Here is a 144,179-nt window from a genome sequence, read left to right as displayed (position 1 = left end):
GTGCAGAGAAAGCTCTGCCGGTGCTGCCCTGCCTACGGCTTCGACCAGACCTGGGCAAGGGAAAGCCAAGGGGCAGCGCACCCTCTCTGACAACTTCCACAGTAGCAGTATCAACCTCCACACAGGTTAGGGCTGTGTGCGTCAGCTCAGTCTTGCCTGCTGTCGGCTGGCCTTGCAGTGCACTGATGTACCCAGGTCACAACCGGCTGCCGACCTGGGAAGGAGAAAAGCAGCATGTCAGATCGGACACTGCCTCTGGAGCAAGCAATCCCCTCAGCTGCCCGGCTTCCCCACCACTGGCAGACAACGTGCCTGTCACCGTCACTGCAGAGATGAGGCCGTGCTTTCTCCCTGCTCTCCTCCCGGCCCCTGGCTGTCCTCCAGAAGACCACAAGGAAAGGAGACAGGAGGCAAAACCTAAAGGCCAGAACCTACAAATTCCTTCCTGTGAGTATGAGCAGCCTCCGACCTCTGGGGTCTGCACAGTGAGAGGTGGAGAGAGACGACTGTGCCCCAGATGGGCTGAGGATATTTTCTTCCCAGCAGTTCTACTTTTATTTAACTCCTACTGTACACAGCAACTGTGTGTTACTCCAATACACATGGACTAAAAGAGCATACCTAATGCTACAAAGAGCTGGTGTTTGTTTTTCCTGTTTGCCAATTTACCTGCAGCAGCTAAAATTCTGTGTAGAGACCAAATGTATTGTATAAATATTTTACTGGGCATGCGGGAGATTTGGCAGCAGAGCGCAGGGATGAAAGAGGGCAAGGGTCTTTACTGACATCACATCATGAACAAAATAAACTCTTTCATTCCGTTTCTTATACAGGAGATGTTATAGAGGCATACAGGCACTCACTGTTCTGTTATTTTGTTATTTCTGTTCCTCCCCCAGCCTTACTTCCATCCTCCCTAGAAATGTGTACTTTTTCTTTTTTTTTTTTCCTTTTAAGGCATTTTTCAGGATCAGAAGTAAGTGATCCCAACAGAAAAAATAATCTCTTCATCTACTGGAACTGTACAGAAAGCAACAATATCTTTAGTAAGATCACTTTGGAGTTGAGAGGAATTGTAGACCTCTGTTCGCTAGTGAGTAAATGGGTTTTATACCACAGCAAGTGAGCAGTTGTTCCATTGCCTCTAGTCATACAAACAAACTATCGCAGAGTCCATGACCTCAGCTCTCACCGTGCATTGTCATAATGATCGGTTCACTAGTTTGATTAACTGAAGGACCAATAAGTTTACGTCCCCAAAATCAATGAAACTCAAGTCAATGAGAGAAAGAAGTTGTCCAGCAGAGGACATACCATTTGTTCCACTTTGATAGCAATGCCCTCAGCACTGCACCTCGTTGTGTTCAGAGGAGAGCAGACCCTTGGCTTCATTCAACAGCCACACTTGCTCCAACAAGGTGACAACTTTTAGGTTGCATCCTAAACCTATGGGCATGTGTACCAGATCTAGAGGCAGCTCTTGCTATCCTCCGTAAGAGGTTACCTCCAGGCCCAGTAACTATCCTTAGGCCCTATCCTTTTCCCATACCTTTGATGACTTCTGCCATTTCAGATGAGTCCTAGAGGCTCCCTCAGCTGCGGAGCAGAGGAATTTTTGGCTGCTCAGGCATCAAAAACCAACGAGAGGAGAAAACCTGCACTACACTGAGTTCCTGCATTGACAGTATGTTCAAGCACTGCTTGAACATTTTCCGTTCTCATGTGCCAACCATCACAGATACTTCTCTGGAGCATGGCTTTAACTGTGCTGTTTGCTCCTGCCATTTTCCTAAGTATTTTTCAGTCATTATTTTCCTCAGACTGCTGTCTATCCCTGGGCTATATTAAGTCAGCATCCTAGCAGACCATCCAGCCCAGTATCCTGTCTTGAAGACTGGGCTGCAGAGGAGGCTTACAGAGCTTCAGTGCCGGGTCAAGAAGAGCGTGATCTCATCCTACCCTTTCCTTGCCCCCTGCTACCACCTGGCAGGATACTGGGCATTTACTGAACCAGAAGCTGCACCTATGTCATTTGTGTTTAAAAGCCACTAACAGACCTATTCATCGGAAATATGTTTAGTTCTCTTTAGAACCTGGCTTTTTTTTGTTTAAAAAAAAAAAAGTCAGAAAAAAGCATTTCTTTACCCTCTTCTGAAGCCAAGTTGAGGAAAGGAAGGGTTTTGATATGAAATGATGTCAGGCTTCCGGAAGGACTTTTTAAAGGTTCCTAATTTAGCTTATTTAAGCTCTAGTGAAATGAGCTATGTACAAACACATTAAAAGTCTCCACTTTAAAGAACCTAAATTATCAGAAGCTTCTGCTACTAGAAAACTCCTCTATTACATATTTGGCAGAGAAGTGGCTGCATAGACAGATGACATGCCATTAGAGTCCATATAAGTAACCACTAGGGAAGGCACCTGCTGCAATACAGAAGATGTTGTTAGAAATGCAAAGATCTGATTGAAAAGCAATTTATATTCTGAGCAAATACATAATAAGAGGAGACATACTACCCCATGTAGAGCTTCCTGCAGAGGAAAATGACACACACTGACAATGGAAAGTCATTAATCCCACGGAAATAATTAAACAAGACCACAGGAAATGCAGATTTTGAAAACATACAATGCTTAGCCAAAACATGGCTGATTCAGCTTATTGAAATGGAAGTTCACCCTCTCACCCAAAAAGTCTTGCAATCTAGAGAAATTCTTTAAATTAAGAAATAGAAAGAGGAATACTGAGTCAAATTCACCAATGAGATCATGTTACTTCTGTGGCTGTACTGGCCTATGGTTGAATAAAATGAACATGTGAGAGGAAACTTGAGTTTCGTTTCAGATTAAATAATATTACTGCCTTCCTACTGCCCTAGACATACCTATTTCCAGGAAGGATGGAAACAAAGACAGCAAAGGTTCTTGTGTTCTCTTTTTATGCAAATGAAGTTGAATTCAATCTGTGCTTTCTACTCTATTTCCTTGCGCTGATCCAATCTTGCTCCCACGGATGATAACAGAGAGTCCTATTAAAGTTGGCAGGGGACTGAGTCATGCCCTGATATCATATACACAAAAGTGGGACTGTGATGATAAAAAGAGGCAAGATTTCCTGGTTTGTACAGCTCAAATCATAGGCTGGATCACAGGGCAAAACCCAAGCTGTAAAAGGACAGAGCAGAAAGCTTTGTGAACTTAGACAAGTTGAACATCTTCTCTCCCCTGGTGGGGGAGAAAGAACCAGCAGTTGTGTTTGAGGCTAGCCTTTACGGAAAATGAGCAACTGAACTGATCCTAGCAAGACTATGGGACTTCCTTGCAAGGAATATTGATTGCTGATGGTTCTTTTTATCCACTGGTCTCCTCTGGCAGAGTTGTGCATCTGTACCATATGGCTGGTGCAGGAGGTCACACTAACTCATGATTGAACCATGTTTAAATGTAAGAGGAGATTCTTGAGTGTCTCACCTCCTAGTGGAGGCAGGAACAGATAAGAAGATGAAAATGTCCAGGCAGAAATGGTTTATTGATGAACTCTGCACTGAACCTACCATCTAAGACTTGAAGAACTCTCTAGGTAAAGTGAGGAAAATGAGAAGTTGTTATATCTGCGAGTATGTGATTTTTTTGTCCTCATGAATCTGCCTTTCACTCACGCTTGGTCTGTGAGTGTTCATGTGATCTAGAAGTGTGGTTTCATGGCCAGTGATTTACTTGCTCTGTCACTGAGTCCTTGAAGGCTGTAACAATGATCCAGTCAAGGTGAAACTCTGGGAAAGGCTATTGGAGCTATAAGGGAGATATGTGGTCCTTTGTGGTCCTGGGACTTACAGCAGCTGGACCATACCCTATGAACGTATGCCAGCGTTGGAATCTGTCCCTGCTATGATAACCGAAAAGTTGTATATAGAGCCTGGGCCGGGATGCTGCCTGGACTCAGCAAAACCTGAGGGTTTGTTCTCCTTTGCACATAGCTGGATCCCTAGTACTGCTCTTTGCTGTCTCTCCAGTACTTGTCAGAAAGAGGGGATTCACCTGGGGCTGTGGCAAATGCTAGATTTTTTCTTTCAAAGGCCTGATGCAAAGCTCATTATAGTAATTTCAGTGATCTCTGGTAAGGTCCTGAATACCTGCTCAGACCTGAGTTGCAGAAGAGATGACTGAGGTCTCTTTCACCTCTGAGTGCTTTTGCAGACAGAAGCTAGAAAAATGCTTCCAAAATGATAACAGTAAGAATCTGACTGCAATCTGCAAGTCAAACAGGAACACAAAGAGCATGTCATCTCCTTTGTGATTAGGAGTGAGTCTGACACATGGAAAATAACCAGACACACAGACAAAGGAACACTGGAAATAATAACCTTTAAAGAAGCACATCTGAAAAAAATAACTCTTCCAATGTTTAAATTTGTCTAGTGAGTACAGATGCCAAATGCATTTCAGGAATAGCTCGGCAATGACTGAGTACAGCATTTAATTAAGTGATTATATAATCAACCCTCTGTTTTATGAAGCAATAATTCAATTCCCAAGTGGATAAGCTATGAGGCCGAAGGCTGGGCAGTTTATCACAATGAGGGAATCTGATTACTGCTAAAGAAAACATAGGGACAATGATGTTATTGTTACAATACTAGTTTAATTAATATAAAATTAATATGTCTTTTTTTTTTTAAATTCATAACAATATATGGCTTCTTCCATTTTCTGTTTGGAGGTAGTGGTTATTTATGGCCACACAGAACATGCGGGAAGTTAATGATGTCACACAGTAATTTATTGGGGATAAAATTACAAAAGTCATTTTATCAGGGAATGATATAGTCCTCTTCCTGGAGTATAAGTAGACAAGAAACTCCACTTATGCTGTAAAAGAAATATCAGACAAGGTAACTTCATTGCTGGAAAGCTTTTCACTGTATTATTAATAATAATTCCATTAAACCAGAGGTTTGAGTCGCATTGAGCAGGGACTTAGAGTACACAAAATATATGATCAGGGAAATCTGATCAGCAGCTGGTGAAAATATGTATAGTTCCAACAATACATATGAAGTTGCACCAGCCAGACAACTTGTTCAGAGAATAAAGTGATGCAAACAAAGCGACCAGAATGAGCTAGGGAATGAATTGCATTCATTTATGGTGACTGGGGTGTATTTACATTTTTGTTTAGATATTTTATTACAGATTTCAGGAAAACCCCAAATCAGTATAGGAATGAGCGTAGAGGGTATTCTCAAAAGGGATTCAGAGTAAAGTGGACATAAGAACGATTTACTGCAATAAGAAGAATCAGAAACACAGAGAAAGCAAAAAGAGGAAGAACCAGCAAAAACAAAGGAGCCTATACCTGGGAAATCAACTGGATATGAGGATAGGACAAGGAACAAGGGAAAGAAATGCAATGATCAGTGTTGATTAATATATGCAGATTGCAGTCTTCAGAGCTGAGTGAATAATGACTTTAAGAGAGTGTGAAGCCTCTTTTTTGCTGCTGCTATTGCATTTGCACAGGGTCAGGAAACCCATGTGCATACTCAGCATTTCTGAGAGGCACCTGAGAAGATGTCCCACCTGCTTTAAAATATCAGGATGAAAAGAAAGAAAGAAAAAAAAAGAGTATGAACATTGAATCTAGCCTATTGCAGTAAATTCTACTTTTACTGTGGCACTAGGATATTAGGGGCTGTATTACATGCTGGGTTCCCAGGATGGACAGTTCAATGGACTATATACTATGTAATCATTGATTCTATGCCTTGAAATAGAGCTTATGGGAAAGCTGCTGGGGGAAATAGCACTAATATAGACTGAGATTGGTTACTAAAATGGAGAGAAAAACTATTAGGTTGCAATCATTTTATAGGAAAGTGTCCTTAATGCAGGAAAAGGGGTTTATGTTCCATGTAGAAGAATCCCCGTAGCACAGTTTCAGCTTATTAGTTCTAAATTGACCACAGCAAATGAGCGCTACTATTGTCAATGACCTGGCATTTTATAAGCACACCGGGGCTCAGTTTTAAACTATTTTACACACATAAAGAATGTGAGATGGAAGATGAAAGCAAGGAAATCCACCCAGCAGTCTCAGCTTCAAAGACTGCTGCAGGAAAGTGCTCTTGGGGGTGAGCACATAAGTACAATGAGATTTGCTTTGCTTCTGGAGTTTGATCACTGGCACTGAAATACGAGGCTCGAACAGAGCAGTGATAGCCGTTAGCAAAGGCATTGCTAGGGCTATGCACAAGTTACTAAACAATGTCTAATTTAACCCTTCTGAAAGAGAGGAGGCATTGGAGGCATTTAAAAACTGAGAAAGTAATAACAGGCATTGGTGTGGGGGAATGAGCTGGTGCAGGAGACAGGTCCTTCTCCAGCCCTGTGTTACAGCATGGCCCAGTATTTTTCTGTGCTGTGTCCCAGTGATCTCCTACGCAGAGTGAGTCTCAAGCACACAGGGCGCCTGGCCTGACCAGGCAGGGGCTTCACAGCTCCCATCACTCTAGATTTTGAAGTCATGCCCCAACAGAATAACCCTCCTGGGAGTTTTGGCCTGCAGTGAGTGCTCTACCAGCCTCTCTAATGCAAGTGCAGCAAATCTTCTGGGTATGTCACCATGCATGAGGCTCCTGCAGCCCTTTGTCAGATGAGAAGCCCTCACATCAGCCCATGTAAATTTGTCCCTCTGTAATTATTTATACTGCCATGTATCCATCCACAGAGAGCTGGGCTGACAGCACGTTTCTTCATCAAGTCTTCAGGCAGTTAGAGTATGTTCCTGCGATCTAGGAAGGAAGAAGCAGAAAATCTAAAGACAGCAAGTACAAGAGCCACCATCTTGATGAAAAGGTATAACCTTAAACTAGGTGATACTTGTTTCATGATGCATTTCTGGCTATGGCAAATACTGAAGAAGTGACCATAGCAGCGGCACAGTAGATCCCAGGACACTGCTGGACTTCAGAGCGACATTTGATGCACAGTTTTAAACAAAAACTTCGTTGAATCTCCAATATAGAGAGTCAGACTGCAGAGAATAGCCATACCACAACCTGGATGAAAAAGTAGGTGCTGCTTCTGTAGCTTATTTTTAACCTGATGTGTTGCAGCATTCGCTGGTGAGGCTTTCTGTGTTGTGTCAGTAATCACAGCACAACCTCCTTTATCTAAAGCCCATTGCCAATGTTGATTAAACTCTGTGCTCAGTGAATCTAGATCTGAAGTCTTGACATTCATAGGATTTCAGATGTCAGCCTGACAATCAAATAGCCAAAGTAGAATCGGTAGGAGGCCATGGGCAACATGGAACAACAAATTCTGATGCCAGTTTCCCCATGCTGACAAATATTTACATACCATCCAGACTATCAATCAACAAGCAAATTTGTCAGATACTTTGGTGCTCTTTGAGTTTATTACACTTCAGCACTTTCATCCTCTAAAGCTCTAAAAATGCTCTAATTTGGAACTCGGATTTTAAAATGCACTGAGCTTCCCAGGTACGATGTCTAACAATGTTAACGATGGCTGGTTTCATAACTCCCAGTAGAATTTGTATGCAATTAATGTTCTCCTCCTCTGAACAGAAACCTAGAGGTTTGCAAAACACACCATATGTTTGTCAGTTTGCCAATGAATCAAGATGTTTTTGCAGCCTTCTGAGTTTCAATAATTAATGGTAATGTCTAAAACCTAAACTACAGTTCAGGGACTCAGAACAGAACTTTTGCTATGTCCAGTGTTGTTGAGCATCATCACAGCTGAGACGGTTCAGGTGAGAAACTAAACATTTGTATTAACTGGTTACCATTGCTCCTTCCAAGACTAGCTGACTGGATTCATGCAGAAGGCTTACTTATTATGCAGAGTAATGCTATTACCCCCAGCTTAGGCTTTGGTCTCAAATACTTGAATGTTCAATACTCCAGTATAATCTGCCTGGGCTGACTTGATTTTAGTAACTAAATGTAATCTAACAGTTTACGGGTTTGCAAATATGCTTTATTCTCATCAAGTGGCTCGTTATTCACTTTAGCAGACTATTAGCAACTAATTAATACAACAAAGTTAAGCAAACAAAATAAATCAGTTAGGTCTTAAAACTGTGTTCACGAGCAGGCTGGCTGATTTTTATGAGCCATATTTTTTCAATTATTATTTTAAAATGTAACTGCTTGAAAGGCTGATCCAAAAGAGAACACAATGTTAATACCTCGTATAGCTGGGATATCCTGGGATAATTCTTCTGAGACCTCCTTTGCTTCCATACTTGTGCATGAACACTTCTGCCTTAGCTGAGAATTTATGAGTAGGTTTCTTTTCTTTCAGGTGAAGATTTTGCTGTTTGTTAGGCTACTAAAAATGTCCTCCTTTTTATTGATTCCTAGATGATGACCTATTCCAGTCTTTTCCTCAGATGGATCTAAATTTGCAGGTTAAGAGGACTGATAAAGAAGCAGAAGATTCCTTAACTGTCTACAATATGCTGGATTGCTTCCCTCCTTTTTCTCCTCCAAAGCAGAATTATTACAGGAAGTGTCCTAATAATAAGGATAATGTCACTAACACTCTTGCTTCAGAATTAAAAACATCAGTTGAAATGGGTTATTCTTTAATTTTTCTCTTATCAAACTCATTTTGGTGTTATTAATAAAATGGCTAATTTGTACAATCGATGAATTTAATGTATATTTAATTTGCCATATATGTTAGCAATTCCCAAAATCAGCATATTTGTAATAATGCTGTTGATTTTTCTCAAATGCACCGTAATAATGTTGCCATCATGTTGACATGAGAAACAATGCATGTGCTTTAGCTCTGTAAATCATTTAACTTTAATAATATTTCGCTACACCGCCCATCCGCAGAACATGGAGTATTTTAGAAACATTCAGAATAATTCCTTTAAGAATCAACCAACCGCTCCTGTATGAGTGAGGCAGAGGATACATTGGCACCCTTCGGACCACCACCATCCCTTCCATTCCTGGGGTAAAACCACTTCCTAACAGCAGCTGGCAGGAGATGCAGAACTATGTGCAGTGGAACTGCCAGAAGAATTTCTGGACAACAGAGGGAGGAAACCCTATTGTGAGAACTGCAGTGGAACACTAAGTGACCACAGGCATTTCATTGTGGATTGTCTCTTTCCTTTTAACACTGTGAGTGGCAGCAATAAAGGCTTCTGGCTTAAGACATCTCTTAGTTTTTCTGGGGTTCCTATGCAAATGACTACTTACTTGCAGTGGGGTTCATCTGTTACTGAATTGATGTAGCAGCACTAATAGAGTGCCCACTATAAAAAAAAAAAGCGTTAATGCAAATTATGGCTTGCGCCAATATGGCTTAGTTCAGTTTGAAACTGGCAGCAGAAAACCCAGCACAGATAACATCTAAATCCTATTTAGCTTCAACACAAGACAATATTATTGAGATATAACCACGGCTGCTGCAAAGACAAAGTTTCTCTTTAAAGATTCACTATCTGTTTTGTGAAAGCTATATCCAGTCCAGCTCCATATGGTTATTTTAACCAACTTTAATCCAAACTGTTTCGTTTCTACTTTTCGATGGAAAGTCTGATTGTCAGCTACATGAAAATGGTTGTGAAAAATACTTGCCTTTCCCCAAGAAAAAACAACTACTCTGGAATCGAAAGTTTTCACCATTCAGGCAAAAAAATGAAACCTTTGAACAGCCTCCCTGTCCAGTCCCCAAAATTATTTTCTCTGGAAATGCTGGTGCAGTGACTCCTGGCCCAGCAGGATGAGTACCTCGTAACTCCCACTTCCCGTTAGAAAACTCTAGGCTGCTTCCCCCTGTATCCCCCCAATGTACCACATCCCTAGGCTTCTGCAATGCAGGTCTGCCAGACTATCTTGTGGACTGTCTTATGGGCTTTTATCCATAAGACTTGCAGTCTGGGCAGGATGCCAGGCCCACAGGGAAGGGTCGGGGCATGGAGAACCAGCACTAAAATTGCACAGGAAGGAGCTGGTCAGAAAAATTCTGACAAAACAATTTTCCATTGAAAACTGCCAGTTCAGCAAAAGGGATGATGATTTTTACTCACCTTGCAGGGGAGCAAAGACAGGGCTCCAACAGAGCACCATCTGCTTTCCTGCCAGTTCACCCTCTCCCCTCTCTCTGCCAAGCTTAGAAATCATCAAAGTCCTGGGGGGTTGAAAAAGCTTCTCATTTCCCAGATGGGAACTGTGAGCTCGAGAGCCCTCATGGCTACAGCTCAGCCAGGACTCCCAGGGCTTCAGGGGTCCTCGAGCAGAATAGGATTCCCCCAGGAGGAAGCTGGGGGAAGAGATGCCTTGAGAACCTGAGAGTTTAAACTCCACCAGTGATGCTTCCTTCTGAAAGTCCTGAAGTGAGACATTTTTGATAGTTTCCAACTGTTTCTTTTAAAAAAATCCCTTCTGGAGGGAATTTCAGAATGTTTTGAGGGTTTTTTTTGGTCTGAATTTTGCATAGGATGGACAGTCTAGCTTTACTCTGGATTCAAATGGTAAAATATTTTCCAAAATATATTGATTTTAAAACAAGTCAGGGTTTCTAACATCAAATTCTATAATTATTCTCTTAATCCAAGCTGAAGATTTCCATGGGGGCAGAGAGACAAATGCATTTGAACATGAAAACAAGAAGTCTGAGAATTTTTCCTATATGGACAAATCTTCGGTTGCTGTACAGTTGCCATCAGGGCTTTTAGGTCACCCATTTCTAGCCCCCTGTGCATGAGAACAACCCATAGGAGAAGGGACTAAGAAGAGGATACCAGAGCCTTGGGGCCCTGGGCAGCCATAACCATATGTCTGCTTTAAACTTATACTGAAGTCTGGCCCAGCCCTTCAGCAAGTTAGAAAAGAAGTGAAAAAAGTTAGGAATGATTTGCAGAAACAGCTTGAAAACACTTTGTTTTCCCTTGTTTTACAATGAACAGGGCATGGGTTGGCTGGTCCATAAGTACCATCCATACCACATACTCTGAATGCTGCAGACCAGACCCCATCAAAATATTTCAAGTATGGGCATGTCAGTGTTTGAGAGCTGTCAGGCTCCCAAATTCAATAATACAACTTAGCAAATCAAATAGCAAACACTCACTGCACTCATTATGAAGGACTGGGAGAATTAAAGTGCACATTCTTTACTGACTCCCACCATCTGATGAAGATACAAAAATGAGGAAAGGCAGGCAGGTTTCAGCCCTGTCACACCAAGAGGAATAGAAAACTTGTTCTCTGCAGCTGAAATAGGGGAGCCATGAAAAAAATGCTGTCACACTGCTAAATGCTATTATACATGCGAAGTGCAAAAATATGTTTAGCAGTGATATGCCCAGGATTGTAGTATGAGTTCAGAAAGTAACTCTGCACCTGGTGTGATAACAACAGCCTGTTGTGCTGCCATTGCTTGGTGCTGGAGAGAGTCAGAGTAATGTCAGTGCCCTTGCAGAGGGTCCCATGCCAGTGGGGACGAAGTGCTCTTGGGAGAGGGCACCGAGGAAACCTGCGACCAACTCCTCCATGGGAGCAGCCGGCAGGGCCTGGACTGGTGTTAACAGCCGGTGAGGAGGAGGAGGCTGTTCAGAGCATCCTCCAGCAGAGATGACTGCTGCCATGGCAACAGCAGCTATACAGGAGAGGAGGGTAGAGACACCAGCTGTGTTCGGGTGATATTTTTTGTTTTTTTTTTTTTTTAATTTTTTCCCCTTTTTTGCAGTAGAGATGCTCCAAACGTAGTGCATTCCCTGTTGTTGTTGGACTAGAAGACGGAAATGTGCAGATGCCCCTCTCCCAGCAATGCCGCCCTGGGTCCTGCAGCCATCCTGGCAGCTCTGCCCAGAGTCCTGCAGGTACTGGTAACACAGCCCTGAGCATGGGGTGCTCCCAGGGCTGAAGCAGCTGACTCCCTAGTGGGAGCCTGATCTCACTTGCACTATTTTTACTCCGGTTCACTCAGTAAGTTTAACACAGTTGCTCCTTGCTTTCTGTAGATGTTCGATAACAAGCATCACTAAACTCCCCCTCTGTTGTAATCTATGGACTACTGGCAGGATCTGCTCTCGGCCACACCACCACAGACCTCAAGGAGCTTCATTCTCACTCCAGATTTGGCCTCTGACAACCAAACTGCTCCCCAAGGCTATTCTGCCCTGGAGCTTCTTGGATCAAACTAAGCTCTTTGGTGGGGCAACTCTAATCCTAACTGTGATCCACTAAAAGTTAGGTGTGCAAGTCTAAACCAGCCATTTACACCCCATTTTCTCTCAAGAGCATCTGCAGAAGGCGAGCTATCCTACCTACCGAAAAGTAGACAAATCATACTCTGGAAATGCATATCTTTAGCCCTGCATATGATAAACTGCTCTCTGAAGGCCTCTATCTCTCTTTAGGCAACATGCTACCCGTCGGATTAAAGTGCAACTTTCAAAGCCTAATGTTAGATGAAGTGATGCTCATCTGTAGAGTAATGGTGCCTACAGACCTACGGAGTCTCATGCACTTCACACAATTTACTCACATTTCTTGCTCCGTGCAGTTGGGCTGACGTCTCGCGCTTTCAGGGCTGCACTATACCCTCTCTCCTGCTCTGGGACCCCCATGCCAGACACAGCTAGGGAAGGCCCTGCCTCCTCATTGCAAGATGCCAGCTTCAAAATATAATGTGTTTCTCCCAGACAGAAATTATCTGAGAAATGTGATTAGCAATTGTACCTACAGGGCACATTTTGAACTCCAGTTACTGTGTGATTACCCAGAGAGTCCACTAAAACTCAAATAACCCATTTCGGTACATTTAACAATTATCATGCAAGGATGGGTAAGAAACAATTTGCTGTTTAAAATCAGCAAATGAAATCAAGACAACTTTCATCTTTATGAGTTTCATTTGATTTTCCTTTACTCCAGATGAACATCCCCCCTCAAACTAGAAGTCACAAGTGATTAATATATATTCTACTGAAAGCCACCAAGGGCAGTAAATAAAATCTACAGCGCTCTCTCTCTCTCACCCCCCCACACAAATGGTCTGGAAGCCCATGCAATGCTTCCTATTGGTGTGAGACTGCCAGTCAGCCTAAAAGCTATTAGTACTGGTTAGAGAGTCACAGAATGATTTAGCAGAATTTTAAATGACTGCTGCAGCAGCTTGTTCCACACTAGAGACTGGAGCAGTTCGTGGAAATGCAGGTGGAAAAAGCTTATGAATTTAAAGTTATTTGACAGGTATCTCTATTTCTTTTTTTAAAGGCTCCTAATTCATGCATATACACATCATCTTTTCATAATTCACTTTTAAACTTCCTGTTTTAAAGACTGGTCAGACATAATATAAATGTTGCTAATAATAATATTAATGTTGCTAATTTAATTCCTTTCAGTTATCTATGCTTGTAGTTGCTGTGCAAATGAATGTTTTCAGAAGGATCATAGATCCACTAACATATCAAAGGGGAATTCTAGTAATTAGTGACAGCTGTAGATCATGTACATTGCAAGACCTGTGGTCTGGGTCTACCAAAAGCACATGCTACTGAAAGTCTACTATGGTGAGACAGAGACACCCTGAAAACCCCTAGGTCCTTCAACACCACCCTTCTATTATATGAAAGGAAAATATTTAACAGCATATATATTCTTCTGTTCATACAGCTGGTCTTTACAGTATCTTTCTCATCCCAGCTGACTGGGAAGAAAAAAAATCCCATCAGCATAGAAGCCAGAGCTGAATTTGGATTTTGGACCTTGAAGTTCAAATACCGTAAGAATCTGGGGATTGGCAGGTGAGGATGTGAGAAAAGGTATATGTTGTTATCTTTTAGATGTGACTGCACAGAACTTTAAACTGAATTGGCAGCTTGCAGTTTCCACCCAAAGTGGCAGATCAAACTAAAGACTATGGGAGAGTATGAGTTTGCCCAGTCCCACTAACCTCAGGCATTGTCTTGGCAACGACTTTATGCCACCAGGTTACTCAGGTTAAGAAGCAACCTTTTTTCTTTTGAATGAAGGCAGGCCCTGTCTGCATGGGAGAGGTCCTCTCATGTTTCTGCATGCACACAATCCAACATTAATGGCAACCTCAGGTATGATCCTTTCTCTGAAGTGTTAGCTAGCTAGCTAGGCTAGCTGGATCACATGCAGGTGCTAGCATTTTTGGCTCCCTAAGCTTCAGTACGGACCAATTTTGAATCTGTGAATGTACAGCAAGAGAAAAATCTCACATTCACATGGAAGACTTACATTTTTCCTGGAGGAATCCAGACAGAGAAAAGAGAATGGATAGGCGAAAAAAAGCTTACATGTTATACAAAGGCATTTTTCCCTTCTCATTTGGCATGGCAAAATGATTTATAAGAATGCTTTCCTATTTATCTTGGAGTTAGCTTGTTTGATTTTAGGTATAAATATAAAATAAAGGACAGGATTTGAAACCATAACCTCTATTTGTCAAGAATTGCAAAGGATCAGTCGCAGAGAAGGGGGAATGTTGATTCCTCAGACTCCATAAACCTCAGGCATTTAGTAATGGCAAGGTGGGTTTCGTGAGTGCTTCTCCATCTCAATTCTGCCAGCCAATGAGGTCTTATGCCACACAATAAAAGCCTTTAAAACGACGGGTAGTGAGGTTGTTACTCAGGTGGCAACAGGCTGTTTTAGATGTCTAGTCTAGTTATTCCATGCCACATTCAATTTTCTACCACACTAATTCCTATGAAAACATGCCACTGTTGAGGGATGCAGTCCCTCTCCTGGTCTTTCTGGTGCCAGCCCACCCTCAGACTGCCTTCTGATCCTCCTTCACATTGTGACACCCGCTTCCACCTCATTTCTCTACTTCTGCTTGTCTTCAGGCTGGTCTCACCTGCCTGTGATCCAGTAGGCATGATCATAGACTGGCAGAAGTATGATCTAGCTGGATTTAGCTGAGAGAAGAATAAGAGGAACAGTTTTTCAAATTTCATTTTTTTCCGCAACTTTATATAGAGCCCACAGAACCTGGATTTGCAGATAGTTTTTTCCCTTTTCAGTACAAAAAACAATGTGAGCTATAGTTTAAAGCAAGTGAGCTAGGAAAGCAATTTCCTCACGAAACCCAGCCTCAGAAGGATGCTATGATGTGTCAACACATCACTATGAAGTTCTTGGTAAAACTCATATTAAAGGCATTGTCATATAAAGGCTGGATCCATTGACCATTTCTGTCAACACAAAGACTTCAAATGGCTTTGGATTAGGCCCTAAAAAACACTCAGCGCGAGAACACATAATCCCCCAGCAAGTCCCCAATCTCTGACAGGCATGTTTTTTTGTTAGAGAGAGAGGCTGGAGAGTGCTACAGCAAGTAGTGACATTATCTAAAGCTTTCCTGTTTGATAGCATTTCTTTTCACAGAGCAGCAGGATTTCATCAGCTTCCTCTCGTGGGCTCACCCACAGAAAGCCGTAGGCCTGATCCTTAGTGGTCTCGTCATCCCTTGCAGAGACTAGAGAAGTCCGCCAAGTCCCAAAATCAAATATCCACTCTTTCCGTCACATGCACTGAAAGTCCTGATACCCCATGCTTGTCGGAGTAATTCAAATTCAATCAAATACCCCCCATAAACTTTACTGAGTGTTCTTCTTTCTCCCCTTTCAACTTTCAGCTTCCACCTGGCCTAGGACTGGTGCCCAAAGCCCCTGCCCAGAGTGAGGGCAGCTGGAGGAGATGTGCAGGCACCCCCGGACCAGCAGCAGAGCAAACCCTCCAGCCCATGGTGAGCAACGCACCAGCTGCCCCAGGACTTCTCACAGTTGAGAAATCTGTCACAGGACTGGCTTTGGCTTGGCTCTAACTTCACATTTTCCGTCTTGGCCAAGTCATTTCTTCGTTTTCCTTGTTATTCCCTCTTCCTTTTCTTGATACCATGCCATAGGGTTTTCTGTTTCAGAGCCAAAAGCAATTACACAGATTCTTCTGATCCCATGGTATGGGGAATGTAATAACCATCCCAGGAATCCATCTGACATTGGTCTTAAGGCTTCCTTGCTAAAGCACACAAATATGGCTTGAAGGAGGTGATGTGAATAAGACTCCACATTCTTTTAATTTCATGCAACAGAGAGAGTTTTCTTTTTTATTCCTTTGACTGTAGAGGTGTGCCAGCTTTAGGTGGGTATGACCTAACAGATAAAAAAGTGTGAAAAAGCCCACCAAATATATTTTCAAGATGTAAGTGTCAAATCTCCATAATTAAAGTCTCTGGCAAATTTCCCACTGTTGGAAATAGTGAAAGATCAGGATTATGGCATCTTACAGAAGAGAATATATTCTCATTTATGTCTTTGCTGTGGCCTACTAATGGGTCTCTTTGTATTTAACATTTTCTGGGTTAACTTTCTGAAAGTTTAAATGAAGACAGCAAGTCAACATCCAGGATCCAGGCTTCAACAGCTGAAGAAAGAGTGGCTGAAGAAAGGTTAGGACATATGTATAATACAGAATACTTGGAGAAAAAGAGAAGTTGCAAGAATATGACATCCTCAAGTTAAAATAAGTCCTGATTTTATAATCAGTTATAGAGAGGCTAATCTCTTCTCTCTCTCCCTCTCTCTGTATATATATGTATACATATATACATATGCCAGACTACAAAAAACTGTAAGAAAGTTCTGACTACATTTCAACCAATGTACATATGCATATCACTTGAAGAGAGGTTGGATTCCATTTCTGCTGAGAAAATCAGTTAAGTCTGTGAAACATGCAGGTACCATTTTAGTGTGGTTGATAGCTTAAGCAGCCTTGAACCATACCCATATGGGTAATCTAAGCAGTTCTCTATGCATTCAAAGCTCAAGGGCCAGACACTTTTCTGTCATGCAACCATTTATTTTTGCTTTAATATTTGAGTCTCTCCAGCCAACCATTTCGTGTAGGTGGCAAAAATGAGCAGGCAGGTTAATTTTAGGCCTAGAGAACCATTAGCCAGTAGGTAGCCTCTGGCTGTCTGTCACAAATTTCCCTCAGTTAAAGCAGTCCTCAGGCTCCTCCAACCTAGCCTTGAGTTGGAGGCTAGGTCAGGCTTTCTCAACCAATTTAGGCTGATTTTCATTTTGATTTTCTGTCTGTCCAAACTGAGGCAGGCCTCAAAAAAACAGAGCTAGCATTGCTGAAGATAACATTTGTGAAATCACGTTTGTTTTATAACTCTGTGACAGTCATACTGGTGTGGGAGAGGAAATCCTACATATCCCCGAGCTGTGAAGCTGCAAGCAGGTTGTCACTTAAAACAAGAGGTCTGACAAGCGAGATCCTCTAAGACCGAGGCAGACGTTTATAAACCTGAATGAATGTCAGAAGTTCGGGCTGTGTACTCCTTGCTAAGACCCTAATACATTAACACTTCAGTTTCTGGTCACAGTTCCTGAGCTAATAGAATTTGTTTGCCTCATTTTGGGGGACAGTAGGGGGCTGGCTAATTAGGTTTTTTTTGCTGATTTTTTTTTCTCCAGGCATAAATTCATCTAGTTTTATGTCACTCTTCCCCATGAGCTTCATGTTTTTGTAGTTGACCAGAAACAAAAATGTGAGATTTTTACAGCACTGTTAGGGCTAAAATAGATCTGTGAAACTATTGTGTAAGAAAAGGCAAAACATCAAGATTTTACCTACTCACCGCTCCTGAAAGTTGAAGTCAATCATTCAAACTTATATCCATTCAGTTATTGACTATTATTATCAGATTCTGCCTTCAGCTTGTTAATATTGCATGCAGTCTTGCTGATTCCCTTGTTTTGACAGACACAGCCAGATACCAGCCAGCTCTCATCAAGCACATAAGGCAGGAGGGAGGAATGGATGAAATACAACAATCTTACACCCATGACTACAATTTTACACTGCTACTGAACCCCAGTGGGAAGCACAGGCCCTGCTTCACTGCTGCCTGGAGAACACAGGGTCGCTAGGTTAACATGGACACAAGCACTGTAGCCATCACAGGCTAGGTGAGGTGAGTCCCACGCTAAATTTCTAGAAGTTGATAGGAGAAGGAGCAACAAATGGATCTACCAGCTTCCACTTTCCCACTGTGCACTACATCACCCAGAACTGATGGAAACCATGTGATGTAGGATGCAGCTTCTCCCAAATTGGTGCTGGAGAAGCATTCATTACTCTAGGTCCACTGGCTCTTGCTCTGTCAGGAGCCTGGAGCACCTTTTGTACTCCTCAACAAGGCCAAATGGAAGACAGGGCATTTCAATAACCTCTGCTGGGGTTTTATTTTATAGAGTCCACAGACAACAAGAAGGGAAGTGAACTAGGCTGTTCCTACAGAGTATCACCCACCTGCCCTTTAATCTACCCCCTTCAATTTCTGACACAGCTGCCTCAGAGTGTTTCAGACTTGCACTCACTTCATCATTCATTCATTCCAGTGGCAGCCTATGCTTGCTACAAAGCAAATAGATTTTATTACACCTCTGGGAAAGTTTCACCAGATATGAAATCCATGAATTAATCAATCTGCCCAATTTCTATGTTTCTTTTTCAGTTCCCTGTCTCTTCTCTCAGAAACCTCCTTCTTAAAGTCTCCCTTACCTTCATGACTACAACCTACTGCAAATGTGAAGTTTATTTATTTATTTAACAAAGCAGYATCTACTACAAGAGTTTTAGCTATCAAATCATTTTTATGGACAATGTAGTAGAGCTGTCAACAAGAACAGATGTGTGGGAGGGTTGAAGAAAAGGCCATGCACCTAATGCAACAAATATTTGGGTCCTTTCCCATGAGTAAAGCTTGAAATCTCCTTGACACTTTGCAGGCAGTGCCTGTTCACAACAAACTATGTGCATACAGAATAGAGGGAAGGGTTTTAGAGGGCTGATCGAAGAATCACATGATCACACTAACTGCTGTTTACTTTTTTCACATGTGCACATACAAAGTGAGGCTTGGAAGGGTGTCTGAAAAACTGCTGCTGCTTCTGCTGCCAGTTTCATTAACTAAAACAAATCTCCCTTGAAAAAAAAAAAGAAAAGAAAGGAACAGAAATGTCATCTGCTGACATTGTCATTCCCTGCTGCCTGGTAAATAAACGTAACATCTATTTGTCACCATGGAAACATCTTCCATGGTCCAAAGCATGCAAAGGAGAGGAATTTGAGAAATCCAGAAGTCTGAGGAAATGAGCAAGTATCTAATATAGCATTTTATGCAGTGTTTCTCTTTTAAGTATTAGCACTTTTTGATTTTTTTTCTCTAAGGTACAAACATATTTATCTTAGAAAGGGCAGCACGTATCTTAGAGACAAAGTTTAAACATTTGCTTAATGTGCTGCCTTTACAATGCCTCGCACTTTCTCCCTCTCCCCTGCCAGGGAGGGATTTGTAAATAATTGCCTTATTTGTACATCTAAGAGGCACTTGTTTCTCCAGGGACATTGCATTTGTTCTCCTCATCTGATGCATCAATGTTAGAAAGACATTGCCACGAGCAACATAAACGATGTATTGATTTACATCAACAAAGCTGTTCTTCTGCCCACATTGTGTAAGCAGTTACCTGGAGACCTAACAAACACGTAGCCCCTTCCTGTGGGACTGCAGTGCCACCGCCAAGGACCTGTCCACCCTGCCTGCTCCAGGCTGGAAGCCCCCTGAGATAGCTCTGTGCTGGCAGCTGCTAACCCTTATAGAGCATCCCTTTCATCCAGACTTTGTATAAAATATCTAGGATCTGGACACCTCCTTTTGCATTTCCCCTAAAGCAGCTGCAGCATGATCAAGGCAAAAACAGTCTATTCTCCTGGAGTCTTTTATCGTAACGGTTAAGCTAAACTGCAGATATTGGAAGAATAACCTGATACATGTGAAAAGACATTCCTGTTTCTAGTTATCCAAAGAGACACAAATTTGGGAAGAGATACTCTCTTGGTAATCCATACCTCTCCTTGGACAAAGGAAGCCAGAAGAGAAAATATTTGCTTTCATGAGTACCTCTAGACAGAGCAACTTGTTACTGGCTGTCAGCTACATTAGTCATGTGGCACAACCGGTCTTACGGGAAGTTGGCACCATACCAAGGATCATGAGCTTCACGAAATGTGGGTATAAGTCATGTTTTGCACATTTAATATGGATGTAATTGCAGTCCTCTGTAGAGAGAGCCCACTTCAGGGTAATGGTAGTCAATCAGCAGGCTGACTGCAAACAGTGTTTGCATTTCTACATAAAGGCCAGCTCCAGAAGACAATGGAAGGATGAGGTCTGAGATGTTGATAGAAAGCAGGAAACCAGCTTCATGAAAGTGGGGAGCAAAGAGCAATTTGAGACCTAGAAACAAGGATGTTATAGTTGGACCACTCCAAGAAAACATAGTCCATTGGATTTCAAACAGGGACAGAGAAGAGGTTAACATCTAGTGAAGGGGTGACATCAAATCTAGCTGCAAGGGCTAGGAAATATCATACGGAATGTAATAGAAAAGTTATACAGTAATTACATTTAGAATAATGTTTTATGTGTGATTTATTTCTCATTTCTGTTTCCAATCTTGAGTCTAAAAGTGTGATTTAATGCATAACCAAAGAGGTGTATTTATGACTAAATCCTAAAGAGGCATAACCCCAAATTAAGCTCTTCTGCCAGTACAAGTGGAAGAGAGAAAACGCAAAATATCTCCTTGTCAGGTTCTTTCACATAAATGAAATCCTTCTTTTAAATGCTTTCTCCCATTCTGCAAATCTCTTTCTTCTTCTTATGATAGCGGAGTTGTGCATGCTCCATCCAGAGAATACAATACCTTAACTGGGTTGCCTAAAAATATTCTGATGTAAAAATGAAGTGTGAAGGAATTCATTTGAATACCACTTCCACCAGTTTGCTGGGGCTGCAACAAGGCACACGCAGAGGCTTGCAGCACCCTTTCATCATGCTCAGGGGGCACCTCGCTGCCTGAGAGACAGCCCAAGCCTCACAGCTAGAACCAAATCCAGAGCAAAGCAGGCACAGATTTTAGGATGAGTTAATATGTGGAATTTGGTTTCATACTCAGCTTAGTATTTGTGTGTTTTTGCCTTTCTGCATTCCTTTCTTTTTGGTAGATTCTTTCTTTCCTCTCTCATCTCCATTACATCGTACATTATCCATCAAAGCATCTCTTTGTCTTCTTTTCACAGGCAGATAACATGCTTTTATTTCTGTCACACTGTTCCTCCTGTCTTCCTTTCGCTGTGTAATTTCTTCTTCTCATTTCAAGCAACCTTTGCCTTTTCACCCACCTTCTTCTTCTAGACTTAATTCTCTTCTCATACCAACTGTACAACTGTGTAACTATCCATCAGCTTCAGTTAAGTAGTCTTGATTTATTCACTGTGAGAAAATCATTTGTCTATACCAATTTCTCCAGTATCAAGCCTTGGCAATTGCTTTTTTCCTTATGCCTGTTGATTCAAATTGATAGTGCGTGCCCTAGTAATGCCTCTCCAACTGTTAACAATTACCTTTTCTCCCCCAAAACAAGGGTGGATAAAGGTTCCCTTTGGACAAATTTTTAATATATATTTCCTGACATCCTTCTTTTATTTAGGAAAAAGTGCACAATTCCCTATAAATAATGGGATTTCAGAGCTTTGGCAATGGAAGAAAAGACATGAAGGTGAGTAGTGTAATATATTTTAGTTTTACCTTTCACTCTGGAAAAAACTTTTGACATATTAAAAAATGCTCTTACCTCCTATAAATAAAACATGGTCCATTTTTTCCATATAATTTCTTGCTGATCTGTCCAGACCTGGGAAGTCTGGGGTGATATTGGTCAGATGTAGCTATGCTGGCTGAACCTCAACAAGAAGCTTGTGCAGCTTTCGCTTTCACTTTACTAGACTTCCCCAAGCACTTTTGGCCCCTTACTTTCAGGAACATTAAAATTCATTGAGTTTAACTATTTTTTTCATTAAAAAAGGAAAAATGGCACACTTTTTTAGCCTGTGATTAGGAAGCACTCATTTATTTATAAAGCCATTTGTTGCCTAAAACCATTTCTTTTACATAATTGCTTCTTCAGACTGTTTGCTTATGTCAATCAGAAAACGTATTTTGGGAGATTAGGTCATTTGTACTTGTGCAAATCTAAGCAATAATTCAAATAAAGCAAGGTCAGTTTAAATGAATACCATATCTAGCACATGGATAAACCTATTAAATTAAAATCACTGAACATAAGACTCTGCTGATCATGTACTTATAGTGGAACATGTCAAATGAAAACATCTTCTCTTTACTAATTTATGTCAATGCCACAAAGATGAGATGAAATTCCCTTTAAAGTTGCAAGGTGTTTAGTACATATTGGAAGGTCAAATAGGAACTGATTTCCAATTGGCAGTAAGTTAATGCTAGTTCTACCAGTCATTGTAAAAGCTAATACTTGAATGTTTAAAAAAAACAAAACCCAAAAAAACAAGAGTGGTAAACAATTCAGCTAGCCAGTCAGAGGAGGTGGGTTTATATCATTGTTATATTCTAAGAATACAGTAGTATGTAGTATTTGTTTTTTGAAACAGTTTGATAATTCTGTCCATAATATTGCATATCCAGTCATTCATGGACAAGAACGTTGTTTCAGATGTATGCCTCCAGCCTGCAAACCTTTACACAGGTGCTGAACTTCACACATGAGAGTAGTTCCACTTAATATGGAGCTGCAGTCTTCTTTTCTTATGCCCGTGCACTTTCATGAACCTTTTCTTTTATTCCTAATAGTCATAATTTGTTGATAATCATTACACTGTATGGATGAATGATTTTCAGGATGTTTGCAAAATGTTCGTGTAAACAGTTTAGATGCCTGAATCACATACTATTGTCTTTGTTTCTCTTATAATGACTGAAATGGGAACTTGTGAAATAAAAATACAGCCATCCTCTGTGTTTCAGGAAAATACAGAAGTACATGCTTCAGCTAAAGTTGGTACTAAAAGGCTTTGCCAAATCAAGCCCCCAAGAATATTAGAGCAGAGCGGCACAGTGGTCATTTTGATAACCATTCTCCTCTGATAAAACTGGGATATTTCAGGATTTTTCAATATGCACAGAAATCTTCTTGCGTTGTTGAATTCACTGATCAACAAGAAGCCCCAAAATGAACAGATCTCTGGACCAGCTGGGTGAACAAATTTGTCCATCAGGTTTCTCACTATTTGAACACTTTTTAGGTGTGACATTTGACAGAGATTCATCAAGCTCGGAGTAGGCATTCCTGTGAGTTCATAAATCCTAGAGCAATTCCGTGAGACCTGAGCTCCTAAATTCCTTGGGTGATGGGAAGGCACAAACAAGGAGGAAAGACCACAGGTCAGATTGCAACTTCTGTTTATAAACTGCATGTAGACATATTTTACGTATGTATCCATGTGTATGTAGACATACATATGTATGTAGACATAAACTGCATCCAGCACATGGGTGGAGGGCCCCTATCTGCACCCGCAGCCAGAGGGCCCAAAAGTGTCTCTGTCCAGGTAGGAAACATGTTAGCTAAAAAGTGAATCGACCCATTTTACAGGGATCTGAAGGTGTTGACCCTCTTTTCCACAATCTTGAGGCCCAGAAAACACTTGCTGATATTTTTTGCTGCAGGCTGGCCTTTGGCCAAATCTCAGTGTCCAGCAGCCTGTTCCCTGGATGGTCTGCTCATGCCCTGCCCATCTGACTGCCCTGGCATAACACTGGGTATGACATGCAGTGCAGCACCCTGTGATAAACCTTATATTCTGATGGGCTAAAAATTTAGTCCTCTTAATTCATTCACATATGTTATTTGCTCCTTGATGCTATGGATGTCTTTTGCAGAAACAGTCCCTCTTGACTCTTGAGATATGCCACCTAGTTTTTTGCCYCAGCCGAAGTAAAACCTTGTATTAGTCACGAGGTGGCAGCATTCTCAATGCTGAAAAGGAGATGCCTGGTCCACAGGGAGGCTATATGGTTTTTCTATACTCGGTTCATCAAGAAGGTATAAGTCATAATTTGTAAACAAAATTGAGTTTAAATACATTTTCTTGATGCATTCTGCTTCAAGTACCCCCTAAAATGTATCACTTAAAGCTAGCATTAAAAGAAAATACTATTAAGAGGGCATAAGGTAAACTCATTTAGTTGCTCAAATTGTATAACACAATGAATTAATATGGTAATGTATCTTCAGAGACCAGAAGTAGATAATAGAGGTGAGCAGAGGTTTTCTAGCTTGGCTTTGGAAAGGCAAAAGTAATTTATCATTATGTTGCAGTTCTGGAGGAGAGCATTTCTCATTTCTTCCGGCTCTCCTTCCGAAATTCTCTTAGTTTCATTTTTAAAACATCAGTTTTGGAGATTTTATTTTGTTTTTATTCCAGACAGAGCTCCTATTGAAACAGCCATGCATAACTTTTCCTGAAGTGGCAGCAAGCCCCAGATGCCTTTAATTTCAGCCTCGTGCTTACAGTCTTTAAGGGGTTGCAACAACCTAGGACATCTCTCATTATTCAGCTTACTTCTCCAACTGGTATAGGCAGAATATGAAAAGAGTGAAATAATCCACATTTACCCCTTGCTGGCTTCTGTGGTTGGGTTCAGGGTGAAGCTCCAGCTATGATCAGTGCACTATGAATAACCTCACTCCTTTTCTTTATGGCCACACGAATACATACTATGTCTTTATTACTTACATGCATTGTCCTATATGAGCCTATTTTTAATTAATAGAAAACAAAGCCCTTTTGACCTTACCCACAGGAAATACTGCCTCATTGATGCTAGCCATAAATTAAGCTAATACAGTCTGCATGTCCAACATATTTCTCTCAGGTAACATTCACTCAAATATTAAACAGGGAGAGAAAAGAAGGGAAATCCTATTACTAAAGCCTTGGTATCAAGATGGACTCTGTAATTGCTAAAAGGCATATGAGAGAGAGCAGTTTTGTTATGACATAACAATTTAAAGGAGAAAGCAGAGAAAAATATCTGATACAATCAAAACAGAGGGAAAATTTATCAATGAAAAATCTAATTGCTCAAAAGGGAATGTGGTCTGATCCTACAGTGAGACAAACATCTTCAAAGGAATTTTGTGGAGAAAAAAAACATTGCAATGGAGAATAAAAGCTGCTGTACAGATATATACTAATTAACCTTACTAATTGGTCTGTATAATTAGATAGTCTCTGCATTTTTTCATTGTTGTTGTTTTTTAACTCCAAGCAGGGCATTGCAGCAGCAATACAAAATATTTTACTTTGCCTTATGTATGCTCAGAGCTGGCAAACAGTAGATATCTCCTCACAAATGAGCTGTCACAAATTACTCCTTGTTTGGTGGTGACATCCTTGGTCTACATTATAACTACAGGAAGCCTAATCAATTATGCTCTAGAAATGAAATAAGAGCTCTATGGTGCCAGGGGCATAGCTCATAAAATTAATTACAAGGCAAGTTTACATATTGAAGTATCAGTTTATGGAGAGGCTAATAACTTTTGATGAGACTTTGACAGGATATTACTCACAAAGATTATGAAAACACAAAAATCATTTGCAACTGGCTACTCAGACAGTGGCTTGCTTCTTCCAGCTGTGCATCCCATCCGTGACCCACAGTTTGAACCTTTCCTTTGTCCAGTGCAGACAAAGATGCGCAGCAATACCCTGGTACCTACCCATGTAGAGAGCACAGAGCTGTTGCCAGTAGCCTGTCACTTCCCTCAGGTAACTTCTCATCTGTTTGTCTCTCCCTCCTGCAACTCTGTGCTACTTCCTGAGAAAACCTGCAAAATATGGCAGTGAGGGAAAAACAGACCTAAATAGTTTTTTAAGGCCAGGCAATCCCCACACTGAAAAAAACAGGATGTTATTAGTGGCTGCAGTGAGGAGAAGGCTGCAGGGTGAGCCTTTAGATCCTGGTTCGATCCCAGACAATCCACCCAGGAGCAAGACATCACAAATGCCCCCAATTCAGGGCACTTCCAAGTGCTGATAATGGGAAATAGAATTACTCAGGCATTTTTGTTTGCTCAACTGTGGTGCATAAAAATGTAAAAGGTGAATAGTGACAGATGGCAGATCTTTGGGGGAAACAAGTAATTTTAATGGTAGAAGCAAACAAAGCAAATTGTGGCATGGATTAATGAGAAATCTTCCATGCAAAGATTCAAAACTTGTTGCTAGACAGCCCACCAAATGGGTGGGAAGGCAGATAAATACTGGTGCAACCATTACACAACTGGATAAACAGAGGCACTGAGAGGACAAGCATTTGCTAGTACCACAGCCTGAGTCACTAATGCAGGAATGCCACTACCAGTAGTAGATGCCAGCCACTGCTTCACTGGTTCTCTGATCCGGCTACAAACTGTTTAGTCAATTGCCTTTAATAAAGCTTCAAGACACTGAGACCCATGTAGAATGTCAAATGATAAATAGCCTGCCTCAAAGATGCTATTCATAATCAAATTTTAAATATAATTCAGCTTAATGGAGTCATTGCTCTTCTGTGTACCATTTACAAGCCTGGATACTGTTCTCTGTGAGCTATAAAGGTATGTTGTTTTGAAAGACAAACTATCAGCTATTCTGCACAAGAGCTTGGGAGTGATCTGCACAAAACCACCCTGATTAGCTTCATCAAGGAAAAAGTTACTAGAGAAATGAGACTTGTGAAACCAGTGGATGTGCATATGTGTGTGCATGTGTGTGCATATGTGTCTGTTTCCCTTAATAACTTTTGAATGCATTGGCCAGTTTCAACCAAACATGCTCCACACATAGCAATCTCAAAGACACTGTGTTTTAACAAGTATTGAGTATTAGGAAAATAGGTTGCTGAGCAGGCAAGAGGGAGATCCTGTCTATGATCTGTTTCAAAAAAAGCTATAGGATGAGCCAAGGACATCAAGGACCTAGAAAGTTTTACAGCACCTTAAAGCAAATCATTCAATTCCCAAGAACAAAGTACAGGCGTGTTCTTTAAATTATCACTATAATGTTCTTTGTTACTTAGACTGGGCAACAGATTTTCATTTAAATGAAGGTCTCCTCAGAAGTGCAAAGGGGCCTTTGGGGAGGTGCAGGGGAGGAAAAATGTAATTTTTCAGGCTCCAAGTGTTCTTTTGTGTTTTATAAACAGCTGAGTGACAGCTCGGTGATTAATAAGTTACATAAATAATTATAAGTGACATGTAGCTGAATCTAGTCCACATTCCAGACATGGTACATTAAATAAAGAGAATTCTGCTCTTCCCCCAAGAAGAAAATTTATCTGGCAACAGCAGATAAATCAGAAATGATACTGTTAAAGCACACCCAGTTCTCTGGAGAGACAGCTCATCAAAAACAGAAGTTTCTACTGAACACATATTCTTTAGCAAATCGATTCATTTACTTCAGTACTATCTCACACAGATTCAGTACAGACTCTTACTTTCTTCCTTTATTCATCCTCTCTGTTTGAGCTTCATTATTTACCCAGAAGTGCCCCTGTGAAGAAGAGTTTTGAGCCAAAACCCTACTACAGGCTCGTGCATGGGAAGGGAACTGCTAGTTTGCAGCACCAACAACAGAGCTCGCCAGGGAGGCTCATCAACTGTGTTTAGTTGGTCGTGTTTTACAGCAGCATCAAAAACTTCAGGTTGAATTGGCCCCCTCTCTTGGGTTAGACACTGAAAAAGACAAAATTAAAGGTAGTGCATGCCTATGTTTTGTGTTGTGAAGGCATGTTTATAATATATAGGAACTGAGTAGCATCTCTTCAAGTAGCTCCTGAGATTTTTAGAGGACCTCTTTGTCTTCTATGGCAAAAGGCAAGAGGATGTAACAGAAGAGTAGACTGGCTTAGTACAATGAAGTAGGGTTTGCAAACACATTTGTTTGGACCCCAGCCATGCCCCAAGTCTTCCTCGTTTTGCGGAGGGTAACAATGTGATCTCCAGTAAGAGCTGCCTATGGTGCAAGTGATCCCAATAGTCAGAAAACATTAAGAATTTTGAAATGTTTCTGAGGTGATTAAAAAGTCCTAATTAACACTCAGCACCTCCTTCCCCCACATTTTTTTTTATACGTGTTAAAGTTTATATATATATATCACTGTGATTTTTCTGTCATACCTCTCCTCAGTGTGAGTGCTTCATGCCTTCTTTCCTCTCTCAGGGAGAGGGGGTCACACAGTGAGCTACTTTGGTGTACATTAATTTCTATCATTTTTATATTATAACACTAGTAAGTGGCTTTCCTTATTTTGATGTTCTAATGAATGGGTGGATATAATAAAAAAAGAAGAATTCTGGTAACAAATGCTGCTCTTTTCATGAATTTCAATAAAACACTGATCATCTGGTATATCATCTTAGCAGACAGTAGCCACATTTCCAACAAATGTGATTACTTCAATAATGAGAGTGTGTTTTAAATGGCTCAGATTGTGAAATGAGGCATCATTTCCTAGATTCATAGATTTTGGGGCCAGAAGAGGCCTTGATGATCATCTGCTCTAAGCTTTCTTGTAAAACTGCCACAGAATTTTGCCCAGTTGTTTCTGCAGCAAATACACTGCTTTTGGTGCAGCTAAGTACAGCTTTTTCCCAAGTGGATTTTATTGTTGTTCCTGTTTTTTTTTAGTGACAGTAGTTAAACTTTCTATATTTATACTAAATTGCATCTTCATTCCTTTTCTTGCACTTAGAATAATTTACTATTTTTAAAGTAGGTGGTTGACAGCAAGAGGAAGACTAAGATTTGGTTTCTGAAACCCTACTTATACACTTATTTAAATTAAATCTCACTCAGAGCATCCCCAGAGCAGGAGTCTTGCACTGTTTTTTCCAGTTATCACTACCAGCAGGAGTGACAGGGATGGCTGGTAGCATCACTAGCAGGGGCCGCTGCCAGCTTTTTGCTGGGCCATGTACACCTTCAAAATGGGCTGCCTTCTGGGATTAACAAATCCATCAAATTTGAGAAAAATTGTTCTAGAGAACCGGAGCCTCATCAGCTTTTCTGAGGATCAGATCACATATTCAGGGACTCTGTTAAGTGCTTCCCATGTAGGAAAGTTTTGGCCTCAGATCTCCTGCCTGTCACCCGAAGAAGAAACGGACCTATCCGAATGTCTTATCTATGTCTTGCCTGTGCCTTCCCTGGATAAGAGGAGAAACACTTATTCAGTCCTTGCTCTCTGATCTGTGGCCATGGGCAGAGAAAACCTGCCAGCTCCAATGAGAGCTTCTACGCGAATTTTATCCTCCTGAGTATCTTTCTTTTCTAACCTTGATCTTATTTTTTCCCCAGTGCATAGAAAGGCCTCTGGTAGAAACGTCATCTTTAATTTGCTCTTTATATTTCTGTAGTACATGCTAGTGACCCCTATTTTATTTTGCAAACTTTGCCCTGACACAGCATCAGCTTAATTCCTTCATTTAGATCCTAGCTGAACAAAATTCACCTTGTTTTCATCTCCTGTTCTAATTCATTCAAAGCTCCTCCAAGAACTTCCAAGATTTATTCTGTCATTTTAATCTGTTCTAGGGGAATAGATTATAGAAACAGATGCACACTTTATTTTTAGGATTTCTGATTTGTAAGCTGCACTAAAAGTGGAAAAAATGCAATCTTCAGTAATAACTGAAATGTTCATGGAAATTCTGGTCCTTCTCAGTGACTACATGAGAAATGCAATCAAACAAGGCAAGAACCCAAAATATACTGGGGAGATATTAATGAGAAGAGAACATTTGCCTGTTTATTACGGGGTAGAAGTGCTATGCAGAACAACCCTCTCTCTTCTAAGACTTCAGTTCCAGTCCCTTCCAAAAACAGAATCCTCCAGCAATTGATGGAGATGGATATAACCAGATTAAGTGTCCTCTAGCTTATTATATGCTGGTTTTGTTGCTGATTGAAGAATAAACCCAGGTACAAATTGCAAACATTTCTTTTGGTTTTACCATACTGTACATCACAGTATTGTTCTATTAAAGGTAGTTTTCAGGACAGCAGCTCAGATAACAACACTGTAGATCTTGTGCAATGTGTTATAACCACTTCAGTTGCATATTGCAATTTTAAAAGGTCTTAACTTTAGGGACAATGGATGGGTCTCACTAAAATGAAAGCCATAGAAATAAATCATCCATCAGTAATGAAAAAAAGAGAATGATATAATTTCTATTTGTCAAGATATAATGATGTCACCATCCATTTATCCTCTGCACTTAAATGTTGAAGCTATTCAACAAATCTCTCCTGAGCCACATACATCTGTTGCTTTAATGGCGGCTATAGCAAAGCTTTCTGATTAGTTCACACATCATTCATCAATTAGAACAGAAGGTAAAGTTATTTCTCCCTACTCGCAGTGCTTCATTAAAAAAAACCTTTAATGTAATGCACGATCGCAGAATCAAGAAATAAATAAGATGAGAGCCTGTGCCTTAGGAGGTCACTATTTGAAAAATTCCACCTTTTTCTAGAGCAGAGGGAAATGAGAAGAGATAGGCAAAGGGAGACTTAACATCTGGCATGAATACATGCTTCTCTCTGGTTTAATGCAGTGGCTATTAGTACAACTATATACATATGCTACATTACATGAAGTTTTACCAAAAAGACTACTGAAAATAATAAGAATGCAGTGTTACTTACATGAAAAGGTTGCATAGACTTTTGTCCATACTGATGGTATAATTCTCAAAACCCTTGCAAAGCAGAGTGGAGTGCATTTTACCACTAGGGCAGATGAGTGATTCATCCAGAGTTTCATATGAATCTTTCAGCTGGGCAATTTTTTTGTTATATAGTGCATATGCTGAAAGATGCAGTTCCAGCTCCTCCAAATTTATTAGTGAACAGCTTTCTTGGTTGACAGGTAGGATATTCAGCGGAAGGTAAAAGATACAGATTCTGTTTTTGTTATTGATTCTGTAACTGTTTTTCAACAATTTGTCCAAAGTAGAGTGGCATCAACTGGAGCCAGGTGTAACACCTCGCTTCAAGGATAGTAATGCATGGCTGCCGGATGGGAACATGTCCAGTCTCCCAGCTGTTTCTCAGGTGAATACCTGACTATGCCCTGAACTGTTGCACAGCTCTAGCAAAGGGTCCCCAGGCACTGAAGGGGTCACAGCTGGGAGCATTGTGCACTGATGACGTATAAAGCCATTTTCATACATGTTACAAGTTCTGGTCTCAGCTAAGCCAGCTTTGCAGAAAACCATCCTCATTGCCTTAGTGACTTCTTTCTCACAGCTGTCCAGTTTGTAAGTCAAAGCATGGTTTTTCCTCTCTCACAGTGCTGCAAGTAATACTAGTGTAAATCCTGAGCTCAGTTCTTCCTCACTATAACTTCATTAGCAATAATTATTTCAGCTGAGGGGAGAGAAATCAAGCTGGAGCCTGATCCCACCATCCATTTAGTCAAAACTTCTGTTGAAGATGCAGGATTGGGCTCCAAGCCAGAGAGACTGCCAGGGCACAATCTGCCAAGAAACAACCTCCTTTTCAGTAATAGCAGTCACCAGCCTCAGTACATGGCAGTCATCTGCAGCCAGGAAATACTTTCAGGCTCTTGCCAGTGTCCTTGTGAATGTCATCCTTACTACAGCCCCTTGCATTGGCTTTGCAAAGCTACAGTGGCCAGTGTGAAATGCACAAAACCTGTGCAGCTAGTAACCTGGGGGTGGATTTTCCATTGACTCCAGTGGACTTATACTAAATTGGTGGGAGATTGAAGTTAGAAGCACGACCTCTATCATTGATTGCAATGCAGAAAGAAATGCAGTTTCCAGACTGAATTTGCTTTGAGAAACAGTCAGTGGAATCAAACGAGCAGAGAATTTGGCCATATCTTCTCTGTCAAGTCTTTCTTAGCTAGAAAGTGCAGTTCCATGATCAGAGTATCAGGCCAATACAGTAGTCGGGACTCAAAACACTGTTGCTGACTCGGTTACAGTTCAGTTCTGCCACCTTTAGGACAGGCATCCAGGGAAACAATCTATACAGGTTGTCATTTATTTTCCTTGTGTGACCACACAGGCCTGGTAGGTAGCAGGTATAGTAGGAGAAAAGATGACCCTATTCACTCTCCGTCACAACGCTATCCCATGGGAAAGATCTCTCTTCCCACAGAAGGACCACAGATGGACTCCTGCCTCCTCCGATGGGCTGCAGGAAGGATGAGACAAACAGGGAGGATGTTTCTCTCACTATTTCCTGCCTACAGTGGAGAAGAGACAAACAGAAGTGTACGTTCACAAATAGGCTGAGTAGAGTCAAGCAAAACCATCATCCAGCCACCTCCCTGAGATCTGTGGTTTCAAGCAGTTGAAAATGTCAGTCTGTGACTGAAGGAGTTTGACATGTAAAGCAAAAAGTGGTAAAACTTCATCTCCATTTCCTCTGTGTAAAAAATTTCTCAAGAGCATTCATGGCCACAAGTGATAACAGGACTTCTGTCTTCTGAAACAGGCAATGAAATAAAGCATGCTCAGAGCCATCTCACATTCATAGGGCATCTTCCTGGTTTTCTAATTAATCCCACATTAGGATTAGGATGGACGTTCTCCGGTTGTGGGTGTCTACTTCCATCCATAATTTCTATTCTCCTGAAGGCTACCTAGGAAAAACATTGTTTCTTATTGATCAAGTAGAATTTTCATTATGCTCATGGTTTATGTATAGAATACATATCACAATAGAATAAATATCACAAATGTGATATTCTAATACTGATTGCACTTGGTTTGCTCCCATTTGTTATCTATTGATTTAACGGGCTCTGGTATAACCCTGCCTGCAGTTAGTAAAAACCCTGATGTCTCAGTGGAATGATACAGGTTAAACAGTACATTGTATTTGTGCCTGTGTGCACATTTGTGCAATCTGCGAATTTCAAGAGCTATGAGCACAAGCCTGCTGGTACAAAATGCATTTTAAGAGCTGACATTAAAGTTAATATGAAGGTTCAGAGGTGCAAAATAATTTAAATGCACAGAAGAGGTAGCAATAACATTTCTAAACTGAGGCAGTGAATTATGTATATAAGAAATATTAAAAATGCAAAGCTGACTGTATTTGCATTTGGAATGCCCCCTAGCTGTTACCAAGGAGGAGGAAATTGCTTTATGCTGAATTCAAGGGCATACTACTTAGTGCTGTATTTAAGTCAAGGAGGAATATCACTCATTTTTATTCTACCACTTAACTTGGGCTTATGTAATCTGTCTGGTAGCCAAGTCAGTTGTCTTATATTATTTTCTATCACAGAAAGAAAATATATAATTCAATCATTAAACCTTTATTTTCACCAGCTTTGAGATCCCTCAGAACCATATTGCTGCATGTAAATCATGGGTTGTCATCAATCCATGAGAATGAAAATATCAGTATTGGGCAGTGCTTTTCCAAATCACTTTTGGGTAATCACGGGACAAAATTAAACTTAGTCACCCTTTAGGGAACATGCAGATGTTGTGGAATGACTGAATGACACCTGGTTTACTTGTAAAGAGTAAAGGTAAGGTATTATTTCAGGGCACCAGGATCTAAACACAAGTGCATTTGGTTCATCTAAATGGATTTAAATCCCTTCTGGGATGAAAATGGGCTTTCTCTATCAAATTCTAACACCACAGTACAGTAAGATACATGCATAAAGGATTTTCGAGAGCTGGGGAGGTCTGCAATTACTCCACCTCCCACCTGCACTCGTTAGTGGGCCCACGGAAGCATCCTCGAGCGTGGACATGCTCTGCAGCTCCCCGGGCTGGTCTAGAGGCCAATGCCTTTTCCAAACCATGGGCACGGCACAGCTGAGCCTCAGGTTGCTAGAAGCTGAACTGCCACAGCCACCTCTCCTGAGATGATGGTCTGCTACATCCAGGTGTAAATGAAATYTGCCTTTCTTGGCTGCCAGTCCAACAGCAGGGGGCTGGCCACAAGTAGCTCCTGTGGATGACCAGGCAAAGCTCTCAAGCCACGGGTAGCAAACAGACTGACCTAGAGCAATGCAGCTGAGCCAAGGGTCAAAGCCCTTGTACTGCAGTCAAGAACAGGGATTTTTCTGTAGTCTTAATGGCAAGGGAAATTAAACCAGAAAGAATTTGACAATAAAGCATGTTCTTATCTGTCTCTGATTATATTATTTACTTACCACTCCAAAGTTTTCCATTCTGACCAGCAAAAATCAATTAAATTTTAACTATATTTTTAGTTAAAGTCAGCTTCACTTCCAAGATCTGTGTCATACTTGTGGCAGGAAAACATTGCAAAACCACATAGCTTCTTCCTATGACTTTAAAAAGAGAATAAGAGGACCAAAGTGGAGTTTACACATTCCCTCTAGCATGGAATCTCACTTTTAGGAGTCCGCATGCTGACTCAGAGAGAACTATTTCTTTATTAAATCTACTAACCAGGCCTGGATTTAAAATGACTGATCAAATTAATCCCAGTTAACTGTGGTAAACAAAAGAAAATAGTAGCAAGCATGGACACACATAAAGGCAAGATATTTTTAAGTAGACAAGCAGTTTGCTAATGTATCTATTTATTCCCATTTATATTATAGAAGGTATATAAGGTATAGAAGTATTATTTTGCATTGTCAGCATCCTGGTGTTGAATAAAAAATAAAAATAAAAAGCATTCAAAGTGCATTAGCTATCCAAGGCACCTCCACATCCCAAAAATTGCACAATATGGAATGAACAGAAATGAAAAAAGAAAAGAAGCTTTCCTCCTCAGCTCTCCCAAAACAGCCTCTGAAAGAAGAATATGAAGAGGTTGTATTCAATCTCTATGTTAAGTCACAATGTTGCTTCTGATTTTGATGCTAAGTAAGGAATTAGGTCTGAAGGTGGTACTGAGAGAAAAATCTTGTAAACTGCTCTCAGGGTACTTTAGCTCACAATAGCAAAAAGTTATCAAAGCTGAACTCAGTTTACCACATGAGAATTATCTAAAGTGTAATTCTGGAGTTCTCATGAGATCAGCTATTTTACTGAAATGACCAGTTCTCACCTGATATCTCAAAGGAACAATTTTTCTTGTATGGTTTTGGTCACTCTTTGTACAAGGGAGTAAAAGATGGTAGGAGAATTACGGCTAAAACCAGGGAGAAAAACCTTGCAGATGAAATTCAGATGTGGGAATATGAACCTTCCATTTGAAGAGACATTGATATGAGCCCCTGGATGTAACTCACCTCTATATTCTTGTGTCCGAGGGAGGAAGAGAAAGCAAAAAGCAAAAAAAAAAAAGGAGACTGAGGGAGAAAATAGAGCTGGAAAGTTCAATATCTCCTTAATGAATATTAGAAACACAGGAGCAGGAGACCGACAAGTCAGAAGTCATGTGTTGTATCATCAGTGTCAACGAGAAACAAGGAAGTAAATGAGACTTGCAAGAATAGACTAAAGCTGTTGGAACTGGGACAGTTAGGGAGGAAGGGTTGAACACTGGGCTGGAAAATAGCAGTGTGTCTGCAGAAGGAAATGAAGAATAGATTAGCAGATCGTCAGCAGCTGCTGTAACAGAAGACAGAAAAAGGTGTTAAGGGCAGAAAAATGGTGAAGTGGGTTGCATTCGTACAGTGTGGTGCGGGACAAAAGGAGCAGCTATTCTACAAAAGCGGTGTTACAGGAGAAAGGTCAGACCCTGCTCTCTGGAGAGTATTGCTACTTTGAAGAATTGAAGGAAATACCTGTGAAGAAACTTAGAAGAAGAATACCATTAATGCTTCAGCCTGACATATTTTGTTTAAATATTAAAGGGCAAACTTATGCTGACTGTTAAATCAATATCAAATCAAGATTGGAATCTGTTTTACGATCCTGGACAGTGAACTCCTTACTGCTGGAGTCATAAACGATGTCACATTTCAGCAGTCCTGTGGCTGCCAACACACAGGTCAGAAATGCCCATTTTAATTAAAAATTTTAATTTGAAAGACAAAGTAGCACTTACTGATAGTAAGAAGTCCTCCTCCCTGCTCCTCACATGCTTTTGGAGAGCTGTGCAGGGCAGAAGACAGTTGACCTCCTGCTCAGCACAATCCGTCCCCCCAGCAAGGCCCTACCCAAAGACAAACCTGCAATTTCCAGTGTCCAAACAAGGTTGATGTGAGACCTGAGAAGAGCATAGATCTTGGGCTGACCCTTGGTGAAGAACTGATGCCTCCTACTTGTGAACAGCACAACCCAAAAGTAGCCTGTGCATTTCAAACACAACTTGGCTAGGATGGGGAAGTCCATTCCCTTACCTTTCTCACCAGTACCACTGAGCAAGGTAGCATGTGCTAATCAGCAGTGTTCGATCTGGCTTTGTTACCATTTTTGCTTGGCATGAGCTGGCCCCAGGTTCTCCTAAAGATAGGTGGACTTGGCATCCTCAGCCTTTGAATGAGATCCCAGAGGATGAATTTCATCAAGTGTTTCATAACCTATAATGATTGAAATCAACAGAGACCTTTACTACTTTCTTATCTGTGTTGCAACACTTGGTGAATACACATCAATGGTGAGAAAGGGTGCACAGGGGGGCATTTTTTATACTGTTCAAAATGAAGCATTATTACACACATGTCAAAACTTCCACAGGTTTTAAGGATTAAACATGGGCCACAGGTGTTTTCTCAGGGATGAAAAGTTTTGCTAGCATGAGGGCTGTTGAAGCAATGTCTCCAATAAATCCAAAGACTGTCTTGGAGGCCTATGAACAGGAATGTCAGGAACTGATTCTCTCTTGCCTTACTCCAAATTCCTGCTTTAGATCCATGATGACACATAAACATCAGGATCTCATCATCACAAGTTCCATTCCCAGGTCTGAATTACCTGCGCGGCCTGTGACTGATGGCTGAGTACAGCGGAAATCAAATCACACTGTTCAGGAAAAATCTTCCAGCACAGTGACAATTACAGACTCTTATGCTAAATCATTCACCTAGGAGAAATAGTAAACTTTGAGGAGATTTCACCAGACAGAAACAGTGCCAAGTCAGAAATTTTGCATTACTTTAGACTAGAAGGTCCCTCAAAATAGCTGAATGCAGTTATTTTGCCATTGTAAAACACGTCTGCATTTATCCACCAAAGCAGTATGAATAAGGGTGATATTTTTAGCTCTTTTTCTTCTTTAAGCAGACAAAAAGTAACCTTTCTGCAAAACTGATGCCTGCTTATAAATTTTAGGGCTAGCTGTCTCTATTGCTTTTAAATTTGCCCCAGATCTGTCAAAATTGCTTTCACAAAGGCAGGCTGACATGACGATAATCTAAAAAAGACAATACTAATTGGAGCAGGACCTATGTAACAGCTATGCCATTTTACAAGGGTAAAGTAATGTTTTCTAGTTCATATGTTATGATAATTCCCCTTGAGAAATTACATTGTTTCTGCAAGATCAGATTTTTGCCTATGTGGTGTAGATCTTACAGTAAAGAACTGGAAATATTCTGGGAGTTTCCACAAAAAGCTTTTGTGGAAGAGATTATGGTTTAAAATATTACACATGCTCCACTGAGAGCTTTCAATACCTACAGCAAAACACGTCTGGTGTGTAATCAGCATTTCATTTTACCTCTGCTTTTCAGTTCAGAGAAACTGATAAAAGCAAAATAAATTCAGTTAGGAAACACTTTTTATACATCCCACAATTTAATGAGTAGAGTTTATTATCTCAAATTTAATAAAAAATCCACTTTTTATTTCAGAGAGGTTAAAAAATTTTTTGTGGGTAGACTTCTTCCACCTTTACCTAAAATAATTTGGGTTGGACACTGTCTGACTAAGGACATTGAACAAAATAAACTGACAATCTAATCCACTGTGATTCCCCTTATCACACTATGTTGCCGATTCACTGTCAAGAATATTACTTTTAATTGCTTTATTTGAAAATGGCAATAACAGCCTATTAACCTGGAAATTAACTTTGGACAACTGTTCCTATGAGATAATATATGGATTCGATTTTGTTGAAATCTCTGTCTTTATGCGAGTAGCTTTTAACTAATTTTGTTGGCTATGAATGGGTCCCCCTACTTCATTTAAATGAAGATAGAAGTAAAAGGATTGGAAAGTTTCATGATGAGATCCAGGTCTTTGCCTTTTGTCTTTAAGAAAAGCCCATTCCTCACAATGTAAAGGTTACTCTGTAAATTATGATGTAACTTTGTTGAGCTAAGTATTTTTTATTTGCAGCATTAGCCCTCTAATTATGTCTGGAGCCAAGGTCCATGAACAAGCAACACCCTAACTGCTTCAACCTGGTACTTGCAGATCTTCCATGTTTTAGAAGGTATTTGGGCACATTCAATAGCAGCAGCCACAGGGTATGTACTGATACTGCAGTAGCAATACCTTCAGCTTCAGCACTGACCTGGTGCTCACTGCACCCTGACTCCTTTGCACCGACAGAAGTTGCTTCTTACTGTGAAAGACAGCACAAAAACCTCAACGTTGCTTCTGTCTGCAGGGCCCCTCAGTTCTGAATTCCTTTTTTATTTTTTTCTTGGTTTCCATTTAGTCAGGCTTTTCTCATTCCCAGTGGCAGGCCAACTTTGACAACTCACAAGCATCATCATATTTTTCCTCCAGGTTCTCTCCTACACATGGCCCAAACAGGTCATGCAGGACATACCACCACAAGGTGATTACAGCAGTAGTGCACAAGGAGGGCAGTGTGGTCACATTCCAGCTCTCGTGCTCTCCACATGAGAGTAATAATCCCTGTGACAATTATGCCATTTAATGCTATAGGGAAGGAAATAATGTTCTATGATCTCCATTCAACAAAATTCTTAAGTACCTGTGTAAGATGTATGCCCTGCTGCCTCTGGAGTCAAAAAGATTAGTCATGTACTTGCAGTTAAACACATGCACGAGTATTTAATATGTTTTAATGGTACTGTATATTCATTTGTCTATTAAATGACTGTAGTCCTGGAAGTCCACACTAGAAATAGAATGAACATCATACATCAGATGCCTTCAGTGCACCAAACCCTGTTCTATGGCAGCAGGGGGATACATAATCAGAGGTTCTGTATCGTGCAATGATAGGTAGATATATATTTTATAGAATGATATGAAATATTCCTATTTAATTGTTTCTCTGAAAGAGTACTTTGTCTAATGACCATTTCTGTATTTTAAGTAACTTGCATACATGTAGACAACATTATGTTCAAGGCTGAAATAGTGTTCATTTACTACAGGCTGTACATGACGTATAAGAATTTGAAATCAGAGAGTATGCAGCACTTGCAAAAGGAGATAAATGATGAATAAGAGATATGCATGTTCATTTAAAAGATGTAAACAAAAATATTCTGTCCCTTATCCCTTTCATAAATCCCAGTCCTGACTCTCAGCTTAGTGAACAGAATAAAAATAGCAGCACCAGAAATTTTAAATTAATTTCCTTAACATAAAYCAAGTTTTACTACATGGTTAGATCCATCATTACAATTTCCAATGTAAATAACAAAGCAGAACAAGACTGAGGAACTATGAAGAAAGAGGCTATAAGAAAATACAGATACATTTGAAATGTTCTTTCCCTGTTGTCTCCCTCCTTCTGATGATTGCTGTTGTGCAACAGACCACAGATGTGATTGTGCCAACTTACACCAACAGAGAACTATCAAGATGGACTTTCACTGTGTATTTTCATTTTCAGCCTCTGGATCTTCTATATTAAAAAATTTTATAACAATAAGCTATTATTCTGATTTTATTCTGAGACTTACTCAGCAAACAGTAAAAATCCTGGTTATCTTCAAGCTAAATGAATCCCATTTTAGATAAATGGTCTTTGGCTGTTATTGTAATTCGTTCTTAATCGCTGAGCAGAAAAGCAATCAAAACATTCGCTTCTGTTAGAACTATTCTAGCCAGCAACAGCTTTAAGAGCTATAGTTCTCCATGTTACATGAAGTAGAAGGCAATTCTAATTCAGAGCAAGTTTGTTGTTTCAACAAAGAACTTGTTTAAACAACATAGGATCTAAGTAAAAGAGGTCTGCTTCAGCAGAGCAGTCACTCCGAATGGCTGCAGACCTGGCTTAATCAACCAGTTAATGTGGGTTTATAGTTGCTTTGCACTATCGAAGCAACATGGATAGCTGGAGTTTATCAATCCATCTGACCCAGGATATTCTAACATTAAGTGCCATATGGTCATTTACAGATGTGGATGCAAACTCTATTCAGACTTAAAGCAATTATCTGTTAATCAGATGCTGTAGCAAGCTGTGCAGAATATTATTCTTTATTTTAGAAACAAAGTAGAGAGCACTGCATCATCTTGAATAGGAATGGAATAGATTTGGATTTCACAGGCCATATCTTCTTGCAATAAATGCTATTTCCAGTCCTTTGCTGATCCCTGTTGCTCTCTGTTCTGTTTACCTTTTCCCCCCAACTGAAGAGCTCAAGCTAGCAAACCTATTCCATGGCGGTTGTCTAGGATGTTGTAATCCTAGCATCTTTCATATACTCTTCTGATTTTCTCAGTTAATTCCTAATTTCCCTGGCCCATTTTATTTCAATTCTTGAAGTAAATGGACATCTGAAAATCAAAGCTATTTTTTTACCTCTAAGACATCACAGGGAACATCAAGACCTGAATGACTTTCACAGCATTACTAATGTCCCTTAAGTCTAAGTAGCAAGAAGTGTCTTAGCAGGAAAGATTCACACCACAGGCCCTTTGACTGATTCAGCTCAAAATACTAACACACACTCTAGATGCGTGGCACTGATTTGGGCACTATGTACTCTTAAGGTCTCACTCGAAGGATGTCCTGAAGTGCAAGTGTACATTTAAGAATTGTGAACATTCTCCAATGTTAACTTCAGTGAATTTATTGCATACTTAAAGTTATGTGTGTGCTGAAGTACTTTGTTAGATGGAGGCCATACATGATGGGAATGACCTACTTATTCCTTGTCATTGTAATGGAGCAACTGTCACATAAGACCTCTGGTCCCCACTGACTGAGAGTTTCAAAGCAATAACTTAGTGTCAGCTGACTCTACTTTCAGATGCCAGTCTCCAGAGCCAGGCAAACCTTCCTTATTTCTATTCTTCATTATTTAATCATAATTTAATGATTGCAGTCTCTATTCAATGAAGTGAAGGTTTTCCATACTGGACTTTTGTCATTGCATTACTCATCCATGGCTGAATCCTTATTCTATGGAAAGCAGTGGTAAAGGTCCTTTTAACTTCCATTAAAAAAGTACTGGGACCCCTAGTCAGTCACTGTGTGCAAAATACATATCTCCTTAGTTTCCTCCTTACTCTCTCAGTCCCCCAATATGAAATTAGGAGAAATATTTCCTCATATTTCTCATGTCTGAATGTTATGTCACTTGAGCCTTCTGTGTAATAATGTTCTGGAAGTGGCTGGTTAACAATTGGCACAGCACAAGCCAGTAGCTTTGATCAATCTTAAATCCTCATCCCTTGACACTTTAATCAAAATAATTTAAAATTCTATTAAGCACAATATGCAGAGCATTAACACTCTGAACCAGTGAGTGGTTAGAGCGTGGACGCTGAGTGATCTGTCTGAGTAAYAGCCTTGTTAGAAAGGCTATCATGTTTTGCTCCTTGCTGAATCATCAGGGAAGGTAGTGGCAATATTGCTCTTTCGTTGCTAATGCATGGCTCAAAGAATCTGACAAGGAGCTAAATGTCTGACTACCTGAGAGAAGCTGTGTGGCTTTCAAAACTGTGAAGGGTTTTATTGAAGTTTAAGTAAAATCTCCCTTTTCTTAAGTCAGTGGATTCCACCCAGGAGTGCAGGGAGCACCCAGCCATCCTCTCTACCCAATCATGCTGCTGCGCAAGCCCCCAGCCCACATAGTACAGCTGCTACCATCTCCTTTAATTCAGGTCTGCTGTTCTGTCCCTAGTCCAGTTCTTCATCTCTCTCTCAGCATTCATTTCTCCATTCTTTTTCTTAATGCCACAAAACCATATCCAGCGTCCTGAAGGAGAGCACCAAGAGACTCTTCCAGCTGACGCTGGGCAGCTGCCATCTCCCACTGCAGTTACAATTTAAGAACTGAGAACACCTAATTGCCTTTCAAAGCTTTATATCCACTAAACATTCCCATACTGCCCCTATTTGCGAAGAGGTTTGTCTTCAGTAGCAACAGTGACATCCATCTGAATAATGACAAGGGAAGGTAGATGTTTTGGGTTCTTTTGGCTGTGCATCTGGCCAGGTCCATCAAGAGAGCTTCAGACAGAAATCACAAACATCCCTACAACTCCCCCTTCCTGTGGAGCAGAGCACTGTTTTTATTTACACAATGCTTAGGCATGCAGATCTGATGTAAAGGCCACACTTCAGGAAATAGGGCCATATACAACCTCATTTTTGACACCTTATTTAAAATAGAATGGGATAGATTTAGGTGACCTCTCCATGCCCTTTCAGCCCTACTTTCTGTAATTGTATGAAACTAGATAACACACACCCACAAACACACACCCACATTTTTCCTACTATGTTATAAATGGGTCAATACTTGCATATAGATTGAAACATGAAAGGTGATAGAGTGGAATTTAGATTTAAGAAATGAAAGCAAAAGAAAATTACAGTAATTACCCACCTGAAACAGAGCCTACAGTCATTCCTGAACACTTTTCCTGTAATGCAAAGAACCACCTGAAACAGACAGAATACTATTATTTTTACCATTGAATGTCATACTTGGGAAAAGTAGTTTTCAACAATCCTGTATATAACATTAAAACAAAGCAACCCCCCCCCCCAAAACTAGAAAATCTTTGAAAGCTTTTAGAAAGCTTTTAGAAAAGCTTTTTCAACTCTGAAAAAATGCAGAAAATGCCAAGTTAGTAGCACCTGTGAATTCTTTAAGTTACAAAAGATTAAATCAGCAATTGTGATTATCAAAATCAAAACCTGTGAACACAGAGAGATTTTTAGTRCAGCAAGTGTGATCATTACTAATTCCCCATTGCTAAACACATACTTCATAGTGTGTTTGAGCACAGCCTCTAATTCGTTTTTTTTTGGTAAAAAGCTGCTTCACTAGGTTTTGAAGCCCACTGGAGGTGCTGTACATTAGCTGAGAAGACTGATCAAACCATACAGTATTAAAAAGACATTTGTAGACTCATTTAATCAATAATGTACAGTATTAGTGTGCAATTTAGATCAAGAGAAGACAGCTGTAAGACTATGATACATCAGCTAATGAAAAAGCAAAGTGAATGTGATTCAGATAAGTAGTGATGCCAAGAGGCAGCTCCTCAGCTGGTGGGAACAGCGATGACAGCACCCATGGGTTCTTGAGCCTAAACCCCAGCTGAGGATTTGTCCCAGAGCGGGGGGCTGGAGAGCTCTCTCACACACAGCATCCATTCCATGCTGAGAGCAGGAAGTTTTACGAGCCACAGAGGCACCACACTACTAATGGAGTCAAACAAGATGATAAAATGGCCCTATTTGACCTTGAAATATTTCAGAGGGTGACAGCTACCCAGGACATGTCTACACATATGTATGCCGGCCCAATCTGAACTCTTCTCTGATTCCAAGACTTTCTCAAATAAAAAGGATTTTCGGGGCAAAAGTAGAGGAAATTCTGGAGTGTTCAAATGAATAACCCTAAAATTGGATAACAAACCCATATGGTAGCTTTTAGAGCCATTTTCTACAGAAACAGTTATCTTGTTTTAAGGGCTGGAATCTCCTTTCAGATTTGGCCCTGTCCTACTGCTAGAAAAACTTACTGTTCCCTTTCAGTATGAATTTACCCGATAAGAGGATGCCCATGGGCTGAGCTGGCGCTATACCTTTGTTCCTAAACCAGTTTGGCAGCAGCAAGTGAGCCACCATGCAGGGAGATGGCAAAGCACAGAGGAGTAGTGCTTACCTGGGTGACCAGCCCTAATGTACTGTGCCCTGGGGTCAAAACTGTCTTTGAGCTGCCCAGGAGTTTCTGCCAGGATTGGGATCAGCAAAAGAAGCAGGATTCAATTCTTACAGCTGGCTCTTCTTCCCATTCTCTTCCATCTTCTTTACATACCAGATATAAACCTCTTAGCCTGTTTACAACTTACTCATAAGCATATATAGACTTTCATAGACACTCACTACCCAAGTGCTTGCTACATTAAAGAAGCAAACACATTCCAGTCTGCACAACACTCATGGCTCTTGGCTGTGACTATTGCTTCATGGATACACCATCTGCTGCTCTCTCAGTGTGACTGCTTACCTAACTTTCATGGCACATTTCTTCCTGGCTGAATGACTCCCAAATCCATGAGGTACTCTTTGAGAAAGTGGTGCACAGTCTCGTATTGTCAATACTTACTCAAACACGTACGCATTTCCATGAGAACAGACACGCTCGTCTCCATGTTTTGCTATGGAACCGCGATACTTTTTCCTGTCTGCAGTTTTTGCTAGCAGAAGTCTGCTCCTTTCATTCCTAAGAAGCTGCAGGCAAACAGTGCAAAAGAAAGTAGCTGGGATTAGAATATATTGACTGGCAGAGCTGGGTTTTTGAAAGAAGTAGAAGACTTTCTAGATCTCCTCAGTCTTCTCCTGCATAAAGCACCACATGTCTCTTTCTTTGTCATTCCAAATATCACAATTCTATGAAGGCCACCTTAATGGGAGGTGTGTGTGAAGTCAACTACTGTCAAGGCTATCTGTTTGAAACACCCAGGATTTGCTGCAGACAGTGAAGATTTTTCCTGTATAAAAAAGGAGGGATTTGGACTGCTATTAACATGACATAAAAATCATTGCAAAATAAAAAATCACATTCATAAAACTTCAAGTTTTCTGAAATTTTTTGGAATCACTAATTCTCAGTTTCTCAGTAATGTTCAGTGTGTCTTACCTTACATAAAATCACCACCACCATACAAGTTTAGTTTTATGTAATACTCCATATGGTAGATTCATAAAAAACTTCTACTGGGAATATCACCATAAACTACTATTTTCAGCTATAAAAAATAACCATTAAAGTCCAGACATGCACAAACAAGGTAATCTTCCATAAATTTTGAAATGATAAAATACTACAAATGTAAATGTATTCAGCTCCCATTGCAATGCATGTAATTTTCACAGCTTTATTAGAAATCCTGCCATTGCGGTGGTTTAGCAATAGGTTATAAATATAGCAGGAATGAGTCAGCATGCAAATGCCTTCTGTGGAAAGCAATTTGAGAGATTTTATAGCCCAAAGTTGTTTATTATTTTGTAAGAATAGTAATGCAAGTTCATGTTCAAAACCTGCTGAGAGAAGAATTTGCAAAGCATCCTATTATGGAACAGGCAGAAAAAAAAAGCATAAGATCTATGTAACAGCGCTTGCCTAGAACATTTTCAGATCCCCCATTTAGTTGATGCTTTTTTTTTCCTGATGTACTCATTAGGGGCCTAATGAGATTATCACTATATCGCACTAATAAAATGAGAGTGTGGCTAAGGCTCAGAATTTAATTTCTCAATTAATGCAATAGTCCTCAATACCTAAGACACACAGAACAAGAAAGGTTCCTCGAAGCTTGGATTATATAAATGAGTTGTAATTCACTTTGAAAAGTTTTTTTTTTTTTTTGAAAAATTGTTTTCTGTTTCATTGAATAATAATGAGGAGAGAAAATATTTCTCATGATTCCAAACCCCTTTATAGGGGTAGGTTGGCTCCTACATCCCTTTCCCTCTTCCTCCTACTGGCCCTTCTCCTTCACCTGGACCCGCTCAGGCAGTTCCAACACAATGTAGTGGTGGCCCAAGACCTTGTAGACACCAGCCATGCGCTGTCTCTCCAGTGTAACATCCCCAACTACTGATTGGCATCATGGGAGTCAGAGGATCCCAGTGTATAATGGGAGGTATGACTCCATCCATAGACATCCATACTACAGCCCCTTTGAAATGCTAAATAAGATTTGGAAGATGCTGTTCAGGTGGAGGCAGGACAAATTTCAATCCAATAGGATTAAAAGGAAAAATCAAAATGCTGTGATACAGGAATGCCTGTGTTTTGTTTTAGTCAAATATAGTTTGATTTTGACATTCTTAGGCTATTTTAACAGTTTCTTATTTTGAATTCTCTGTCTGATTTTGAAGAAATAGTAGAATTTTGTATATCCTGGGTGCAAGACCAAACAATCTAAAAGATAGTTATTCACTTAGCTGAAACAAGGAATACAACCTAAGGCAGCTAGATAGTGATGAGATCTAAGAAATATGTATTTAGATGAAGACACTGATTTGGAACCCATTTATATAGAAGTCATAGTCATAGAAAGGTAACTTAGCCAACCTTGGAAAACAGTCTTTCCAACAGTATATTTGATTTCCACATGTTACTTTAAAAAATATTTTTTACTGAAGAACCATGAAGAAACGACTTTTAAGAACTTTCAGTTCTGATTTTTTTTACTGCCTCAGAATTAACATAACCATAAATCAAATCTAAATAACAATATTTGACACTGAAATCAACAAGGGTCACATCTGTAAAAGGTATCCCAAATGAAAGGACCAGAAGGCCTCCATTTTATATAAGCAGCTAACACTTCCCTGTCTAAATAACCAATATCATCACTGCAATTTCCTTCTCCAGTTTAAAAGAAAGGCATATTTCCATATGCACGACAGGCTAAGCAGGATTTTTTCTATTAATAAGAATAAAAGGCCTGGGACTGTTCCAGTCCAACTCTAATTCCATGTTTAATTATATTCTTTTTAAGAATATATTTTCCCAACAATAGACAGAATTGCATGAAACTCTATTCTCCCTCATGGCAGTAGAAACACAGACTAATTCCATCACTACTAACTGGACAGAAAAAATGCAGTAGCAGAAATCTACATCAAGAGCTGAAAGCTACTAAAATCATTTTCACTCAGCCTGTTTCCTACCCAAGCCCCAGTCCCCCAGTCCAACAAAATTTTTCCCATGCTTAGATCCATCATACACTTATATACTTTGCTTATCATAGCCCTGGAATAAATAATCCTGTCCTCAGGTAGTTAAAGGCATCAGGACCCAGAGAGCTGTGGGTTAAAACAGCTCACAGATGGCACTTTCCTCCAATTCCATATCTTTTCCAGATAGTTAAACCCACAACAGCTATATGTAACCCATAGCTTTTTAGGCCTTTCAATTCTAAATAAAGTCAGGATATGTTGGTGCTGACATACAAAACTGAAAGTTACTGAGCAAGTTTTGAGCTAATTGGCTCCAGCATCAATAGTAGATTAATGGGAGGTTACCAGGAGGAAGCAGGGAGCCCTGCATTTCAGTTGTTACCTCTCCTCCTCATCAGACATAAAACCACATAAAATTCTTTACTTATCTTTCTAGGGCCTTTTGAGGGTGAACTAGGTTGTCTGTGTAAAACATTTTGAAATATAAGGCCTATGGCCAAATCTTCAATTGCATTAAACTCTGGCTTAGAACAGCGCAGGAGGAGGGGAAAGAAGGCAGCTTTCAGACAGTTTTCACCTTTTTTTTCCCTATGATGCCCTACACTGTTGTGAATTACGCTGTTGGTAGAGCTCCTCACAGGGACTGTCAACCTAATGGAGCATCTGGAGAGGTGCTATGTCCCAGTCCCGCATCTCCCTTTGAAAGCCATGTTTCTATGCACCTCTTATAATCATGGCCCTGTCTCTGTGTGGGAAGGTAGGAAGCAGACGGCAGAGAATTACCACTGTTGGCCTTTTGCCGCATAAATGTCCCTCTAAACCAGTGTCCAAGGAACTGAGCTCTTCCTGAAAATTGCATCACAGGGTGTGGATTTACAGGAAGACCAACACAGGTACCTAAGTTATTGTCACACTCAACAGCACAATGCCTAGAAGCTAGGCACATATAAAAGGGAGCAAGACAGCCTGAAGACAGCTCAGTTGCACAGGCATAGGGAAGGTCCCTTAGAGGTCCACGGCAGATGCAAGAATGCCATGAGACATTCAGAAGGTCTTTGTGGATCTTCTGGCATTGGAGAAGGCACCTGAGAAGATTCTTTTTAGGGTCTGCTATCAGCCCTATTGTCTATTAATTCTGCATCTTTCTACAGCAGGAGACTTTAGTAGAGAGAAAGCATGGGTATATACCTGACTTTTTAAATTTTACCTCTGTTCTCTGGCTGACCTGGGTTCCATAAGCCACAATACTACAGCTTAGTAAACCAGCCTCTGGAATTGGCAGGCTTCCACCAGCAGCTCACATATGTGCCAGGGGTTTTTCAGGCTTGTTTAACAAAAGTTGTGATTTCTCATTTCTTTCCTCTTCTGCTGGATCATAATTTAAGATCTATCATTCAAGACTGCCTGATCTTGAGCTATGTGCATATATCACCCAGAACATTAAAACCTGACCTTTATACACAGGATAATAAATACCTGTGAGTCACTTACAAGGTAGTAACTCACTCTCACAGTTCAGCAGAGAGTAAGGGCTGAACCTCAACATGAAAACCTTCAGCTGTAGCCAAATATGAGGGGCCTTAGAATAATACTTTTACATAGGGAAGCCTGTAAAGAAGGCTAAATGTATTTCAAAAATGTGATGATTTATTAGTAAATAGAAATGGAGCTATGCAGATGCCAAAACAACTGGAAAATCTAGGCTGCTGTAGTCTCCACCTGCATAATGCAAGGAAATACTGCATTTGTGCTAGGAGCCAGGAACATCTTCAGCCAGCTGGGCTGGTCTGACTTCAACACAACAGGCAGTGTGTCAGCCAACTCAGTCATCTGTCAGCCTGTTTGCTTTTACCATCTGATTCAGCAGCCTCTGCAGTGATATTGCTGCTGTGAAATGGGGAATGGGTTTGCAGAGCTTCTTGTCTCTCAAGCTGTGCTGTTTGAGACCTGACCCATTCCAGCTCTCCTGACAGGCATGGCTGATGCAAGGCTGGTGAGCGGTCAGGAGGAGTCACAGGCAGACTCAGAATCTGCAGAATACCTGCAGATACTGCAGTACCTTCAGACCAAGAGGAAACATGAGTTTTGCCTTTTCTAGGCTTCCATCAGGCAGCACAGTCAGTCTGGGCTAGCTTGGGCATAACCTTTAGAACGCTGTGCAAGAAGAAATATTAGCATGATTTAAAGGAATGATGTCCCATGGCCAGGTCTCTTGAAACTTTCCCCTGCCTCTTGATAGCTATAGTTAATATTTGCACAGAGAGCTCCTGAATCAAAAAAGAGGAAGGAAAAAAACCCACCCTGATAATGTAATTTCAGTAGTCAGGAACACAATATTTTCTGCATTCATCAGCACACAGTTTATATGACAAGAAACTGGAGTTAGTGTTCTTCCTTTTACATGTTAAAATGCACCAAGAAGCAAGACGGCACAGTCAGTGCTTCTTTGCTTTCCAATGCATTTTTCCCCCGCAGAGGCAGGGCTCTGGCAACATTGGGTATGTCTTTTGTGCCACCCGAGCCGTCGTTTCTCTGTCTCACCCTTACTCATGCCTTCCAAATATGAGCTGAGATCACCAGCTATTCTCCCATAATTTTGTCAGGAGAGTGGTAGAGGGGGAGTTACTGCTGCTCACCTAGCAGTGAATTACAGGTTTTTGCCTCGTAATTTATGCTATCCTGAGAGGAGACTCAAGAAAAATTAATTTACAAAGCCTAGAGAAAAGACTGCTAAGGAGCTCCTGTCGTGGGTCATGTGTTGATTTCATTTATACTGGTGTAAATCCTACATAGCCTGACTGAAATCAGGGGCATTATGAAAAGCTTATAAGTAAAAGGAAACTTTGGTTCACAGTCCCTAAATACCAGCAGTGAACAAACTTGGAAGGCCAGGAGATCATTATTTTCGGTATTCAGTATGGGAGCAAAGAAAAAGAATAGCACAAAATAAACAGAGGAAACCTTGAAATGAAACAAAGGGAAACCCATTCTAAGAGAAGGTTCAGTGAGATCTTGGAATGACCTGCTGAGGGAGGACACAAAACCACTGCTATTTTGTACACTTCGTTACTGGCTGGGGAACCCAGGAGAGTTGTAAAGGATTCAGTGTTGAAAAACCCCGTGAGGCAGGCCTTCCCCATGGTAAAAAAACACCAGCCTTCCCCATGACAAAATATCTTCTGCCAGCCCACAGTGTGTTTGAGTTACTTCCTCATAGATGCTACCTGGTTGCTAAGCCATTGGCAGTGCACAGCAAGGATGGCATGCTGCCTTCTCTGGTCTGTTGTCCAGCGGTGTCAGGACAGGGAACAATGAGGGATCTTGTCGCCTCTCAGACTGTTAACCTGCATTGCCATTGTGCAGAACGAGATGGGCAGAACCTCCATGAAGCTTTTTTGCCCCATGAAGCTCCATGAAGCCAGAGGTTTTTTTCCCTCCATACTCTTTTTTTCCAACAAACAGCGTACAAAATGTACCTTTTCTTTCCTGGAGACCTGAGAAGCTTTTTCCTTCTGGGAGTGCCTTGCCTTCATTTTCTTAACAGAATGAGATCCTTTTGTCCAGGCAGGTATCATTTTGAAAAGACAGCCCTTGGCATTAAAAGGTAAAGACATTTTAAAAATTAATGGAGAATTTTGCTTCATTAAGTAGCCCATAAAATTAGGAATTATTGAGCATCAGGGGGAAGATACCAGAATTAGTCAACATGATAAATGCCTGCCTTCACAAAGGAGCACATAAAGGCTTCATACAGCTCCACCTGCTGATCTGCTGGCCAATAGCACTGGGTGAGGACTACTCTCACTGGTCTCTGATAGACTCATTCCTTTCAACAAGGCAGTAGCAAACCTCTTTGAATTAGAAAGGGCTGATTCTGCATCTCAGTCATAGTCCCATCACTCTTTCTCTCTTTGCTGAACTTATTATTTAAAATGTGAACATAAGAAAGCCCTGGCAGAGTTGCCTTTGCATGCTGCTAAGCTGGTGCTTGGTGAGTTAGAGAAGCTTTTATGAGAAGCTGTGCTTATAATTTCCTGTCTTAAGAATTTCCATAAAATCCCCAAATGTATGTAGTGCAATTTGTTTCCCTTAGACTAAAAACAGAAGCAGTGTGAAACAGAATCAAACCTCTAGTGACTATTAGGCACATTTTTTTCAGCCTGCAAATTCAACCCTTTCAGTGGTCCCATAGGTAGCACTGCAGAATGCTTCCAGGAACAACGTCGAGGGAGGACGAATATGTAATTAGGGATAATCTTTTTTCCTTTTGGTGTCAGAGAACTTATAAAGACTTTCCTTTACTTTACCAATTTCACCAAAAAGATGTATGGGTCCTAATCTGCCCTCCTGGAACAAATGTATGTGCACAATTTCATCCAATGCAACATGAACCAGCTTTTCTGAAAAAAATGCAGTATCTGTTATTCTTTATGGCACATACTCAGTATTTAAATAAACAAAAAAAATCATTACCATTCATAACTCATTCTCTATTTATTCAAACTGGGTAGTAGTCTTGCTCTACTGTCTCTTTAAAATGACTATGTTATAAGCTGGGATACACTATCTGCTGGCACCCCAGCTCTGTTTTAAAGCATCTAATGCAGAATAATAATGATCCTGTAAACACAAATAACATTTATAGCATGAGAGAAATAGTTATAAAGCAGTTAAGAGAAAATGCAGACATTCTTTTCCCCACCACATTAGTCTTTCCTATTCTTCTCTTCATTCTATAAATTAACATTTTTTGTAGATAAAAAAGACAAATTCATAAATTACTGCATTTGGCAGTGGAATGTAGCGATGGTGGCAAGGCACAGCTGGAGAGTTTGAAATGTGGCAGCTTTCTTCTAGGCCATCATTTTCTTGCTCCTTTGGGAATCACCACTGAATGTGGCTACTGCTAATGTAATGAATATGAATCCATGTAAATCTCAGATGCGGAGCTGGGATCTGTCCCCCTGTGGGCAAAAAGCAAAATTTATTTTTTTCCTATGCAGATTTTTTGCATGTGTATGTGTGTATAACTGTGACCTTACCTCGGCAGCTCGCCTGCTCTTATGTATCCAGGCACTGTTGAACTTCTTATTTTTCATTCTGCAGCAAACTAACAATATGCACTCACTCCCTTTTGAAGAACCCTGTCAGAATAATACACCACCTGTTCAGGCCTCCTTCCCCACCCCCCTCCTTACTAATTAAGCTCTGAAATTGTTTTCAAACAAAATTGGATTTCTTTTCTGCTACCCTTCCCCCTCCTTCATCCTCTGATTGCACCTTTGTAAACATTTTTGATTGGGCGTGAAAGACAGAGAAACAGTCACGAATAAGGGGACCTGTCACTGCAGCCAAAGCCATTAGTGCTGCGTGGTGAACGGTGGCTGGGGTCATCCTGAGTGACTGTGTGACATGCCCAGGGACAGAGAGCAACAGATAGGATCACTAGCAGTGTCCGAAGGGGTTTCAGAAATGATGGGAAAGACAGGATAGAGCTTCTCAGCTCTCATTTTAGCCAGCAAAGGCTACTGGTTGACTGACTCATTTTAAAAGTAGGACACCTGAATACCTGACAGACCTTTTCCAAAGAGGGGGTGGCTGTGTTAGGTAGGCATATTCTGAGTTTGTTTCCGCTGAGGAACAGGCAGTTGGAATTTTAATCCATATAACTTTTTTCTCTGTGGTAGTACAGTGCCTCATACAATGGGTCTTTGTCCATTGCCAGGGTACTACTGCAATACATACCATAAATAATCATTGTAATAACAGTTATAAAGCTAAGACTTTTTTAATGGTCTCTAGGGCTAGAAGTCTTTTCTGGGCAATTGGCATTTTTGAAAATCAGGTCACCTAGTTAGGTGCCTAATTCTGAACACAGAATCTTATTTTACCACTTATTTTCTTTAAAACACATACGCCTCCAACTTGGCTCATGTAGATAAATATTAAGTGAGAAGGAAGTGGTGGAAACACTTGTCAAAATAAACCAAGAATAATTATTGGATTCCATTCACAAGTTTTTGGAGAGGAAAGATCAGGTCAGCCATCAAATAAGAACAGCTTCAGCCAAAATCTACAAGTAGATGGACATTGTTCCGCTTGACAGTTCTTCACTGAGGTGATTAACAAGCCTGACTGATGACCCTTTGGGCTCAGATACACAGTCAGGGTATTGCACATCAGCTGAGCTATCAGCGTACTTCCTGTGTGCGTGGCCTTGCAAATACAAAATGATGTGACTTGGCTTCACCCCCTTTCACAGGGGCTAATCAAAGTCATATTGTCTTATGCTTGCTGTCGGTAAAACTAGTCATGAATATAGCACAGGGCTCAGCTGTGGCACAGAAAGGCAATACTGGCAACCATTAAAGGCAACAGATTGATTGCAGTTGGGATTCATATAACCAAAAGTAGAGCTGCCCCTGAGACAGTCTGGGTGTTCTCCACTTTCTCCTAAAGTGCAAGTCCTGAAGTCAGATGAATTGCACCAGCAAAGTGCCTGTTTTTCTTTCCTGGTTACAAAGGGAACCAAGTCAACCATCTCAGATGGATGATTAAGACTATAGGTAAATAACATTACCTGACATGAGTCCTGTTCTGTTTGTGTGAGCTCTTAGACGACTACTCTATTCTACTGTTCCAGTTTATACGCAACGACAGTGTAGCACTTGGCTGAACTCCCTTGTTGCAATACAAAAGGATGTGCCTACTGCATTCAAATCCCTTAGGGAACCCCAGTTCACATTCCTTTTCTGGACTTCTCCAGGGCACACTCAAACTAGAGACCTAAGGAAAGGCCTACAGTCAAAAAGGGAAGCCTACAGTCATCTCCTCTAATGTATCTCAGCAGAATTTTTATTAGCCTAGGTAGGATTCTGCTCTGCAGTGCTTCCAGGCACACTGAATACGGTTTTGGCACATCCTGATTCAGAAACCAATTCAGTCAATTTCAGGCAATTATACATCCGACTTGGGAGTTCATAAAGGAGTTGTATGGAGCTCATGCCACCATGTATACCTAGAACATTGCTGGAAAGCAGGGTTTTGGCAGATGTTCTACGTCACCTGGGGAAAAAGGGACATTTTGGCTGTGAAGACATTATGAAAAAGTACAGAGATAATTTCAATGCAGAATTTGGTTTTAATATTTGTGAGCCTATTCCTGCTTCCATCAAAATTAATAGCAAACCTGCCATTGACTTCAGTGGAAGAAGTGCTGAGGACTTTATTCCACAGAAACTCTAGCAGTAAAATACAAGAAATTCATTTTAGCTATTATATTTTGGATGGCTGACAATAGCCTCATGAAGAACTGAACCTGCATCTCCCAGGGAGACACATAACACTTAAATCACTAAGCCATTCCCTTTGATACCCATGCTGTATTATAATTTAATCTTTTGTAACAATTAATTAGAGTAGTTATGAGGAAAGTCATGCAGTCTGAGTCTCACATTTATTGCTCAGTGTGGCCTTGTTTGTTTAGTCAGATTCCCTTAAGCCATTAATAGAGGTTTATGTTAATTTCCTTAATGCTTCTGATCAGCATGTTCATAGTTACAACTCCACTACAGCTTCACAGATTATCCCAGCATACAGTACAAATAAACAATAGACACTGTTTCCCTGTGCGTGTAAATCTCCCTGGACACCCTAATGAGATTACAGCTATGCCAGTCAAAAATGGTAGAGACGAGTAAATGAAACTCCTCAGGTTGTCACTGAACTTTCTCACACATTCAGTTCTGAAGGGGTTAAAAATAAAAAGCTGCCTGTGTTTGTTGCTAAAACTGCAAATAAGTAAAGAAAGCAAGTAAATTCTTCAGCCAGATTTCTTTTCTCTAAAGGTATTTCTCTGGAAATGCTTGAAAAGCTGGGTAAAGCACAGTCCCAATTTTCTTGTAAGGAAGTAAGCTAAGAGCAGATCTTGAAAATGCCAGACCTAAATACCAAACTGGAATTCATTCAAATGCCTTTCATGTGTAATGCATAAAGCCTGGTTATTCCATCGAAGTCACTTTGAATCAACCCTAGGTGCTTAAACATGTGAAAAACCCTAAGCTCCTGTAGAAGATTTTGAGCTTATGCATGTAACCTAACAACAGGGCCAACTCTCCCAATCATCCCAGATTCCACTAGCAATATTGAAACCGCCTGGCACTTGTTTCCAGGATGCCAGGAAACGGTAAGCACATTTGTTACACTTTCCTAAAGAAGTCAGTCAATGGAAAAATTAAACACCTTTGTCCCCAAAACAAATTATTGCATCCCTTAAAAAACAAATAAACAACAAAAACTCCCAATCCTATACTCAGCCAGTGGCAGTCACTACACAATGGTTGCTTAATGCACTTAGTTATTTATGCTTTCTTCTTCAGATTCTAGAGTAGCTACTCACAGCTGCAGAACTGCATTAACTATCCCCAAGCCCTTCATTTCTGCAACCGTGACTGGTAAAAAAGGGAGTTTGGGGCTTTTGCAAAAAGTCAGGAAGCCCCTGGCACAGTGTAAATGGCAGCTTGAAGGCTGAAAATCTCACATACAGAGAGACCAGATGCTCCATGCCACAGAGGTAGAACCTCCTGAGTCAGACAAGGGCAGGGCCAAACCCTCTGAGCTGCTTCAGGAACCAGGACCATCTAACTCTGGCATGGGCTAATTGATCTTCTCACACAAGCATTTCCCACTGGATGTAACATCTGTGGGTCTCCGTCCATCTTCTCCAATCCTACAAATCACACAGTGTTGAACAATCTCACTGTCCACTGGTGTATTTGTCATGGGTAGTTTAAAGCTAGCTTGGGCACGGCAGCATTACTTGTGAGAACAGGTTAGAGCCCTAAATATCTTTTCTTTGCTGAGTAGAGGGCTGCCTTTATTAAAAATCTTTAGTCTGACCCTGATTAGAAAAGCATTCATCAGTAAGTCAGTGCCTCCATTTACATGCTGGATTGTCTTGTTATTTATGATGGTATACTTTTTTCAACTTAAAAAATGAGGGGGTTGTCCTCATTTAATTTTTCTTCCTTTTCCCACCCCCCCCCCCAAAATCCAAGCTTCCTACCTATGGTTAAACATTATATTCTGGAGATGCATTTACTGCAGTTCAAAGGCACTGCCTTTCCATCAAGTTTCTGGAAGAAACTCTGGTATAGAAAAGCTGTGGGACATAGAAACCATTATTGAACGGCTCACTGAACTCTGAGATCTTTGCTCCAGAGATGAACCTGGAGAAAAAAGATGAGCCATATATTCTGAGAGAAATGGATATGTAAGTGTCAGTGGTATATCAGTTTCTAATCAATATTAAACCTCTAACTGCCAAGATCAATAATAGCTGCAGGGTTATAGTTGTCACATTGTTTCTCCAGCATATCAGCTAATAATGATTTTTGCTGTGTGTCTTTTATGTCTAGTGGATCAGGAATCTCTGCTTTCATCTCTGATATTTTCAATATTGAAATTCAAATACGCTCTCGTGATCGGATGTCAGGGCTATGAGTAAGCTTCCTCCCAGCTTAACAGACAATAAACACAGAACAAAGACCCTATACTCTTTCCAAAATGTAGTTCTCTAATACTGAGATAATGTGGAATGAGAAGCTCTTTCCAGTAATGGAATTGTTTGATAGCTTTTGGTTTGAGGAACTGCCTACTAGTAACCAAAGCAATACCGCAACCACTCAGCATGATACCTAAATGGGAGGAGCTGTTCTGCATCATATTGTCTACTGTACTTTAAAGAAAGGCTGGCAAACTGTCAGTGCCTACAGATCTTCAGGAATATGACAGGTGGATCTTCTGATAGTGCCTGAAAGAACCAATTACTTCAGTATCTTTTTCTCCTTTTTTTTTTCCATAAGGGGATGGCAGTTCCCAAAATCTCAGACTAGAGAAACAATTGCATTGTATGGTGAAGTTGTAGCTTTGTTGCAATTGCAATGCTATAGAAGTGGGCAAGGTTTAGACAGAAGTGTAATGTATTTTATGAGACTAAGCAATGTTGCAGGAAAAAATGGATACACTTTTAGACATACAAATTTTTCTTCAGCTGTGAAATAAAAGCAGCAGCTTTTAGAGCTAAATACATATTGAGAATAGCTGTTCTAAGTTTAACTGGATAATGGTGATTTTTAGACTGAGAGAAAAGGTAGTTAGTTCCAGTAGAAAGGGGGTGGATTGTGAAGCTTCATTTATACAGCAAGTTTCTCAGCTGCAGAAACTTGGGACAGTCACACAGGAAATTGTAAGGGCTATGTGGTTTTGTGCTCTTTAGGTGCACCATTCCTTGCAGTCTAGGTAAGGCAATGTGGAGTTGCAGTGCACCCTGATGGAGAATTGACAAGGGCTTTTGCAGTGCCCCAAAAGCAGAAAAGGAAATGAATTATACATATTTCTTTCCTATCTCTTTTCTCATTCTGATTATAGTATGGCTGAATGAAGGCTCTGTTCATTCACTGTATACCAGTCTATATTGTCACAGGAGCTGGAGAAAAAGCCCTACGCAGTAAGCTGTCTTTGCCAAGTTATTACCTACAATGCCAACTGCCACACAGTGGAGAACATTTCCTTTATTCCCCTGTGTCCCATTGTGAAGAAAGGGCACAGATTTGGTTTAAATTAATTGAACTAAAATTTGGATTAAAAAATGAGCATTTTTTTCACTGAAAAATACTTAAATATACACAGTGTATAATTGGTGTACATATCTTGGGAGAAAAGACACTTGCTTTTATTGTTTCATTTAATAAATGTATTGCAGGATAATAGACACAACCACCTCAAAATTGGGCATGATTTTAAAAAATGAAGAGCAGAATTTTTACTGCAACCACCCTTTCTGTCTCTCATATTACCTGTGAGTTTTGTGAAAACCAAAGCTTATCATGAATGCCTCTAATTGATTGCCTTTTGGTTGGTTTCAAAAGTGTTTTTCAGTGTTGGCATTCAATGGTTTTACAAGAGAAAATAATGAAAGCAAGTAAAACCTGTAACCATCCCCAGCGGGGCAGAAGTCAAATGAGAGAAAGCTGATGTCTTTGAGCTGACTGAGCCACAATAGACAGATCTTAACAGAGTAAGGCATTCCAGAGGCTCCGTTAGGGACTGTCAAACCTACCTCACTAACACCAATTAACTGGGAGATAGGGGGATCTTAGAGTTTGGATCAAAGCCTTTCTTGTCCAGATGAAAGATCACATCAGCTTTGAAAGAAAGCTCCAGATGTCTATGAAAAAAAAAAAAAATCCCTCTTCCATTCAGCTTGTTTCTCAGTGAATTTTGAATCACTTTGTCGAGAGGAACAAAATAACATCCCAGCTGGAGAACGTGTCAGATGTTTCATTTAAAAACAATATGAAGTCAGGAAGGTGGTAGCCAATGCAGAGGGATTGTCTGATCCTCTCCCAAGATTCCATCGCTTTTAAGGCAGAGCAATATTAAATCAATCTCTCTAATCAGTTCTTCATTTAAGAACAAGCAATTAAAAAAAACACACACACAAACCAACAAACTATGTTTTCCCCTTCATACAGGGATGTCATGGTATCAGCATGTAGCACATGATACAGCAAACCACATCCAGGAATAATGACCTCACTGAGCTGTAACTCACTAAGAAGGTTACAGTGGTTATCAACCAAATTGGCTTAATAGTGTTCCATAAAAAGTTATGTGAATAGTAAATTCAAATATATTTGATGCATTAGTGGATCAGAAAAACTTACCGGAAAACAGTATCTGACACCATGTTCACTGCCTCATCCATTTCAGAGAGTGTATCAGATGAACTGATAGCTTTAGAGATTAGTATACACAGTGCTTCATTGCTAGCAAGGAACAGACATATTAGGGAAAATGAAAGAAACGCAGTCAAACATACTCACAGACTTTGCTTTGGGGACAGAAACCGCATGTTTATTGTCAGTGGGCATTTTTCTAAAGTAAGGCTGCAATATGGGCTCTTTCTCATGTTTATTTATGGTGATTCCTAGCATGTATGTTTTAATTCTCAGCAAGAATACAGCCAAGGGACACATGTGCGTTTCTTTGTATACAAGTGGATCAACAGTCTAGGTTTATGCTAGCATTTGATGGAAATGATTTTTTTCAGGCAAGCTTTCACAGACTACTTAAAAATGCAAGATGTCAAGAACAAATTGTTGGAGCAATCAAAATGGTTCTAAAACTGGGCATTGTAATAAGAGGATTTTGTAGACTAGTAAAAACATCCAACAGCTATAGTCTGCTGGTTCAGGAATAAATTCCACTGTGCTATACCGACTACACTATGTTCAGAAGCAATTTTGTCCCTGCCTGTAAGAATCTGGGTATTATTTTAACTCCCTGCTGAAATATACTTACAACAAAGAGGGGTATAAACCAAACCCAAAGAACAAAGTACTCAGAGTTTGGTGAAGTAGGGGTTGAATTCAGAGGTGCTTTTCTCAGCTGCCTTTCTCTGAAAGAAAGAGGAGGATAGTGTTAGACCTAGAATTCACCTGTGTGCAGTTACCTAGTTTGCATAGAGATCAGGTACGTCAAAGGCACATTCTATAAACTGCAGAGTGGAAAGCATACAATGATGGCGTGAAATAAAAGACCTAAATTTATGGTTCCTTTGAGCTGTATGAGCATTAAATATTTGGATCGGAAATGTGCAGTACAAAATCCTGGTTTTCAGCTTATTTTGAAAAGAAACAAACTTTCAGGTAATGTGAACACTGGTTTATATTGTGTTGCTGCTGCTTGGTTTTGCTTTGATTTAAAATTACAGAAGCAGAAGTAAAAATATTCCAGTCTCTTAAATACCAATAAAATGCATGAATTATCTTATAAACAAAAAAGTGCATAAAATAACAGACTCAGAAATATTCATACAAATATTCTCCTTTAAACAAACCAGTTGACTGAGCAAAATAAATATATAAATTTAGGGGAGAATAACAGCAGAAAACAATGAACCTTCATTCCCTTTGGAAACCAAAGTGGATAAATAGGTTTAGTCATSTCTGTCCCAAGAGAGTCTCATAGCATGCATTTTTTTCAATGTAAAGTGTGAAGAATTGCATTGCATTTTGAATTCCATTTTAAAACTAATTAAAGGCTTGATTGTGCCACTCTCTCTGTGTTGGAATGCACTTCAATATGTACTCAGCTTAAGGCATGTGCTCAAGGAGAACTACTTGAGAACTTAACATCATTAACTATGATTTTATGTGCTTTGCTGGATCTGGGCCTAAATGTATAGAGCTTATTACTAATCTTGCAAATGAATGACAAAAAATAATGTCATCCAGGCAATTAATGAAATGGATTTACTCCAAATCTAGGTCATTATATCTCAAAGCAGGCAGACTCCTTCTCATTTAATTTAAATGTTCAGGTTTTTAAGTCAGATATGCAGGGTTATATGGAAGATTTCAGATTTTGTTTACAAAGTCATCAGAATTCCAACCAGTGTCATAGAGGCCAAGTTAAGTAATGGGGATATTTAAAATCTGTTTTGATATTCTTTCCTGTGCACACTGTACTTTTGCTTATTATTGTATTTTAGGCTAGTGTCGTTTGCCATAATTGTTTGCTAAGTATTCTTGATTGCAAGAACAGAGCTAAAGAGCAAGTGACAATTCAGATCTAGTAAGGCTTCCCACCTTCATATATTTCCCAACCATTCCCTAAAAATTTCTCTTAAATAAATATCTCATGCCCCCATGTGGTTAAAATGAGAGAATGCTGAATATATTCTTTAGAGCTGCTTTTCTTTAATTTTTATTTGCATCTACACCATTATGTGCCCAAAGAAAGAATGATCACCAAACTGCATAATAGCCTAATTTAGATACTTTATCAATAATGAAGGTGTACATTTAACCAAAATCCAGAAAATGTTGTAGATACTACCATGGCCTGACCTTGGATAGAGAGGTAGCACAAAAACACAGCAAAAATACCTTTTGCAAAATTGCAGTATGCACTGACGAGTGCTTAGGAGGGCACTAGCTAAAATTCACCTGTTAATGTCCAGGCATCTTATGCTTTTAGGTATAATTTAATTAAAAATGCCTAATGAAAATACCAAATTATGATCTAAATCAATTGATTTGATTTAGCTTGAAGAAGACAGGGGCGGGTGTTGAGATTTTGTTTCCTAAACAAATGTCCGGTCTTGGGTGTCTTGGCAAATCACAGATTCATCAAGAGAGACTTCTTAGCATATTTACTCACATTCCAGACTGAAGAATAAGGCAGACTTATTATGATACTTCAAATCCAGCATCTTGTCAATGAAAATAAAACCAAAAAACCCCTGTGACTAATACTATGATTCTGCAATAGTAATTTTCTGGATCAAAAGTGGAGGTAACTCAGTATTTATAATAGAAGTCCATTCCTATAATTTGTGTTAATCTAAAATCACAGTCCTGCAGACAAGTCTATTATTCACTCATTAGTCTGCATGCAGAGAGAGGGGTTCAGTTCCTCTCGGCAACAGATGAACATTTTGTCCTCTAGTTAAAGCATTGAAGATTGTATTTAAGGATGCAAGCAGGGATACTGTGAGATTTTTTTTAAATGCCAAGGTCAGTTACATCCACAGAAATCAAAAGCCTCTGGGCAGCACCTACCTCTCCCCTCAAACCCTTTTAACCCTCCTGAACAGCTCCCCAGCATTGCTGCCAAGTTTATGTTGCCTCCTCTCTTGGTGCTTAGGGTACAATGGGTAGATTGTCTGACCAAGCTTTGGGTTAGATACGAGTTATTTATTTATTTGCCTTAAATAACTGGCATAATTACCTGTGGAGCAGAATACAGCTATGATGCTACAGCAGCCTAGAGCATGACACTGAAATTAGCTACCTACCGTGCTCTTCCCCCTTTTGCTGTGATTACCTCCCTGCCACGCTCACAACTAATCAAATTAACTGTTATGTCCATCTGTTCTGAACAAAATCCATGGAACTGCTTTAGTGTGGGATCAAGACCAAGATCTATTTCTTGCTCAGGCCTGGTGTCTGCCTGTGATGTACCATGCTGACCTCCCCTCGGCTTTCTATTAGGGCGACATCCTGTACAAGAGGCTGGTGAGAGGAACCTTAATTGAGAAATTAATATACAGCAGGGGGCAAGAAAGAGAAAAGAAAATATGTGAAAATGGGAACCATACAGCTGTTTGTCATACAGTGATGTGAAATTGGTTGTCATTATGCCCTCCTGTGTCTGGACAAATAGTTACAAAATTAAAAAGTCTTTAAAGAGACAAAGAGAGGCAGCCAAAGTAGCTTCCTCCCCTTGCTCCCAGCCTCTGGCAGCCTGCTCCTACAGAACAGCTTTAATTTTTTCTACAAGAACAAATGCAAGAGTATAGGAAACTATACGATAGAGCTAGGTGACTGTTATCAGTATCTCCTGTGATGTACTGTAGTATATAGAAAAATAAACAGCTCACTACTGTAAAAAATTACAGGGCTGTAAATCCACCAGGGGATTGTGGTGATATCGTAAACTACAGGAGCAAAGCTCAAGTGGCCTTATACAGTCACCACAATCCAGCGATGGAATTATAGCCCTATAACTCAAAATTTACTTAGTTCTTACACTTTACAGAGCAAGGATCTGAGCTTTGGATCAACGCCCTGCACAGACTCTCCAGGTTTGCTATTGTTTACAGCCTCCTGCTTTTTCTGCTTCTGCCTCTTTTACTCTCTTCCTTCACAGGCACCACACAAAGCTCTCATTACTCCTAGCATTTCCCATAGCATGGAGAAACTGCCATTACAGCTCGGTTTTGCTACTAGGATGTAAGACTCCTTGATTTCATCTCTAAGAAAATCTGTTCAAGATTCAGGGAACCAAGTAGCAAATGAACTGACTCGGCATTTGCGATAAGGATTTTGATGGACAGCATGGTATTAAAACTTCCTCCAGCACATGTTTATCAGATATGCAAGCCAATACATCAAGAATTATAATGTCCCTTTCAGGCCATTGCCAACCCATCCCAGAAATGTTGGACAATACTGGTAACTCCAGGCAGGATCGATAATGTTCTTTACTCATAAATTTGGGCCACTCTGCACAATGTTTTTTAAATGTTCTCTTTCAAAACAAAAGTGAGGTTCCACACACCTTTTTCAGTATATGTGGGCCCCAAACCAGCAAAGCAATCAAATACTCTCTAATTCCAGGCACATGAGTAATCCTATTTATTTCTGTAAATACTTTCAGTTAAAAATGGCCTGTTGTGTCCTGTATTTAGGTGATAGATTCGTGCTCTCAGCATTTTTTACGTATTTCTTTGGGGTCCTTCCCCATTCAACTAGCCTGAGATATCACAGAGGAGCTGCAGTGTGTGCGTGGGCGTGGGCTCCAGTACTGACTTGCGCCTTACCACTCACAGTCTTCCCATTAGAAACCCACTGCTACCATGGTCACACTGTAGATATCAGTAGATCAGATCTTCACAAAGATCTGTACTCTGTATTTCAGATACATGGACTGTAAGGAAAAAAAAAAGGAATTGAAAGGGAGCTGAGAAGTCTTCCAGTCTCTTCCTGGGAGGTGGCTCCTGCAGGAGGCATTCCTCAGCCCACCTTGCTGCTCGTGGGCCTTACCTAGCCTGCAAGCCTGATCCAGCTGGCTCAAAGGCTTCCTGGGCATGTCCCCATTTCTTTCCCAGGTGAGATGACAGCAGAGAAGTCTCTCAAGCCTGTTTCTGTGTCCAGCCTATTTGATCATCGGTAAGGGGGCCAGGACTGTACCTCAGAAGGTGCCTCCAGAGCCAGCAGGCAAGTCATGGCAGGCTGCCTCTCGGGGGCCCATTTTCAGATGCAAGCACAGCCCACCCCACCCATGATCCTAGCGGTGAGATGGGGACTTCTTGCCCTTCTGAGCTAGGATTGTGAATGATTATTTCTTTACAAGCAAAACAAAAGACTCCCAGTCATGGACCATGCCCCCAGTGCAGTGGTTGTGCTGCTTCATGTTCCCTGTCATTCTTCCACAACATGAAGAGATGTTACAGGCCTTATGGCTAACATTCAGCTCAAGGTTAAGCGATGACACAGTCATCTCCTTCGCTACAACATGCCAAGTTCAGTACTTCCTAGTGAAATGCTACTTGCTGTTCCAGGCTACTGTCCAACATCACTGTCATAAAACAGCAAGGGTGAAAAAAACAGATTTTTCTCTCCTCTTTTCCCTTTAACAAGCTACATTTAAAAAACAGAGACAAAAACTTTATTTCAAGTAAGCTAGATCTGCTGCTCCAGCTTTGTCAGTAAAATGCTTGCAGCCTCTTTCTCCCTCCAGGAAACATAACTTTTGCTTTAATTTTTTTTCTCTCTTACATTGCCTACTTTTTTCCTAAAGTGAAAATCAGACCCTGCAACCCACAACTCTGCTAACAAATAGTGTAATCTTCACATTCCTCAGTGTTTATATACAAAGCACAGGAGAGCTATTAAACAAGCACAATATGTCTAGAAAAAATCACTGGGAAAAAGGGAAGAACATGGAACCAAAGTCATCTATATCTATAAGTAACACAGGTTCCAAACAGAAAAGTGGAAAGGGCCACATGGAATGATAGAGCTATTAAAAGTCCCTTGGTTAATAGTTAGCTTGAATAAAAGCTGCTAATGGTTTTCTAAAATCCTGAAAGAATTTTTAAGACATAATTTAATTTTGTATTTTTTTTCCTCATGCACTTTCCATTGCTGCCTGTGGACCCTAGATTTAATCAGATTTCGCTTTCTTCTAAGACTTCATAAAGTCTTTCTTGATTTGCAGCCAACCAAAGCACTTTTAATAATGTATGGTAAAAGGGTTTAATTTTTAATAGACAAGAATGGCTAGAGCTGCTACACACAGTAGTAGACTGGTAAGTACAGTATTACACTCTGCAGAGTAGTTAGTAAAAAAGAAGAATGTATTTATAGCCCAAATGTTATTGAAAACATGTTTATTTTATTACTAACATGAATGTATAATTGAAGAGCCTGTCTAACCTGAAATTATTGTTCACACCTTATTTACCAAGAGGATAAAGTTGTTTTCAGACTGTTGCCATAATAATTCGAGCCTCTTATTGTTTTCTGTCTCTCGTGCTGTTCTGCTGCTCCAAAAGCTCAAGAAAAAAAATTAAAATGTGAAGTTACACATTCATATCCTGGATTTAGCTAATCAAGGTGGAAAATATCTTCTGACACTGGCAACTGATTCATAACGGTTAGCCTTAAAATAAGATTATTTGTATCTTGATGTCTGTGTGCATTTGTCCTTTGTTTATAAGCACCAAGCTAACAGGAAAGCTCAGAGACACATGCAGATGAAAAACTGGTGTAAAATCAAAAGTCTGACCCTAAAAATCAGGAAGGGCAGTTCCACAGGGGTTGTTTTTCCTTAGCAAGCTATAATACACGAAGAAGGGGGCTTTATAGTAGAGTAAATTCCTCTGTTCTCCTACACAATCCCAAAAGAACAGCTAATAAAGACAGAAATTATCACCATGCCCAACAGTAATGCTACAGATTTTGAGGCTTTATACCTGTGGTATTTCAGTGGAGTCATTCTTGATTTAGCATTGCTTTCGTAGTGAAATGAGGCAAATCTGTTTCTCTGTGCATAAGTGTGTGCCTGTCAGTCACCCTTGATAACTATCAAATCCAGAAGCCAAGTTCAGCTGAAATTTGGCAGCGGTGTCAGTGGAGAGAAGTGTCAGTGAAATTGTATTTCATGATAACAGGCAAAGCAAGAGAGGACAGTCATGCAACTCATGCAGGAATTCTACAGTAAGGTTAATCCTTACTGGACCTCCGAGAATCCACATTGGCATTTACTTTTCAATCACAAAGTCACAGGACACCAAGTTTCATCAGTGTCACTGATCACTGAAGTATTTATTATTGGTAGGAGAGGAACATCAGGCCTGTAGATGTACACAGAGCCAGGATACTGACTGCAGTGGAGGTATAACTATCTGCTTAGACCTGTATGTATCCCAGGCAAATACATCCTGGTTTGTGCCCCAGAGCCTAGGCACAACACAGCAAAGCCAGCACAACCCCTTGAGTGCCATAAGAATGAGTGAAAAATATATAGGATTGTTTGCCAATGAAAAAAATTTATACATTTTTAAATCTTCTTACTTCAAAATGAGCCATCAAATAGGTTGTATAACACATAATGGCAAAATGAATGCATTATGAATGATTTATCATTATGGAAATGCTCAGAAGCTTATTGGTGACATGAGTCATATAACATGCAATTTTCACACAATATGTTGTTAATAATGGATAAGGATTTATCAGTATATTATTATCTGAAACAGAAGGAGCAATATCAAAACTTGTTCTTTCACTGGAATCAAATAACTTATTATGCATTGAGTTGCTTATGAAATTGAGCTACTCACACCATTGCTACTAATTACGTTTTAATGTCAAATTTTTAAAGTAGATATACATCAAGCCACTGCAGTAGCTCATCACAGATCAGATCTAGATCACTGTTGTACCACTAACTTGAAAGGAATGCTTTTCCTAAGCCTACCTAAACCAAATGGAGAGAAAAGAAAGAGGAAAGCACTACCTTATGCTAGTTTATAGCATGCACCTGTAGGCAAACTCTTAAAATTGTCCCTGCCCGTGAGGCCTGTTTCATACCCAAATGGGAGGGCTTATTCCTATGTAATTACTTCAGGAATTTTCAGAGCAGGAGTTCAGTTATGGTCAAGTCCTCTGAATAGCTTGGCTGATGAGTGATATAAGACAGCAGGACAAAACAAGTCTGAGACAAGAAGCTAGGAACTCAAAAGCTGTTTTCAACAGTGTTTAGATGCTCTGATATGCCTTAATCAGGCCTTTTGTGGATCAAGCTGGAGCAATTTAAGAAGATATAGCCCTCTTCTCCAACACGTTTGTTGCCACCATTCTGCTAATGCCCACCTTAATGTTTCTTTCTTCCCCAAATAAAACACTTCAACAGACTCCTCATCTGCCTCAGTTCCAAGTCACCAGCTTATGCTGCTATTGAAGGTGGTCTAAGCTGATGTAGCTGACTTTGCAGTCACATTGTTTAGGAGTGCTCTTATTATCCACTCTGATACTTGAGCTCTAGGTGTGATAAACCCCACATCAGGAAAGATAACGAGCAATTGTGGTAACCTCTTGACTTGCAGTTTCCAAAGAGTCCCTGCCATAGTACCATCAAAGGCAGGACTAAACAAACAACAAAGAGTACAGGGCCTCTGCAACTCTCTGACAGCCTGGCATACAGCATACCTGAACACTTTATGATTGTATTAAAAAATCAACATACATAGGAGACAATAGATAGGAGACAAACTTGATGTCAGGAAAGTCTGATACAGCTTAGACAACTGCAATACATTTTATTGTCCTACCTTGGGAAAACAGAATCTGTACTTGTGCCATATAACGCAGGAGAGTTTTTTGGATCTTGCCAATTCCATTTAATTGAGAGAGCAAATATCTCTACAGAGTTAATCGAAAGACTACTGATCAAGAGAGGTTCATAGTCCAGCAGCGAGGTAACAGGAAAGCCCAATGGTAAATGACCATGTTAGATGGATATTAGCACATGAATTGCATTCATTATCTTCTTTATGGTTATCGTAAAGAAAAGAAATTTGGAAAATCCATCTGTTCCCACAGATGGAAGCCCCATGACATGATGCTCCAGAGAGTCAGGAACTTCCAACTCACAGACTTTGGTGAAAATAGACAACTGCTGCCCCAACTTGTCAGAGCTCCAAGAGGACACAGGGCTTCACTCCAAGAGGACACCTCCTTCTGAGGTCTTCTCCATTGACACCTTCCTTTTACCCCCCTGTTTTCCAAAGAATTTGACCCAGATTTGCAAATACTTCTGGTATCCCCAAAACTTCTTCCCCCCCCCCCCCGAATATGTCTTATTTTTGGAAGAAAAATAAGTCCTCTACTCTAAGAGGAGGGCTATTACCAAGACTCTCAGGACAGAGATTGGTCTCCTACTTCCTATATACATTTGTATGCATTCCTAGTGTAGCCATTCCTAGTGAGTCATTAATGGTCTGCTCAGCTTTTTTGATATAATTTCCCTCCCCACCCACCACATCCCACTGTGAAACAATATCTTCTAAAAAGGGCTCAGAGAGTGCAAAGGGAAGCATTGCCTGTTCAGACTATGCAGGGCTGTGCTTAGTTTCCCATCATACTTTTTTTCCAGCAGTTTTTTGAAGAAGCCCCAGATCTTTCCTTTTTTTGCTGTCAGCTAGGGCCATAAGGATTACACACAGCAAAGAAACAGAGAGGAAATAATGTAAATAGTGCCTGCAAGAACAAGGGAAAGCTGCACACAAAAGTCAGTGATTGATTAAAACTCATTCTTTTCTCACAGGGTCTCCTAATTAGCTCTACTAATACCATTCCCAGCTATTTTAATAATGTAATGGTCTCCTGTCACATAAAACAAGTGGACAGAGTCTTTCACACCCTCTCCACCTAGGGAAGAGATACCTGAGAGAAACCTACCTGAGAGAAACTTTTCCCTTTCCACTTCCAGCTCTGTCAGTGGGATTCCCCTTTACTCTGGGAGGGGTGAAGCTTTCCTGCTCGCACATTGTCAGGCAGATTCACCTCAGATAACAGTAACCAGCTACCTGGGTAGACCCTCTCCCCACAGCTCACCCCCAACAGCTGTGCTTCCAGATGTTAACATTGCATCTGGCCCCAGGTCAGCACTCTCAACTGGTTGAGCCCTTAGGCTCAGCCTCACCAGAAGAATGGCTAGCACATCAACCCCATGCCTCATGGTCTGAATGTCTAGCTGTCCTTATCTCCAGGATGGACATAAGGTTACCTCCTATATCATCCTCCAGAGTTCAGAGGGCTCAGGGTTCAGAGAAAACCTGGTACCCCTCCAAAGCAGGTACACCATTAACCTGGAATGGAAATGGAGAATGATGGCAGATCGGCTGGCACTGAAGCCAGGCTAAAAGAGTAATATATCACACGAATTATTAGGCCAGGTCAGACACACAGCCTATCTAGCCCACTGTTTGGCACTCTCTCACAGCAACTTGGCAGATGCTTCTCTAAGAAGGATAAGATTCTGGTAGTAGGCATTGTGCAACATGTCCCCAGTCCCATCACTTCAGCCTGTCCCCATGAAGACTTCCCTCTACAGCTGCTTCCCCATATCACCTTCAAGAAGACACCCCCAATACACTGTCCTCCTACCCTAGATGATCTCCAGTAATTGGAGGAGCTGGTGGAGAAAGGGACCATTTATCTACAGGGAATGGGGACATGGTGGTCCAAGGGAGAAACAGGGAAGTGCTGCTCCTGGTGCTATTGAATAAGGATTAAATTGTGGGAGAGGAGAGGAAGGAGAAGTCATCATTTCTCCTAGGGAGATAATTCATTGGAATTTCTTCTTCTTTTTCTTAACTGTAAGTGGCTCTAGTGCTCAATTCAGGCGATAGATTGAGTTTTTCTTATCTGGTCAAGTTAGTGTATCAGTCATGTCAGAGCAGTTTCCAGCACATTACCACTGGTTCTCATGAGTCAAAAGAGAGGTGTGAATATCTTGTTAGTTCTAATACAAAGCTGCTTAATGGCTCCAGGATCTTGGTTTCAGAGAATATAAGGCAGAAATGACTCCATGCAGGTCACAGAGCTTTAAACCCATGAAAACAGCAGCTTAATTGTAAAAGGAGGTTACCTGCAAACTCTAAAGCTCTTGAGCACAATAAGTACAGTAGCATACTGTAAACAGATAAACAGTCCATATTATCCAGGTTGCCTATAGCATAAAACATGTCCTCTTGGGACAACTTTGTCAGTGTTGTGATGGAATGGACATTTCACAGCCCCAGCGCTGAGCTGCAAAAGTACTTGTCTAGTTTTCCAGTATGGGTATTTACCATGAGTACTCAGATTTGTACTTATGCAGCTGACTTTAAGTATTCATATATGAGGTTTAGGCAACCTTTCTAAGAATTTAAGAATAATAAATGGAAGAACAACACAATATGCTTTTTYATGGCAGCCTGGCTCACCAGTCTAACCAGCAACTGATTCAATGTGTCCTTTAAGTGCACATTCAATGCGCAGCCTGAGTCAGCTTCCAGGACAGAACACACACAGGCTGTCCCTTGCTTTCACTGTGTGCAGCAAAGTGGCAGATGCCTTTTTTAAAACTGCCATTGGGAATTTGGCCTTAAGAATATCTATCCAGCATGACCTTTTGAAACTTCTAAAAACTTTACTGATGGGCAGGGTTTTAAAAGCATATCCCTAATTCAGCCTGAGTACAAATTAACCTGTTCAATTTAGAGCATGTAGACTATGTATGTCAATAGATCTCATTGATGCATAATGTATCTCAGGACCTGATCAACAACTTCAATAGACAGCACTTGATTTCAATGTGGCAAATGTCCCTAGTTGTATATATCTAGAAACAAGCATCATAAGGGCCAAAAGGACCACTTAAGCAGAAGAATACATACCTGGAGAAAGCTTCCTTTCATAGTCCTTCTGAGGGGGCTGATACAAAAAGAAAGAAACGAAGTGTTTTTGTCTACATATACATATAGTGATGGAACATTGTGACTGTTGTAAGTCCCTGCTGTGATGGCCCTCAAATTTAGCTAATTAAGAGACTTTTCATCAGAAGAAAATATTTGTAAAGACAGTGTGTCCCTAACAAGAAGCTATGTCAGTTAAAAGTCTTCACAAAAGAAATTCCCAGCATTCTTCAAATATATTCATATTACTTCCCTAATTAACATTAAGAATTAAAGCTTTTGAGATTGATGTCACAGGGAACAAAATCTCTTTTTGTTTTCTGATCATATAAAATGATGGTAGTTTCCTTTTCTCTACAGATTGTGAGCTCTCTAAGTAAGCTTAATTTGAGAAAAATGAAAGTCTTTCTAATCAAGAAGCTTATTCTGTTTGCTTTACCTACAGCGGTCTTTCTAACATTGAATAGCATGTGCCTAGCTGAACTGATGAAGCCCAGTCTGCAGAGCAGAGAAGACTATGATGACAAATATTACGAGGTAAGATTTGTATTATTATGACATTATTTGGAAGGACTGTGGGTCAGATGCTGTATGCTGTGAAGTTTTTGGCAAAGGCTCCCCTAACCTCATTGCACAGGACTGGGCGTTATAGCACTAAGAGTATGAAAAAGCCTTGTTGAGACAATTTTCAGGAAATTCATTTGCTCTGACACACATACTGTGTAAATCAATTTATGTTTCAATTTTCTTGCAATATAGCTTTGTGATCAGGTTGAGACTTTTTCTGATATGTTTCTTACTTTCACAGTGGGGCCTCAATTAACATTCCTGTCAGGCATTTTATACACATAATATAAAAGATACATTATTAATCCAAAATTAATAAAGGCATGCTTGCAATACTGAAAGAATAATGATAAACAGAGAACATTATAAATCTAATGTAGTTAATGGTCTTAAAATTCTACCCTGGAAATTGACTATAAAAATATCTTTGCAGGGTTCCACATTTATTATGTCTCAATAGATGCCAAATAAAATTTGCACAGTTCATCTGTAATTTTTTTTTTTTCTTGTCTGCCCTGCAAATACCGCCTGGGAAAAGAGAGCCAACCTCTCTTTTTGTCTCAGGCATCATCACTGGTGCAATAAAGATCCTTCAAACCAAAATACAACTTTAAGTATGCCAGTGAAATTCCCTGGTCCTCAGATCTCACTCTTTTATATATTTCAAGAGTGTGCAAGTGCAAACCGAGGCAGAGTTATTTAACATTTTATTCATGGAGTATGAACTAGAACAGTTCATTTCCTTTCTCTCCCAATAGGTGGGGAAGCTCTTGGGGAAGTCACCAAACTGGGGAAATGAACTGAAATTAGGACTAATAGCACTGGTGTCTTTAACTGAAATCAAAAATCATATTTGTGCATGTTTGAAGGCTGAAAAACTTATTTTTGTCACAAAATAATGTGCAATTTTCAATATACCCAGGGAACACTGCTACACTGGAAACTGTCATTTTGATATAGTTATTTTTCAGGCAACGGCTGCACTTTACATCATGAGACAGGTAATATACTAGGCTCAATTCTACACCGTAGTCCAGCATAGCCACAGGAAAGTAGATTTTGTGCTGGTTGGCTCTGACAGCCCAGCAGCTCCTAATGCATCCTGTGCGCTAGTGGAGGATTAAAACAGCTTAAAACTCAGGGCAACCTCTATGCTGCAAAGCCAGAACAGGTTTGAAGTGAACTTGACCCAAGTGATTCCCACTCATTTCCCTGCCTGTTAGCCCAGCAGTATGTTGGGTCAAAAGCATCCACCCAGTGTTTAGGAAGAAATGAGCTACTCCTCCAGATGGCTCAACTTGTCCTCCCCCCCTGCTCATCCATACCACATGAATAAGAGCTCAGGTCTGTATCAAGCCACTAAACATGGTCTGCCTTTTTCCTCCAGAGAGCTTCAGTTGGTAACAATGGAAAATGTGGACCTGGCAATGACTCCTATCCCCACTTAGCTCATGGCCCAGTTACCGATACCTATGCCCAGAAATATTTCCCATTGACATCATTTGAACAGTTGCAGAAGCTGTTACAGAGACGTGCTCTCGAGGTCAGTGAACTGAAAAAGTCTGCAGGACAATATGAAGCAACCCACATTAGAAGAGAGCTTACCAAATATAGCTACCAAAAAACATTAGGTAACAAAAAAGTGTTACCCACTAGCTTTCTAGGGAGATATGAAAATGAATACCTTATGTGACTGGTGTGTAGCTAGAATAATACCCTATTAAAAAATATGTTATCCATTTTTTCTTTTCTTTTAGATTAAAGATAATATCCTGGAAGAAAAGCAGAGAAGTCTCAATTTTGACGAAATGAAAGACTGGGCATCAAAAAATATCATTAAAATGAACATTCCTGCAGTAAACAGGGTGCCAAATTCAGTTGCTAATTTACCTCTTAGATTTGGAAGAAATGATCCAGAAGAAAGAAGCATAAAGCCAATTGCTAATTTGCCTCTGAGATTTGGGAGAGCTTTTGGAGAGAGTCTACCTAGACCTGCCTCTAATTTATCACACAGGCTAGGGAGATCTCTATTTGTTAAAAGTGTCATTCAGTCACTTCTAAATTTGCCACAGAGATTTGGGAAGTCACTGTCTGTCAATCTGTCTCAAGATGTCCAGGAATCTGAACCAGGTAATACTATGTAAGTGTCCAAGCCATGTATTAAATTGCAAATTAAACCTCAGTTTAGCAATGACCAAATACAACAAATCTTCCTCCCGGGATATCTCCTGAGCATTTCAATATGAGTCCAATTTACCAAAAGAAAGATTTGGAGTTCATCATATTAAAAAGCATCATCACAAGAGCTAGTTGAAAATCTCTTTATGAAATGTTTTCTAATGAGAAAATGCCAAATGGTCAAAGTTGAAAAAGTTCATATGACAAGATTAGGTTTGACAATACTTTTTGAGATCAGGTTTCATTTTGAAAAGTTTAAAGCTTTGGGGGAAAAGGTTCAGAAACATTAAAATATCCCATTTCAGTGTTTTAAAATGACCAACAAAAATTACTCTAAATGACTTTTCATTTTCTAAATTTATGCTAATCAGAGTAAAAAATGACAAAATTTAATTTTGTTGAATGATGCTGAATTGTAGCATTCTTAAATAATCAGAAAAACTTTATTTTTCTCATCCAAACCTATTTGTTTCAGATTGTGATACTGAGGCAATAGAGATTTTGATTTTTCATTCCAAGTTAAGACGAGAAATTTTTTTGACATCTCAGAATTTTTTCATGCTGCGAAAAAAATTTCCTGCCTATTTCTAAGGAATAATTTTAAAAAAGCTCTTCAATAAAGGTCCTTCTTTTCATATCTGAAAATATATCCTTTGTTTTGGTACCAAAGATGGCTTCAGTTGGCTTCAGTCAGCTTCAGTTGGCTGAAGTTCGAGTCAGGAAAGATAACTGATATATCCAGCCAAGATTTCTTTCTGATTTAGTTTGATTTCTGTCATTTCCCTGTCACTGTATCACCTGATAATAACAGTTTTTGGTTTGTGATATGTTCTGATATTTTTAGGGATATGAATTTTCAAATGATGAAGACTGAAACTGAAAGACTTGGAAAAAATGCAATCTGTACGCAAACCTAAAGGTCATGAGAAGGAAACATATGTGAGAATTTAAATGCAAACTTACCTTCATATTATGAATAATATTGTATTTATTCTGTACAAAATCTTGATGTGCAAGGCAATGATAATTGTAGTGATTGTTGTATAAGTTTATTTCAGTGGCAGTAGTATATAAATTCTAATTACTTCTGTAAAACTGATGTCTTGTTGGTTGTAAAAACTATTTTCAGAATCATAGCTGTATAATTGAAGCATTCAATGTAATGTGTCTTTAAAGCAAAATTTAAAAAAGAAGCATAGTATAAATAAAGAGGAATGGTATTAATAAAGAGAATCCTACTGTCTGAATAAAAAACAGAAGCAGGACTCAAACCATCGGTACCTTTGTGTCATATGTAGCTGAAAAAAATCAAGTAAAATGTAGAGAAAGCATTTTTCCTGTTGTTTATGAGTCATCTTAGATATAAATCTGAAGGGTGACTAGTCAGGAATTTGCCACAAACAAAAACTAGTTTCTTGGACCCCCTCAGAGGAATAACTTCTAACCAAAGTCATTTCATAATGCAATTACCCTGTTTTTTTATATCTGAGATAATGCCCTCTCTAATGTCCTACAGGATCTGCCTTGTGGGAATCCTGATTCCTCTGTTAATGTGAATGACATTACAGCTACACCTACACAGTAAGGGCTACTCCATTATGAACTGGCATTTCCATTCCATATTTCTTATCAAAACCATTCTCTTTTAAGTAGAATTTTTTGTGCTTACATTTCTTCCAAAATTCAATTGTCAGTAGGTTTTGAATAGAAGCTGAATTTGTAACTGCTAAAGGGAAGTCAAATCTGGTGGGCTGCAGGACCCTGCTACAGCCTGCTACAGCCCAGCTGCTGTGGTTCCTCGATGCTTGGTCCAGCCAGTAGGGAGGCTGTGCATCCCCAGCACACACACACACACACCCTATATATACCCCCACACACTATGGAGTCACAGCTGACTACCAACAGGCAACACAGCTGACTACCAACAATTCCTTCACAGGCACCACGTACACACCCACAGGACTCACATAAGCATGAATCATACATATGGCCTGGTCCTGTTCTTACTCGCTGGCTAATCAGGCTCAAAGCTTGCTAGCAGATCTCACACACAAATACACACAAATTGGTCTCTCCAATAGCTGGTCCAGACCTAGGGTCCCTCCAACAGCTAGCTCAGACCTCTGGTCCTTCCAGTGTCCAGCCCCCAGACCTATATTCTCTCCAGTAGCTGGCTTTTAGACCTCTTCTACTCACCAGCTAATGCAGTTTAAAGTTCACACTAGCATCACATGCACACAAATGGGTCCCTCCAGTAGCTGGCCTTAGACACTCAGTATATCCAGTAGCTGGTTCTCAGATGCCCAGTCCTTCCAGTTGCTGGCACTCAGGCTGCTCACTCTACTCGCTGGCTAGTCTGGTTTGAAATTTGCTACTGGATCATGCAGACACACACAGACACACAGACACAGACACAGACACACAGAGACACACACACAGACACACACACAGACACACACACACAGACTCACACACACACACACAGAGACACACACACAGACACACACACACACAGACTCACACACACACACAGAATGGAGAGTACGCTCACATAGGAAAGTAGCCCGGAATAGAGTTTAATAAGAAGATAGGACAGACTGTCATGATCAGGCACAGGCATGGCCAGACAGGCATACTGACAGCAGCTTGTTTGCATGCAGTTCACCCTTTTTATCTCCTCTCCTCTCCATTTTCCCATGCTTTTTCCTTCCCCAGGCACCCCGCTCCCTCCCTTTGACTGACTTTGCTCCTCCCCTAAACATCCCAAAATAAGTTTAGTACTTTTCCACAATCCCCTTAAATCATCCCATAGTAAGTTTAGAGAGTCCCACAGGCCCCCTCAAATATCCCGTAAGTTTGCTCCTTCTCATGAGAGCTATGATAATCAGTTACAAAGTTCTGGCTGAACCTCCTCTAGGCTTTCAATGGCCCATCAATCACTGATTCAGGAGTTCTGCACTTTGTTATTGTCTTGGAATCTCCTGTTCCTTAGGATTTGGGTGTCTGAGTGTTTAATTTATTACTTCTCCTGTCTCTTGTCTTAGTGTTTAATGCTGGATAACCAATAACCAGATATTCTTACATTCCATGTATTCTTAGAGGAACCTGAAAAAACCCACAATCAAATCAATCCTTTTTATCAGATAAATTCATAGGTGGGACAGAGCCTGCATTGCCATTAATTTTCTCCACTCCTCTACAAAATTCATGAGGCTACCTGAAACAGCACTATTCAACTTATGACTGGTGGATCTAATTCTGTCTGAAGTAGTGAGACTCTACAGTCCTAAGAATATCGAGTCTCTCTATTCACTCAGACTTAAAATGTCAAAGAGATAGGGAGTTCTAAACAGATTAAGTTTTTCAAGAGACTGTACCTTTTGAAAGTAAAAGTCCTAAATCGATCTTTGGGCTTCTATCTGAGTCTCTGAAAATACTCTGCCTAAAAAGTGCTGGTGAAACACCAATTTTGTCCTGATGTGGCACTGAAGTACCAGAGATATCATTGCATTCATAGAAACTTATCCTGTCAAGGTGGGAAGTACTAGGTCATGTGAATGCCACCAGAGCCCTGAAAGTGGCAGACGGGCAAGGAATGACTTTACCATGTGAAATATAGGCCACATTTCACTCTTTGCAGCACGACACTTGGGAACCACAGCACGGTACTGCTGCCAAGTCCACGCTTAAGGATACTGGTCAACAAATTGTCTACCTGGGGCAGAGTCCAGGCTTTTGCCTGTGCAGTGGAAGTTTCAGCACTGCCTGCCACCAGGACAGAATGTCATTCTTTCTGTTGTCAGGAAAACTGTGGGATATTTTAGTGATTTATAGCCAAATGAATGGCAGAAGGAACTTCTATGAACTTTGAGTTGTGTCCTGGTCCTGCAAACCTCACTGTATGTCATGTGAACCTAGAGCAAACAAGATTTGTGAGAATCCCTGAGCAGCAATAGGAACTGCTTTTTAAGGCACATATCACCTTGCAACAGGGAAAAGGTACACACCAATTGCCATTAATGATGGCTGCTGTGGGAGGAAAGCAGAAGCCTGAACATCGGCCCAGCAGCAAGTACAATTAGGTTGCACTCTTACTGCATGCTCCACAGCACAGATACAGGACATGACTGGTGATTTATTTTCCCTCAGCAGAGGAAGAACTAGGTGAAAAGTACATAAAGGAGGAATTATGCTATGCTGTGCAAAATTTCTGTTTGGTTTGAGAGCACGTGAGCCAAGAAAACAATCACTGGTTAGTGCAACAGGAAGAGAAGGGGCACAACAGGCAACATACATTGCTATAGCTATTACTCACCAGATTATTTATCATCCATATACAGATATTATTCATGAACAGGGAAAAAGCAAGGAAAGGGCTAAAGTAAATCAAGTGACAGACTATCAAGGCTCACCGGCATGAATTCTAGTAGGGTTCAGGAGCTCCCAGCCTTCCCTGCCACACACATAATATTTATGTCTGTCATTAAAGCCTCCATGCAAAAACAACACCAGGCTTATTTTAGATTCTGACTTAAGCTCATAGAGAGGACAGCTGACAGTCTACTGACTAATTTAAAAGTCTGAGGGCTCATCATGTGGTTGATTGCAAAGTAACATTTGGAGAGATTTAGTGGAATATAAAGAGACAGTGTTGTTTTACCCTCAGAAGGAGCCAAAGACTTGGGCATCTGGCATTTGAAAATTCCTATTGCTCTGTTAATTTTCCTTTGCAGAGGCAGGAAATCAGCCTCTCTCACTTCCAAAGATGTAGGGAGCCAGACTGAGCCAGACAGCGAAACTCAGACCATTTCTATCTTCATATTAAGAATCTGGCATGCAGGTGCACAATGAGCTTTTACTGCTCTGACTACGGCCTGTTGGCATAAGGAGCAGTCCAGCTTCCCTCCACACCACAGCCATAACATCCTGCCACTTCTCTAGTTCCAGCACTAGCCATCATGAAACTGTATGGATGGAAACTAAAACCTAAACCTACAAAAATCCCAGTGATTTGTTTTTAGCTGCATCGGCTGGCATGGCCTCATGATCACTAGTGCCAATATAAGGAAAGGAGAAGGCCAGTACAGGTGAGCACAGACAATCTTTCAATCTTAGATTGGTTTAAACCGCTTTTGCAACTGCCCTCTTCATTTTCTTCAAAAGATGACAACTGAGTTAGCTTTGGTCCAAGGGCTTAGAAAATAAGAGAGCAATAGAGCTTTTCAAACACTGAACAAGACGTTTGAAACATTGCCCCCCTCCTGAAGAACACCCAGTAGCAAGAGTTTGAAATGTTTTCATTAGTGACATCTACTAAAGTATGTATAGCACAGATGTATGGATATCCATAGATATCCAGTTAGCACTTGTGCCGCTCTCCTGAGGACATAAGGGGTAGAGGGTTCTCAGTTAGTGCCACTCAGATCTTTTGCAATATGGGATACAGATGAGAAAAATCTGTCCTATTAGGAAGGAAAAAGAAGCTTATGGGATCATTATACATGCTTTATCTCAAAGAACCATGGACACTGTAAAATAAAATTTTCCTTCTTTTCATGACTACATATGTGGATTCTATGAAGTGACTAGCCAGGAGTTTGGTTGTACAGCCATAGAAAAGTGTGATGAAAATGACCAAAGTTGCCGAAACAGCTCTGTAGACTAGTATTTCTGAGGTGGGGGAAGAACTGACCAACAGCGGGAATAGTAAAGACCTACAAAATCAGGACTGGTACAGAGAAGATGGATAGAAAATGATTATTCATTATTTCTGACAAAACAAGAACTAAGGGTATCAAAAGAAAGTATGAGTGAGAAGCTTTAGCCTAAACTAAAGGAAGTCCTTTTTCATACAAAAGACTAATAATGGAGCTCATTGCTGTGGAATGCTGTGGAGATCATACATAAAACTCAGTTTAGAAAACAGCTGCACAAATTCCTGAAAGAAAAGGCTGTTAAATACAACAGTGCAGATGCAATCTCTACTTCAGAGGTCTCTAAGCCACAGAGTGCCAGAAGTTGGGAAGGCAGCCTGGAGAAATATCATCCAGGACAGKAAACCTGTTGTTATATTCTTCCAATACCTGCTACTGGCTTCTGCCAGAAATAGGGTACTTGTCTCAAAGGAACTTGTCTGAGCCAGAAAGGCCATTCTCATGTTTAGAGGCAGTCTGAGAGCTGCTGGAATGAGCTTTCACCTGAGCTGGAAATCCAAATTATCAATATTGTATCCCATTCCGATGCAATCAGCCATACCTTTTGACAGGCTCTGGGCTTAAACCCTTTTCTTTTAGAGCTGCCGTTAGGCAAGGTTCTAGGTCTCCTAAGCATTTTTGCCTTGTTTAGGTGATATACATCTGCCTTTAGGTGATATATATCTGCCTTATACATCCACAATATATAGCTTTTAAATCACACAGAATGTGATAGAAAAATACTGAAAGATGGAGATACTGATTGCTATGGCAGGCTGATCCTTCCTGTATAATAAATACAGGCAGGGCCATTATGGAAAATAGTAGAATGAGAATTTGACTTGAGATCCTGAATTTCATTTGTCCTCTCAGCTTGAGAAATGGGCATGTAAATGCTGTTTCAAGTAATGGTTTGAACAAGAGAAAGTGGGCTTAATTGGCACTCCCATTAGAAATGAACTTTAACAGAACTTAAGAGAGGGACCAAATTGCTTTGATGTCAACAGAATCCTAACAAGAGTGAGCAGGACTCCAGATTTCCTTCTAAAAGTCTAGCAGAAGAGATCCCCAAATTAAGATTTTATATCCTTTCTGGAGAATGGTATCAAAGTGAAAATTTGATTTTCCAAAGAATAACTCCTAACTGTTAGTGTCATCCAGATCCCATCTTTGGTATTTGTTTTAGAGATACTAGGTCTGGGTAATGTAGCAACTTGGTATTACTCAAGGATATATCTTGTATAAGCAAGCAAAGTTATAAACTGGTGGCTCGAGAGTTGTGGAAGAGTCATATGTTAGGATTGATACAGTCATGCTGTCACTATTAAGATTTTTCAATTACTTGCTTTGCTTTACTTTCCATAACATTTTGGGGATTACCAGACACATAGAGAAAGTGAGATGCAGGAAATCAAAAAGATGTCAGCTTTTGATCTTTGTTTCTTCCCACCGTAGAGCAAAAGAGACAGAATTTTTTATTATCACAATGTGGTATTTAGAATCAAATCTCTCCAGGGCCATTTGTGGCAGATTCCTTTCTGCTCAGGTTTTCTCTCTCCTGAGAGATGAAGTTCCTCTGACTTGACTTGGTTCAGGAGGTACTGTTCCCATAGCTGAATTGTTTCTTCACATCAGCAGTCTAGTCTCACACCTATGTGTATGTATTACACAGCTGTGGCATCACCTATCAAAATCTCAGCCTTCATTTCCTGCAGAAAAATCAGGAAAGGCTGCAAACATTGTCCAGAACTTCAGGATGTTTATATGATGGCTGTTACAGACCACATTCCTCTGACCAGATCTGGAAAGATACATGATTAAAATGTTGGTGGTATCAGCAGAAGAAATGGATTTCTCTTATGATTGTCACAATTTATCCACTTAGAGCCACAGAGGTGACTGCTGGAAGAAACATTCCAGATAAGTCTTCAGAGAACGCATGTGTTTCTTTGTAGGCTACAATTGTACTTGTACTGTAAGAAAAGCACACGCCTACAATAGCTTTCAAAAAACAGAAAATATTAAATGCTACTGAAGTTCAGCCCATTCCTTTATCAGCATCCTGTGACCTATGGAAATGCATAAAGTAAAAGGAAAATCAGAAAAAACTGTTCCTATTGTCTGCAAGTCTAAAAAAAGGAGACAAGTGATTAAAACAGACACAGGTAAAGAAAATCATAAACAAGAAAGTTCATTTTGATATATCCCAGATTTTGAGAGGCACCCAAGAATTGCTTTGCCTCACACAGTAACACCTCAGCAGATAAAGAACATCATCCTTTATTTCTTTTTTCTGCTTCCAACAGAAGGTTGAACCAGATGCTCTCCAGAGGTCCTGTCCAACCCACGCTTTTCTATGATTCTATAGTTCTTCAAGTTTGGGAAATGCAGAGCTAAGGCAAAACTGTTACTTTGCAAAGGAACCTTTATCTCTATTTCATGACATTCTTTCATTAACTTTATTCCTGAGTCCCACACCATATGTAGGTCACTGGCCACAGCAGAATGATTCCTAGTCAACAGCAGAAATGGTGCCAACAGGTAGGGCATTTAACTGTTCGTATCTTCTAGATCAGAAAACATCAGAAACATCAGAAAACTCCCTCTTTCGCTTGTCTTGGAATTCCTACATTTCAGACAGACCTGGAGGGCTGATCTTTAGAATAGGCTACAGAGAGACAATAACCAGATGAGGAGTTTTCAATCCTTTCAGTTACAGCTTCGCATTCTACCTATAGCAAAACATTTATCCTTTTTTTTTTCCTCACACATATTTAATACCTCAGCCATAATGAATGAAGAAATGGTTAAACATTAGAAAAAGGAGCTAAACTTCACACTCTGCATATTGCACAGATGCACAGACATGCACAGTGCAATATGTGTATTGTATGGGCACATTAAGTTACCATGTCTGATTTTGAAAATATCACATTTGTGCATATACAGGTAACAAGTAATAGATGAGCAGTAGTTCAAAAACAGAGACAACTACTAGCCATATTCTAGTTTCGAGAATAAAATGCAAGGAGAAAAACAGACAGTCGCTCAGGCAAATACAATATATAGTTTAAATCTCATGCTTCTATACTGCAAGAGGTGTCTAATGAAAGGGAAAGCAGAAGTGGAATAGAGGAAGGGAATTCCTGGGTCCTTCTGCTTCTGAGCGTGTGTCTAGAGGAAGAACACATCTGCAGCCACCCAGCAGAAAATCCTAGAGAGAGCCACCAAGAGAGACTGAAACAAATCATATACAAGATGAGGCTGATTAAATTGAAGGGAAAGGAAGAAGAAAGTTGTGCACACATCAGTGGGGAATTGGAGACATGACAGTACCAGTCAAGTGGCATTTTTAAGAATGACAGCAAAGAGACACTTCTCAAAACCCTGCTTGGATTTTGACCCTTAGTTCCCAAAGCCACCCTGCCTCAAGGAGAACATATTGCATCACTTTGCATCACATTACTTAGATTCAAAGTATACAAAGGTTATCCTACATCTCAGAGGAACTTTAGACTAAATATTCCAGTTGAAAACAAATAGATTTAAAATTTGTGGAGATGCTGAACAGAGCCAGTAAGGTCTGATGAGCTCCATGTGTTTTCATTCCCAGCAGGGCTCAGCTGACCCCTTTGCATGAATTGGTGAGGGAAAACACAGATGAACTTTTTAAAATCAGCTTCTTCTGTGAGCTGCTCAATTCTCTGGGTATACATAATACATCTGCACCTCCAGGCAATGAAAGTGTTTAGAATTAACTGTATTATATGACTAATATGAAGAATTGTATTTCTAAGAGAACTGAGACAAACTTTCTCTGAACTCTGCTGTTGAAGAGAGAGGCTCAAAGAACAAATAAAAGCATATGCTGAAGGTGTTGAACTCATCTTTGAGTGCAGCTACTTTTTTAACCAACTATCTACTTGCCCTTTATTGTCCACCATCAATTCTGAGAGCTGCAAATTTGCCCTCTCTGAAGAGACATTTCAAATGAAATGGTGCATCCTAATTCAGCTGCTGATTTCCATTGGCAGCTAGGAAAGAAAGGTACCAGTTTAATTTAGATGCCTATGAAGAAATTAAATACCAGTGAAGGCACACCAGGGTACTTATAATGTTCTTATACTGGTATCACATATGGCTTATGAAGTCTTGAAATAGGGAAGTGTGAACACAGGTGATTCTGACCTGCTCTTGAGCAAGAAATGTCACTTTTGTGTGAAAAGAGCAGGGGAGTGGAAAACAGCAAACAGTTGTCAGAATATACTTCTTGCACTGGTTCAGCCACTACCATACGCTTCTCAAAGTTCCATATTTCAAGACATTTCCTAACAAATAAATACTTGTACAGATTTATACTGCATATGAATTTATGAATCTCCAGGGGCGGCCTGAAGGATTGCAGAGCCCACCCCCACCTGAACTTTACAACAAGCGATAAATTCTTTCTGGGTCTTATTTACCTCTTGTGCTAAGTACAGATGGTGCACATGTTGGCGTTGGCACAACACAGCAGCACAGGCTTTGCCTGTGCAGTAGCTCTAAGTGCAGATTTACCTAGTTACTCCAGAAGTCAAAAAGATGAGGACATTGTAGCTTGGTCTGACCGTGAACACGGGAGAAAGTTTGAAGGTACTGTACAAAGTAATGACTATTTTTTTTCTGTTTTCCAACATATAACAGCAAACTATTCAAGTATTATCTTGAATCTATGCTATTCTTACTTTGTATAATACTGTTCTCTGAAATAGCCATGACAATATATGCATGCACATATGTCCGCTACAAAATTTCCTGTTCATCCCCACCAGATCCCCACCAGCTAAAAGCATTAGAGCTGCCACCAAGTATGCATATATACATATTCTGTCTCTGTATATTGGATCTTAAGAAAAGATGATAAGCAGTGCTGGCTCACTTTGGCCTTAACTAAAACTGCACAACCCTCCATAATCTTGTATTTGATGGCATTATTCCATTAAACTGCACAGTGACTTTGTGAAATATAAATTGGCATTATCATCTGATCCTGTCCTCACTCTAGGATAAATTTAAAATAATTCCACTGGAATCAATGTATTTATTGATTGATTGACATGACATGGAAACTTTGAGAGAGATTTTTATTAATAAATTAAAGAATCACTGAAGAAGTGAAACTGCTGTATGCAATTATGCAATGTCTTTTATGAGAACAGGCCAAAAGTGAGGCACAGACCCTTGAACTAAAATTACGTTAATGGCTAGAAAAGAAATGATCTGTATCTGTTTCTTCTAACATGCAAGTCACATCTTTATATTCTGGGTTATATGGTAAAACTAAGAAAAAGGTATATAAATAATTTGACAATCTAAATGGTCAAACGCTGCACTCAGATGAAAGATAGACATAAAAATAATGTATATAGAGAAAGTGGCTTGGGGATATGCTTTTTTTTTCCCTCCTAAAGCAAAAGAAGATGTTTGTGATTATTGAAATGCAATGCAAGTCATTTGAAATTCAAATAATCTGCAAAACTGCAAAACTGGTGTGTGGCCACGAGAGGGCAGAAAGAATATTCATTTAAAAGCAAGTTTCTGCAGGAGAATAACATATTCCTTCAAATAAAATGTGCTTTAGATTGCCATAAGATGCTACTGAAGGAGTTAGGAAAATACGAACTATACAGTTAGCTTTATGAAGGTTATCTTGTGATCATTCAATGCTAACAAAGGCTGGTAATACTGAACTTTCAAATTTTAAATATATAAACTACTCCTAGAACAAGTAAACTAAAAAAAAATGAAACAACTGCAATGGCAATTGATGTAAAGTCTGAAAAGAGCATTTCTTGAAGTGTGTATTCAGCAGTCTATCAATGTGTTCTATCTTTTGTCTTTTAGCGCTGGCATAAGGATAGTAATGTGTATTATTTCTCATTCCAAGAAACAGTGTGCTTTGGCTCTTCTTGGATCTGAATGCATCTGTAGCTCTCACCATATAATGGCTATCAAAATCAGTGAGAAGTCTGGAGAATGACACCTCCATCCTCTTTGTCCAAATGCTCACATTCCTCTGTTTTCACCACCACAATTAGAGGATGATGCAAATTAAAGAAATGACTTTTCTCCCTACTTAGCTGAGCTGGCCTCACTTTTTCTCAACCCACTGCCCTTTAGGTAACAGAAATACAACTTTAATCAGTCAGAAATGATCTTTCTGTTTTCTGTTTCCACTGGCTAAATCATGTTATGTCACCTGCAGCATTTCCAGTTTCAGTGTGGAGAGATACTGGTTTAATAACTGCCTCTACAAACCTGAATCTTCTCTGCATTAGGTAATGGAAGTTCAAAACAGCTCTGATTTGAGGTCATACATCAGCCATAGTCAAACACGGACGACTCTTTTACCTGCCTATCAGAGTCACAAAGTAACTGTATTCCCTGGGAGCTGAATATTTTGCTTCAGAAGGCACATTATGCCTCCCATTCAAGCAGTGTCTTCTTGCAAGGCTCTTTCTTCTTTTTGTCCCAGCACTTCCACAGCAAGCACACTGTTATGCCAGAGCCTTCATTTTGCTTATCCTATGTTTTCCTTTTCCCTCTTTTCACATAACTTACTTACATAGATAACTTAGTAAAGACGTCATGCTTGTAATTATCATTTTTAGGATTGTGTTGAGGTCAACTTTTCTTAGGTCTCCAGCACAGCCTGGGAGGAATTCTCAAAAGATCATATGCTTCTTAATGCCACCTCATTTTTGCTTTTGCCTTCTGACTTCCACAGCGTTTTAGAACTAAAACAGGTTGTGACAAGCTCATTCTCTGCATTCTGTGTACCAGACAAAATGCTTTCAGGTTAAATCGATGGAGTCAGGGCCCAAGATGAGACCCAAAGCACAGCAGTCCTTGGAAATCCATTAAAATATCCACCTTTCCCTAAGTCTTTTGTCACATCAGCAACTGTAGCCACCCTGCTAAGGAAGCAATGCAAAGAGATATCAGGGACCTTTGTCCATTAGTTCTGATCCCTAAAGAGACTCACTAACACCTGGACACACAGGTGAGAGATGACCATATACCAGAGATACATCCAACTTCTTGGCAGGCAGTGGTAGATCTACACGTGGGAACTCTCTTTGGGTTTGGAGGGTACCAGTGATCACCTGAGACTTTTTCTTCCAGTCAGCTCACCCTCTATAATAATGAATAATGCAGGTCAGTCTTCTAGTATCTTAAGACTTCAACTCTTTATCTTCCATGGTCTTTTTTTGGAAGGAAATAACAGTTTTTCAAAAGCTGAATAATTAATGAATGAAGGAAAATATTCTCTGAGCCTTTCTATACATTCATCTCTAGACTAAGATGAACCATGGAAAAAAAAACAGAAATAATGTTTTTTTGGAACATATTTTATCTGTGAACTCCAGGGGTATTGATTTAGCTATAGCACTGGTACATGGCACAAACATTAAAGGGTAGTTCGCTTTTATGTGATGGCCAAGCCATCCATGTTAAAAACAAACTAGTGTTCCAAAACCATTATGAACAAATTACTGTCTCTGCTGGATGATAGCACAACAGTGTACATAATAGGTCTTCAGAAAAGCTATGTATGCATTATCACTTGCCAAAAGACTTGCTTACAGGTTTCTCCCAATGTTTTTCTAAGAAAGGTAGGTCCTCCAGCTCATTTTACCCTGCCTGGTGAAAGAAACTACAGAACAAAAATACTCTTTCAAACACATCCATTTATTTTGACACCAGTTCAACTCAAACAAAAAAATACACTGAGAGAAAAGAAAAGAAAAGAAAAGAAAAGAAAAGAAAAGAAAAGAAAAGGGCCAGCAGAAGAAAGCAAAACAGATCAAAATCTATCACCATGACTGTCAAACACAGGAAGACAGAAACTTCCAGTAAGCCAACTAGCCAGTATTCAAACTCCAGCAATGAGTCCAACTATTTCAACGGATGGTGTGAAAATCTCCCACAAAACATAAGCAAAAGACATTGATATCTCTGAGAATGGGAATAAGAAGCAGCAGTTCACAGAAGTCCTGCTGTTGTGCTGCCTGTCTTATTTGAAATATTTTATGCTCACCCAATTTGTGAAGAATTGAACTGACACCCAAATTACTTCACTGAGTTCTTCCCAGACATACTCAAACATGGCCAATTTTTCTGTAGTGAACTGGTTTTTGGCTTGGCTCGTGGCTGTATTTATTACTTTATCATGCCTACCATTATTCAGGAGAGGTAAAACAGACCATCAGCTACTTCTCTCCCAGACCGCAGTTCCTAAGTGTGCTGTCTTCATGCACTAGGTAACCATCTGTCGACATCACTATGTATGTATACATCTATGTATCATCCCAAAAGATGCTCATCATCCTCTCACTGTGTTGTCAGAAACTACAAGAAGACGGGCCAAAGTATATTCACAGTGTACTACACTGAGCCAGAAGGTAGGCTTAGTTCCTAGTTTTGCTCCATTCAGTTTCCTACTAATTTTTTTTTTGACAACAGACAGAAAACCTTGGAAGGAGAGAGGCCACTCCCCAAATATTTCTCCCCACTCTGGAATAATATCTCTCTGGGGTTGAGTAAGCACAACATTTGAAAGCCTGTTACATTCAGAAATGAATTTTTACTTAGGTATAATTCCTCAGGACATCAAGTAGAGTTTTCCTGTGTTTCCCTACTTTCTCCTACTGGAAGCTCTTCATACCGAAAAGGCTTACACTGGGATAATTCATTCTCTTAGCTGGGTATTTCTGAAAGCCCTGGGGCTGAAATGGGAAAGATGGCAATTCCTTCTTTGGAGAGACATCACCCTGGAAACTAGTGATTTCCTTTGGGGCTGGGCTATGTGAGTGATTTCCCTGGGGAGAGGAAGGACTTGAGACTTTGCTCCTGCCACCTGGCTTGTTACTTCATCATCTCTGTCCTAGTGTTTTCCTCAGCCATCCATTACCAGCCCTCTATCCTGAGTGGCCTCACTGAGCTATAACCTCACTGGCTTGTGTGAAGGAGTTGGGCCAGTTTCCCAGGAAACAGAATTAGAAGGAGAGTGGAAGTTCCTTCTGCATGTGTTGGACTGTGTCAGGAGAGCACTGCTCATAGGCATGGGGATGCCTTGACCCTTGGTTTGGATCTGCTGCTAAAGGTATTAGTCAAGGGCAGGGAAATTACCTGTGGTTCCCATCCCAGCCACCTGAAAGTGAACTATGTGTCTGGAGCTGAATGCAGGCTTTAGGATTCAGAGGAGGGTTTGGAGCAGTGCAGCTGCAGGGACATGGGATGTATAGGTTCAGACCTCCCTGGATTGGGGGATATGGACTGGTGCCTCACTGGTCATAGTGTGACAGGTCAGACTGCAGATGGGCGTAAGTCTGCATATTGTGAATTCAGAGCTGAATGCAGTGAGATTCTGATCTGGATGCTATGGACTATGGATGAAATGCCAGAGAATGATGAAGTAAAATAGGTGGCGTAGATCCCTGCCTCAGGAGGTAGACTCTCTTGTGGGGCTGCAAAGAGAGAGGCTGAGTACTGAGGGACCTGCCTACATGCACAATGGGCATGGGCAAAAGAAGCCACTAGTCATAGGCACCAGCCATGGGGGCCTTACGTTTCACAGAAAGGATAGTAAAACTGGATAGAGAGGAATTTCAGCTAGGGTCTGAATAATGTGGACTCAGAACTGCATTACATTACAGAACCACAGCAGTCTGTCTGGAAGGAAAGTCTGGCTTCTACTTCTTGCCCCTTGCAGAATTCAGATCAACAGCTCTGAATATTTTTCTCTTTGCAAGCCAATAGTATTTCAATCTGAGTCATCAGTATGAGATTCCCATAGTGCTTATGTAGATATCATAGCCGACCACTCAACACTCTAGAAAATGCTAGCATGACAAAATTAATTTTGACTTTTCACTTGAACTTAGTACATCAGCTGCTGTTCTTACAACACATCTGGTCAACCCCTCCAGACAACCTAGAAGAATAATACATATAAATATTTTCAAATTAGTTTCCTTCATAAGGAGAAGCGAAATGTTTTGCATTTCACTGACTTATGGCTGAAAAGAAGGGGACTTGATCAAAATATCCCTTTTGTCAAACCTTTGCCAAAGTCAACATTGCAGGCCTATACCAGTGAGATGAATGTTTATTGCTGCTTCCTCCCTGAGGCCCTCCTCAGACTCATCTTGCCGTGGTAAGTTCCATATCCAAAAGCTAGCAGCCCTTCAAGTGTGGAGCAATACAGAAGTGGATAAAGGTACAAGTAAAAATATAAGGTGGTAAAACAAAGGCCTCTCAGCCTTTTCCACATGATGAGCCATTGTTTTTTTAGTCAGGAGGATCCTTGTCACAGCTTGTGGAGAGAAAACGGAAAGCCAGTGCATCCTTTCATGTCTATAAACTTCTAAGTGTATTACACTCCTGTACTGGCCTTGTGCTAGAGCAAATAGGGGCACAAGGGCTTCCTCAGGAAAACCTAGGATTCTGCCAGTTGAAACAGGGCACAGATACAAGGGAACGCTCCACTGGTTCCTGTTAAAGAGTAGTGCTTCTTTGTGTATTTCATCTATGAAGTTGCTGGTGCTTTTTCAGCAAAGACTCCTACTGCTGTGAACCAGAGCTTCACTGGGTAGAAAGAACAAGTCCCAGTGCTTTTCTCTCACACACCTGAGCAGCTTAGAACAGAGGCAACTTGTACAGATATAAATGGCTGTATGGGGTTCTAGAAAGCAGAGGGTTTTAAGCTGTCTCATCTTGCACCTTTCCTCACAAAGAGCTATTCAGAGCACCTGCCCATGCCACCAGTGTTGAAATACAACTTCCCTCAAGAGAAAGGAGGAAGAAAGCATATCCCCTCAGCACAAAGGTAGAAGGAAAGAGAAATCATGGCAATTAGGAGAAAATTCTTTCTATGAGAAGTATAAACGGATTGCCCTTTCCAGAGTGAGGCTGGAACTCAAAGCTGAATCCAAATGATCACAAGAGATGCTTTCTGACGGCAGGTCCAAACTTTCTCCTGCCATTCCTTGAAAGTTTTTTTCTAGCTCCTGTTCACAAAAAGCAATGGTATCACATGCCTTTATATAATCTGGCTCTTTTTCTCATTTTATTCTGTAATCTGATACAAATGACTAGTAGCAGTAGTAAAGGCAAACATTGTTTCTAGCCTATACTTGACCAGTTAGGCAGAAATCATACATATGTTTCCTCCTTAGCCTCATGATGCACTAGTGGAACCTCTGATCATTTGATATTTCATCCCTGTATCTTCCCCTAGAAGCTCAAATATGAAACATGACAATGCTACATGACTTGGCCCACTACTATAGAGAAATGGAGGGAACTGACATCCTGTCAAGAACCTTTGAGTCTAATGAGGTACTAACTCCACTTCAAATTCCTTCACGTCCAACTGTCTCACAGGATAGGTAAGAATTGAACTTGCAGAGAAAAATAAATTTGTTAAAAGTATTTGGTATTCATTTGCTATTGCTAGAAAGTGTTTTCTAACAATTATATTTTTCTAGCCTGGCATAAATTCTGTAACATTTTCTTTCTTTCTTAACCTCATGCAATAGTCTGTCAGTTCCCTGGGAAATACGTTAATTACAACTGAAAAACTGACTAGTGAAATATGTTATAGTGTGACTTTAGTGCTCAAAATCTCCTGAAACAATTTTTGAAAAGAATAGAAACAACATGTATACTGTATTTCCTATTTTGAAAAAATGAGCACATTCCACAAAACTATCACCAGCTTTAATCATCTTATTCTTTGACGTACTCTTGTTTTGAATCTTTTTTTTTTTCTAGATTATTGGTTGACCTAAAATTACTGAGATAGACTTTTAAATAAAATTTTTAAATGTCAGGAAGCCTGCATTTTGCTTTAGTAGTCACCAATGTGTAGTCAGAAAGTTTCAGGAATCAATATATTTTTATTATATTTTACTGAACCAATGATACTGTTTAGCTATAGGGCAGGATATCACTGAATTCCTGCAGTTTTTATAGTTTTGGAAAGTTGAACCTCTTTGTTGCTCAAGACTCATGAAAAAAATATTTTTAGATGTAAATTTGTATTTTTTACATACATAACAGACTCAAGAGTCAGTCTCACATCCTCCACTGTTCTTTGACATGAGATTTTATCTCTGTTGTTAGGAAACTAACCTACTCCATCTTACTGAGAGCCTTTTATTTAATACTTCTGACTTTTCCATTATTTCTAAAGTCTCATAGCTGACATCTGAATTCCAGTCAGAGTATTTCGATATTATTGGATCATCACACTTGTCAAGCTCTGACTCAAGTCATCCCACTAACATATCTTGAAGCAAGTTTTTGTGTTTTAGATCTTGTATTACAGGAGTTTCGGTGAGTTTCCATCTGAACTGTTTTAATGATTGAGAGACCAGCACGTTTGCTGAATTATAGGCCTGATCTAAATCCCAGTGAACATACTAGAAGGATTTCCATTAGCTACATAGGATATCCAGGAAAAGGATGAACTGAGCTCAGAATGGACCACACAGTCAGGGTCTCAACACACCAGCAAAGCATCTTTCAGATGACAACTGTATTAGGCCCAATGCTGAAACACAGATAAGAACAAGTACAGCTAGGTCATAACATGTCTTTTCTCCATGGACAGGAAAACTTGTATTGTAATATAGACAGTGAGCTACATTTTCTGCTAATGTAAACATATACTTTAGTGAACTCACCAATTTACAGCTGAAAAGAAGGTGGCCACATGTTTTAGACTATCATACATGTTTTTAAAATGGTACATTGTTTTTCTAGTCATATATTTACAAGCAGATTAAATAAATGGAACACAGTTGTCTCAGCTATTTAAAATACTGCATCTGTGAATTTTATTACTTTATCATCTTGGACTAGATTATTTGTCATCGGTATTTCCACTGATAAACAGTACCCTGAAAAAACAGAGGCATGTTTGTGTGTTTATATCTACCTAGAAGCCAGGTACTCTAAGCATTTTACTCTGTAATCAGATGATCAGATTCAGTATTGATATAACAAGCACCTGGTAGGGCAAATTCAGTCATGATACTGAATCTGCGAGTTAGATGAACACAGAACAGGTTATGTAGGGAAAGATGGTAATAATCCTGGCAGAGTGAAGGTTGCCTGGCATTTCTTGTTAAAAAACCCTAGTTTCAGTTGCTTGTAACTTGGCCTAACTTTAGTTACTCATTCTGAAATTTCTAGGCCAACAGCCTGCCTCAAGATGCCATATGTAGTTATTTATACATTCATTGGGCAAGTGTTAATAAAAAAAAAAAAGGTTCAGCTGCTTCAAAAAAAATAGGAGTAAAAAAGTTGTTGTGTTTATTCTGTCTACTAATTCATTCAACAGTTCACAAACCCTCATGCCTTGAAGAAAAATGTACCAAAATTGGCAAACAATTTTGCAAAGGTAACATTAGATTCTGTATTTCATATGCTTATAGCAAGTCTCTAATTTATCTTAGTGCCTCTCTCCCTTACTTTTCATATTTAGAATATACTTCTGCCCTTCAAGGTGAATCCTGCATATCCAATCAGACTAATTCTCTAAGGTTTTTACCAGTAAAAACTGAATGTAAAAGATGCCATTCTGAGATACACTGGTACAGGCACCCAGTGCTGAGTACCGACTAATTATATTCCCTGAATCCCAAATCAGGATGTTACATAGTGACTATGGCTACATTATCAAGTAATGTGCACTACCAGAGAAGATCTGTATAGTGAAATAGTGGGCGCTGAGGATTTGAGGTCCAGATAAAAGGCATTTCAGATGTTTTTTACTTCAGATTACCTCTAGCTTGGTTCCAGGGACTGAATGCCCATCTGTTGCTGCAGTGTACTCCTGGTGCATTCCTGGAGCACCTTTTCCAGGTCCAGGTTATTTAATCCAGAAGGAATCCAGTTCATCTGCTCCAAGACCAAAGCACTGCAAGTAGAGACCATTGGGAGATTCATGTCAAAAGTCCACTCCTGATCCAATTAAAGCACCAGTGTAAATGCATGTGAATCCTAGGTGAACTCATGCAGAGCCAGCTCCTACCTACTCACCTGAAAACTCAGTCTCCACAGACCTTATGGAAGCTCTTGGATATTCCTTAGATGCATTAGCTTCATGTGCTGATCAAATCAGTTACTGGACCCCTTCACAAGCTCACGTTCTGTGATACTGTATTCATACACTTTGGTTTGAGTCCCCCACAATGAGACAAAGTTGAAGGCAAAAATGTAACTTTTTCCTTAAATAAAGGGAGCACTAGAAGACTTGCAAATCCATGTGATCCCAGAATGTTAGCATATTTTTCTGCTGTTTATTGGAACAAAAGAGTCCAAAGCTAGAAGCTGACTGTCAGAATTCAGAATAAATCTAGAATCATGGAAGTTAGAAATGGAAAGTCTTTATCAGGTCATTGACTATATTCCTGAGACAGTGAAGGATTGTTTGCTATATAGTCTTTAACACTTTGTCCACTCTAGCCTTCCTTTGGTATTCTCTGGGCAGAGACAATATTTTTTTTTCTGTGTCCTTGAGATCTTTAATATCACTGGATCGATATCAGCTATAAATGATTCTTTGTGAGACAGGGACTGGAAACATTTTAAGCTTAGCAAAGCCCTGTTTGGTCTGAATGGCTGATCAGACCCTGCTACCTTTCTGTACAATGTTTGTCTTTTCTGTCTAAGGTAAAGTGGTTGTTCTGCAATTTAGTAATCTGTAGACAGCAGTCAACAGGAATGATTTATTAATGTTTCCAGTGAGAGTCAGCTTAATGAATACAAACACCACAGTCATGCAGGTGACTTGGCATCAGCCTTCCTACTTTCAGAAAGGGGAAACAAGGCTTTAAACAGAACTTTTGAAAGAGATAAACGCTTGGGTTCCTTAGCAACTTAAAAACAGAAAAGCTCTCCAATAGTCCACGGCACATCAGGTGGTTATTTTGGTTCATCCTACAATACCCTTTGTGCCATGGCAAAATGCATAAAGGAACAACATAGGGCAGCAGCAGAGTGGTGGTAAAAAACAAGTAACAAACTAAATGATAGGATGCTACTCCACTGCCAAGAAACCACAATGAACAAAATGGAGTACAGCACTGTCCCTGCCCTGTGGACCATGATCTCTCTCAGAGATTTCCCTAAGGTCTATTTGGATACCTGCTACAGTTAGAGGTTTTTGAGTTAAATGTACTCTGAGAAGAATTTTTTTGCATTTATTTTTTCTTCCTTAAAAGACTTATAAATACTTGTGACCAAGACCAGGACTGTAATACCCACTTCATAGTTAGATAAATTGAGATAGACCAAATTAGTTTATTTCTTTGCACAGTTTAGGAGATGTGGACTCAGGGATGTTATTCTGCCTTCATAGCAAAACAAGATCAAGTCGCAGTTAGGGGAATCTTATACCAGAAAAACACCATAAACCTGAATCCAGCTAGGACCTGCAGAGTGGCACTTATTCCCAGTGTAGCTTAATCCAGACACCCTATCCCTCCTTCCCCAAAGTTTGAGTTACCCTTTAAAGGTGTTCCTTAATAAGGTTTTCAGAAAATTCTGGACAACTAAGTCAAGGTTAAATCACCTTTTTCAGTTCTTATTTCTTTTAATAAGAAAAGGGTTGGCTGTGCAGATTTTCTCCTAACTGGGAAATCGTTGCCACCCAACAGAAAATGAAGTGTTAAATTATCAGTGAGTTTGGGGTCCACTTTCACAGCTCTAAACCAAAACTGCATGAGGTAAGCATGCATCTAAACACATTGAACTGCTTGATTTCAAATAATACAGATATATGGAAATGTACTGAATATATTCAGCCACTAGCACATCCACGTGAAGTGCCTGATATAGCTTGCATTCAGTGTGACTTACAGCTACTGAAGAAGAACATTTCTCCCCCCTCTCTAGAGATGGACAGGAGAGATTTTCAAAGGAACAAATAACAAATCCTGAAATCAGTGGGAATTAGAGGCTAAACCTTCTATCTGTGCCACTGCATATATTCTCTGTCCATATTCCACTTATGTAGTACCTAAGGGACAGTGCTGGTATCTATGTGTTGGCAGTTACATCTTGATTACATTCTGAGATACAAATGCTGCACATATCTATCAGGTTCTTTCTTCTTCTCACTGATCAAAACATAATGGACTTGATTCCATCTTCATTAAACGATGGCCATTCACCCCTGTACTTCTCCTAGTGCTGGTTCACCATCATGGCTTTACTCTAAAAGAAGGCTGGGTAACTCATAGCCATGAAAGTAAAGTCAAATTTTCATTGTTAAAAAGGTTTCAAGTAACTATCACTGTCACTGCTGTTAAAGGATGTTTTGGGGGCTTCTTTTTTTTGGATATAAAAAGTTCAGGGAATCCCTTCATTGGTGCAGGCTTCCCTGGGGAACAGAAAGGGAGCATGGAGGAACTGCACTACTTGTATTGCCAGAAGAACACAGGCCAAAGGATGAGCCTTCCTATGCATTTGTTAAAGGACATCAACATTATGGTAGTGCTGTAGACCGCTGGCCAAGGTAGGCTAGACAAACACTTCACACAGTCAAAATGTTTAAGTGAAGGGTGCTTAACAAGAATAGCAATAAGCAGCAAACAGGTTAGAGAGCAATGCAGACTGAGCCATGCAAATATCTGCATTCTGAAAATGGGGCAATTGAAGCTACTACCCTTTTGCATGATGCTCTAAATATTAATGTGGGAATACACTGGTACCCATAAACCTCTGCAGTGTGTTTTGCTGAAACTCTTAAAATTCCAAATTTCCATATTTCATTTATTTTTTGTCCAAAACGTGGTAATAATTTACTGTTGGCTGTTGTCCCAGACATCCTTCCTGACCTTAAAAATGTCACTAATGGCATGATTTACACTAATGCTCAGCATCAAGAAATCCCATAGGCATAAACATGAAAAGTAGGTGCTCAGTTTTTTCAGAAAGCTGGTTTAAAAGAAGAGATCAGACTTCATTAGACAATAGCTGAGAGGAAGAGCTCTGTGGATGCTTTATGAATCAGGACTCCTTATCCTTGCTTCTTACTACACACAAATTCCTCTTCTAAAACTGAACAGCAACACTGTCATGCCAGATTCCTGGATGCTCTGTTACTGTCAAAAGATATAACCTTGACTGAAGACTACCACTCAACTACACATGAGCCAATCAGACCCATCTCAGCAGTGGATTTCTCAGCATACCTAGCTCTGCACCTGCTATGCCACCATTGGCCAAAATCAACTGAGTTTAGGGCATGGCTACTCTCCCCAGCCTTGCCCTGTCCAGGCCCTGTCCTTGACTCCATGACAGGATAGCAATCCAAACATTCACACAGAGAAGTTTCACTTGAAATGATAACAGTTCCTAAGAGTTATGGGTCCACTGGGCTCCTGGAGCTCGGATTTCACTTGGGACATGCAGTGCCTACTAGCTTAGGGTCAGTGCAAAATCAAAATGTATAGCACCTTGCACACAGAGTCATAATCCCCACTCTTTCCTGCCAGGCCAAACCCCAGCCCAGTGCTTTATGCCTAGTAAACACCTTACCCTAGACACAGGGACTTGCTGATATTAAATCAATACTTCCCCAACAGTATCTCTGGTCCTAAACTGAACTTGAGTCTAGCTCCTCCTTTCCCTGTTCCTGACCTTAACCTCAACCTTAGCCCAGCAGTCCCTATTAGGCCAACTAAACTGGATGACTGTTGCAGCTCTCAGGGAAAAATGTAAACAGGCACTCCAACAGGCCAAGTCTTAAGGCTTCAGCTCATCGCCCTATTAGCCAAAATCCAGAACCTAGCTCTAACCCTAAYAGAGGGTCCCTGCTGGCAGATCTAAAATAACCATCTGGTTCTTGCTTGAGCTAGCTCTTCAGCCTTACCTGGTAACCTGCTTGAAAAATCCAACCATAAGTTTGGCTCATTGATCTGTATGATCTTAAAGCCTGCTCCTATCATAAATTCTCACATGATGATTTCTGCAAACCTGAGACCTAACAATACCCAGATAACCCCTTGGTGAGCAACCTAACCCTAACAAAGCCCTGTCTAGACCTATAAAAAAAAATCTCTGGATATCAGGGAGTAGTGTCTTAAGGCAATACATGAGTCTGCACTCTCGCAGTTGAAGCCCTGTTACACTGTGAGACAGACATGCAGCATGTCTTTGCTTCTTCCTCCAGGGGTTCAGAATATATTGGGCTTGTTTCCACTTACACTGAAACCAGTTCCCAAACTTCTTAATCATCATGATAGCATTAGTCAGGAAAAAAAAACCAAACAGGGGGGTGCCTAGCTAATAGATAGTTAGGCAAATGATGCCAAATTTATGTTGTTGAGACAGTCAGGAAGGTTTCAAGTCACCATCATTCACTTACAGGAGAGTTTTGAAGGCAGAGCATGCTGCTGCTTAGGGCTGACCTGGAGGAGTTCAAGGATAGCCTTCACCTCTGCAGGCTTCCCTGGAGGACAGGAAGGGAATATTCAGGATAGGCATCTGCGTGGTCATTCCAAGAGTTAAAACATGACTCAAAGATTTGAAACTACCTTCCTGTCCTTGCTCTGCTCTTTGTGATCATGAACAAGCCTCTCTGTAAAATGAAGCTGATGGGACTTCCCTCCCAGGAGTGCAACAAGGCGCTGTGATCCCACAGTGATAGGATCAGTGCAAGAATGCATAATGAGCCCAAAACAAGACTTTTCTTTACTCTTGTGTTTTTCTTTTTCGAATATGCAGTTCCTTGCCTTATTTTTTTCTAGGCACACTAGTGTAGAGCCCCGATCCATCCACGTGAATCCCAGTCTGATGAGAAAAAGAGGTCAGGAATCAAGCCTTCCCTTTTCCACAGTATGGAAAATGTCTAAGTGTCATACAGTCTGTGTAGCTCTGGTAATGTTCCTGCCCTCAGTCTGTGAGCAGGAAGATGGTTTGGCTAGTTCAGGCACAGTACATAGGTAGGAGTCATGAGGTGACTCCCCATGAGAAGGTAGATAAATGAGACAAGGGAACTAAATTCACTCTCCTAGAAAACCAACTTAGCAATCAGAATGGAGAAGAGGCTTGCAAGCCAGTTTACAATACCGTATTGGTGTCATTCTTTTGTTGTGTGTCCTCACAGCAAAGTGATAGTGCAGAAGCCTTGTCCTGAGCATACCAACTCCTCACAATCCTGATGAGGTCACCTCTGGTGCAAAATAGAGTAGTCTCTCTTCCACACTGAGTTTCTGAATTACTCAGGTTAGCTTCCAGATAAGTAGCAGAGCTACAGTACCCCCAAGGATGCTGCCTTTGCAGGTCTCAGTGAAACCGACCAGATACAGGCTAGAAATTAATTAGGAACTTAGTGTAGTGTGAACAATTATGGAGGAGAAAGCTGAAGTGAGCAAGATGTCAATGAAGTATTTTTGCGGCTGTACATCTCATAGCACTGGCACAAATTTCAGCAGGAGAGGTATTGTTACCAAAAGGCGTAATAAAGAGAATGCCTGCTTCTTAATACTACATTGGTCTTAAGGAGTTTTTCTTCCGATTTCGGTGACAATTTCAGAAGCCCAAATAAGTATGTTTATAATGCAACTTGTAAATAAAACCCCAAGAAATATCCACAGTGAAAAACATTTTATTTTTACAGAGCAAATATTGCTTGTTCATGAGCACTTTACAAAAATTGTTGAATAAAACAAATCCTACAGTTGGGGTTTATTTAAATATAGCCTTCTAGCAAATAAAGTATTATCAGATTATGTTAATATTGGTATTTTCTATATATCTGTGGGACTTGGGGCTGTGGAAGTATTGTGCACAGGGCAAATACTGGCATGCCAGGCTCTGTTGTTTTCAAACTAGTAGTAATAGGGATGTGTTTGCTTGTGCTTCATTTTTCTAAATCACTCTGAAAGATGTCTATGAAATTTTATGAGAAGAAAACAGAGAAAACATTTTTTTTTCAGCACACCTCTATATAACTAATATGTGGCTTTTATTTCTGCTGGCAAATTTCCTCAATATATGAACTACGGCACACCAAAAGAAATTTTTTTTACATGAGAAACTATGAGCTGACAGAGCTGGTTTTAAGAGGAAAATGAAGTAATGCTCAGTGCTCCCCAGTAGATGTCAGGGTGCACAGAGTAGCGGGAGGAAAACTCAGGAGTGCTTCCTTTTCCAAATGGTGGAGTCACAGCAGGGTTCAGGTCAGAAGAATCACCTGGAGATCACCTGGTCCTAACCACTGCTCAAAGCAGGGCCCCCTCTCCAAGTTAGAGCCAAACTGCTACAACTATACATGCTTTTCTGGGTGGGAGAGGCAGTGTCCAATGCAAAAATCATCCAACCCCTGATTCGAAGAAAGCACAAGCCAAAGGCCACCTTTTTCAGATAAAACTACTGCCACTTTGCAGAGACACTGCTCCGAAAGACCCCAAGGGCAATGTCTTGCTATTGAGTCATGCTATCCACAGGCAACAAACGCAGAAGTGAGTAAAAGGTAGTAGTAAAAAAAGTAGTAAAAGGTGGACCTTTAAAAGCACAGTAGTTAAAAGCAGGCAAAAATTAAACACTTTCAGGTGAGCTTTTTTAATGCTGGAAAAAGAATTTGTATCATGGCAATCCTATGTGTATGTCGATAGTCCCAAAATCAACATTCAGGACTCTTATGGCACTGGATTTGGCTATAAGTAGAATGCTAAAGTGAGTATTGCTGCTCTATAGATGTTCCCTTCTGCAGCAGAGCCTTGCATGAGAGCTGGAAGGCTAAATCTGATCACAGATGCCTGTTTCTAGATTGACTGCATGCATAGCACAGAAGCATATGCTACACTAGCCAGTGCTAATGTGGGAGAGTAGTCATCTCAGCTCCTTATCGCACTCCTGCAGGAACCCTGGCCCAGCAATGGCAGCTTAAAGAGGAGAGAGAAAGCAATGGCCATTCTGAACTAGTGGTTAGACATGGGGTATACAGAGCAGTGCTGTAAGGAGATTCCTGTTAGACTGTGCTACAATTCCCAGGCTCTGAGAGCCCTTTTCAGCCAGGCATAAAACTCAAACTCATGCCTTTTGATTCCACATCATTTCCCTCCTTTTCTTTCAGCCCACATCTCTTCTTCAGCCATGCAGTTAAAGCCACCCATTCCTCTTAGCAACAGACTCTTGATTTATCCTTTTGAGTTAAGCTCAGCTTTAGCAGGGCAAGGTGAGAACTACAAGGCTATTTCTAATCCCAGGGAAAATCTTACTGATTATGGCTGATTTTTCCAGCTGCATTTCCTTCATTTTGGCACTCCCATTTGCTCTCTCATTTGTTTTTCCCTGATGCCCCACAATAACTGCTTTGTTTCCTTTGTTTTAACTCTAAGACAAGTACGGTGCTGTCTTGATTCTTTTCAGTGACAAGGATCATTCAGTGTGGTTGTATTCTGGGAGCCCTTTCACATCAAAAGGAACTGAAAGTGTTCCCCATAATGTAGGAATAACTCAACTTCTGACAGGATCAGAAGCTGGAACCTGCACCCATTCAAGGCATTCCCTGAGCTCCTACCGAGTGTTAGAGGTGCACAGTCAGGGGCTACAAGGGCCAGTCTTTCAGAGGTGGAAGTGCTCAGTGTTCTCAGAAACTTTGGATTCAGGCATGTGTGCTCAGCACCTATCAAAATCCAGCCCTGCATGACTTAGATTTTGAATCTGAGAATAGATTTCCACATTGGTAGTATCTATGAATTTTGATATTAAGGGTTATCTGAAAAATCAAGACAAAAACATATCTGTATCTCTCTTATTACAATTGCTTTGGCTTATTATAAAAGTGTATTTAGCATATGCTTTCTATATTTATGCTTTTCTCTTTGCACAGAGGCCTTCCCATTGAACAATACTATTACGTCACCCAGCTGAAAAAGTGATGTGCGTATGAATGATGAGCTGTAAGTTTCAACTGCATTAACCAGATTGTGTATTTAGTGAATAAAACAGCAAACTGAATATTAATTCCATGCTAATCAGATTATGCACATACAATATGAAATGCATATATGATACATGAAATGTGAAGGGGCATGTTCTGTAAAAAGGGGTTAGCTACAAACAAAAGAGAGCAAACACACTTGGGAAGGATGTTCAGAATATGGCACTGTGCCCCTTCACTTTGGTATCTCTTCAACAAGGGTCTATGAATCTGTTTTACAGGTTCTGTATTTATCAACTTGTAATACTCAAAAATATTGGCCTTTTGCTAGTTAGAATCCAGATTAAATTAGAACTGAAGTAACCATAATGCCATGTGTATATCAGTCTATTTTTCTGGTGTATATACACAGAAATATTTTAGGAGGAGTCTTGACAAAGGTTGTTTTCCTCACTGCTACTGTTTAAGAGAAAGCACATTGAGTAAATTTGGATGCTGCAGGATTGCTGCAATCCAACTTTTTGCCACTTGATGGCACCAGCAAAGCACTTAAACTCCATTAAACTACAGAGATTTTAGATTTAAGATAAAGTAGGAACATAAATCTTAAAAAGCAGAAAATGAACAAGTTACACCTCTCACATTAGCATTAGCTTAACTATACATCAAAATATAGTTAGACAGAGCATATTAGAATCCTGAGAATAATTCTGCAATGATTTTGCTGGGTTATATCTACAGGGCTGTGAGGGCCGTCGTGTGACCCCCACAAGTTTCTTTAGCTCTGCCCATGTGAGGTACTTGCTCCCCATTCTGTGTAATCTCAGACACTTCAGAAAAGCAGGAAAGCTAAGTGTAAGCTGGCCACAGAAGCTACACAAGGAAACCTGAAACCCTGCTCTTTGTAGTTCACTGCTCTTCACAGGCTCCCCTTTTTACTATCGCATTACAGTATACAGGACAAGCAGAGTTTGGTTGCCTACAAGAGAGTACTGGCCAAAACTCCTTTTTACTGGGACAGATTGTGACCTTTGACCAGCAGTGAATATTAGAGGCATTGGCTGAGCTGCTTTTGCATAATTTGACTAGGACTACAAGGATGATGTCTTCCTGCAAGTTCCCCAAGCACTACGTTGACAAGATCTGGCCCATCAGAATGCACTTTTGTAAGAAGATAATGGATCATTTGAAAATTGCTTTAAGACTAATGTCCATGCAAAGTGGGCACAGTCCAGCCCATTTTTGCACTGTGCACACAATGTCCCAAGTCTGAGATATAACATGGATGCAGAATCAGGCTCACTTACCTTTTAACTCTGACCATTTACATGGTTTTCCACTTGTCTCTCATTTGCTTAGTCAAGCTGCCTGATTCTGTTTTATTTAATCTTAGAGGGTCTAACACAACCTCAAGAAAACTCCACTGACTGCAGTAGAGTGATGCCAGGGAACAATTTGGTCCTCTGTGGCTTGATAGTCAAATAAGTGTCCTGTTATGTGACACTTATATTGGCAACCCTGAGACAACAGCAGAAGCACAAGCAGATTGTGGAGTAAAAGTAAAAATGACCTGTTGCATGGGATAGAAGGCCTGCTGTGTTTTCAGTAATTCCTAGGCTAGGCCAACCTCAAGTGGATCTTGGTTAAAGATGTTTTCAGACCCATTCATTTCCTAGAAAGCGCGTTCCTCATGCCAGTCCTTCACCAGAATGAATTATCCATATACCCAGGCTGGGACAGAGATCATAGCCCTTTCTGGGAATTTGCTTCCTTAAGAGGAAGTAGCAGGGACTGCTGTGACTATCTGTCCTTGTGATAGCTCTATAAGGAAGAAGGAGGTTTTACATAAGGGTAGATCAAACTCTGCCCCAGTACATACTGAAAAGGATATGACTTTAGACTCCAGATGTTTGACCAATTGCACATTGATGTACTTTCTCTATCAGTTTTGCATTCCCATCATAACCTGAAACATACTGGGTCTCTAAAACATTTTATGGTCTGCTTTATGCTAGTTTGAGCATTTTTTTTCCTATGAGGTTGTATTTTCTCTGTCTTTTAAAGACTTTTAAGTTGAAGGAAAGGGTATTTCCTTAAAAAAAAGTGAAATACATGCAAAAAAAATCTCCTGTGTTGATAGTTCAAGATCTTTCATAGCAATTACTCTCCCTGCTGTCAAGGGACTTTCAGATGGTGACAGCCACACTGAACCTTTCTTGTAAAATACCCACTGAGTGGTGCTCTGCAGGCCTACTTGGAAGCTATTAACACTTAGTTTGTTTACATTATAGCCTGTGAGGCCTCCTTTGAGCCATTAGTCTTTTGTGGGAAATGAATTACCAGGCATTTGCAATAACTCCTTCATGGGACAACTTTGCCATTGTCTTAAGTATGCACACTACATATCCTTGTGCAGTTTTGCATTAGAATGAATCACCTGGCTCAAACACATCTACTTTTCTTAAGTGCATTAGCAGTGGGCCACATCTTCTCTGCCAGTCAAATGTCCTCAAGAGAGAAATGTAATCACCTGCTTCCATCCAAACRGAAGGTGTAATGAGCCCTCCAAAGTTCACATTACTGGCCAAAGGGATCAAACAAGGCCACAAAAAGTCTGAAAGGGCTTTGCTCCCTTTTGGAGTAACCCACACTAACCAGATGATCATCTTCTGGTAGGTGTCACTAGTTCCACAAACATACACTAAATCAGGCTACAGTGTTTGCAGCTGTCCTTGCAAAGGCAATGAGCTTTTGGGTGGGTTCAGTAACAGAACAGAATGAATAAATACTGGCTTTTTTCCATGTGGGTTTTAATCTTCTTTCACTGCTTGTCATGCAACATTGCATTGTCATTCCTCCGGCTTTCCCCAAGCTCCCTGACCCCTGGTTCCCTGACCTGCAGCTCCTTGACCAAGCAGGTTTTAAGGTTAGGCAAGGTAAGTGATTGCCTCCCTCTGTAAGAATCAAGGGAAGCAAAGCAAGCCAATTTACAGATGTGAAACGTGTTTTATTCTCCAGTGGCAATTCTCTTCCTGTTAAAATTAGCGAGAGTAATAAATCTTATTCTCTTAATAATTTACTGAGTACATGGGGAACTAACAGGAAAGAGCTGCAAAAAGTTCTCTGGCCTAATCTAGAAAAGCTGAAGGTCATGCAGCTGCCTGCACTGCACCATTCTCAGGCCAGTACCACACCTGCGATAACAACCAGCTCTGTAGAGGCACCTACCACGTATCTGACAGTACAAAACTTGTGGGAATTTGGAGCCCTTAAGGAGGTCACACAGGTTTCAGTGTGTCTTTTATTAGCATTTCTGAGCTACTGAGTCTCTGCATCCACTGGTTTGCACTACACCATGAGGGGAGACACAGAACTGCTGCAGATGAAGCACAAACAGAAGTGTTTTCCATATGGATACTCCCTGACATGCAACCTGGTTAATGCCTATTTTAATCAAAAACTGTTCAATGACTGCCCACAGTGTACTCATTGCTACAGAAAACGGACAGTCTTCATCTGGACCATGCCTTGGGGCATGGGGCTCTCCAAAACCGGGAGCGTAAGTCTCTCCAGCTTGAGCATGACTTCAAGAGACTGTGATAGACCCCACATCCTCAGTGGACTGAACATAAAGGGTCACATAACTACACATAACTACTGAACAACTGCATTTTGTGTGATACTGGCAAACTTCAGCAAAAGTCTACTAGAACTCCAGTGAAAACATCTCAGAGCCAAATTTGGACAAATTACTATTTCTTTCTCCCTTCCCAGTTAGACCTCTACCATTTCTATACTGCCATCCATCCTAAGCAGCTTCAGGCTTGATTACCCAATTTAAGTTTTAAAATGTAAGGAACACTCTAAATACCTGTCCACTTTTGAAAATGTAAGGCTTTGTAGGTTGTTACAACCTGAGCTCACAAAGCCCCTCTAAATCATGTAGTCATGGAAATGCACACTTATCCTTATTTTACTGCTGTCTCAAGTTTAGATATTATAATGAAAAGTGCTCTGTAAAGGTACATAAATAGTTCTCCCATGCTAGAGCACAAAGGAGACTGATTCTCCTTATACTTGCACATTTATATCACGTATATGTCCAAWGCAGAATGCAACAGGGAATGCATTCCAGCACAATGTGAGTAAGTGGAGAATAAACACTAAGTATTTTTATTCAACCTTATGTCTACAGTGCCAGACAATTTTTGTTCTAACTGTAGAAATAGAAAATCAATTAAAAGTATTTGTAGAATAAACTTTTCAAGATTGCTTTTCTGTAAGTGTGGCTATTTCCGTAAAGGCTTTCATTTTTCAAAACAGACACAAAGTTTGAGTCTGAGTTCTAGGTCGTCACAAATATAACAGTATGCAAATAGATGTGAGAACCTGAAACTTGTTTAAATCCTGTTATTTTTATAGCATCACACATTAACACGAAAATAGATCTTTTGTTCAGCTCAGTAGAACCATGAGTTGATGAGTTTGATGTAATTCATCAAAACACCCATAACTGTGGAAATAAATGAGCCCAGGACCGTATCTAAGCTCTTTGAGGAACAGGCCATGTTTCATCTCTGTATTTGTACAACATCTGTCTTTATGGAGTTCAGTTCAGTGATGAAGCGGCGAGGTTGCAGCTCTTGAGTCACAGGTGGCTTGAACAGAGTCTGGGTATAGCTCCTATGCAATGGCTATGCCATTTAACTTGGCTACTGGGTAATCCCCAGCTGTGGGAGGAAGAAAGTTCCCCCGGGAACAGCTGAGGCTGAAATGATGGAGTCCCCATGGGGCCTGATAGCATCCCACACAACTCTGTCCTCAAACTGAGTTGTGGGAAGTCTGAAAAGTTATCACCATCTCCCACTTGGGAATGAATCCTGGGTATCTTTCTCCTCACTGAGAAATACTAGGGCTCTTGGCCATATGGAGGTTTTGGTATACGGCTTATAGAATCAAGAACATTGATATGACCACTATATAAATAATAAAGAGTAAAAAAAAAAGATTATCATCAGGCACTCTTTCCTATCCATACATTGTAAAGACCCTTTCAAGCAATGCCTGGTAATTTAGCCTTCCTCACCAAACACATGAGATTTTGGAGTTCCTGATAAACCACTTAATTTCTATATCAGATCATACATATGTCCAGTAATATTATCTTTCAAACATCTTTTTCTCTCTCTTTCATCATACCACAAAGAACCGCTAGAGCAAATTAATTATTTTTTAACTCTTAGACATATTTCTGTCTTGATACAATTGCCAAGAGACTCTTAGCTAGCCTCATTGATGAAATTCTTGCCCTTTAGAGTTAGTGTTCTCTTTTGATTGCTTTTTTAAAATTTATTTGAAGCATAAGATAAGTTCTATGGTAGAATATAAATAATTTATCAGCATGGAATGAATGAATACTTTCTCTACAACTATGACTAGGATGATATATTTTCTGTTTTGCATTACTGATAAAAGGATTTATTTTTATAAATAGAGCATGCAGTTGTTTATTAATATAGAACGTATTACACAAAAATGTAAGAGGCTGGATATTTTTCCTCACTCCTTTCAAAAAGACATTCTGTGCATTGCTTGTTCCAGGAGCCTTTTCACTGTTGGCACTTAGCAGCATAAAGCATTTCTCACAGAATGAGTGATATCAGTAAGAATATGGTCTGCAGTACTCACACATTGATTTGTCTCTAATGTATATTAACTGCACTGATTCAGATTAAATGTGGGATGTGCAAATGTACATGGGACATTTCAAGTTACTTAATATTTTTCTTCTCTAATATAGGCTTCATAAGCCGCCAGACAGTTTGGCTAAGTAAGTACATTTCACTTATATTGTACCTTATCTTTTCCTAATGAAATAAAAAAGGCAAGTCTTTTCTCTTATAGCCATAATTACACAGTGAGGTTCCTGGGCAATAAGCAGCAGCAAAATTACTAAGCAAAAAGCTCTCTCTTGAATGAGGCATATAATGACAGGGTTAGCAGGTGAGCAGTGTTTGCCTAGTACACCCATTCTACGGGCTAATGAGGTTTCCTGGCTCACTTGAGTATAGCCTATTTACATGATGTGAACTGAAGCATCTGGGAGTGCAGATAGGGGATCTATGGTATGGATACAGCAGATTTATGGGAGAGAAGCCTAGCAAAAGTGTAGGTTGGTGAGACATCTTGTTACCTCATGATGCACAGCCTCAGGAGTTTGGCTCCCATATAAGGTGGAGGCTGTTTGGTTTTGTTTTCTACAGCAGTTGGAGAAAGGTATTTGTTCTCAGTAAATTACCATATGCAATCATGGTAAAGTTTAGATGGATCAAAATGGGTTGCTATTCTCTTTTACTAGAATAAACCACTGTTTCATCTTCCTTGAAAGATCCTTGCCATTTCAGAATTTTAATTAGTTATTGAATTACTTTATCATGAAAAACTGAAAGCTGAAAAGAACAGCCACAGCAATGTGGACACTCTCCATGAAATTCCAGTTCTCAGTATCCCACAAAGCTCCATTTTAGCTTTACTCTCCTTCCTCCCAGAAGTAAATGTCTTTTTAGGGGCAAATTTTGATTTCACAAGCAATCAGTTATTATTAACTGGAGCTGTACAAGAATCAGAAATCCACACTTCCCTTTCCTTAAGCCACATAAAAGTAAACATGAGTTGATACGACTGATTATGTACAAATGCTATAGTTCTTTTCTTGCTAAGGAACAACATAGCCAATAAAGAAGCAACTCCTCATTTGTCCTTTCTTCTGGCTACTTGTTTGAGTATCTATAAGCATGCACAATTTATATTTGACTATTTTATGGTGATAAATGGTTGGCAGCTACCAGGGCCACTGAAGTTGGATGCTGACCTAGCAGGACAGTTAATTATTCTGTTTTTACATGAATAGCAACCAGTGCCCTGATCCAATGACATTAAATCCCTGTATGAATATTAATGTGTACTGCATTGGAGTTTTGTTCAACTAAGCCCCAGGTTTGTTTAAAATAATTATATCTGAAGGGTCAAAGTATGTTTCTGCCATGGAGGACATAGTTACTGCCACAGGAAATCACACCCAGTGTGACTCATATCTAGACATACTATAGTCTCCTGTACAGCACAGAGAAATGTACAATGGCTGTGTGTGTTCACTGAGCAATCTCCTCTCCTTCTTCTGTTTTCTGCCTTAACCTTTTTTACAGTTCTGCAGGTAATGTGAATGTTTCTTTTAAATGAGTGGGATTGCATCTGCCATCCTTCTCTGCCCCTTTCTAAAGCCAAAATCTGCTTTTCTCAAGGTTGCACTTGTGTACAGCAGATAAGACTGTTTCTGTTTTGATTAACTTTCTCCAGCAGTTGTTTTTCCCCTTCTTCTCTTCCTCACACTGTTCTTCATGACAATCTTGCTTTACTTATCCCTTCATCTCTGTCAGTTCTGGTGTCTTCAGGAAATATTTTTTCCCTGGAAATCCTTCTCATGAGTTCTTCAGTCATTTATCGCTCCTAGAGCCTCTCTTTGCAGAGCCTCCTGTCCCGCATTCCATTAAGGCCAGAGGAAATTCCTGAATATGATGCTATCCAGTACGGTTTGTGATAGACTCATGAGAATAGCGTTGTTCTGCAAGTTGTATTCATATGTAATTGTAGCTAATGGGAAGATTGTAATGATAGAAGCCAACATCTTTATTTGCATCTGGGGTTTGATACTGAGGCATCCTTTCTTGAGTTTGACTTGTGTCCATCTTAACACCTCAGAGAGAAATTGCTGAATTCAACATGTACCACATTTCACTGTAGAGTTTGTCCAAGAGGCATAGTAACCTATGGAGTGTTAATGACGCAGGTGCCCAGTTCTGCAAGTGACAAAAACAAACACAATGTTCTCTTTATGTAGCAGAAGAGGTAGGTCATTGATAGATAGGCAGAGATCATTGTGAACTCCTTGTAGGGTGCAAGCAAGAGAGGACTGAGGAACTAAGGTTTCTCTGCTACTCCTCTCCTAGTTCTTGCAGAATGCTATCTTAAATGTTAAAATGTCTGTGAAATGTGAAATAAAGAAACTTTGTTTTTTTCTGCCCTTCTTGCCAACCCAAACAAATCTAAGACCACTGTGCCTGCCCTCTCCCACCTCTCATCCCTACCAGACACACATCTCTAGGTACGCCATGTTCCCAAACTTCAGATCACCTGAGGATTGATACACTGGGGTTGAGGCAAGCCATCATCAGCCTTTTCATCCCAATATGCCTACCAAGGCTTTTGATGTGGTTGTTTTGAGGAAGACCAAAGGTAAGAGAGCATTCAGTTCGTTTGCCATTTATTCTTGACACTTATTTAGAAACATTACTGAAGTCGTGTTTCTCCTTTAAAATGAAACTTAACAGAGCCAGAATCTGAGAATTATCAGTAGTCAAGCTAAGCACATTGACTTAAATTGGAGCTCTCCATGCTGATAGCTGCAAACTCCATTGGGGATACCTCAGCACTGAGAATGCTGAATTAACCTCTATCTCATGTGAGCACCTTGCAGCCTCAAGAGCCAATGGAGCTATCAAACTGGCTGTTATTTCCCTACAAAAGCAAGGTGTATCATTCAGTGTATCTGATATCTCTGGTCAGGCAAATAATTCTTCCCAGTCCCAGGGAGTGGCAAGGAAAAGAAAAAAAGGCATCTGATGAATCAAAACCCTGCAGTTCCTGGGCCAAAGCCATGCCTGGCATAAATCTACTGAGGACAACAGAGGTACCCCTGAAATGAGTGCTGAATGATTAAAAATATTTAATCACTACACAGATGGTATAACAAGTTCCAGAGTGACAAAGCAATCCTTTTTAGCCCTCATGAAGCTGAGATGAAGCCCTAGACATTCATTATATTCAGATTACCATGTAAGCCATCACTGAGATATTTGTTTTTAACCCTAGCAAGGTGACTTTTTTTGCTAGAAAATAACGCAGATTAGAGCAGTATTCAATTACACTGAGTTTTAGCATACCTCAGAGCCAGAGTCATCAATCCCATTTAATGGCATTTGGCTCTGAGAGCGGCAGGAAAAGAGCATGAGATTCTTGGTCTTGGTCTGGTTTTCCCAGGAGGCAGTCATCTGCGTTGCATTTTTGCAAGATATTTCTTGTTGGAAGACTTTGCAGATCACCTGCATGAACTGATGAGCAGCTCTGGACAGCTGTTGACCCCATAGGCTTATTAGGTATTTGGGACAGGAGAAAGCATGCCTTTTCACAATAAGAGGGTTCCTGGTGCAAGAAGGTGTTCACCAGCACCTCAGTTTGTCATGGCAGTGCTTGCCAGGAGGGGGCTTGACAATAACTATATAAAACAGAAAAAGCATATGCTGGTGTTGATAAGAAGCTTTCAGTAGAGTAAAAGCTGTTAATGTCAAGTGGGATGTCAATTTGCATTAATTAGCTGCCATTCCCAGGCATTGCCACAGTTCTATACAGTAATGTTTTTAGTTTTGTACATGAGCAGTTTTTAGTCCATCAAAACCAAATATCTCTCCACAGAATATGCTAGAAGTAGTCATTTTTAGTCGCTTTTCTCTGATCATTGTTCAATATAAGTAACAGTAATCACATGCATGGAGGTGAGCTTGCAAAGCCTATTCTTGTGCAACACGAGGATCACTGGAGGCCAAGATCTATTCCCAGCAAAGCTTATCAAGTTCAGAATTACTAGCTTAGGGGGCAGCTACTGCTGACACTTAGAAAATATCTGAACTTCATTTGCTGCTCCCTCCATATGGTTTGACTTCCTCTGAGACCAGGACACTCAGGTCTCAGTGACTGAGGGAGAAATCTCTGGTGAAGTCCAGATAACCTAGAGCACATCCAGGTGACTTTTACCACTGGAAGGATATATTTAAAAGCTTTGTGCCTTTTCCACATCTTAGCTCTACAAAGTTCAGAGTACCCATTATGTAGTTAGCCCTGGCAGCATCATTGTGAGGTATGTAGGGTAACTGAGACAGAAAAGCTGAAGAAAAAAAGCAGTGACAGAGCCAGGGTTAGAAATGAAGCTCTTCCAAGCATGCACTGCAGTTTCATTTTTATAAGACATCTAGTGGCACCCAGTTATTCCTCTAAAGGTGACTTTACAGGTATAGAGCCACCTTCACAATTAATCAAACCTTATTGATCTTACTGTCTTGTTGTTTGTAAAAACCATGCACACAAAATGCAATAAGAATCTTCCAAGCTGGTGTCTGGATTAATCCAGATCTCCTGCAGTAGGTCATGGGCAGATGACCCTCTGCAGAGTCAGCTGTGTTCAGGGGATTCAGCCTTCAGCTGCTTGTCACCACCTCTGTGCCAGAGGCAACTGATCCTGCAGATCTGCTGGTGGAGATACTCACCTGAGTGCTTCCAGAAAGGCAGCTGGGTTAACTTCAGCTGATTAAATGGATGACCTGGGCTAACCCTGCTGATTTGGTGCCAAAAGAGTGCAGAAGAGTTCTGCCTGCAGATCCATGAGGTCAGTCTCCCAAGGTAGAAAAGACATAATCAGCAGCTCACAGAAGTAACCTCTTCCACCTACACAGCTGCCTGTATAGCGAGCGTAAGTCTACAGCTTAAAATGCAGATCCACCTGTCATTCTGATCAATGGTGTTACATTGGAATATGTTAAATATTTCTGTTGCAGGTAATCTGTATAGGCACGAAGTGGTCAGTATTCCCTCTGACTCTCAGAAGGAGGCTGTGCATTGGCTGGGACAGCACACATACTTTCATGTATGTAGTTTGTATGGCTGAGCAAAATGTCTTTCCCTTTATTATTATTTTAATCAAACCTGAATGTATCTCTTTCACAGGGGACAATTTTACACAGAGAAGTACTATATTGTTCCAAACACTGGCAAGTCATGAACTAGGCATCACATAAACAAAACAAAGAGCAAATGACTTTAGAGAGAGCTTTCATCCACCTCAGCAATATATAAACAAGACCAGAAGCTAACAGGCTGTCCTGTGACGAAAGTCTTTTAATTTAAGGACTAATTATGTCTCCTAGGACCTAGCTAAGTAGCTATGGAGATAAGAAGCACATGAAGCAGCAAAAATGGCCACTGACCGTATATCTGGGGAGCTCCTCCCTTCAGAAGCCTAGATAAGGCTCTGCTGCCTCCCAAAGAAATGGGTTTGGTCAACAGGAGATCTATGCTCTGCCTTAACTCTCCACAAGTCCTACCAACATATGGACAGGCTAGTGTCTCCATTTCCATGTTTTGAAGGAAACACACACCCTCTCTGTAGACGATCCCTTTCTCCAACCTTGCCTTACATAGTTGTAGTGATGGAAAGGCTAGGCTGGTCTGTGAAACAGAAGAGTGAATATGTTGATGAATGGTCAGGTTTCTACTACTCTTCAGCTTGGTTAAAAAAGTAGTTCTCTTCCCAAAGGGATCTAACCTAAAGTTTGATGACAGATCAAAGTCATGAAGAGTTCAGGGAAAGACAGAGATAAACAAAGATACAGATACTGCCTTTTTAGACACACAGCCTTATAGATGTGGCAGGGAAAAAGGTAAGTGGCAGTCCCTTTTAAGGTACGCTATTAGTATGACTGCAAAACAAAGTATATATACTATGCAAAGTTCTGCCTAGGTGTGGCTAGTGAGAACCTGATTCCAAGTTATTTGGATTGTGTTCAACTAAACCATGCACCTGTTATATCTTCCACTTGGGTGGCAATGAAGTACTGAAGATATTTTTCCACCACATTTTTATTAGCATTTTCTAAACAGATAATTTCTAGGGGTTTTATTTCAAAGCTTTAAAGCAGTATTTTTATACAAAACACAGTTGGTTTACATTTTACATATTTCTTTTTTATCCTTCAGCTTCCTAAGTTTGCTGAACAAAAGGGTCAAATATACTATCCAAATCCACCAAAGATAGTGGCCCCTAACTCCACTTTTAAAGACCTAAAACATAACCTCTCTCCAAGAACAATGAATATGTTATGAAACAGTGAAAGGGCTCAGTGGATCACAACATATAGTCGGGACTTCACAGGTAGGCATTTTTTGTTAAAATAATTTACCTGGGATAACAATGAAAGGCCACATGATATTAGCACCCGGTTCTCTCTAGAAAAATCATTTTTAGTCCTTTAGTAATAAAGATCACAAAAGCTGTAAATTATCTGAGATTTTTCTCTGTTTGTGTGACTGACCATTCTCATTTCCCTAACAAGAATGTGTGACAATAAAATATGTCTCCATTAAGGCAGAGGTCCTATGAACCCCCTTAACCTGGATGACTACGACATGAAGGTACTTGATAGATTAATGCAAGAACTAGGAGAAGATGTGGAACTTGTAAGTGCTGCAGTTACTAAGGATTTGATGCTTCTGCCACAAGTACTATTGGCAAGAGTATTCCCAGATTCAGCTAGCAGAATTAAACCTTTCCTCCGGTAATACACAACTGCAGGATAAGGCTCACTCTAAAACAGAGACAAAAGTTCAGTACAGCAGATCAGTCCTGACAAAGCTGGTTGACAGAATTCTTATAATACATTATAATTCTTATAATACATTAGTGACTTGTTCTGGGTTTGGGGGGAGGTTATTGTGATTATCTGCTTATTTTTTATCTTATCTTTTAAAGCTGCCACCAACACATGACTGCAATTCAAAGGACCATTTGCCTTGAGAAGTATGAGTAATAATCTCCATAAAGTGATTTGGCAGCTCTCCTGTGAATGGTACAGCACTGCAGAGACATATTGGGTAGATGTTCAGCTGGTGTAAATCAGCCTCACTCCAGTCATCAGCTTACTGTCTTTACTGCACGTTGCCTCATTCGATAAAAACCCTAGTACTATTGCAAGCTATTGCCTCCTTACTAACTACACCAGTTTAAGTTTGGCATAGTGTATTCTACAATCCATCCTCCTCCATTTACATGAGTGATTTGCCTTTTTACCTTAAAGGTGCATCAGTAACATGCAGTTCCTTAAAATCACTGGATTCTATTTTAATGCACAGGTACTCTGAAGAACATAAAACTAGATTGAGAAACTCCATGCTTATTGTCTTCAGAAATTTGGTGCTCAGTGTGCTCCGTATAAAGCTGAAGAGATATTATTTTTCTTAAACACTACACATGCAAGCAAAGCATTACATGCTATATAAGCATAGCAAATCAAGTTGAGCTGCTTTTTGCTCCTGGATCATTACCTATAATGACTTTTCAGTGACATCTGTGCCTTGTCATGCACAGTATATATACAAATTTAATTGATTGTAACTGACTAAACAATTCTGCTGGTAAAACAGAAGGAATGGATTCCCAGTCACCCTCCCAGAGCACTGCTGGCTTTACAGCACTTGCAGGTTCAAATTTCTTTGTCTCTAATGCCTTCTGGCAGCTAAGTAACAATTTTCGTAGTTATATTCCAGAAAACAGTCCTAGATGAAAAGTACCAAAATTATCCTGCTTTTTCTATTGGATTTAAAAAAAAAATCTAAGTAATGAAATCCCTTTAAAAGGGTATTTACAGGTTTTTGATAATTGAATCCCTGTATCTGAAATGGAAAAGCTGTCTGGCTTTCTCTCCAGTGTGATGAAGGAGCAAATATTTTACTTTATGCCGATGAACACTTTCAAGAACACTTTCAACAGTTTGCCCCTGGAAATGAAAATCCAAACTAGCAGCTTATATCAAGTCAAACCAGAACAGTTTTATTGCCCTTTAGTTTCCAAAGTGTGATTGGAAAAGTCCTACCCTGGGCCATGCAGCTTTATCTGAACAATATTATCCCATTTAAAGGATACATACATTTAATATCAAATGCTCAGATTGTTCAGCAGAGTAAGTTCTTGACTGTCAGTTCTTTGGGTACAGCTCTGATTTACTTTGTTTGGACAGTTCCTAGTACAAAGTCATTTTGACTCTATGCTAGTATCCAAAGCATCAACACTACAGATGATTAATACGGGATAATAGTATTCAAGCAGTGGATCAAACTGTGATTGAAGGAGCTAAAAGGCCAGTGAGCCTCCTTAGTTCCACTTGTAACTGTTCCTAAACAAAGTTAAAAATACACTAATGCAAGTCATCTTTTATATTGTCACATTGCTTAAGGGATCACAAATTGGAAGACAGATGCTTGTAGAAGGAGAAGGTGGCACAGGACATTTCTACACATTTATATCTTATGCACAGGGATGGGGCAGAATATTTTGTCTTTTCTGAAGCATAAAGACTGAATCTAAACTCCCTATATGGCAGGGCAGTGACCAATGTCTGGGCTGCTCCCCTTCACCAGCATCTATTTTGCATACTGTCAGAGACAAGCAGAGCCCAAGAGTGACACGGCTTCCATGCCTGGCACAATACCTGTCCTAGTTCCCAGGTGTGATGCTTCCTTCATTTTCCACAGTGTGCACTACTAAAGGTAGACTCATAATTGAACCATTTCACTAGCTGCAGACAATGTTTACACCAATCCCTGCTAAAATAAGAGTCTCAGGCGACAGTGTTAATTCTGTTCCTTCCCCCATTAGAAAGAAACATTTCTGCCAAGCCTTTCACAAGTGAGACCTCTTGAAGGGCGCACTGCACATTTACTTCAAGGTCGACGTCCCCATGAATCAATTCTGCAAGAACAGCACTCCTCCGAGGTTCAGATGCCTCCACCTTTATACAGTGTTCATACCATTGTACCCAGCTACTCAGACACAAAGCTGAGTAAAATAAAAGCAACAGCCAGTCAGCAGTGCAAAGTGACAGAAAACACAGATCAGAAATGGGATGTGAGCCAAGAGCAGGCCCATCTGTCTCAGATATGTTACCAGAAAGATGATTATCTGGATACAAAGCCACCAGCAAACAAATTTCAGAAAATCATTGACACGTGGCAAACAGAAGCATTGTACAGGAGGCACCTTGCAGGAAGGCCTGAAATTGAATCCCTTCCAAAATCTGCATGTTCCCTTTCCTATAAAGAGTTGAAGCCCAGCCATTTGGACCAATATAGAGTATGGAACAACCCAGATAGTCTACGTATGCCTGGCTTACCACAGGATGTAAAGAGTGAAGAAAGTGGAACTATCATGCACAAGCTTTGGCATCAAGAAGCAAGACAGCCTCTATGGAGATCAGAGGACAGGCCAAGAAAGACAGCACTGCCTGAATGTATCCCCAGTTATGAGGTTCCTCAGCACTGGACAACATTGCTGGAGCTGCAGGATTCCTTCTCTAAGACAGCAGCACACAAACATTTTCATGATTCTATTGAAGGAGAGACAAAAGATCTCAGAGATAACATTACTGAGAGAAGGAGACACAAATTCTATGGTTTCAATTCTTTTTATTTCTACAACTGACACATTCCTTCAGTCTTGAAGAATAGAGTAACAAATAAAAAGTACTTCAATACAACTTGTATGTCCTTTCCTAGAGAACAAAGATAAATTCAAACAGGAACAGGTAAAGAGAAGAGCAGCTAGGGTGGTGCAGGATATGTGCAGCCTATTTGAAAAGAAGGGACAAGAACGCCTTTTCTTGGTTGGGCTAAAGGCTGTGGAAACATGATTTTCCTTGAGAAACACATCAGTGGGATAAACACTGGTTAGGGAAGGAGCTAGTTCATTAAAGGTCAGATGGGTTCAAGAACAAGCGCTACAGACTGATGGGAATAAACTTAGGCTGGGAATCAGAAGATTTCTGATGGTCACAGCAAGGAGGTTTAAGGATAGCTCTTCAGTATAAAAGATGAGGATCAGAAAACAGACTGCTTAAAAGTGGACTTGACCAGTTTATGAAAGGAACTATGACACAGTTAGGAGGGGATTAGAGTCAATGACCCAAGAATTCCCTTTGTAGGCCCTCACAGGCACCAGGCTCTATGCTTCCTGGCAAAAAGGACCCTCTGCTAGCCTGGAGGGAGTCTAAAGCCAATCATGTCAGCACCATCACACACCCAGAGACAAACATGATGAACATGAGCTGTGGAGTATCTCTGTGTGTGCGTAGCGCATTCCCAAAGCCTCCATACTCTTATACTCACCAGGTCCTTCCCAGGCCTGTATTCCTGTGTGGGACCTATTCTGGCTTATGTTTTTGACCCTTTACTTTTCTAGTCATTTTCTAAGACCCAGGAATGTTTAAAAGAGCTGGAAAGTCAATGGAGACTGTATTAAATCGCAGTGAAACCTGGTGTAGGCAGGATGGGTCTTAGTATTCCCTTCAGGACTTTGAAGGAGCTTTGGAATGAAGCAGGTAAGCTATCAAAAACATGCAATTTGTTATTAGCATTTAGTTTGAGAGGGCTGCAAGTGTCAATATAGTAGCTAAGAAGGAGTAGTGGGAATTAACTTGGTGGTTACAAAAACAGTTAAGAAACTAAGACATAAGGACAGAACAGCTCTGCTGCTGTGTTGTGCTTCCTAAACTGTATAGGATTCCTGAGTAGTGTGAACAGAAAACAAATCACCAAATACAATACTTTTAAACATGTTAAATCATGTTTGCAAAGCCCTTCAAAGACAAGAAAGCCACTAAGGAAACTTCAGTGGAAAGCCATCTGATGGATTAACAATGGCTTTGCACAGAGGACACAAAGTATAAGCTTAAATTGCTATTTTCAGTGTGCTAGGAGATTAATATTGTTGCTACCTAAAATTCACCAACATAACTAATATTGGTTCAATTATTATCTTAAGGACCTAGGAGCTAAACAGGGATTAGAGAGGCAGAAACATCACATGGCCATTTATTCTTTTTTAGCTGGTTACTTGAATGAGGGATTATTCAGCTGTTTCCCAGAGAGGAGCTGAAGAGGGAGCAAAATACCATTGCATTTTTCATTGAGACTTTCTTCACAGCAGGTCTTCTAAGTTGTCCCACTAAGAGATCACGTATTTTACCCTCTCCTTCCAAGCAAATCTCCACAGTTCAGCAGACTGCCAGGATCATACTCACACTGAACATACGACTCAAACAGAGCCATGCTTCCAGTTAGTCATTATCCATTGTATTTTCCTTTCCTGAAAGAGATACTAGCAAAGAATCATGGCAGAAACACAAACCACCAATTATTTACATGTGAGATCTTCAGAAGGCCAGTCAGAAGACAGTGCCCCAGCAGTGCACTATTTTCTGCATTCAGAGTACAAAGGGGCTCAGTATTTACCAAGAGGATAAAGGAGATGATGTAACAGGAGTCAGAGAGCTCATGTCCCTTTAGGGAGGATACTCACCCTCATATCCCACCTATAAACACATCTCAAAAACAATCAGACTTTTGGTTCTTAAAACAGAGGCTATTAAGGCTTTCATTAGGATATGAGAAGAGTACAGGAGATTATCTAGAAGATGTAGTATAAAAATAACTGAACAGCACAATGACAGATGGAATTTAAAAGACAGGTATGAAGGGACATACTGCAAGGAACAGTTTAAAGCAATTCAGCCACAAATAGGTTTTAAATTAGTTGTTACCTCCTGGAGGAAAGATTTCAAAATAAGTGTAAACACCCACTCAGTCTGTAGCACCATTCAGAAGAGATGTTAAGCTGCAGGGAAGACAGAATATTATCAAGCCTTGTGTATCCTGCATTTAGTTTTGTTAAGCACATTTCCTAAGCAACAAATTAAAATTTAAAAAAAGTCTGGAAAAGAACAACAAGTATTAAAATCAGGAGATTGGACACACTTGAAGAAATATTATGTGAAGATTGAGCTTGACCTTTAACAACAACAACAACAACAACAACAACAACAAGACACTAAAATTTAGCAACAAGCATATAACACATTTACTACAGAAAAGTCCTGTCAATCTTTTATGTTCTGTATCTCTAGGTCTCATAATGAAAAGCTCTGAAAAGTTCTAGGATATTTTGTTTGGTCAAATTAATCAGATCAAAACAAGGAACTCAGAAAGTACACTTTAATTTACCTGTTTAATATTCTGTTTGGGATATGATTAAGGCAGAGAACTTACTAACATTTAAAAAGAATTAGAGACAAATCCTAAGAGCATAAGAAAAAATCTGCAATCCTAGTAGTTTGGATAAATGTTCTCAGTGCTCTGAGACATCATGCTTTAAGATATAAGCTCATCATGGGCAGTTTTTTGAGCCTATGAAGCATCCAGCATCGCCACTGTGAGAAACAGCACTGGACCACTAATCTGTTCTGATATAACGCTTGACACATTCCTAGAGGCATACTGCAAAATGAGCAGATAATACAGCTGGGATATTAAAACCTGGTTCTAAAGCTACCATCCAGGTGATTACTTGGTTAAAAATGTCTCAAAAACTTAGCACAACAGGTAGCAAAAATAGTGGAAGATCTCTTCAGGGAGGAATCCCATCTCTCCACTGACAAAAACATCCCATGGGTGCTACTGTCTGCGGTGTATGTGCTGTCCTCTCAGTCAAGAAGATTGCCTGCAGACCCCTGAATCGTGAACCTGTTATCTGTTCACTTGGCCAGGCTTCACGTTCAACAGATCTTTCTGCTGCTGTACACAGAGCCACTGTAGCTCTGCAGAGAATTGCAAATACACTTACAAGCATTAAGCCACCCATTCCACACTAATTTTCCTTCTGTGGGAGAACAGATCAAAATGTGCCAGATTATGGCCTTATTTGTATATGTTATCAGTGGTTTCTCCTTAGAAAATTCTGAGGTAACTCAGGCTTTATTTTTTAATGACTCTCAACTGAATCATAGGCCCATTCTAGCGCTCTTATTTTAAGAAAGGTCCTGCTGTCTCACCTCTCTTAAATACAAGAACTACATAGGCTTTAGTAGATTACGTTAGATTAGCATATCATCATTACATAGGGAGACTGAACGATAGAAATCTCCTTATAAAAGGAGTCTTAATTTGGAGCTTTTCTCAAGGCTAAGTTGATGTTTTGGAGAGTAATTTGACAATATCTTCCCTTAAGCTGCTACAGAAGTACTTCTTACTCTATAGTTTGGATTATTTAAAAGATAATGTCCCAACTGATCATGTACATGACAAGACAATAATCTTTGGCTGCAACAGATACGCAAAAGCAAGGTACTATCAATGCAGGCAATTGTCATCCTCTCTCAACAGGACATGGCTGAAATCCTTGCAACAGTTCGATTCCTTAGAAAGAAAAACTATTAAAAATTAAATGGAAAATGTGGCAGATTTGACCAGTTACTTGCCACCTACAAACAGAAACTGGGGGCAATGAAAATTAGTGCTCTTGAACTGTGTTTTTTGTTGGATGGAATCAGACTCTCGGATAGTGCTCAAGGACATTTATTATACTTCTACTGTCTCAAGCTTTCCAATAGACTGAGTCAGACTCCACAATAGCATGAGATTAGCTTTAAAATTATGAAGCTTAAAATGCTGATCTACCTTTTATTTCGCTTTCAATTCCTGAGCCCTTAATATTCATTTTTAAGCTTCTTCCAAAACCTTGAAAGCAAGAAAATTATATATTTAAGAAAAAATAAATTTCTGACAAATTGATAGGTCCTGTATCTTTGAAATTTGAAAGTACTTGTGAGGTAACTTAAGTAGTTTCGGCCTTGAGTCCAAAAATGTTCTTTTTTAAAAAATTACAGTCTTGAATCATCTATCTTTTTAGCCTACTAACACTACAAGAATGGGTTTACAGGGATTCAGAATGAGTTTTCTGATGGTAAAACAGATGTTGATGCAGTCCCATCCTGGGACAAATCTTGCATCTGGAAGTCTGCCCCTGCTATCCCAGGCTTTACTATAAATTACCTGAATTTATGCATTTATGTTTTGTACTTGCTATTTCTCTACACTCACGCTAACTAGATGCCACTGCTGTGTTACAAGTTTAGAACTAAGAACTGATTACAGAGCAGCTGTGCACTCCTGTGCATCTTATACTAAGATCCCAGAGCTCAATATATTCTTCTGTGAGTCTACAGATCGCTAAACTTCTATCAGTCTACAAGTAACTACTAAAACAGATACTTGGGCAGGCCAGTCCAGTTTCTGAACAAAGGAAAAAGAGCTCCAGTTATGAGCATGGGGCAATATAACAGACTCTATGAAGAAGTTCTCATGGTTCGGAGCTAGTATGAGGAAGCCTCTTCTGCTTAGAGGACACAATCAGGACTATTAACATGGGTGCTGAGTTGAAGAATAATGACACTGAATACCAGGTCTACTTAATCTACTCAGCACCTTACAGGCCAGCTGCTGAGAATCATACAGAAACCTCTACCTACACCAGCCTTGGGGACACTTCACCACAAACTAAATGACTATAAAAGAAACCTGCATCCACATGACATAAATCTCTAGCATCAAAGAATAGACAAAAAATACTTTGATATTTTCATACCTGTTAAAATCATCAATAAATTTGACACGCTAGATGGTTGCACTGCCATTCAGAGTGACCTCGACAGGCTGGAGAAATGGGAAGCTCACAGAAAGAGGAACCTCATGAAGTTCAACAAAGGAAAGTGAAAAGTCCTGCACCTGGGGAAGAATAACCCCATGTACCAATACAGGCTGGGGATGACTAGCTGGAGAGCGGCTTTGCAGAGAAGGCCCTGGGGGTCCTGGTAAACAACAAGTTGAACATGAACCAGCAACATGTCCTTGCGGCAAAGAAGGTCAACAGTCTCCTAAGCTGCATTAAACAGAGTGTTGCCAGCAGGTCAAGTGAAGTGATCCTTCCCCTCTACTCAGCACTGGTGAGACCACATCTGCAGTGCTGTGTCCAGTCCTCAGCTCCCCAGTACAAGACATGGATTTACTGGAGTGAGTCCAGCAAAGGGCCAAAAAGATGATTAGAGGACAGGAGCATCTCTCATACCAGAAGAGGCTGAGAGAGCTGGGACTTTTCAGTCTGGAGAAGAGAAAGCTCAGAGGGGATTTTATCAATTTGTATAAATATCTGATGGGAGGGAATAAAGGAAACAGAGCTAGACTCTTCTCAGTGGTGCCCAGTGAAAGGAAAGAGGCAACAGGCACAAATTGAAACATATGAAATTCCATCTGAACATAAGAAAAAACTTTGTTTTACTGTAATGGTGGTTGAACGCTGGAATAGGTTTCCCAGAGAAGTTGTGGAGTCTCCATATTCTAAATCCAAATGAACACAGTCCAGGGCAACCTGCTCTAGCTGACTCTACTTTGAGGTTGGACTAGACAATCTACTGAAGTTCCTTCCAACGTCAGCAATTCTGTGCTTCTATGAAATTTATCACTCAGTAAGTCATAGCATTTTAATGTTGTGCGATTGTTTCAGCGATCAAATGTTTTGGCAGTCTTCCAGCTGCCCACTGTGCCTGGACTGGCTGGTGTCTCTTTACCTGTGCTACCTGTTGCTGTTTGCTGCCCTGAGGTCAGAAGTGTGCAATGTCCCACTTTAAACATTAACATTCAATTGGCCTTGGCCCACTCATTTTTCTAACAGTTTACTGCAATGATATGCAGTGTTGCTTCACCTTGTGCCAGCTGGAGCTAAGAACAACACCCTGACTCAACAATTTTCAGCCTCTCTGTCCTCCTGAAACCTCTCATAGTGGGATACCCCTTTTCTTCCTTAGTTCCAGACAGTTGCCTCCACACTCACCCTACAAAACCACAGGCACAGTAGATACAGGAAGAACTCTAAGGTCCTCCTTCCTCTGCTAAGATCAAATCCTTCAACTGCCACACTGCACCCTAAGAAGCAGAAAATATTTCTATATCACACTCCCAAATATGTGATCTTAAAACACAGACATGTGACAATACAACAATTCTTTTTAATTTGACAATAGCTTTGATCTTTCCACTAATGACAAATATGCATTGAATGTAATCCAAATATTCAGTTTAATACAGCTCTTGTCATTTATTTAAAAAAAAAAAAAGTAGAAAGTATCAACATTGGTTGAGAGAAGTGCAGAAAGCATAAATACACTGCCACGTGACATGACCATAAACAGAGCTTAGAATCCAACCAGGACTTGTTTGATAAAAATGCTACACAAAAGTATATGTTACAGACAAATTTAGCTTTGCCTTAAGAAGGTGCCTAAATATATTGTGACCCTAATCAACTGCAGTAACTCAGAGACTCTGCCTTTCCAGCTGTTCCAAAGAGTAGCACATTTACCTTCTCCAGCTTAGACTTTGCAAAACACAGCAGGCAGTAAAGATTTGAGAGACACCATTTATCAGGCATTTTCATCCACTCTTCAGTCTAACATGTCTTTCATCTTTGCTCCTCACCTCTTTGGAGTACAGCTGAACAGCTTTCTGTACTCTGTCCAAAAACCCACTGAAAGAAATAACAAACATAAGACAATCAGTATCTTCCTTGCACCCTAACACTGCTGAAAAGTGACCCTCAAAGCACTGGGTTCCAGCCTAGCTCAGCTAGACTGGAAAAACTATGGAGAGCTACTCCTTCCTCCTATACAATTTCAAAAGCAAAGATAAAACATGTGGTTCTCTGAACAGTGTCAGTACAATTCAGAAATGCTCATGGCGCAAATTTGTCAGTACTGTTCTATGACTTGGTAAGATTCATGACTCAGTGCATGGCAATATCTTAAAACCAGCTCACAGCACCATGATTGCAGACCAGATCACTGATCCAACAACACTGAATAGTTAGTTGCTAACAAGCAGCAATTCAGGCTTGGTCCATTTCCACACAGTGATAGAATGAAAAGAGGCCAAGGCACTCAAGCCTCCAATTCCTGATGATTTCTGTAAGAGGAACAGGTTCTGAGGTATTTGCCAAAGACCAAACAAGAACTTTATCACAGAACTGAGTAATAAACCATGTTCTCCCGGGTCCCAAACTAGTCCCACAAGGCCATCTTTCTTCTTTCATCTGAAGAGTACCTCTTAAAAGAACCGTTCGGCTATTTTTCTGTTTTAATTAGTAATAGATTTCAGCTAYATGTAGCAGAGAAGGGTAAAATTTCACTACTAATCTGTCCTACTGAAGAATGTTTCAAAAAGTAAAACATTGGGCACCATAAACAACCCCCCTTCCGGCACCTTCAACTTCACTCATAGCACAGTTCTTACGTATCACTGCATTGCTCCAGATTCATGATTATGTAACCCCCAAATGGACTCAAATGAATTAAGTCAAGTCCTCTCTATTTGAGATACCCATTCTTACTCGTGAAAACACATTTTCTAAACCAGTATATGTTAGGCAGAATATCGGCTTCTACTAAACAATACAAAAATTATGCAACCCCATGAATACTCTTTTTATCATTTACACCTGTGTAAAATGGTACTACATCAAAACCAGAGTCAGTCACTCATAAAGTAGACATCTTGAACAGTTAGGTGTGAGACAGAGAAGATTCTCTGCCCCTGTTTATTTTACAAGCTGATCTTTAGCATATTCACCTTTATGTCTGAAAGTCTCACAGATCTAATATGTTCCCTGAGAGTATAATTTTATTATTTTAAAGGTTTACCAAAAATGCATTCAACTCTATTGAATTAAGGCACAACTTTCAAAAACAGCTTCCCCAGAAAAATAAAAATAACATTGCTACAATGTCTCTGCACATGCATCAGAGGGGTTAGCTGTAAAGCTTAACATGTAACGCTCAGTAGGAACACACCCGTGCTTAGAAGGCAAAACATACTAGAAATGAGAGTTACAAACAACTGAAGTCTGTGTTCTGTGAAAATAAGAAAGGAAGAACTTTTGAAAGGATGTCAGTGGGCTTCAGTCCACACTGAGTGCTCAAAGAAGCTTGCATCAGTCCAAATCAAGTGCTTAAGGAAGCTTAAGAATTACTGTCAGTTCTTAAAGCAGCTTAGAAGGTGCTTTCAGCTCATTCCTCTTTTAAAGGTAAAAGAAACCAGGGGTTTTATCATAAGTTTTGTGATATTAAGTTTCATAAAGTTGGCTTCTGGAATCATATGAGACACTCAACCTTTATTTAAAAATTTACAGTCTATAGCCCATACAATCATGGTAAAAAGTCTAAAAACACATATCAAGTACATCATGAATGTTCAAAATCAGACAGCGAATAAAAGAAACAGAAAATATATTTAATTTTTAAACAAACATCTCTTCAGTCAACCTCATAATTCTGGGAGCCTGGCATGATTTGAGTTTGGGAGAAGCATAAGTCAAGGTGGTTCAATTGCACATATATTACCTAGCTCACCATAAAATATATGAATTTAGCTATATATTATAAGCAAATTAGTTTTATTATAGTAAGTTTATAGTCAAGAAGATTACAATGTATATAGGATAATTGTTATAGCTTAGTATCATATTATGTATATACCTAGTGATGAAGTGTTAATAACCAGACAAACACATCTGTTTGATGCTGCAGACATGATAAGCAGTGCATAAAATGTATACTCTCTAAATTAGAAGGGATAATTGGCTGAACAGTCTTATAAATTGCCAGCAAAATTTTGACACCAGAAGAACCTTTGCTGTGTTTTACTCTGTCCTTACTCCTTCATTGTTCATATTGGCACTCCAGGTGAGCTCTGGTGCACAAGGCAGTAAGTCATCCAGTTTTGTGCATGATCACACATCAGTTCCAGCATAGAACAAGAGCAGGCAAAAAAAATGCTACTCTTGCTCAATGCCAGGCACTTCTGGGAAATTCTCAGTTCTAAGAAATGCTGGCATTTTTTAATATCAATAGTTAGGGCAAAATAGTTTACCTTTTGTGACGTTCTGCCTTTTGACCACTGGACATTATTACACTAGACTTTTTCTTCTAAGAGCTCTTCATTCTCTTTGTCAAGGACAGAAAGAAGATGGTGGTCACATCTGAAATTCAATATTCATATCCTGTTTCAAACATCTGTAATTTACTGATATCATTTTTTTTTTTTTTTAAGCTACATAACATTGTCCAGCTTGCTGGGAAGATGTCTGGGGTACCTTCCTCTTTTCTTAAGGTGGCACTTTCAATGACACTCTTAGCTTTTTCAAAACCAAAAGATTTTAGTATCCTACATGAGATCTAAGATCCAGATGTGCTTTTGCCTCCTCTGCAGTTCTTTGTGGTGGCACCTTCAATAATGCTCTTACCTTTTTCAAGTTTGTAAGATTTTAGCATCCTTTTGCTAAGTGTGATACTTCCATCACTTTATTCTCCAGTTTCTCTTAAATAACTCTCTAAAATCCAACAGCCTGAAAGTAGGGGCTTTAGCCCTTGACTTAAAAAAGAAACGCACCCGCACTCATGGTGATCTCCTCATCTTTCGAAGGTGCCAGAAGTTGAAACCCCCAGATCCAGCGGGCGGCAACGGCCATTAGAGCTGTGCTGGGGGAGGGGAGGGTAGCTCCCCGCGACGTCACGGGCAGGGCCCCGCCCACCGCCGGCTAAGGTCGCAGCCTCCCCGAGGCGCCTCGTGACCCTTCCTTCGCATTGCGATGTGCGCACGCGCCTGCGACCTGCCCGGAGCTCGTGCTCCCTGACGCTCCTTACGCACCGGCGTTACGTCTGACACCATTCCGCAAGGAGGAGGGGGGAGGGGGAAGGAGAAAGCAGCCCGGCTCCCCCTCGCCGCAACCTACCCCCCTAGCCTCCAGCGCCGTGACGTCTATATTGGCGGACGGGCGCGAGAGCCAACCAGAGGTCTCTAGGGCGGCCCTTGACTGGCTGCCGCGCTGGGAGGGGCGGGCCGCCGCCGGCGTGGCTTGGTTGCAGCGACACCGGCTTACATAGGTCGGGTACGGCGTGTCCTTGGGCTCAGACGCTGGGACGGTGAGGGAGCGGCCGGGCTTGTGGCCACCGCCGTGGGCGCAGCGCGAGCGGGGCGGCCGGGCACGCAGGTGCGGGCGGCCGGGCACGCAGGTGCGGGCAGCCGCCGGCGGGGGGCGGCGGGGAGTCGCCGGCGGGGGGCGGCGAGCCGCCGGCGAGCGAGCTTCGGCCTCGGCCTTGGCCTCGCGCCGCCGCCGTGGCGCGGCGGGACCGTTAGGCCCTGGGGGGGCCGGGGCAGGCAAGGCCCGGGCCTGGGCCTGGGCTCCCCGGAATGCCCGCTGCCCGCCTCTGTCGGCGAGGCGGAAGAGCCGGGGGCCGCGGCCTAAAGAGGGGGCCGGGCTGCGGCAGGAGGGTCAATGCGGGGCCTAGTGGCGGGGGCGGCCGCGTCCCCGGGTGCCCTGAGGGGGGACCGGACCCGCTCGGGAGAGGCGGTCGCGCCGCCGGGCCCTTGCGGGGTGACTGCGCCGCCCGCGGCCCTGGAGCCCTGGAGGAGCGCCGCTCTCGTGGAGGCTCTGCCCGCGCTGGGAGCGGCTCCCTCCTCGCCTCAAGGTCAGCTTCGGCGTGCCTGGAGCACGAGCCGGGAATTGCGATTGCCCTTGGGTACTCTCGCCACGCTGCATGCAAATAGCTTTGCTCGTGGCAGGTGCTGAGGAGGCATCCCAGCTCGTGGCAGGAGGCAGGCAGGCCAGCTGCTTGCCTGCCTCCCTGGGCTCCTTTGCTAGGCTGTGTCCTGGGGCGCTTTTCCAGCAGAAATGGAAAAATGTAGATAGTTAGTTTGTTTTTCTTACTATTATATCAATGAGGATGATCTTTTTACACGAGATTGTTTGTGACTGGGAAGATTTCTTATTGTTAATATTCAAGCTAAGTAACAGGAAGGGAAATAATATCACTCTACCCTTCAGAAATGATCTCAGCACTATTTAAATGCTGTGGAGCAATTACTTTGGATGAGGAAAGGCTTTTCCTGCTATTCAAACATAATATTTTTCACTATGATATCTTCTGCTTAGTCCAATGATTCTATGTTAATCTTCAAATCCAGGAGCTGTAACTTGTGGGTGGAAACACTCTGGAGATTGTCTGGATTGATGGGCCAATACATATGGTTTTGTAAACCAACAGGACCCCTTTAAAGCTTCTGTTGAATAGTTGACCTTGATATTGTGACATTAACCTCTGTATGTATTCTTGGTCTAGTACTGAAAATGGGAGATATTGAGAAGGGCAAGAAGATCTTTGTCCAGAAATGTTCCCAGTGCCATACGGTTGAAAAAGGAGGCAAGCACAAGACTGGACCCAACCTGAATGGCCTGTTTGGACGTAAAACTGGACAAGCCGAGGGCTTTTCTTACACAGATGCTAATAAGAATAAAGGTAAACTTGAAAGTGCTCTTTTGAGTTACTTGGGACAAAAACGAGTTTTCAGCGGTAGCTCTAGAAGAATTCACATCTGTCAAAAAGTAAAATAGCATGGAGGACAAGAAAACAAATGTGGGGGGGGGGGGGGGTTTTTTTTTTTTTAAAGTCACTAACTATCTTTTTTTTTCCTTCCTCCTTTTCCCCAGGTATCACCTGGGGTGAGGATACTCTGATGGAGTATTTGGAAAATCCGAAGAAGTACATCCCAGGAACAAAGATGATTTTTGCGGGTATTAAGAAGAAGTCTGAGAGAGCAGACTTAATAGCATATCTCAAAGATGCCACTTCTAAATAAAAGTTATCTGCTGCCTTATTTATTTCACAAAGGAGATGGCAATGGAAGTGTCTGTGATGGTTTTTAAACTTTCTATTTTTACAGTACTGTGTCTAACCTTAAAATCTGTCTCACTCACCAGATAATGTTGCTTGTGGTGGGTGTTTGGAGTACACACTTGTTTGGCAGCCATAACTTATGGAAACTATGTAATTGGGTAGATTTCAATGAATAGTGTTCAGTCAATCTTGATCATGGAATTAAACAGAGGAAAAAAAAATCAACATTTCCTGCCTTTTCATTGTAAAAAGTATCATGTGAGTCATTGTCGACAGCATAATAGCTTTGGAAGTCCAACTCTTCAAGATTAAAAAGGTAGGGTGGGTTTTGGCATCCTTCCACATATATCATTTGTTACATTACCTGCAAGATAACAAACAAGATAATATTTTTCTAATACTGACCAGTGCAATGTGTGGTTGTATATATTCATCTGGCTAAAGCTTGGATAAGAATGCAAGTTCATCTGACTTCATAAGTACTACTTGTGAAATGGCAGTTGTACCGAACCACTTTTTTTTTTTTTTTTTTTTATTTAGGGGAAGTATGGTACCTGTTTATCCAGACTTTCTGACAGTTGTATGCACCAGTAAGAGTATAAGATTACTTCAGAAACATCTTCAGTTTTTGAAATGTTATTGAAACCCTTTGTTCAATAACTTCAGAAAATACCTGTTCATACCTTAATAAATGGAACAAAAAAAGTACTATGCTGGAAAGATAAGTGCTGAAGACCAGGCTGAGCATTACTAAGTCTTGTTACTTCAACAGAAGTGTTAACCTAAAATCTGTTGTTACAAGTAAATTCTGCTGAAGGGGTATAGGAATGGATGCACTGGTATACTAAAAGGAAATGGTCTTCCTCTGTGCCTGTCCTTAGCTAATGTCATTACTTCCAAAGGTTCTGTTTTGCACAGTGTAAAAGGGTATTTTAAAAGTTCTAACTGCATCTTTTCATACTAAATGAATGGTTAAGCTGAATGTATTTACTGTGTACCAACAGCAAGGCACAATTCAAAAGCGATCAACACTGTAAATTAAAGAATTCAAAATCTTATTTGCTGTATGTGTCTGAAATTAAGTGAGAAACAATGTGAGTGTAGAGAAAAACCGTGTGTTTGACTTCTGGCTTTACATCATCAGGGAGCAAGAGAAATAAAAGCTTAGCATGAAAAAAAGTAAATGCTGATGGAGTTGTGGAAAAATACTTAGAAATGCAGTGATGTAAGTTAGTTTGAACTAGAAATAGAAAAGCCAGGTTCTTCCACCAGTGTTCTCTTTCACACTATTTCTGCTGTGCTTCCCAGGCTGGGCAGGGGAGAACAATTCAAAGCAATTTGGAAGCTGTAACTGCACCGTAGAATTGGATGAGTTTTAGAATTAGACAATGGCTTAATTATGTCAAACAGAGTAACATGCTTAATGTTTGAGTTGAAAGGACTTATTTGGAATTAATAAATGAAAAGAATTAAGATTACTAGCAGGCTGTCTTAATGGGTAGTACTGTTTTGTGACTTTTTAAAAAAAAAAAAAAAACTAAATGTGCAGGCAGCTGTTTTTTGCAACTGGAAAGGCAGACTTAACATTAACCAACATCATCTTCTTTACTAAAATCTTGCAAAAGATACCTTCAGGCTGTAGTAGTTAATTGTTCCGATTTTCAGAAGTGGTGTTTTATAATACTACCTTTATGGCTATATAGAACTTGTCAGCTCTTGCGCCAAAGTGGTGATAGAAGCAGTCATGGATATAGCCTGTAACCCTACCCAGCTCTGTAGCCTTTTGTGATGACTAACATGCCTAAGACTGTGGATCGAATGGAGAGAGTTGTGACATTTTCTGTTAGTAGGACTACCTTTATGATACCACACAAGACTTGTGACCTTCAGGTTGTTCTTTTTCTCTGGTTGAGGTGGAGAGGAAAGAGACTATAGAAAAGAGTATTTTGCACTGAAGTATTTAATTTAAATTAAAGTCTTTGATTCTGCACAGGCAACAGCTTTTAAAAAAGTGCCTTCAAAAGAGCTGCTTCAAGAGAAAGCACAGTCATCCTTTGTCCAAAGTAAGTAGTACACTTGATTTAGTTTGTTTTGTTTTATATTGTCTGTATCTCAAAGACTTATGTACAAAGACAATGCAGCTTGTATGTACGATTGAAGATGAAGAAAATTGAACTTAATTCTAGACTGGGGGGTTCATCCTCTACATTTTGGGGAAAAGGTTCTTTTAACCCAATGTGAGTGGCCTTGAAAATTTCATCTTTCTATGCATACTTAACAACCCTAGACAGCAATGGTTTACAAGATTTGTTATAGTAAAAAATTACCATTGGACAAATGCATTACTATAGTATTTCTACTTAGCAGATCAGCAGTGTAAGAATATTGAAATACGTTACCTGTAGAGAGGAATATGAATGCAAGTGCCTGTTTCGTGGGGCGGGGGGAATGTCCAAATTGGTTGTGGAATCAAACTAGTTCTTTGATTTCAAGTTTTACAGAGTAGGAGGATAGAGGCTTGCCTTTGTTTTGTAAAGCAGTAAGGACCAGGCCCTTTATATATAGATATAGATATGCATTTTGGAATGCTGCTGGATGCTTATTTGTTTAAAAAAACTTCTTTGTAATGTAGTTATGTATCTCCTGTAGATAAAAGGATGCAAACAGAAACTAGTTACTGTGATGTGGGTGAATGCCTCCCTGATCTTTGCTGAATTCAATTTCGTAATCCTTCATCACTTATACAGAGGTTGGCTATCATATATGCTGCAACTATGCCTGTTTTTAATCTTTGTCTTCCTGATACTGGTATCAGTCTAGACACTCAGTATTTCAGTAGTTCCTTTACAATTCCAACTGAGGAATTAAAGTGCTGTTGCTGAACTTCACAGCGTCTCATAAAAATGGTTCTTATCCAACAGTTTAGAGATTTGATGGGATATGCCTTTAAAATTGACCTTGCAATATTTTCACATGTGGTTATACAAATGCATTAAGATTGCCACTGTCAAAAATAACAAAATGTATATTTCACAAATAAGGCCTTTCGAAGAATGACTTTTCAAAACCAAAATGAAATGTGTATGGGAATTTTGAAATGATAGAGGTTATTATTTATGCAACCTGGTGAAATCTGGTGAAATCTCTTATTTAAAACGTAACAACTCAAATTTGAATACGAACAGCTGGATTATGGGAAGCTCTGTTCATAGCAGTTCATGCAATTGTAGATAGTCAACTCAGTTAAAGATTTGTTCATTTTAATAGATCTTTTGCAATTACAGTCTTGTGTGGGATTATATATTTTCCTTTTTTTGGTATAAAATAGGGTATCAGTGATCTAAAAGGAATGTCATGCATTATGCTTCTCTTATGGGAGCGAACAGAAATTAAACTCATAATACTTCCGGAACTATTAAATATTCTGGTCTCTCCTGTATGTCAGAGGTCATTTAAAATTCACACATTTACTTCTGTATTAAGCCTGATCATTTGCTTTTGACTAAAACACATCCCAAAAACTCTTTGGGGCCTAGTTTCCATGTTACTGCATATGGGATGGACACTTTGCAACTGTTGTTCTGAAAACGAGGTTATTTTGAGTGGGGAGCTGGCTGGAGCTAGCAATAGGAAATGTTAACCTTGGGGAAGGGTATGAAATCTTGTCCCTTCCCAGCATTGCGATGGTGAGTCAGGATTCCAGGTAATTATCTCCATCTGCTCATGATTCACAGCTTGTGTATAAGTACTTGCAAGGTTGTGGGGTTTGTTGTTGTTATTGTTGTTTTTCCAGGATTGCTCTTTTTATCTGAAATAATACAGAAAAGATGACAGTCACCTTTTGAATAATTAGGTTCTGGTTAGAGCGCTCACAGGAGGTGAGAGACTTGGATCGCATGCTTGTCTCAGTGTGACAGGATACAGGTTCATATCCACAGATTACCAGGAGGCTGCTTTAACCACCAAGCAGAACATATGTGCTGGGGAGAAAATACTCTCTACCTCTTTTGGAACTGTCATTATGCAGAAAGAGGGCCAGAAAGAAAATGGAGCTAACTATAGCACAGTGTTCAAAACACGTACCTTGTAGCAGGGAAAAAGGACTGTTCCTTCCAGGTTGTTTATGTGTTTTATTTTGAACAGTCTTGGATTAAAAATAAACCTGGCAGTGAGGGTCAGAAGTCATTACTCTACTGATTTTATATCTTACAACACTGTTGAATGCAGCTTCCTACTGTGGGCCAATGTTTGTTTAGGCAGTGTGACCCTGTGCCTTGTTCCTTTTCAGAATCACCCACTTTCCAGATGCATCTTCCCATTCCTCATTCCCCATGTATTAAACCATATTACTGTACATATGACTGTGCTGTCCCCATCTTATCAAGCTGCAAGTCTTTGGGTCATAAGCACTCAAAAACTGTTGAACAGAAGCATTGAATAGTGTCTCATCCTTACATTTCCCTGCAGGAATTCACTGTTGCGAATTTAACATTCAGTAGTGAATTCCATTCAGCAGTGATTGTGTGATGACAACTTCTTTTAAAGATCTGACAGTTCTTATCTGTGCAACATGGGCTTTTATTGATCTTTTTCCACTTCTAAGTTTTTAATAGAGTGAACTAAAGCAGGTAAAGTTTTACGTGGCTTATATCTCAAGATTTTTCTATTGTGAACAGCAGCATGGGAGTTGAGCAACAATTTCACTCGTTCCCTGATGTAGTGCTTCCAGACAAATAGGAAAAAATGTACCACATACACTGAATTTTAGAAGTAAGTTGGTGCCACCTACCCATCACTGGTAGCCTCAAAACCTTGGTTCTCCTATCCAGATGCTGTTGCAGGAATGTGCCTAAATTGACTGTAACCAGCCTTTCCATGAGCAGAAAGGCAGTGAAGAGGAAGCATATTAGTAAGTACAGACTGAAGACTAAAGATGAATGAGAAGGGAGGCTGCATGAGGATGTGCCAGCATGTAAGAATGGTTCAGATTCCTGCATTGAAAAAGAGAATCAGCAAGAGCTGAGAACTGTTGGATTATTAATTGGGAAGACTTTCACTGGGAAGAGAAAGAATGAGTGAATAGGCATGCCCCCAGTCAAAGGTAAGTAGAGGAGAGAAGGCAAAGAACCATGAAATGGCCTGGAAGGGACTTCAGAAAGTTGGTACCATTTTCATAGAATCACAGAATGGTTGAGGTTGGAAGGGACCTCTGGAGATCATCTAGTCCAACCCCCCTGCTCAAGTAGGGTCACCTAGAACACATTGTACAGGATCACATCCAGGTGGGTTTTGAATAKCTCCAGAGAAGGAGACTCCACAACCTCTCTGGGCAACCTCTTCCAGTGCTCTGTCACCCTCACAGTGAAGAAGTTTTTCCTCATGTTCAGATGGAAGTGTCTGTGTTTCAGTTTGTGCCCGTTGCCTTGCGTCCTGTCGCTGGGCACCACTGAAAAGAGTCTGGTCCCATCCTCTCGACACCCTCCCTTCAGATACTTGTACACGTTGATAAGATCTCCTCTCAGCCTTCTCTTCTCCAGGCTAAACAGGCCCAGCTCTCTCAGCCTTTCCTCATAAGAGAGATGCTCCAGTCCCCTAATCATCTTTGTGGCCCTTCGCTGGACTTGCTCCAGTAGTGCCACATCCCTCTTGTACTGGGGAGCCCAGAACTGGACGCAGTACTCCAGATGGGGCCTCACCAGGGCTGAGTAGAGGGGGAGAATCACCTCCCTCGATCTGCTGGCAACACTCTTCCTGATGCAGGAACCCAGGATACCGTTGGCCTTCTTGGCCACAAGGGCACACTGCTGGCTCATGGTTAACTTGGTGTCCACCGGCACTCCCAGGTCCTTCTCAGCAGAGCTGCTTTCCAGCAGGTCAACCCCCAACCTGTACTGGTGCATGGGGTTATTCCTCCCCAGGTGCAGCACCCTGCACTTGCCTTTGTTGAACTTCATGAGGTTCCTCTCCGCCCACCTCTCCAGCCTGTCCAGGTCTCTCTGAATGGCAGCACAGCCCTCTGGTGTATCGGCCACTCCTCCCAGTTTTGTATCGTCAGCAAACTTGCTGAGGGTGCACTCTGTCCCTTCATCCAGGTCACTGATGAAGAAGTTGAACAAGACTGGACCCAGTACTGACCCCTGGGGGACACCGCTAGCTACAGGCCTCCAACTAGACTCTGTGACGCTGATCACAACTCTCTGAGCTCTGCCATTCAGCCAGTTCTCAATCCACCTCACTCTCCACTCATCTAGCACACACTTCCTGAGCTGGTCTATGAGGATGTTATGGGAGACAGTGTCGAAAGCCTTGCTGAAGTCAAGGTAGACAACATCCACTGCTCTCCCCTCATCTACCCAGCCAGTCATTCCATCATAGAAGGCTATCAGATTGGTTAATTTTGAAAAGAGGAAGGCTTATTATTGCCATGTTTCTTTTTTGTTCTTCCCAATATCCTGCATCCCACCCCCATCTCCTGGCTGCTTTCTTCTCTTCCCCCATTTCTGCCTACAGCTGCAGTCCTCCCATCACTTTCCAGAGCCCTCTTGCTTTCTTGTGCCGGTCCTACTGGTTTGCTGCTCTCTATACTTCCAGATATGTCCTCTGCTTTCTTGTCACTGCTGATGCTTCTGCTGCTGCCTTTTACCCTCATTTTGTAGACTTCTGCTTGTGTCTCCTTGCCATGTTACTCCCATTTCCTCCTGTCAAGTAGTACTAAAGGTCCCAGTATATAATACAAGCTTATAAAGTCATCATTGGTCAATGCAAATATTATCTTCTATTACATTTCTTAATCAATGAAATTTTCACACAGTCTCCAAAGTTTTTCATAGTTTTGTCAAGTATTAACTAACAGAGAAGTTTTGTCTTACCTGCAAAATACGTTCCTTCTATACATACCCTTTTTTCCAGATGACTAATGTACACTTTAAAAATGCTAAAGTTAATGGCAACACCACCCCAAAGTTACTGAGTGTTGAGAAGTGATCATTTACTTTGGTCTTTGTTTTGTGCCTCTTAACTGCTTTAAATCTGTGAAAGAACTTTACCTGTGATTTGAAGATTTAAAAGTTTCCATGAGATGGACCTGGGAAATGACTTACTGGCAATCCAAATACCTGATTTTTTTCTAGCATTTCTCCTTCCCTGCTGGTTTGTTGTTCAGAGAACAGAGAGGAATGGAATTCAGGCTTGTCTGTATCATGCAGCATTCCTCAAGGGATTCCATCTTTTTATTTCCAACGTTCTGTCAGTTTACCTGACAGTGAAATTAAATCTAGAATTTTTCACAGTGCGATTTTTGAAGGAAAAGTACTGCATTTTCTACTCCTTAGTTTTTTGGCATAGGCACTGATTTTAATTCGGATCCTCATGTACAAATTCTAATGTTTTAGCTTACCCATCCAGTGGTCATCTTCATTTTGCCTACTATTGTTACCAATTATAATTCTTTTGTATTGACAGAACTGCATGCAGTTTCTTGCACTTTGCTGCTTAACCCTACTCTTTAATTTACAAATATGTTAACTCTGTAGTGGTCTGGCTGTTAGAGTTTCCAGGTAATCGCTGTACTTAAATCCTTTTTCATTGTTTAAAATCTTTTTTTAAATACACTGGAAAAGGGCCTTTTTTTTAACAATCCCTCACACAATGACATTGTATTTAGTTATTTTATACACACCACTGTTTTGGGTTCAGCTATTATTATTTATTAAACCAACTATTGTGTCCTTCATAGGGATACCTGGGAAATAATCTTTTCTTGTGAGCCTCGGAAACATGCTTCCAAAAAGCAGGTATGTAAGTGCTGAGAAACTTATTAACTACCGATATTTGATCAGTTTATTGTTTACACCAAATGAACAGAAGGGGGAGCCAATGTACTAAAAAGCTGCAGAAGAAAGTCATAACATGCAATTGAAGGTAATTTGAATAGATCTTTGAAAAATTGGAAGACAATAAAGTTCATTTGTTTAAAGAAGCAGCTTTACTAAAAGTGCTCAGCAAAAATCACTGGAGGTGACTAGTACAGCAGAGCACACTGATATCTCTGCAACAAATTTAGGATTTTCTGAATTCTCAGGTTGATTCATGTTTCGTTATTTCATCAGTCTAACTCAAGTTCAAAATAACATGTATTAAATTTCAACCAGTTCAAATGGTAGAAGATTCAATTAGAAAGCAAGATTTTCCTCTCTGACTACTAAAAGAATCTTTATCTAAACTGGAGATCTCTAGTGCATGCTCTGCTGTTGTTCGTCCTGTAGAGCTCTCATTGATGTCACCCACTGACGTATTGTGCCCGGAACAAACGTAGAGGTTATAATATAGTTTCTCCACAGAGCAGTTTAGATAAGAATCTGCTGACTTGCGTTAGTAAAAATGTATTTTAATGCTGCTTTTAATACTGTTTTGTGAGTAGTGTTTGATGATGGATTCAAATTACTTTACTTATGAAAACCAATAATACAAATATTACTAAAGATTAACATTTTTACAATGAACAATTTGAGATCCTAGGAAAATTAACGCTTGTAACAGTGAGACAGCATTTTATTTAGCTATGGTGTTTCTCATGAGATGTCAATGTAATTTTGACTACCAGCGTGGCTTTTCTGACACATGTCCAAATATGATGCCTTTACTGCTCTTCAGAAGGCCATGTGCCTTTCTGTATAACAGTCCATGTGCAACTGCAACTCGGAATAAGTTCTGAATATGGGTGCAACCTTCTATTATATTGTATAACAGATGGCGTTATCTTCTGTAGCACTCAAAGACTTAAACCTGCAATGTTCTGAGCTCCTGTGAGTGCTTTGCAGAATCTGACAATACCCCTATTAGGTCTACTTTTATGTTGCAAGTTAAGTTTGTTTTGTAGTGCCTAACTGTGTCAGGAGCAGTGTGCTCAGAAATTAAAAATTTAGCTCATATGTGTGTTTGCTGTTGCTCTGAGTTCTCAGAAAGATGACATCTCTCTCTGCACCACTATGCCAATGGCACATACGAAACAACTCCCACAGAAAGGAGCAATCCAAAGGGAGAGCTTTGCAGTTGAAAGATACTTTAACATCAGAAAAATCTCTCAAGAAAATAGAGAAGTTCTCTGCAAATGAACAGGGTCACAGGGTAGAAATCAAGATGACACAAATGAAGCAAAGAGAAGAAGAAATAAAGTGGAGATGAAAGAAGGGCAGTATGGGGTGAAATATTACGTATTCTCATTGCATGCTCAGCAGTTGTGAAGATTAGCACTGTGTCCAGGCTTTAGGTTACTGGGAAGATGCCAAGTATCACAGCCTGCAAGGAGAACCAGTGGAAATCTAGAAGCAGCACAAAACAAACTTGCCTGCCTTCAGCTGAGGGTTTGGCAACTCTGTGTGTGTTCAGTGAATATCCCTTTGGTTGGATGCCTGTAATTTTGCTTCAGCTCTGTGAAGTCATCCAGCTGAGGCTACCTGGCTCCAGCAGTCTGTGTTTTACTTCCACTTATCTGGCATTTTAGTGATATATATTCCACATTAGCAAATCAGCCAGCTGAGAGATGGTGTGATGTTTACTCAGTGCATCTATCAGATGACGTTTTGCAGGGCTGTAAGCTCTGATCCTTCGTCTGTAACGCTAGAGCCTAATGTCCCCACTTACACAACACAACTGAGTTACACTTCAGTTGATCACATAGCTTTAAATTTTGCTTCAGCTTCAGATCTTACCTGAATAGCACAGGCCAGTGATCTACACTAGCTACTGTGAACATAATACAGATAAAAGGGAAACAAAGAAGGGATCAAGCACAGTGGAAAGGAGTCACACGGTAGTGCCAGTATGAAAAACAGCCTCTGTTTCTTTGCCAGAAGATACAAAAAGTGTTGATCAGGAGTATGGCCTGAATGACTTTTCATTGCAGATTTTTTTTTTTTTTTTTTTAAGGATACCAGCTCTCTGACCTGCTCTGTGCCAGTCCACGAATTAGGTGAAAGTCCTGTCACTGACAAAGAAAAGTAAAAAGCCCCGATGCTGAGTGAATCCACTCCTACTACAGTGTCTTCCCTCTGGCTCTTCAACTGGCTTGAGCCAGTGGTTTTTACGTTTCGAGACAATGAAGACTGGTGGTCTGGCTAACCAGCTTAGTCAAATTTCTGATTTGCTCCAGTAAATGGTTGTCAGTAGCCTTTTTCCTTTATTTCAAGATTTTGAGAGAGCTATTCTTTGGTCAAGCAGTTGGTTTTATTTTTTCTCATATCAATCAAAATTCATAGTAGCCATAAATAACTCTTTGTCTGTGTCTGTCATTCAGACTTAGTAAGCATTCTGGAAAAGAAGAATGAGGGAAAGATCCCTGTTTTACTGGCACATATGTAGAAATAGATGGCTTGTATTTTCCATACACTCCGGTTCTCAGAGACCAAGCTGTAGACAGGCGGGCATGCATTTGTGAGCTTGCTTTCTTTTCGGAGTCTGAAGGCTGTTAACATAAATAGATTTGCCCCAAGTTTACATGCTTAGTCACAGTACCTGGGGCACATCGGTTTCTCCAGCCACCCTTGTCCCTCTCTTTTCAGAGAGGGACAAAAGCATTTTGATTATCCAAAGCATTTTGATTCTGTCAGCTCAGGGAGATGGAGAAGATGGGGCATGTGATGGACAAGCTGTTAGGAAAAAATTATAAAGGACCTTTTTAATCCCTTAGAAAGGGATTTCTTAATATAAATCAGTGCTGTGTATAGCACTTCAGTATTGAATGAAGGAAAAATGGATGTAACAACCTCAGCTTCTGTTGTGCCTCAAACATCAGGTTCTGAAAATGTCCATTGACAGGGTGAGCTTCAGCAATCAGTAGGTCTGGTGGCCTGTGAACCAGAACTTTTGCCAACTGTATTATGCCTTGTCGATCCAAATGTACTTCACAGCAAGGTGGAGTGCCTGAAATTCTTTAGCGTTCAGATTCAGCTGGATGAATGTTCTGGTGACAATTCTATGACAGTGAAAAACACAAGACATTTTGTTGTTTTAAACCATACAGGGTCATGTGTGCAAAGCAGGCACCTAAGGAAGAAAGGCACACTAAAAATGAGCTCCTAGGTTTCGTATACAGGAGAAGGTGGAAAGCTTGGAGAAGACTGTAGTGAGGTCCTTGGTGACATGCATGCCATAGCACTGGTCCAAGACCTAATGAATGACTCCAGCTCTCTTGGTCATGGCCCTAGAAGGGAACCCTTGGGGGTATTAGGTTTGTCTATATGAGTTGCCTACCAGGCCTCTGTGCTGCCCTTTTCTGTGCCAGCACTGACACCACACAGCTCAGCTCCCAGCACAGGGCTGTGCGACGCTGTCATGAGGAAAGCGGGAGGGGGCAAGTCACAGCAAAGTCTTTTCCCATTGCCTGCAGTGAGCTGAGGTAGTCCCCTCCCAGGTTTTCACACCACAGCCCAGAGGCAGCACTATCACCAGCTGTGCAGCCACAACAAACTGGTTCCTGGTGGCTTTTAGTGGTGTTTCCACTATGACTGTGATGCTCTCCTAACAGGCCAGGGCTCTGGGAAGCCTTCCCATTCCCTCCACATGACCTAGTCATATCAAGTCTGTGCCTGCTCCTACTGAGGTTAAAAAAAGGGCTGGAGGAAGAGGCAGAAGCTGTTACCACTCTGTGCACTGTGATGTGGGGGTTCAGTCTGGGAGAGTTTCCAGTTTGACCTGGTATGCTAAGAGATGTTTTGTCACCCAGTGATCTTTGAACTTCCCACTGCCTGTTACCATGACCATCTCTGCTACCACTCCACCATCCTCCGCTGTGGCTGCTTTTCCTGCAGGGCTGCAGCGCTAACCTCTACAAGGTCTTGAGTGTACTTGACTCTTCCTTCACAAAGGGGGGCAGTCACAGCTGTTCCAGTGGGGTATGATTTTCTTTCTGCTGTGTTGCAATTTCCAAATATCCTTCCTCTCTGATGACCTTAAGGATGTAGATTTTGGTTCTTACTTTAAAGAACAGCACAGGATGCTGTCCAGAACAATGACTTCTTACCCACTCTTTTGATTTCTCTAGGTCTTTCTTGGGCAATCCAGTCATTCCTTATTTATTTATTTATTTATTTATTTATTTTTACAGAAAGAGTTGGGCTCATCATTTTCTGTAAGATATTCTAAGATTTTTTTTTTGCAAGAACTAATAGGTTTTACTTCTTTAGAAAGTCTCCAAATGTCCCAATCAGCCCCTTCCTTGTGGGAGAAGAACATAATTACAAGAGCTTTGCTTTTTTTTTCCTATTTCTCTGACTGCTGAAAGGTCACTCTGAGGGACTTGAAATACTGGATAATTACTGAGTAAGAAATTCTTATTCCTTTGATTGCAGAATTTCACTTTGTTGGTGCACATCATTTGCTCACTTTCTCTTCATATACAAACAGTATTAATTCTAGAGCTTTTAATTTCACTGAAGCTAATGGTAAATATCAAGCATACATTTCATGACAGCACTCAACATAAAAAATTTTAAAGACGTTTTTCTTGGTTTTCAGTAGTGAAGGTACAAAACATGCTTCATACGAGCAAGATAAGAATCTTTAACTCAGAAGCTTCATATTAGAACAAGAAATTATTAATGAAATTCTGAGGAGCTTGACTCTCTGGTGACCCACCCTGCTTTCTTTTGCTGTCTTCAGCTATTACAGCTACATGTCTCCAGAGAATCAAATATATTGCTGTAGTGATTGCTAAAACATTATTCAGCTAGCAGATGCTTGTTTTAAATTATTTTTAAGAGAGCTCCTGCATGAACACAATTGCTCATTCATTTTTATTTTGTTTGTATTTGACTGAGGCTCTTGTCCCTCTCTCTCATGCACTGAGGGTGGAAGAGGAAAGAGAAGGGCTAATGAACTCTGATCACGGTATAGGACTCTTTTCCTTAGCTGTAGCTGTACTCCTTATGGATGAGACGTTCTCTTTTTTTGTGCGAGTTGTTGATACGTACAGTTTCTTTCCACACCCCAAAAGAGGAAACACTCTCCTTTGCTGTGGAGCCACCTTTTTAAATAAGACCTCTTATTTTATTACTGTCTAAACCCATCTATTCCAGTAAATGTGTATTTCAGTAGGTAGAATGAGTCTGAGTTTATACACTCCTGTGTCTGGCTCTGCAAGTGTTTCCTTTCAAGTGGTGCATGGGGTTTATTTGATGAATGAAAGAGAAGATTTCCCTACTCTCAGGATGGTATCCTGAAAACTGTAAAACTGAACATGGACTTTTTAACTGTGAGGGAATATTACACCTTTTATTATTTTGTCTAAAATTTGCAAGTGGATGGAATTTTCCTCTCTTGCCAAGCTTTGTAGCAATTACATAGTGCTACAAGAAATTTGTAAGTATTGAATAGACTTTGGTTAGTTCAAAAATGCTAGGATTTTTTCTTATGCATTGGTAGATGTATGAAACTGTCAGTCTGCCAATGTATGTATAACCACAGAAAATGCAAGTGTAAGTAAATCCAGGTAGTGTGTACAAAGTTTGTCAAAAGTGCGAACTTAACTGTTTATTTTCTGCCAGTCTCATTAAATCCAGGGTGTTAAAATATTTCAGGTGTCAACTAGAAATTAATGTGGCCATATATTTCAAACATGGCTTCCTAAAGTTAGGTTTCTATACTCAAACTTCAGAGGCAAGGATTCTGTGGGTAATACCCTCTGTGCTGGCCTTGGTTTTAATTCCCTCTTACCATGAACAAAATGAGAAAACTTTTCTCGTCATCATTTTGGCCAGGAAACTTGGGTGTAGACCATTGTATTAAAGCATCTTAATAAGGGTTTGTGAAGTTGGTGTATATATCATGCTTGAAAGTTTTGGCTTTAGTTTTTCAGCTGTGATAGTTTCTGCCTTTTATATCCTTTTCCAAATTATTTCTTTCCAATTTTAAAGCTGGACTCAAGCTCAGAGGCCAATCTTTGCATTCCTGGTTTGAATTCCATGTTATAGAAGACATGGGAGAGACAGTCAAATACTTACGAATAAACACTGCTGTTCCCTTGAATGCCTTATAGAAAGAAAAGTTAATTTAATGACTGAAGCAACAACTTCTGTCATAAAGGCACCCTATACCTGGAATCACAGATTCGTGTCCCAGAAGGGTCAACTCTTCATCCTTCATTTATCCAGCTGTAAACAGTCCATTCAGAAAGAGCTTATGTACATTGAATGGATGATGAAAACCTTCCTGACTCTTTCTGAAAAAGTTGTGGTTTATTGTAATGTCTCTGGCCGAAGTCTCGTCTTAGTATTGCTCTGCTGTTTACTCATTGATTGCTCTCTCAAATACAGCCGTATTCTACTTCTGCTTCACAGTGCATATAGAGATATCTGCAGATTAAAGTCTGCACAATATGAAGCTAAGTTATTACTACGATAATTACAGACTCAGTGCACTGAGTGCGTTTTTTTTTTTTTTTTTTAATTAATGGCCCCTAGTAGTTCAGAATTGATAAATGGGATGTTGAATAAAGATATCAAGCCCAGGGCTCTGTTTTCAGCATCCCTGTTTTTGCAGCTCCATTCATATTATTCATATGCATTTTTTCGATCTGTTTCTGAAGCTCAGGAGAAAAATAATCGGCTTTTGTGGGATTTAGACGTTACAGTGCTCCTCTGTTTCTAAGCACTCAAGTAATAAAGGCTTTGGTAATCACCTCCAACATACAGCATTGCTATTTTTCCAAAGCTATCATTGCTGTTAAGTTTAATGGCTAGTCTACAACTTAGGAGAAGTGATGAAAATCAAAAATGATGGCACCACAAGTATAGACCGAAATCCAGAAAGCTGTGGTTTTTGCTCCAAGAAAAAGATTGAAGTGCATTAGCAGAACATGACTTCATTAACAGCATTAAAAGTTAGCATTTGCAGGAAAGCAAGCTCTACTTTGGCAAACATGCCAATGAGTGACAATACCTTTTCAAATATTTCAGCTAACCCACATAGATAGCTAGTTCAGGACAGTAGTTCTAACGGCATTTAAGATTACAGCTGTGGCTATGTTTCTTTAGAATAATATGATGAATTCTTATTGCACTCATTTTTCTCATGTTAAAAAAGCAGTTTGCAGACTGCTTAGTGTTTACTGATGTTCGTATATAATTAAAATCACAAGCAAGATCATAAGTGTCATAGTTAAATATGTTGCCCAATATCATTTTTTAAAAAGACTACTCAGTGTGTATTTTTCTCTTTTTTTCTTTACAGTAGAAAAAGAAACGTATTCTAAATTTTGCTGCTTCATGGCTCTTATAGTTTTGCTCAGGGCTGACTCATTTTGGGGACTGGGGGATTGGTCACTGTTTATCTTTCTTCCTTCTGTTTCTCCTCCATCCTCACCTCTATATATGAAACCTGTATAATTATCCTTGCTCCTTTCCTGCATTACTAGTCAGATTTGGTGAAGATCTCTTATTCCTGTCCAGCCAGCAGTGAGTCCTCTCCTAGGTAGTTGTCACTGCTACTGCCGTGCTGAGGCTTGGTTTTGTAACACTGTCCTTCCTAGGGGAGAGCAGGACAGATTTCCTGGGTTTCTGCAAGCCATCTACTGTCTTCTGAAACCAGAATAAGGATATGCCACTCTGCAGCTCACAAACTGTTATTGTTTCCTGAGCTAGCAAAACAATAGTCTGGATAATACTTCTTAGCTGTTTCGACAATTGGGTTTTTTTCCTGCAGTTTTGCCATTGTTACATGAATAGTTGCTATAATTTTTATTTAAGACAGCATCATTTGATGTTTGAGATAATCAGGATCAATTTC

At 40.3% G+C, this 144,179-nt stretch overlaps 3 protein-coding genes and 1 long non-coding RNA gene across 15 annotated transcripts; 3 read left to right on the top strand and 1 right to left on the bottom strand.

Moving 5' to 3' along the window:
• Positions 1-70,889: 70,889 nt before the first annotated feature.
• NPVF (neuropeptide VF precursor) lies at positions 70,890-73,238 on the top strand. The gene is made up of 2 exons (XM_026066797.1): positions 70,890-71,064; positions 72,852-73,238. The coding sequence occupies exons 1-2, from the start codon at positions 70,924-70,926 to the stop codon at positions 73,236-73,238; spliced, it is 528 nt and encodes a 175-aa protein (XP_025922582.1). The 5' UTR covers positions 70,890-70,923.
• Positions 73,239-80,349: 7,111 nt separating this feature from the next.
• On the bottom strand, positions 80,350-126,208 carry LOC112966554. 9 transcript variants are annotated; one of them, XR_003253659.1, is made up of 5 exons: positions 126,115-126,208; positions 125,596-125,704; positions 123,035-123,199; positions 92,800-92,934; positions 80,350-80,766 (listed from the first exon to the last, which is right to left on the bottom strand). It is a non-coding gene; the product is annotated as an uncharacterized LOC112966554 (long non-coding RNA). The 9 variants fall into 9 exon arrangements; XR_003253660.1 differs by lacking the exon at positions 80,350-80,766 and adding an exon at positions 91,498-91,563; XR_003253658.1 differs by lacking the exons at positions 80,350-80,766; positions 92,800-92,934 and adding exons at positions 106,403-108,767; positions 118,386-118,459.
• Positions 90,255-116,285, top strand: CUNH7orf31 (chromosome unknown C7orf31 homolog). The gene is given in 12 exon segments (XM_026066784.1): positions 90,255-90,397; positions 95,332-95,535; positions 100,861-100,905; positions 100,907-100,930; positions 106,712-106,741; positions 109,019-109,203; positions 111,576-111,664; positions 112,774-112,948; positions 113,162-113,253; positions 115,448-115,574; positions 115,833-115,890; positions 116,026-116,285. Coding segments are annotated over 12 exon segments (1,407 nt in total). The 5' UTR covers positions 90,255-90,263; the 3' UTR covers positions 116,270-116,285.
• Positions 126,209-126,533: 325 nt separating the features above from the next.
• On the top strand, positions 126,534-129,457 carry LOC112966553 (cytochrome c). Of its 4 annotated transcripts, none has more exons than XM_026066788.1 (3): positions 126,534-126,613; positions 127,845-128,021; positions 128,213-129,457. In XM_026066788.1, exons 2-3 carry the CDS (start codon positions 127,853-127,855, stop codon positions 128,359-128,361), a joined length of 318 nt encoding a protein of 105 aa, XP_025922573.1. In that variant the 5' UTR covers positions 126,534-126,613; positions 127,845-127,852; the 3' UTR covers positions 128,362-129,457. The 4 variants fall into 4 exon arrangements, with proteins under 4 accessions (XP_025922573.1, XP_025922571.1, XP_025922570.1 ...); XM_026066786.1 differs by having other exon boundaries at positions 126,566-126,647; XM_026066785.1 differs by having other exon boundaries at positions 126,609-126,715.
• The last annotated feature ends 14,722 nt before the right edge of the window (positions 129,458-144,179 follow it).

This window comes from Apteryx rowi, unplaced genomic scaffold (genome assembly GCF_003343035.1).
Source record: "Apteryx rowi isolate R43461 unplaced genomic scaffold, aptRow1 scaffold_248, whole genome shotgun sequence".
In the NCBI taxonomy this organism is placed as follows: Eukaryota; Metazoa; Chordata; class Aves; order Apterygiformes; family Apterygidae; genus Apteryx; species Apteryx rowi.
Note: the sequence above shows the minus strand (reverse complement) of the source record. Positions and strands in the feature narration are given on the sequence as shown.

What these genes read in the sequence shown, in the direction of transcription:
- NPVF (XM_026066797.1), top strand. Translation starts at nt 70,924, where the DNA reads ATGAAAGTCTTTCTAATCAAGAAGCTTATTCTGTTTGCTTTACCTACA. An exon ending in ATGATGACAAATATTACGAG is followed by an intron (nt 71,065 to 72,851) that starts GTAAGATTTGTA and finishes CTTTTCTTTTAG; the next exon opens with ATTAAAGATAATATCCTGGA.
- LOC112966553 (XM_026066788.1), top strand. Translation starts at nt 127,853, where the DNA reads ATGGGAGATATTGAGAAGGGCAAGAAGATCTTTGTCCAGAAATGTTCC. An exon ending in AGATGCTAATAAGAATAAAG is followed by an intron (nt 128,022 to 128,212) that starts GTAAACTTGAAA and finishes CCTTTTCCCCAG; the next exon opens with GTATCACCTGGGGTGAGGAT.